This window comes from Neolamprologus multifasciatus, chromosome 16 (genome assembly GCF_963576455.1).
Source record: "Neolamprologus multifasciatus chromosome 16, fNeoMul1.2, whole genome shotgun sequence".
Lineage (NCBI taxonomy): Eukaryota > Metazoa > Chordata > Actinopteri > Cichliformes > Cichlidae > Neolamprologus > Neolamprologus multifasciatus.
The window spans coordinates 30,168,186-30,305,277 of record NC_140454.1 but is presented as its reverse complement, the minus strand read 5'-3'; the positions used below and the strand labels follow the sequence as shown (position 1 = coordinate 30,305,277).

At 39.0% G+C, this 137,092-nt stretch overlaps 4 protein-coding genes and 2 long non-coding RNA genes across 9 annotated transcripts in view; 3 read left to right on the top strand and 3 right to left on the bottom strand.

Moving 5' to 3' along the window:
* The window catches only part of LOC146501058 (protein FAM171B-like), a 13,311-nt gene extending 9,458 nt beyond the window's left edge, over positions 1-3,853 (top strand). For both annotated transcript variants that reach the window (XM_085136204.1, XM_085136205.1), the window contains exon 8: positions 835-3,853. In XM_085136204.1, coding sequence (XP_084992330.1) covers positions 835-1,723 — 889 coding nt within the window. In that variant the 3' untranslated portion in view covers positions 1,724-3,853. The remainder of the gene's footprint in view (positions 1-834) is intronic.
* A 301-nt stretch (positions 3,854-4,154) lies between these two features.
* LOC146501057 (uncharacterized) lies at positions 4,155-10,814 on the top strand. The gene is made up of 6 exons (XM_085136237.1): positions 4,155-5,120; positions 5,653-5,923; positions 6,034-6,171; positions 7,462-7,590; positions 7,720-7,751; positions 9,353-10,814. The coding sequence occupies exons 1-6, from the start codon at positions 5,097-5,099 to the stop codon at positions 9,626-9,628; spliced, it is 870 nt and encodes a 289-aa protein (XP_084992363.1). The 5' UTR covers positions 4,155-5,096; the 3' UTR covers positions 9,629-10,814.
* Positions 10,815-58,509: 47,695 nt separating this feature from the next.
* On the bottom strand, positions 58,510-91,211 carry LOC146501055 (calcitonin gene-related peptide type 1 receptor). Its single transcript, XM_085136663.1, has 13 exons — positions 89,379-91,211; positions 72,427-72,535; positions 71,750-71,903; positions 71,503-71,613; positions 70,624-70,736; positions 68,360-68,451; positions 68,128-68,254; positions 67,805-67,958; positions 67,657-67,717; positions 67,446-67,512; positions 66,252-66,470; positions 65,605-65,646; positions 58,510-62,579 (listed from the first exon to the last, which is right to left on the bottom strand). Exons 2-13 carry the CDS (start codon positions 72,499-72,501, stop codon positions 62,358-62,360), a joined length of 1,437 nt encoding a protein of 478 aa, XP_084992789.1. The 5' UTR covers positions 72,502-72,535; positions 89,379-91,211; the 3' UTR covers positions 58,510-62,357.
* Positions 77,800-79,672, top strand: LOC146501056 (uncharacterized). The gene is made up of 2 exons (XR_014870006.1): positions 77,800-78,592; positions 79,265-79,672. It is a non-coding gene; the product is annotated as an uncharacterized LOC146501056 (long non-coding RNA).
* A 117-nt stretch (positions 91,212-91,328) lies between the features above and the next one.
* On the bottom strand, positions 91,329-136,863 carry LOC146501053 (carboxypeptidase inhibitor SmCI-like). Of its 3 annotated transcripts, none has more exons than XM_085136669.1 (7): positions 136,719-136,863; positions 115,810-116,013; positions 101,463-101,639; positions 100,307-100,360; positions 99,527-99,586; positions 94,745-94,927; positions 91,329-93,437 (listed from the first exon to the last, which is right to left on the bottom strand). In XM_085136669.1, exons 1-7 carry the CDS (start codon positions 136,795-136,797, stop codon positions 93,349-93,351), a joined length of 846 nt encoding a protein of 281 aa, XP_084992795.1. In that variant the 5' UTR covers positions 136,798-136,863; the 3' UTR covers positions 91,329-93,348. The 3 variants fall into 3 exon arrangements, with proteins under 3 accessions (XP_084992795.1, XP_084992796.1, XP_084992797.1); XM_085136670.1 differs by having other exon boundaries at positions 94,745-94,912; positions 136,719-136,853; XM_085136671.1 differs by lacking the exon at positions 99,527-99,586 and having other exon boundaries at positions 94,745-94,912; positions 136,719-136,861.
* Positions 102,982-115,803, bottom strand: LOC146501054 (uncharacterized). Its single transcript, XR_014870003.1, has 2 exons — positions 105,476-115,803; positions 102,982-105,425 (listed from the first exon to the last, which is right to left on the bottom strand). It is a non-coding gene; the product is annotated as an uncharacterized LOC146501054 (long non-coding RNA).
* Positions 136,864-137,092: the final 229 nt, after the last annotated feature.

Below are 137,092 nucleotides of genomic sequence, written 5' to 3'. Positions count from 1 at the left end.
GATGGGATTTTGCAATGTAGTAGGATCCTTTAGTCCTTTATTTTCACAATAGGGAGATCTAAGACAGGGTTGGGCAACTTCAGGCCACAAGGGCTGGTTTCCTGCAGGTTTTCTATATCACCCTGGGTCAACACACCTGAATCAAATGACTAGTTCATTACCAGGCCTCTGGAGAACTGAAAGACATGTTAAGGAGGTAATTTAGCCATTTGAATTAGCTGTGTTGGATCATGGACACATCTAAAACCTGCAGCACATCCACCCTTGAGGCCTGGAGTTCTGACAAAGTATCCCAGTTTGACCCACTTTACTTTTGTTAATACTAACAATGTTATGACAAAGGAGTGAAAATGGCTGGAAGGTTAAAATATTCTTAGACTTAGAAAAACTCCCTGAATCATAAAGATATGAAAAATAGTTTACTTAAAGCAACTCTGCTGTCATGTCATGCACATTGCAATTACCTGATCATTGTGACCAGAACAAAAACCTTCACACGAAGGTTCACTAATTCAAAAATGCTGTCCCATCTCTAACTTTCAGTATAACCATGTCCTATATGGGCTATCACTTAAAAGTCACAATATACTTTTAAGTGAATATTTCACTGAAAATCCTCTATCAAATAGTCATACTATGGTCATGTAGCATCACCCAGTTCTGCATAATACAGGTAATGACACGCGTATCATAAAGCTTTGCCCTTTACACACTTGCTGGGCTCAATAGGACTATCAGGGACGAGCTGTTGATAGTTTTCTGTGGCGTATTCCTTTAAAATGAATCTTAAATTTACCCAAATAATCATTTACTAATGCCCTGGTTTACCTGCAGGTGTTCCTCTGGTGAAACTAAAGCAGCAAAGATCCTACCAGTGATGACAAAAGACCAAAATACTTCAACATGTGATGATGATCTCTTTGAAGTATCTTCAGGGAAAGCTTCTCATTCACAGGACCAGCAACCTAAAGAAAAGAGGGACAGTAGACACAATGCTTCTTTCATAGCCAACGCCAGTGCTGTGGCCATTATGCTGGAGAATGATCTGAACACGGACCTGAACGATTTGCCGTGTTCACACGAGGCTTCAGAACAAAGAGTTTCTGTATCTCTGACAGATAATTTGTTTTTCTACAACCAGCCTGTTGCAATTCTTCACACTCCAGCTTTCTTCCATTTAGAGGAGCAACCAGAGCAGGCCCAGTGGAGCAAGTCAGCCACCCTGCCCCGTGCAGGGGCTTCAAATGGTGCTGCCACAGAGCCTTTGAGTAAAGAAAACTTCACCCAGACACAGACAAAAGGTCTGCCTGAGACCCAGAACCAAGCAGCAGAAACTGAAGACAAGCTTGGAGCTTCAGGTGGCTCCCAGACAGCAACCTCCACCAACACATCCAGGCTCCCAGAGTCAGTGTCAGTGCCCGGGACGTTACATAAAATCTTGGACAGCAGGCACTCTGTGCACGGACAATCCAATATCTCCTCACTTCAACCTCCTCGGGCCTGGTTCGTCTCACTGGAGGGCAAGCCTGCAGCTGAGATCCATTACGCTGTGTCAGAGCAACAGAGGAGACGGAGACCAGTCGAGAGTCGAGAGACCAGTTTAGACTCTGGGGTGGACATGAGTGAACTGAACCAGACGTCTGGCAGGAGGGCGGTAACGCTGGAGCGAAACGCTACTTTTGTCAAAAGCGCATCGAGCAGTAAACATACGTCTGCACAGTGACTCATCTCTAACAGCCTTATTACCCATATCGCTCCAAGTTTGTTAATGAACAGCATCACCTTTGTATCACAGGGGAATTATGTATGTTATTCATGAGATTCAGTGCATTTCTGCCATAAGACCTCATAATGTCTGCATTTCAGCTACTGTACATCTAGAAGAGTCCACATTTCACAACAGAGCGTATGGACTTGGTGATCGTTCGCTGTGGATGTAACAATACGTGTGCTTTTAACAGCTTCTAACATGTGTATGCACTCAAAGACTAATGTGTAATATTATAGTAAGATGTTGTATATTCATTTATTTTGTGTTACATATTTCTGTTTTCATGTAAATTGCTAATGTGATATAAAATACCGGAACCTGGTGATGTAAAAGATTTTGTTTGTTTATCAGAGGGAAAATGTAACAGAGGGAGAAGTCGTGTAAATCCACAGATGTTTGCTTCTGTGTTAATGCAGGAAAAATACATGCATCCATTTTTTTCTACTTATTCAAGTCACGGTGGGAGGTGGGGTAAACCCGGGACAGGTCACTAATCAGTCTCAGCACTAACACGGAGACAGACAAACATTCACACTCTCAGCCTGTTCAGGATCACCAGTGGACCAAAACCCATGCAGGTGTTTGGACTGTGGGAGAGACCCATGTACCAAAAAGACAAGCCAGATCTCTCACAGATAGGCTCCAGGCTGGATTCAGTCTTGTTGCTGGGAAGCAACAGTGCTAGCTAACTATTCTAACACCTCGATAATAGCTAGTACTGTCACAACCTGGCAACTTTGAGCCATGACAAAAGGTGAGCACTCCTTTAGGGTATGCATGTGTGTGGAGATGTGAGTGTTGTAAATACAGTGAATTACAAATAGCAATAGAAAAACAAGTGGAACACAGGGTGTGAGGACAAACAGGTCCATGTGAAGCAGGAAGGAAGAAGAAAGGGCCAATACAGAGCCCAGATATTGCCTTTTGGCTCAAGCCACTAAAGCCCTGAAACACACGAAGGTTTAAAGTAAGGGTGGTCATAATATGTTCTATTTAAAATTACAGACCGGAAAACAGCTAAACTGCTAAAACAGAAACAGAAAAACAAGTTAAAACATTTTTATAGGGAGTTAAAAAGTTGTTTTTGCCTTTCATCACTCTCTCTATTCTAAAAATACTGAATTATAGATATAATTCAGAACATATACATTCAGAATTTTGAGCCAATTGTTAGAAACCATCACTGGCTGACGTCCCAAGGAGCCAGACTTTTGTGTTATTTTTCCCTTTTTTTGGACATTGGCTGCGTTTTCACTCATTTTCAATCCAGTCGCATACATCTGACCATTCTCAGATGATGTTTTAGGCTGCTAAACTAGGATTCAAGATAAAAATAAGGTCCTGCGATGCATCTGCCCTTTCAGTTGTTCCATCTGCTTTTCACTAAAACCTCATCAGAAATGGTGGCAGTGGAAGGAGCCATTCTTGAGGAGAAAAGGCTGAGGTATGCAATTTTACACAAGAACTATTCTGAAAATTAGTCCAACAAGTTTTATGTTGTGATGTTTGTTTTAGTTCAAAGTGCCAACTTATACGGAGAGGAGAGAGGTACAACAGTGGGTATCTACAACTATAAAACACCTCAATATTACCTACATAAACCTCAACACTATTGAAGCAGTGTGGGGTCATCTTGCAGGAGGACAGACCAAAAGGCAGAAAAATGCTTGCTGCACCTACTTCCCATTTTCTTAGCAACATATAAAGAAAGAGAAGGTGGCTCAACACTGCACATATTTGCAACAAGGAGCAACAATGCACACCGAGAGAAGGGATCAGACTCATGAAGCTCACCTTTGTAACCCGCCATGTACCTGACATAAGGTAGAATCTACATTTATGAAACAGGGAGTTAGAAAGAGGCAGTGTGATTGGCACATTTCATAATTCACATAAGCAGCTGAGGTCTGATAAGATTCGATACCAGTCTGAGAAACAGAGACCTTGACCACAGTTGTAACCCACCAGTTAAGGTTCAAGGTTCTTTATTTGTCACATGCATAGTTATACAAGTATAACACACAGTGAAATGTAGCCTGACACGCTCCTCAACATGTGCAAAAATGGGGGGGGGGGGGGGGGGGTAGAGGAAGAACATATATATATATATATATATATATATATATATATATATATATATACATATATATATATATATATACATACATACATACATACACATACATAGGGTGAATGTGCAGTAGTAGCAGCAAGCAGGTGAATTCTGTACATTAATATGAATAGATATCTGACTATTTTACAGAATAGACAATATAAACATATTTAAAATGAAAGGAATTTGAAATGTACATTGTGTCTGGAAGAGAGTCCTGTCTCAGTCAATTATAGATGATGTGAGAGGGCGGTTGTGTGTGTTTAGGGCCCGGATGTCTTGGGGATAGAAGCTCCTCTTAAGTCTCTCTGTCCTTGCCCGGATGATGCGGAACCTTCTGCCAGATTGCAGAAGTTGGAACAGTTTGTTGCCAGGATGGGACGGGTCCTTCAGTATCTGCGCTGCTCTAGTCCGGCATCTCCTGGTGTAGGTGTCCTGAAGCGGGGGGAGAGCAATCCTGCAGCAGCGTTCTGCTGTACGGATCACTCTCTGGAGAGCTTTTTGGTCCTTTAGTCTGCTGATTCTAATTTCACCTTAAAAGAAGAGAAACCTCAAAACAACGAAAAAAAGTAATTAACACTACGCAATAAATCAATCAATAGCCAAACACAGCACAATCTGTTTCTTGGATTATTTTGCAAAATGTAAAATTAGAATAAAACTGGACTTTCAGAAAGCACCTTAACAAACCCAGCCTCACTCTGAGAAGCTGATCAGAGTCAGCTCAGTCAGTTCTGAGTATGCTCAGCCCGAGTTAAGCACATTTATGACATTTTTTTTAAACTCCAAAAACAGCATGTGGTCACATCATCAACAAGGCCATTCTGATGGCGCAGGCTGTTTTTCCCCCCAAGGTTTTTAAGTTTTGTTCAGTTTGATTTCATAAAGTAGATTGAAACTGCACAGTGTCTCACATCTTATTTACATTGGAGGAAACTAAAGATGGGCCAGCTGGGATCCTAACTGGGCATATGTGAGTACACGCCCAGTACCCTACAAAAGCTCGCTATGTATGATGCACGCAGACCCACATCCGGGCAAGCAAGTGAGCTGCCTATATATGTGTTACCAGTATTATACTGTAGTTTGCATGCCACGTCAACAGAATCAGGAAGTAACTAAACTTTTTTTATTTCACAGAACGACAAACACAAGAAGCCGTGGCCCTTCCTTTTCCTGCTAAACTTTAATCGCTCGCTTTAGAGTCAAGTCATGACTGAATTTCTGTCAACAAAGGTAAGCAGTGTGTATTTGCCATGTAATGTAGTCCATGTAATTCTACCAGTGATATTATTTCGACTTGATATGCATTAAGAAACATCGGTTTTATTTTAGCCTATACATACTACTCTGTAAAGGCTCTGTAAATAGTTTGCATGTACAGGGGCGTAAGCGGCTTGGTCCTTTACGCACAGAAAATTACGCAATCTATTACCATGTAATCTATTCCATATGTGGCACATATTTTAAGAGAGGTCCTTAAAAGCACCATTATAGCAGAATAAGCTTCTTCCCAGCATGGTAAAGAATCTTTACCAACGTGTACTTGTGAGGTTTTGAGTTTATTCATTTAGTACCTAATCGGGCAGAGTACGTGACCCTTGCTATTACGCTAACCCAGTAAAACACTTTCGATTTCGTTTGAATAGTTTTCATTTTTACGCCAGAGATAAAACCGTTCAATGTTCGGAAATAGTAACAATAGTAAAGTCTGTGTCATGCTCAAGAAAAACGTTGAATTTGACACAGTATGTCTGCACTATTTCAGGCCACGGACAAACTAAACTCACAGCTCAACAGACTGCGTGTATGGCTTTCGAGTGACCCTGAGTACATCCTGGAGCACTGCGGGGATATCCTATCCGTGAATGAATATAAAAAGGTAATAAAGCAAAGCAGTGGTTCAGAGCAGATGAGAGAACTCTTGGAAATAATCATTCAAAAAGGAGAAAATACCTGTCAGAACTTCACTGACACTCTGAGGAAGCACCAAGGACACTTCCCACAACTGAAGCAGTTTTTCGTCACTGAAGCTGAAGGTGTGTGAAAGTCCCGTGTGGTCTGGGCCGAAAATGAGCCTCGGCCTGTGAGATTACCACCAAAGGAAAGATGAGATTACATTATTCATATATATGTCTATTTTTTATAGTTCCAGGTTCATCCACTCCAAGCATGTTTGCTGATGGTAGCAGTGTTGTGTCCCGCAGAGAAATTACAAACACAACTGCAAAAAACATTTCAATTAACATTCAAACAGTAAGCCAGCCGGCAGACAGCAGTTTGTCTGGTAAGAGGTTTTTTATATATATATATATATATATATTTTTTTTCCATGTGGAATCATAAGGGAAACCATTAAATGCACTCATTAACACTTTATATTAGGTACACCTTTTCAACTGCTTGTCAACACAAACATCTACTCAGCCAGTCAAATGGCAGCATCTCAGTGCATTAAGGCAAGTAGACATGCTCAAGACAAGCTGCTGAAGCTCAAACCAAGCATCAGCATGGGGAATAACAACGATTTGAGTGAATTTGAAGTTAATTTGGTTTGGTAGTAGTTCATTATTATACAAGCAGCGAAACAGCTAGAAGAATAAACTATATTCTATACTACAAATGTCTATATAGAGAGAATTTTAGAAAAAAATATGAGGCGGTTACACACAGTGCAAAGTAAAAGCAGCACATCTGCTCTAGACAGATCAGCAACATGAGAGGAAAATCTCTGTGCGGTGGTTTAGCACCAAGAGCATTGACTGAATGCATGTGCACTTCAAGACTTTGATCAATAAAGCAGGAAAAGCAATACAGCACCTTATTAATAAAATCTGTCCTTTTTGAAGCGTGCAAATAATGGTGACCAACCAGAGTTATCAACGTGGTGGTGTTTACAGGTTTGAGAGTACGTAAACATAAAAACAGAATTTAAAATTAGTCTACATGCAAATTGGTTTTAAGGGCAAAAAAATGGTGTTCTTTTATACTAAAACACTAATAAATTGTTTGCAGCTAACAGAAGAAAAATAAAGAAAAATCAAACAATAATATTGTCTCAAAAAATTTGTACTGATCTTCAGGAAAATACAAGGACATTAGATGCTACTGGAAACTTTAGACACATACAGGTTTAAGGGACCTTCCACAAATCACCACTGACCAATCAGTTCTCTGGAATTAATTGGTCAGTAATGATTAATAGTGTGGTGATTCCATAGCTGCTCTCTAACCTGCTCTGGAGCACATTAGCCTTGCAGCATGCGATCAGATTGAGATTGGGATGTTGTGCAGACAGCAAATCTGCAGCAATTGTGTGATGCTGTCATGTCTGTATGGACCAAAATCTCTCAGGAATGTTTGCAGCACCTTGTTGATGTAGTTCTGAAGGTGAAAGAGTCCAAAATTGGCAAGGTATACCTAATAAAGTGGGCTATGAGTGTATTTTGCTGTATTTCAGTTGAGTCAGTAGCTATTTTCAAACCAATTTCAAGTTTGTTTTCAGTTTGAGTTTTTTATACAGATTTTAACAAGCTGGAAATGAATTTTTTCTCCTTATTTTTTCTGCTTCTTATAGGAAACAAACCCCAAGCAGATCTCACTGCAAGTGGCGGCGGTGTTATATGTGCTGATAAAATATCAGGTGTCCATGTTGATGAGTGTATAAATTTCTCAGTGAGTGTGAATGCACCACAAGAAAACACAGGTAATATTTTGAGCTTAAATGTGTAATTATTGTTGTTGCTTTTTGTTAGTCTGTAATTCATAAATCAAATTATGCAAGATTTAAAAAAAGACTTTTGGAAAGTAAGTAATTCCTGATGGTTTTTCTCAGGTATGGTAGAGGACACACAGCCACCTCCTCAGGTACAGTACGAGAACAGTGCTACTGGCAAGAACACACATAGAGGTGTTCACTGACACAAGATGGTATTGATGGTTTTGGGATAAGTCAGTTGAAGTTAAAGTTATGCTTCCTACACAAACAGGGAATTTGGTTTGATATCCTCCAGTTTTAGTAAATATTGCACATAGTAGGTCTTACCTCAAATGAACAATTGTAATATTTTCTTAGTTGGCCAATGATCTGGCACACAATCACTTGTGAGGTCAAAGTGTATTTTTTTGTTTTTAGAATTTGTTATCTTACGCAGCTCTTTCTCCTAAATGTGCCACGATACTGGCATGGTTAGAGGGCATGGTTTATTCTTCCTGAGAAGACTGATTTGCTCTCCTCAGTGTATCATTGTAAACATAATAAAAATTTGAATGTTCATTTTTGTCATTTCATTCTAAAAGGTAAATTCTACAGATATAACATGTAAATGGTAAATGGCCTGTATTTGTATAGCGCTTTACTAGTCCCTAAGGACCCCAAAGCGCTTTGCACGTCCAGTCATCCACCCATTCACACACACATTCACACACAGGTGATGGCAAGCTACATTGTAGCCACAGCTGCCCTGGGGCGCACTGACAGAGGCGAGGCTGCTGGACACTAGCACCACCGGGCCCTCTGACCACCACCAGTAGGCAACGGGTGAAGTGTCTTGCCCAAGGACACAACGACCGAGACTGTCCAAGCCGGGGCTCGAACCGGCAACCTTCCGATTACAAGGCGAACTCCCAACTGTTGAGTCACGAAACATTTCAAGCTTTTTGTGATAATTTTAGGTCAAAGCTCATTAAGAATCCCAAATTAGAGTATCTTAAATGATTAGAATATTGTCTAAAGTCAGTCAAAAAAGGATTTGTTACAAAAGAGTGTATTTATCCACTCGGTACATGGTTGGAGCTGCTTCAAAATAAGTGGCTCAGTGCAGGTGACATTTAGCTCAGCTGAGTGTTCCCAAAGCCTGGTAGTGACCTTCGCAGTTCTCTGTTGATTTGGGTGTTTCTCAACTTCCGTTTGGTGTTATCCCAAAGATGAGGTGCAGCTGTGGTGAGTTGGCTGGCCAATTGAGCACAATAGTATCACGGTTGGCAAGTCATTTAATAGGAGTTGTGGCACTGTGGTCAGGTGCCACATCCTGCTGAAAAAGGAAAATTATCATTTCCATAAAGCTTGTCAGCAGGTGGAAGCATGCTCTAAAATCTCCTGAGAGAGGACTGTTTTGACTTTTGATTTAACACAACATCATGGTGGAACACCTTCTGTATTCAGCAAGTGAATATATAGAGCTTTTGATAAATTTTATAAATAACATTTCTGTAATAAAAATGGTGAAAACAGTTAATCACACAGGTGAATTTGTTTTTTCTGGATTAAAGTTGTGTGAATTAAGTCTCCACACATGGACTTTTCAGTCTTTCAGTATTTTGCTGGAAAAATATTTTCCTTTAAATGTAATTAATAATGTAGTTTGGCATTGATAAGAGAGGAATACATGGCACCGGTGGAAAAAGAAAAAAAAATCAAAACTACATTTACTTCAGACTAATAAACAATACGCTGTCATCTTTTTCAGGGTCCTGCTGTGAGAAAGATCAAGGAGCACAAGGTGGAACTCATTAACTGCCTGATGGGGGATCTCTTCATTCTGCAGTGTGTGGATGCCAAAGGAATCCTCTCTCCCAGACAATATGGAAAACTGAAGCACTCCTCTAACCCAGAACAAACTGTTACCAACCTGATAGATCTTCTGATGAGTAAAGGTGAAGAAACCTGTGATCAGTTTCTTCAGATTCTTAAAGATCCTGGAGTTGATGCCACGTATCCACAACTGAAAGACATTATAAAGTAACTGAGATCAGATCATATGTAAAAATTTTTTAGCTAGGATGAAATTAAATCATGGGAAAGGGAATTTGCAAATCTGTTTTAAAACATTGCTCAAAAAATTAAACTTTGAAAGCACATCAGATATCAATGGGAACTATGGACCCCAATCTACCCAAATTCTTGTCTCAGTGGCTGAAAACATCGGGGCATGCTCCTAATGAGTTGACAGATGGTGTCCTGGGGGATCTCTTCCAACATCTGGAACAAGGATTTCAGCTGTTGTCTAAGCTATGGTTGGAGGAGGTCTGTGTGTCCCTCCATGGATATGGCTCCCCACACCATCACTGACCCACCACCAAGTTGAACATGCTGAACAGTGCTTCAGGCAGATTAATGTTCTCGACAGATTCTCCACACCCTTGGATGTCTGTCATGTCTTTCATGGCTTTGTCCAGCTCCCCTGGACTAACCGCCTTTCTCCTGGAATCTCCATCCTCTTGAGACGCTGGAAACCTTTTTGCAATGCCACGTATCGAGGTCCTGGAGGACTCGGACTGCTCGTCCAACCTCTGTAGGGTCCTTGTATCTATGCTACCAGTATTGGCACTGACCCTAGCCAAATGCAAAAGTAATGAAAAAACAGAAAAGATGAGGAGGGCAAAACATCAGTGAGCTCTGCCTGTAAACCATTCCTGTTTTTTGTGGTTGTGTTATTGTTACCCCTGTGGTGCACATGTTGTTAATTTCATTAATACGAAAGCAGCTGAAACTGGCAACCCCCTCTGCTATTTAACCGACCAGATCAATTGACTTGATGTTGTGCTTTGATTAAAAGGTGTTCGTTTAATTTTTTGAGCAGTGTATATACACACACTTGCACATTCCCACAATTTTGATGTAACTGTGTGAGATATACCCTCCTGCTTTTCAAAACAGGGCACTGATGTAAAGACTATCTTCAGATTTTCATACTAAATCTTAAGGAATTAAAAATGAAGCATGTGAAATGATTTTGTAGTTTGTAGATGATACACTGAGATTGGTTGTATACGTGTTATAGCTATGTATGGGCACCAGGTGACAGCATGAAATATGTTTGTATTGTTAGTAGAGTTTTAACTACTGCTGAAGAGAACACAGATGTTACAGCAACCATGAAGTTTCACAAAAGTTGAGTGTTTAATGGAATAAAATAAAACTACTTCTAACGCTGCTTTTTAAACATTTTTCTTTCAGTAATAATAAAACTATGTTGCTGTAGTTTCAGTACATGGCATTTAAAAACCATTTAAAAGTATCCTACTAATATCCAGGTTTTCCATTAATAATTGTTGAGCTCTAATTTAATAGCAGAATACACGTTGGTTATTCTGACTGTACTTTCCATCCCCGTTGAAACAGTAATCCATCACTAAGTTTCCCCCTCTTGTATAATGTTGTATTCTGCTATAGTGAAGACTCTTCATAATCTACCCCAGGGCCTCCTCCCAGTAGGACATGCACGGCGAGAACACTTTACCCAGGAAGCTCAACTGGTTCCTTTCGATGTTGAAGTCATTTTAAGCAATCTTAAGGGGTTTAATATGAGTGTCCAGGGTCTCTAGTCATAGACTTCTTCTACTGCCACTCATAGCTTGATGCTGTCCTTTAATATTTTTGAGCAGTGAACATCAAAGTCAGTAGCCTGTCAATAAGGGCAGAAATTTATTAGAAAAGATCAAATGAATCTGATTAAAGTGAATGGAAGATTGTGTCACTTCAAAATAATTCTTCTGATGAGTTAAAATTGTTTTACAGTGAATTATATATAAGCAAACTAATGTTTTAAAATGCATAAAACTGTTCTGTACAATGCAGTCAAATATCAAATATGCTTATATGGTGAAAGCTGTTTTTAAAATTCCAGGACAAAGACTTGTTTCATTGAGTTTCTGGGTCACTTGTACTGTACTGTCAAAAACACTTATTTACATTGTTTGTAACTGAGATGTATTTTATGTTTTTATGTTTCTATATTTAAATCATACACCAGGTACAACATTACGACCACCTACCTAATACTGTGTCGGTCCCTATTTTGCTGCCAAAACACAGCTGACACGATTCGTGAAGCTGAACTTAATAAATTGTGTGTAAATAATCAGTATTTATTCAGATTTGGATGTACACATTTGTTGAAGTGCATGCTTGTGAGTCCTCAAAAGTTACACACAAATTACTGCACACATTTATAAGTCTTAGTTCATGCTTGCAGATTTGTCTGTACCCATTTGTAACCCTTCTGAGGCAACTTTCTCTCCATACTCCATTACAACTTGGGCCTTGCTACACGCTCATAAATCCTTACACTTGCACATTTGTCACCATGACAGGTGCTTCCAAGTTACTTTTGTTTCTTTTGTAGATTTAACTGTACACCAGAGAACACTTGCAAGGAGAAGTTTTTGCATCTCTCCTGTGTTTTTGTGCCATCATGAAGTTTAGTCCCTGCTGTGTAAATTCTCCTTTTGCTTGGTTTACATTTTTCTGATATTTATTACTACTCAAAGTGTTTTTCTTAACCTCTTTCCTCTCTGATGTCCATTCACGCCTTTTTGGATTTTAAACTCACTAAGAGATCTCCTCAGAGCAGCATTTCCCGATGCTGCAGTGTGAAGGCGTTGCCTACAAAGAGCATCAGGTAGAATCTGGCTTTTCCAACTTGGTAGAATTATAGCCTGTAATCATGTGTGAAATATGAAAAATAAAATGTAGATGTAAATGCAATTCTAAATAAAAGGTCTATGGATGTTTTTTGTTTACAGTTTTGGAGGTTTTAGAATATAATACTGTTAAGTTTTCAGATCATATCCTTCACAAAATATAGTTCAACAAGAGATGTTCTGTTTCTTTGGATGCAATCTTACCAAATACCAAAGATACAGACAATTAATAATATTTTTTGAATAAAAAACTGGATAAAAAGCACAAGTAGGAGTATTGGTTGGTTGAAACCAACCAAAGTTTCCATTATTTGATTCTGGAAAATTGCACTGAAAGAAAATTTGTTTGTTCAGGGTTTTAAGTGAGACTTACGAAGTTAGTAAGTATATATGTCACACACAAAGGACATGCAGAGGGTTGGTGTGACAGAGGAGGATAGTAGGGACGGGGTGAGACTGAGGATGGTGATCTACTGTGGTGTCCACTAAGGGAGCGACTGAAAGACGAAGAAGTGTAATGTTTATTCACTCTGACTGAATTTTAGACATTGTTTGAAATGAATTCCCATAACTGACGGCACAAATTAAGCCCCGTGAAAGGTGACTTCAGTCAGTGTGTGTGTGTCTGTGACCAAATGATATTAATCGCAGTTGTAGTAAATGTTCTTCTTTTTTTGTTTTATTTTGTTTATTACCTGGAAGTAGTACTTCGTTTTACAGATTTTAACTGAATTATGCTGCTGAACAGTAAGACTTAGCCAGACAGAGGAAAAATAATTAATGTCCTTTGTTCAGTGACTTTTTATAATTTAATATGAAGCTGAGAGGAAAATACCATCCAGACGAATTGTAGAATTTAACGTGTGTTGACGACCTCTTTGCTGAAAGTTTTAATATATTGATTTCTCATGGATGAATTTATCCCACCACAACCAGACTTGGAGGAAATTGAAGATTTAAAACTCTGCAGTTTCAGTTTTCAGGGACTGTGTTACACCTGCATGGTGATGCTACAGGCGCCTACAAAGAGCAGCTGGTTGGTCAAATTAAGCTTGGAGATGTTTGGAAATTTAGAATTTAGATTGCAAATACTTTTCTAAACTATTTGGAATTTTAAGTGTAGCAAAGCATACTGATGCATATTTCAAGTGTTCAAAGCAGCCTATGCTATGATGTAGAGCCACTAGAGGGCACAATTACACAGGTTTTGTTTTGAGGTTTTGGGTTTACTTGCATATAGGCAGGGTGGTTAAGTCTGCTTGGATCACAGTATTGCATGCTTTGTTTTACACAGCACACACTGACACAATGTTCCACATTTTTACTGGTTTAAGTTTACAACTTGTGAGTTTCACAAGAAGCGTGTGATTCAAATAGGCTTATGGAAACATTCTTACTGAAACCCAGAGGTGTTTAGCAGAGATCATCTAAATAAGAGTCGTTTTAACAATCAATACAGAAGAAATAGTGGACAAGCAAGTAGGAGTGATACTAGTGACACCAGATTACAAACAAACCTTAGCTTCCACTTGAATTTAAATAAAAAAATTTGATTATTTGTTTTTCTTATGATCAATGCTAAACCTTTAACCTGCATAGTTTGGTCATGTTTTACATGATACATCCCTTTGCTTTACATTTACTTTGCTGTGATCCAATCACCCTGCTTACTTATGGTCTCATGAATTAAAATTTCAGTTTCTAAACAATTTCATCACCCAGGCAAGTAGTTTGATACGATTCTGGCTGTTTACCTTGCTGCTTCCATGAATAAATGATTAAATGTCAGAAAACTTGTATATATAATTTCATTGAAAAATGCATTCATTTCAATAGCTTCCAGATCAGGGTGTGTGACGTTTACCCCGTCCAAGCTTCACAGTCAAGACCTCACAGCGTAAATTGTAATCACAGCAAATAGATGTGGACAGGATCTTATCCAACTGCCTCTGCTGAATATGAGTATTCAGCAGACTCACACTCAGTGATACTCCCCCTGCCTCTGGTCAACAGCCAACGACCCCAGGCCTCTTTCCAGGACGCAAAAAGCTCTGGATGTGGAGTAAGAGCACAGAAACAAGGTGGCTGGAGGATCCGTTTGAAATGGAAACAGTCTGACGCACTTAGGCGATCATAAAACGCCAACGGGATTATCGCCGGCCTATGGGGGACAGTGAATGACACACTCTTACACCTCATGTGAACTGTGTGATTGCCTCACCACAGTATATTTCTCTGGCATTTTTATGGTTGTTAGCCTCTTTTGAGGCAAAAGAACCCAACTGTGAGTGATTTGTTGAAGGAACTATTATCACATAACAAAAAGCTTTTCTCTATTTACAGTGAACCACATTTGTCATGTTCTTTGCTGGCTGTCAGACAGTTGTTCAAAGGTCCTCCGGTGATTTAGCTTTGTGGTCGTGTGCAATACTGTCTGATAAACATCTGTGGCTGGAAAAATTAAGCCAAGTGAGCTGGTGCCAAAAACTGCATTTCCTCAAGGGGTCCCTTGGGAGTGGGTCTAAGAGTGAGTCAATCCCCACAGACTCTGGAAAAAAGTCCAACTTTACAGCAGAAATAAACCTGTTGACAGCCGGGCATGAAAAATTATTTGTCTATATTGCTAATATAATCTTTTATGCTGATGTTCTTATAGAGGATCAATTTGAATTTCATTAAGGCTTAAAGTTACAACAAAACTGGATTACTCAACCTTGTTGGGTTTATTTATCTGGTTACTAATGATTTACTGAGTTGAATTCTAGTATTTTGTATGTAGGTTTTAGCACTAATTGTCTTTCCGTGTCTGCGTGAGACTCTGAATGGAGCGATCGTGGCTCAATCGTGGCGATCGTGGCTCAAGAGTTGGGAGTTCGCCTTGTAATCGGAAGGTTGCCAGTTCTAGCCCCGGCTCGGACAGTCTCGGTCGTTGTGTCCTTGGGCAAGACACTTCACCTACCGCCTACTGGTGTTGGCCAGAAGGGCCGATAGCGCAATATGGCAGCCTCGCTTCTGTCAGTCTGCCCCAGGGCAGCTGTGGCTACAACTGTAGCTTGCCTCCACCAGTGTGTGAATGTGAGAGTGAATGGGTGGATGACTGGACGTGTAAAGCGCTTTGGGGTCCCTAGGCGGGACTAGTAAAAGCGCTATACAAATACAGGCCATTTACCATATAGCTAACCAAGCTAGCTAGCTTTAGCAATACACCCTCCATCCAAATATTATCACTTCTGCCTCCAAAAACCCCACATGGCATTGATCACAATACAAATATCAATCCTTCACGAACCAAATGTTAATGTCATAGTGGTTATACACAGTCTGTAACTAATAAAGGACAGTTTGAAAACAAATCTGAAGAAACAGAAATGGTTTATTTAGGCTTTTTGACAGTTTTTCTTAAGACCAGATTCTCACACATCTGAAAATGTAAGTTGACAACTGACTGAAGAAATGTAGATATGATAAACAAGTGGCAACTGATGTAGCATTGAGCTGTTAGCATCAAGAAAAAGTGACCAGCCACCTGAAGAGTCAGCTCTGACTTAACACCACACTTAATTCAGTTTGACTGAACTTTGGAACGTGATACAGGTAAAGCAAGCCTTGTGTGTTAGTTTAAACATCGTCAGTCAATTTTATAGACTTGTTATTTTCTTTAAACTTTTTTTATTTTAACAGTAAATTTGACCATATAAGAATTTACTTGGTCCTCTTCTGTTCCGTAATGCTGTCGGCACTAATTTGGCCAAATAACATCAGTTCTAGTGATACCACCCTTGAAACCAAAGCCTGACATTCATGGACCATGTTAGCATGATAATAGAGAACCAAACGCTAAACATTAGCATGTCCTATTGTTCTGTATTCCCCCTGTCCTCCTGGCGTAGGGGACATTTTTCACATGCCACTGCACTGCCAAGGTTTCGAAATATGAACCCCCGCTGAGCCAGACAATGAATGCAACCGGGCGGCGAAAGGGGTATATCTGTTACACAGGCGAGAGGCCAACTCAACAGTATTTATTTTAACAGCAGGCTATTAGCAGGAATGCTTGTCTTGTGTATTTACACGGGTTTCTAGTTGTAAAGACGCAGGGTTACAGACTGTACTAGATGAAGACCAAGCCGCATGTGACAGCAATTTGAGAGCCTCATTTTAAGACTCAGAATATAACTTTTTTTTTGTTTTTGTTCTTTCTTAACCCTTCAAGAATAAAAACAATCATATAAGCTAAAAACCTGGTACTAGTATACAAAAATACCACGTAAAAGATTGTTAGGAATGTTAAGTTGAATGGAATAGAAATACTTTATTCTTCCCTCGAATAAAGGAAACATGTAATCGGTTCTGTTTGTTTATGTGTCTGTTTGTTAGCAGTTTAGCATAATGATAATATTAATAGTCTTGAAATTATGTGTAATTGTAAATAATATCAGCTCGAGATGACTTAATTTTGGTGAAAATGGGTCAATGTTAAGTTCCAAAAATCAATAAAACTGGAATCATCTTCAGCCTTGGGGGACATGATTACTTAGGTTGGCTAAGCATTTGACGTTGACCTACATTGTTAGGGCCCAAGGTCAAAGCTGACATTGGAAAAAAAGATGTCAAGAAACAGTATGAAGTAATATATCACATGGAAGGGTATTGAGAGAGTTGTACAACACACTTTTTATTTTTTTAATATGATGCTCTATGACGTTACACTGGTGCTATAGCAGGCTGATGTCATCATGCTGTACTAAAAACAGGCTGATGCCAGCAAAAACATCATAAAACCTCAAAGTTTTCGTATAGGCCTGACGCGTTGGGGGGAGTTGGGCTTTCTGTATGCTCTTGCTCTTATTGTAATTATGATTTGGCAGATGATGTTGTTCTATTTGTCAAATGAATTAAAAGCTTGAATAAAAAATAAACATTAGAAAGCACAAAAACTGCTTTTAATCTCATTTACTTCACATAACTGATAAGCCTAATATTTTACATACCTATCAAAAGGACTGCATTTAAATTCATTCCAAAAGACTAATGGCAACCCCACTGCAGCAAACCCCAACCCTTGCTGCAATATATATATTTTTATATTAAAGCAGCTATAATAAATCTTTTACCAAAGGATTTCACGATGAATTGCTGAAAATTGCAGAGAGTTTTTGCCTGACTCTGCAGCCTCCCTCAGCAGAGGTAAAACAGAGTAAATATTGGACTTGCATTCCCACGATGATCAGAAACATGATCTACACTCTGGTTTGCTTAGTTTCTTCTCCATTGAGGAGGTAAGCAACTGTTTACTAAGCATTCACGTGGTTTGACAATGTATTAACATGTCAATGTCCAGTGCTGCCCCTGAAAAACCCCCAAAACAAAACCACCACCCAACAGATGGCCCAAATTTTCAAAAATATGCAAGAGCGTCTGCAGCCAAAGAATATTATGTGCTTCTCATAAATTAAACCTTGCTGCTATTAAAAATTTATCCCACGGTTTGCCTTTAAGGAACGCCTATTATACTCCTTGTCAGTAGTATAATTACCACATTAAAATACTATTATGCCTTCCTAATGCCTTTGAATCCTGTAATGTCAAAATCAATGAATCATGTAAGGTACTGAGTCAATGAAGCAGAAGATATTTTCAAGCCCAGCTACCAAATGGACAACACCTGTATTAACCCCCTAAGACCTGAACTCTTTCATGGCATGCATTTTTAATTTTTCTTTGCTATTTGGGTTGATTGGGACCTGAAGAATGTAAAAACAAAGAATTACCAGATTTTTTTTTTTTACTTAATTTTTGTTTTTGAGAAAAATGAGATCCACATATGAGAACATTTGTATCAAATTTTGATAGAACAGTGGCAGTATAATGTCCTCGTAATTGGATATCAGGCCCTTGTAGAAAAAAATTAAGTATATTGGTCTAGACGTCCCAAAATGTGATGTCCACATATGTGGACGCCAGGTCCTAGGAGGTTAAATATACGTTAGAGAAATTATATTTTACAATTTCAGTGTGTTTTCTCAATGTTGAACATTTTAAAAGCATACATCAGCCACATGCTTAGAGTAATTATTTGTCTTCTAACAGATCTCAGCTGTAGCTGACAGTTTGTCATTTAAAGAGGTTTGTGCAGCGTGGTTGGGTTTGGAAACAATAAGTCGAATTGACAGGTTTCCCTGCCTGCAGCGCATCTCCATCTGGAGCTCTTGACTAATGTTTCTTGGAGTTATCGTGACACAGTCCGCCTTCCTCTGCTTGCACACCAGTCACCCTGTTGACCCAAAATAGAGCTGCTTGGCATAAATGAGTTCAGATTTAGCCTGCGGCTGAGAAGGGGTGGACATGGATACCCTGGCAGACTGCTGGGTCTGAAGTGTCACTTCACTTCCAACAGTTTTTGTCTGTCGCATATTGATATGTAGCCATGAAGGCATAGAGGTTCTTGTTTTTGCCATCTATTGGCTTCACCTAGGTTTGCAATTACCGTAAACCCTCTAGCTAACCCTTGCATTTTAAAGGAAACCTGTTAGAGGAACCTACAAAGTGTTGCTCAAAGCTTAATTAGCCTCTGTGTTATTTATGTAAAAACAATAAATTTTCTGTACATGCAGACTTTTACATTGAAGACTGTATCCCTGGACACGGAGTTAAATAAACAAACAGAAACTATGATATGTCTATGGTATTTAAAAATGCTTAATTAAAAAAAAAACCCCAGAAGAATAAATAAACTTGATAAGTCCTATGGAAAGTGAAAGTCTGATTAATTAAAATTAAAAAACAAACAAACTATTCCTAGTATTTTAAAACTAAATATATTTGTTAAAACCTTAAGAACAATCATCAAACTTTGACACATCACAGTCTCATCCAGAACTGGCCCCTCAAACCATTTCAAGGTTCAGTCTTCTAAGCTGTAAAATGACAGGGGTCATGACAGGTGACAGCAGTTAGCATAGCCCGGAACAGAAACAAAGAGAAAAATGCTGACGAAACACAAATAAGCTGCTGACTACTATTTTTTCCCTTAGTTCAAATGATGGTAGGAGGCAGCCTCACTCAACCTAAAATACTGCTGAAATTGAAATTTTGAACCTATTAAAATTAAGTTCTCTCTGGCCTATCATGCGATTTATCCATCTATATTGATTTGGAGATATTAGCCGTCTGCCTTCTCTTGTTATGAAACTAAAAGTTACTGGCTTTGTTGTGCTCAGATAGATATGAAAATCTCAGCAGCAGTGTCTCTTTCTAGAAACCTTCTACTTAACTACGCCAACTACATCACTGTGAACGAGGAAGCTTGATAGGATGTAAAAATCAATGGCATCCGCCGAGGCTGAACAGTAATGTTAGCTGCATGCTTGCTTTCACTGGTGGGTGTAGTGCTTCATCCAGCAAATAATTCCTACTTGATTCTGCTCACAGCAAGCCCTGAGGATTTTTTTGGCAACAATGTCATGACACTGCTGTTGAGTTGTTCAGACTGATATTGTACTTCTCCCAGCACCAGATGGTGAATACTTCCATTGTATTCAAGAGAAGAGAGACACCTTAATTTGACCAACACAGATTCTCAATGAATCAACAACACTTAAGGAAAGAGACAAACATGCATATATTTGATGTTAGGGTAAGCTATCATTTTATGACTCTTCACCAAAGTGAATTTAATACTTGCTGTTGGAGGATGTGAAGAAAAGTTTATGTTGCTTTAAGTTTGTGGAGGTATTTCATTGGCCAACTGAGATCTCAGACCTAACTAATTGATAGTTTTAATGTAATCTCAAAAACAATTTAACCTTACATTGGGAAGAAAAAGTAATCAGTATTGAAAGTTTTAGAGGTATTTCAGTGTGGATTGACGGAGCTGCCCACATTGCTCCACACAGCTAGCATGCCTACAAACTTGTAAACATGGCAGCACATCTACTCTCATTACGTAATTATATGACTGCACAATCCCAGATTGTGTTAATGCTTATTTATTTCAAAAGACCAAAGGATTGTGATTGTCTGTGAACAATAGAAAATGGTACATGTGCTTTGCAGACAGGGTGGATCAAAGATGGTTGCTGATCGCTCTTCAAGCCTTAAGAAAACGGCCAATTGATTTATGATAGTGGACGTGCAATTTGAGCCTTTCACAGCGGACTGAATGACATGCAAACATACCACTATTGCACAGACAGAACACCAGATTTCCTTATAAAGTTTTTCTGGAACCTCTTTCGGTATTTATTTGGCTCGGTTGCAAATGCAGAGCAGCTGTTTCTCCCACAGGTCTGGGACTGATGTATGTCACAAGAACTGCTCGGTAAAGAGCCTGGATTTGACCCTGTCTGCAGCCTGTTGTGGTTAAAAGTTTCACAGACATTCAGTGATATGATTTTAGTTTCAATAAGGATGTTTGTTGACAGTGACCTGTTTATCATGTTATGCTTAATTTCAGTTAAACAGATGGATGATTAATGAAACTTTGGGTGTGCGGCACATTTTCAGGTACTTTAAAGACTGGAAAAAAGGCAGCACAGTAAAATTTAAATGTTACTGTTAAATCAGCTACACTAGGTTAAAATGTGCTGTGAACGATGTGAACGATGCATCTATGCTGTTCTCTTTACTACAAGTGGATTTGTAGCCAATTCCACAATTTTCACTCTCACTGCTCCTGTAGGATGGTTTTCAGGTTCAGGTTTTCAGGTTCAGGTTGTCTGCCCAGAACCTTGGTGTTATTTTTGATTTTGATTTGCCCTTTGATGCTTGGGTGAATAAAGTGGTACATTGTGTTTTGCCCGAGTGAGATATCCATCTAGAATCAGGTCATTTCTTTCCCCCTGCTGATTTAGAAAAGGTCACTCGTCCTTTTATATCCTCCAGTCTTGACTGTTTCAATGCACCTTACTCTGGGTACAGAGCTAGTGACACACTCAAAAAAGGAAATGCAGCTGATGGGCTTTTTAATAGAAGCAACCACGTTAGACCAGTTCTTGCAGCCCTTTGGTGTCTGCTTGTGAATTTAAAGTATTTTACATTTTAAGTATGAATTAATGGCTCCCACACTTGTCTATGATCTGCTAGCTATCTATGAGCCCTACAAAAGGTTCTTAATTCTCAACTTGTTACCGAAGGACCAAAGGTTACCAAGTCATTGTTGTCCAGGGCCCTCAGCTATAACTCTTTTTAACAATCAATTTACATGTATTTATTTTGTACGTATTATATAGGCTAATTTGCATCATAGAGCCCCATTCTAAAAAAAAAAATATCACAGATTTAACACCATCTTTGAAGCTGGATTTAAGAAATAAGTGCTTAAAGTTAAAGCTTTAGCACATATGTAGTAAATCTTATGCCACTACAGAACGTGACGTCACTGGGTTGGTTGTTTGGTTGCTGCTAATAGACTTACATTAGTTTGTGTTAGCCAACTAGTAAAAAAACCCTGATAACTCAGTTGACAAACAAAGACACTAAAACTAAAAAGCAGGCTAGGTAGGCACTTTTGTACTGCAACAATGAGTTCTATGTTAAAAACCAAGGATGCACTTTCCACTTTCTGTCCACTTTCAGTCTCTTAAGCTGTAAATGATCCTTTATTGTTGGCTAGCTGCAGTAAAATGTTAGAATCCACATTTTGCCCGTAAAGTTTGGGTTTGTAGAACACTTCATGAATGAGGACTTTGTCGTTCAATTCACTTCAAACAGTCTCACCTCCACAGTGTCGACTTCACCAGTGCACCTGACTCAATGTTTTATTATATAAATCACTACAATAGTTGCTTCAAGGCACTTTATATTGTAAGTAAAGCCGCTAAAATAATACAGAGAAAACGCCAAAAAAACAGATGAATCCCTATGAACAACCACTCTAGTGACAATGGGAAGGACAAATGTTACTATGGGATACTAACATTTAAAAAACATTAAGTTTTCTTGGTCTGTTTCCTGTGTTCTAGTAATTTCAAGTTAAAGAGACTAAAAAGTATTAAAACATTTAAGCATTAAAAACATCTATACATTATCTGCATCACAATCATCAAGTGCATACATGAACATCCAAATGACCAAGTGATGCACAGTTTAAACTGCTGTAACTTTACAGCTGGTCTTAATTTGTGATGCTAGTAAGGTACGCTGTAACAACGTGCACATACAAATCTCACTTTAACCATATTTTAAATAACAGCATCAATCAAAACATTTACAGATGATTTTGAATCTAAACTCTGAACATAAGCTGTCATGGTCAGGAACAGGTTATGTGTTGGTCAGGTAATAGACCCACTTTCGTGACACTGAAAACTCTGCCTTTCATTTCAGTACAGCTCACCAAGCTATTAATCTCCCTTCAACCAATTACAGCAGAAGGTTGTACTATGGAGGGTGATGTGAAAGAGAGAGATGAGAGTGAATGAATGTTAGGAATAAAGATAATTATATCCAAAAGTGACATAAATGACGGGTGCTGAAAAAGCGGAGCTGAGTAGAGCTGCTGCATGCATCCCAAACACTCTGACCCTGTAGCAGCACGTGGCTGCAGTCACACAGGCATTGATAACCTTTGCTAGTTCACAAAGAATTTGGCAATCGACTTTACACACAGCCACCAATATAATAAAATAGTTTTTTCCCAAGTGACTAGTGACCCTTGTGACTGGGGATGTTTGAGGTCACCTGACCCTCCTATAAAAACTAAAGGTTGAAGTCTAATCTTAAAAGTAATAAGGCTTATAGCTCAAGAGTTATAGCTCACGGGCACGTCACTGCAACCCCCCCTGGCTTCTGCTCCACGGCTGCTGATCTGGCGCTCTCCTCAGCTCTTTCTGCCCCTCTGTTGGTCTTCCTTGGTCTCTTGTGTTCTGAGGGCCTCTGGATGTCTGTTTTGATCTCCTCCAAACCTGCTTCATGCCCTGGAGGACGGGGCTGTGGCCCCCCACACCCTCTAGCAGATCATTACATGAAGGAACCTTTTAAATACAAGCGTGCTCATGCTCAAAGCACACTGTGCGCTGTCGATCTTACGTCCTGCACAATAATGTTTAATATTTACTGTTATATTCACATAGATCATCGTGATGTTGTTTATTATATTGCTCTCTTTTTCTTTCTGAACAGGTGATCCAGGTGATTGATGTATGTATTTTTTGTCTGCTTATTTTGTTGGTTTTTGTTTTTTACCCCCGTCCCTCTTCTGCGCTGTTTTTCTTTCCTCGTTTCTTTCTCCCCTTTCTTTCCCCAGTCAAGTCTGTCCAGTATTTAGCAAGTGAAAATAAAATAAACAATAAAAGTTGAATCAAATAGACCATTACGGCAAGGCTGGGATGGTCTATTTGGTAAAGTAAATCCATTGGGCATCTTTCTTTGCCTTTAGACAATAATTCTGATGGCAAAAGAGCCAAACGGGACAGGCAACAACAACAACAAAAAAAAAAGTAATAAGGCTGTCTATCTGATAAAGCCAAACTGGGAGCTGATTGCTGAGGGATCCGTCTCCTATTTTACTATCGAAAACTGAAGGACACACAAGAAAGCCTGCAGTCTGAGATCGAAGTGTAGATGCATACATACATGTCAGGCATATTTCTTGAAATTAAGGAGGCCCTAAGTGAGAAAAGAAAAGAATACTGGGCGTTGGGTAGCAAAGAACAGGATTTCAAATGTTTATGATGCATAACTTGATATCTTTACAGACTTTAAGTTGACAATTATAGAGATATTAATATTAAACATATATTCTTTATACCATATGCTGCAATGTGAAACAGCCACACTGACAGCCACTTTAAAATTATTAGGTATTATATCTGTTAAAAACATCCAAATTTGGCTGTTTTTGTTCTGTGACAAAGCATCTGTACAGAAGGTAGCATGAGAATCATATTAGTAGAGCAGCAGGTTCATGAGTCTTTCCTGAAAATGAGACCGGAGTGAGCTGTATATACAACCACTATATAAGTGTAACACTAAGTACAATAGACTAGAATCTAGTGTGAGAGGAGTTCTATAAAAAGCATAAAGCCCTAGCTCTTACAGTATGTGGCCTGTGCATACTGCTGTGCAAACAGTAAATAGTAGGAGTTGATAAATTGTGAGAATTCAAAAGTAGGATGACCAAAAAAAATGCAGCTCTTTGCAGATTCTATATGGGTAAGGTGATTTATGAGTCATGGGAAAAGTTGCTGAATGTGTGGGCACTGTGTGATGAATGTGGAAATCAAACAGCCCAAAGCACATTGTAAAAAGATACAACAGCAGTGAATGAGGGAAAGCATACTAAGCGAAGCCAAGGACACACATGTTTGTTTTTCTCGAGTTTCTCATGGTCATGTGGCTACATGTCCCCATCTATTTGGCAATGCAAGTGCATCATCAGTGCCTTTCAACCAAGGCGAGCAGGCCTTCAGCTGTACAAATAAAAGGAAGCAGGCTCCATGCTGGGATAATGTGTTTGAGGTCCCATGTTTGTGGTCTGACACCTGCATCGAGTCAGATAAGGGTCAAAACAGGCAAACTGATGGTTTGATCACTCTGTAAAAGCCACGCTCGGGTTCTGGATGTGAGCTCTGAACACATCTGCTCATTTTAACGATAGATGGAAAGAGATATTGCACCAATGATTAAAGCTTTAATAAAATTGCTTGAGCACTGAATAGTCTTCTGAGGGCCAGCCAGCTCTGGTTTATCTGCAAAACAATAAGCAGACACGCAGCATTCAGCTTTGAAAATAATGAAAATAAATCCTTCCTCCTAGCTCTGGAGATGGGGCTAAATTGCAAATTGGTGGCTGCACACAGATGATTGTGTGTATGTGCAGCCTGGCTCCAAATGAGATAATATGAGATTGGGGCAAAGTTTCAAATGGCAGTTTAATTGAGCCAAATAATGTTGAAGAGTCCACTCACATCCCAGGGAGATGAGACTGAGGCTATCTATAGCAGAACGACCATTTGGAAGATATGATAAGAGTAAATCCTTAGATAACCTCATGTTACCCTTTTTGTATTGTTGACCACTCACCTCCTCATGACCTATTAAATTTAAACCTATTTAAAAGAAATAGCTCTAAATTTAGTTTGTGAATGAGGTGTATGGCTTGTATCAATCATCCATTTCTCTTACTGGGTCTTGGATAAAGTCTATAGGTTTAGTCATATTATGTTGCAGTTTTTATTTCCTGACCTCTATGCCCCTAGAAATCTTTGGCAAGTGTTTAAATATCAAAGGGGACATAAACTGAATCCCTAAGAGACAAAGGCCAAAGCTTGACATTGCTTCAATGGCTTAGATAGCGGCCAATTAGAGTGACAAAACATTATATATGGTCATTTTGTAGACACAACTGAAAAAAAAAGAAATATAAGAAAAAGCGTGAGAAATTAGGGGAAAATAGGTCAGATCACAAGTAGAAAAACAAAATGGATGGGCAACTTCTCAACTTTAAGAAAAAAAAAAATCTTGTTGTGTGAGACAGAAAGACCCAGGAGACCTGGGCCTCCCTCAAGAGTACTAAAGTCCTGAGGCCACACATCCTGAGAACAACATGTCAACCACAGCAGGCAAAGGCGGCGCCCTCAGAGCTAAAGGCCCTAGAGAACCAGAAGCAATGCGCAGCCTATCCCACCAGAGGCCTAGAGCAGGGCCCCTCAAGGACAGGCTTTACATGGATTGCAATGAGGAAAAATATCAAATGTATAATCACCAGCAAAGTGAAGCTTCAACATGAGCTCAGTAACCGATGTAAAGATAAGGATGATTGGCTTCCTGTTAAATCCAGAATTGAATTCAAAATCCTGCTCCTCACATACAAGGTCTTAAATAATCAGGCCCCATCTTATCTTAATGACCTTGTAGTACCATATCACCCTATTAGAGCACTTCGCTCTCGCTCTGCAGGCCTACTTGTTGTTCCTAGAGTATTTAAAAGTAGAATGGGAGGGAGAGCCTTCAGTTTTCAGGCCCCTCTTCTGTGGAACCAGCTTCCAGTTTGGATTCGGGAGATAGACACTATCTCTACTTTTAAGATTAGGCTTAAAACTTTCCTTTTTGCTAAAGCATATAGTTAGGGCTGGACCAGGTGACCCTGAATCCTCCCTTAGTTATGCTGCAATAGATGTAGGCTGCCGGGGGATTCCCATGATGCATTGAGTTTTTCCTTTCCAGTCACCTTTCTCACTCACTATGTATTAATAGACCTCTCTGTGTTGAATCATATCTGTTATTAACCTCTGTCTCTCTTCCACAGCATGTCTTTTATCCTGTCTTCCTTCTCTCACCCCAACCGGTCGCAGCAGATGGCCCCGCCCCTTCCTGAGCCTGGTTCTGCCGGAGGTTTCTTCCTGTTAAAAGGGAGTTTTTCCTTCCCACTGTCGCCAAAGTGCTTGCTCATAGGGGGTCATATGATTGTTGGGTTTTTCTCTGTATCTATGAAGCGCCTTGAGGCGACTTTTGTTGTGATTTGGCGCTATATAAATAAAATTGAATTGAATTGGATGAGAATAAGACTCATCTACCTGCTCTTCACAGTGTTTGGCTGCTACTTTGGTCTCTGCATCACTTCCACTTTCCCACGCCACTAAATTCAATGCTGACGTCATAGACCAGTCATCTTTTTGCCAACCTTCTGCAAACAAATCAGCCTGCATTCTGTTTGCTTTAAATCATATCTGGTCTCTCAGATTCTCATTCATGCGACCTCTGACTCACCCTGGTCACTCAGAGTTCCAGCCAAGCCATCATCTTCATCTGCACCACCACCAGCATCTAGACTTCAGGGGGCCCATTTGTCCTTATTCAACTATATGATTTAAAGTTTAATTGAATTAAATTAAATTGTATTTACATAGCTCCAAATCATAACAACTGTTGGCCTGAAAGACTTTTTATTGTAAGATAAAGACTACAATATTACACATAATGAGTGAAAAAAGGGGAACTAAGGGAGTGTGTAACTAAGGACCCAGCCCTAACTATATATGCTTAATCAAAAAGGAACGTTTTAAGCCTAATCTTAAAAGCAGAGAGGGTGTATGTCTCTCGAATCAAAATTGGAAGCTGGTTCCACAGAATTCAGGTTTGAAAGTTGTAGGCGCTGCCTCCCATTCTACTTTAAATGTCAGTGAGTACAAGCATTCTCACTGACATCATGCATTCTCCAGCCTTGAATAAAACCCAGCAATCAATTAAAAGCCGTAGCCCAGCCCTTATCCTAACCTAAAGTCTTAACCCCTTAAACAGCTTTGTGAAGAATGTGGCGGCAGAGGGCTGATACATTCCCACACCTTTCCAAAAAATCTTACTCCAAAGGCCTTAAACTCAATTTTGCCCTCACAAATAGCACAAATACACTACATGTACATAACACAGATACAAACACATTCTGTAGCTTTCAACATGATTTCTGGTGAAACTATAAGCTACAGCTATCTTAAATGGAAACCAGTGCCTTGTATTTAAACAGTCATGGGCACTGAGAATTTTAAAAAAATGCAGTCTAGGTGCAAGGAATGACACAATAACCATTTTTGACATGATCCCTTTGGGATGCTGAATGTAGTAGACTAAAGTTAAAAGCATGCACTTTATTTGTCATACTTCCCCTCCCAAACTCTTATTTCCCCAAAGATGAGAGGTGATGTGACTTATTGGCATGGCTGCACTACTCATTACACAATCCGACTCCTTTCTCCTGTCTGGTATCATCTCTGAAACACTTTGTGTAGAAATGGTTGGTCTTATGTAACTCATATGTTAGCCAATGGTTTATGTTCATAAAGCACATTAGCCACCCAATGGTGATCTCAGTGCTGATCTGCCATTCCCTTAATCAAGAACTTATACGGCCTAAGACACTGCCCAGTATTGAAACCAGTGAAGAGCATATTATTATTTTGGTGTTACTCTGCAACATCAGATTGAGATGCATTGTCATGTAACTGCAAGTTAATATTTAACATTAAACGTTGCATGATGTCATATATTAGCACAAACCCCTGTCTTACTGAGGAGGATGTGCAAACATTGGCTGCACTCCTTAATAAAGTAGCACAAATGCCGAAGGCTTGCTTGCATGTCTGAGAGAATCAAGGTAGCACTGGCAGTGGGATATACTGCCTGAAAAAGTGTAGTGAGTCGCAGGAAAATGGCAACTGATATGCTGACTGAAAATTTTGCAACTCTAGATTGTCGTCACTTGTCTTTCACCCTTCTCCCGCGTGACATTACCATCACACACTGAACTGTACTAATGTTATCTCTAGACAGCAGGGGGTTACTTATTAAGGGGAAAAAAAACAGAAAGAAGAAGGGAAAAAAAATACAATTTGAGCTTGAGCATTTTCACTGCTCTTTGGCCCCTTTTGTTTCCATGCCAAAGACAATTTTATTTTGGGATAGCCACAACTGTCTAGCAGGAGCCCTGTGGATTTGGGACATAATACAGCAATCAGCATGATGAAAAGACATTCAGCTTGGTCACAAATGGGCTACAATAGCAGACATTTAGTGAGCCCGGTCTCCTAAAAGTGACATTCCTGTACAACAAAACTGCATTATGAACGAAATATAAAAGCCTGATGAAAACCTTGGGGATTCTGGTTCTACCACCCTCACTGCCTCCTAACGCATGCTTTTCCCATTTTCTTCCAAATGCAATTGATAATTCACATTAGCTGTATGGGAATGTTATTTTTAGGATGCTGTCAAATGACGCCAACAAACCATCTCCAATATTCACAAACTCTTCTGAAAGGCCCCATTTCGAACAGTACAGGAGTACAGCATCTCATAGAAAACTGACAAAGTGAACTAAGTTGCCGAATGCCATTATATGGTAAATATCAGCTGGAATCAAGGAGGACGCAACACAAAAGATAAGAAAACAGACTAAAACACTGTTTACCGGTGGTTTGTGTTTCAACAGTCTCTGATGTTTACTGGCAGCCCTTTAAAGACTGCTGCTAATTAACCTGCAAGCCGTGCCACTGTGTAAGGTCACCTGATCAGCACAAAGTAATGAACTAAAACAAAGTGATTAGGTTCTTTCAGCAGACCCCTTATTTCCCAAAGGGTCTGCATGTTGATTGGGCACAGATTTTACACCAGACACACCCCTACCATTTACCCAGGTGTGGAACCAGCTCTAGGACTACAGGTACTTGTGACCTTCTAAGGTTGGGTTTGGATCTCTTCACTGTCTTGATGCAGGACAAACGTGTTAGTGACTCCAAGGTGTCGTGGCTCTAAATAAAGATGTTACTGTAGATACATTTTAAGATTGCAATAACCTATCCTACAGCCATCTGTGTTATCTTAAAAAAAGTGTGAATATATTCTATCTCCTCTTTAACTGAAACATAGACAGCCACATGGAACCTTGGGATGTTATGAATATACATTTTCAAAAACACCTGAAGTTATTTGGCTAAGGCAAATTTCAGTAATTTTTTTTTTTTGCAAATGGTCAGATGCATTTATACATTATATTAAGTTAATAATTGTGTGTAAGCGGTCACTCCCAACAATGCAGACGATCTCTAAATTAAACTAATTAGCGCATCAATCAAAATAGTTGACTAGTGATAGTTTTACCTGGCACGGGGGAAAAAAATCTTTTTTAAGCCGACTCAAGTTGGGAAGCACATTTTATCACATTCCCTGTGATGTTTAAACACCAATCTGCGTGCTGAAGTGAGCGTGCAAGTCACAGGAGAACTTTCTGCTCAAATTGATGCCTGGTGAACAGAGAGCACCTTTGAAGTAGCGGTCTTCTAACTTACTGCAGCGAAAAAAGATGTAAGCATTGATGTCTGGGCAGGCTTGATGTATTCCCGATTCTGCCTGAAGCCAAAGGCTATTATGTTTATTGATCTTACTCTGTTTGATCCTACAGGACTGATTTTGCAGCTGCACCTACCAAGTAGCTTGTTTTCCTGCTTGTCCTAATGACAGCAATGATCCGTAGATCTGAAGATGTGAATGTTTACACAGGGAAGTCCCAGTGCTCAAAGTAAAGAACATTTGCCCTGCAAGTTTTCTTTCTTGTAACTGCAGCAGACATGCTCTGAAAGCATGGCACTGCATATATCATTTTGTTTTGCGGTTTTAAAAGAATTTTAAAGAATTAGAATCATCAGTACTGTCAAAATGCATTTTTTAAAAAACAAACCAAACCAAAAAGATAGGTGCAATTTGCTGATTTGCTTCTATGATGGTTTCATGGCACTCCGAGTGTCTATTTTATTTCTGATACTCTGCAGGTCACACAGAGGTTGCAGTGTGTAACACATTTCCTTCCTAGCCTAACTCTCAAAGGAAGAACCATAACCAGGGTTCAGCAAACACATGCAAGCAGGTCATCAGTTGTCCTGGTAACTTTGCTCTGAGGCACAACACATGTACTTTTGGGCTATCAGGGCTTCAGGTGCTAGCTTTAATTCTCATATCATTTGCTTTCCTTTTTAAGAGTGAGAGTAATTGCATGTGTAAAATCTGTCATCTTTAAATACTAAAAACCCCTGTTTGGACCAGTCGGCTTATCATTGTTCTAAACAAATGTGGCATGAGAGCCAGTAAATGAGCAAACGAAAGGCTGATATATCTCTCTTTTGAGAAAAAGCTTCACTACACACTAAAGGGTTTCATAATGATATTTGTTATTTATGGTAGGCCTGTGGTATGTAGGGTATGGTTATGTTTTCACTTGTCGGATGCACGCACATACATCTTTTCTCATTCTGTGAGAATTTTCTGGTTTAACATCTGGATTTCATTTAATGCAGGAAGACAGTGCCTGCTGCACTTTTTTTTTTAAAGATGAGAGCGATTCCTATAGTGAGAGACAGGAATTCTTGCTCTGGCTTGTGACCAAGCATTGGTTTTGTATTTACGTACATGCAGAGTGTGGTCATTTGAACCTCTTGAATATCACACATGGAATATCCTCAAACATTTCAGATGCACTGATCGCAATATTGCAAGTCTTTTTTAGTGCTTAAAGCAGATTTAGATAAGACAAATAGCGCTCTTAAATATGACGCTACAACCAGCTTAATTTGGCTTATATGAGACTGGAAGGTTACACAAAGGGAAACAAATGCCTTGGACATCTCCTTCAGACATTTATTTGTGATCTGTGGTGTTTAAGTGTAATAACTACTGGTGGAAAAGATTAAAAGATTGTCATATTTTGCAGTTTTCTCAAAGTTGCTGATCCTAGCCAAGAATTATTCTGTGGTGACCACTTCTTCTCCACCCTTTCTGACTCTTACTTTGCAAGCAAGTCAGCAGACAGTCGGCACCATTAGGACTTCCTTCCGCAATCAGTTCCTTCCCTTTCTTTAGTCTCTTTACTGATGTTATCTGCCACATGCATTAACAGTGGAATTTTGTTTAGACATCTTCAAAGTAAAAACATGCTAAAGCTGACTCTGGTGAGCTGACACAGTCTTGCTAGCATTTCCACAAAAATGTGTCACCATTTCCTCCTTTTCTGGCTCGGTTTCCTGCAATGTGCAGATTGAGGCTTCAACATCCCCCAATCCCATTTCCTACTTTATGACACACCCAAAGTGCCTCTTTCACACTCTCTAACTCAAGGAGAGGGACAACAGAAGAACAGGAACTTGAACTTTCCCACTTTCTATTTCTATTGTTCTGTCTTGTTTTCTCTCTTGGTTACTTTCGGGCAAGCCTACTTATTTATAATGCAAGTCTCACCATGAGCACTCGCAGACATTTCTGTCTGAAACAGCAGAATGTTAAAATTTAAAGTTGGCTTAGTAAAGAATTAATGCAGTGAATGCCTGAAGCATTTTGTTTTTAAATTCCAGCAGTAGCATCACCTTAAAGTTGACCTATTATGCTTTATCTTGTGTTATAGATTATATATATGTTTTTACAATAACAGGTGTCAGTTTTAAATAGTGACCAGAGATTATGCGCAGGGGAATAACACATGGTGGCGCTTAACAGAAGACTAACAAACGCTGAGGGGAGGGCAGGGTTATTTATAAAGATGGGGATTATTAGGAAAGTGGAGACAGCTGGGGGAAACTAGACACAGGTGTGGGCAATCAAAGCAATGATCAAAGTGGGGGAGGAAGCAAAACTAAGCACAAACCACAGGAATTAACTATACTATTAGTAACTATACCATTAAAGGAAACCACAAATAATAAACTTTATATGTAGAACTATATGGCTTAATAAGAGTACAAAAAGTGAACTACCAACAACAAACCTGATCATAGGTTCACAATGAAACCAAATCAAAAACACCTGAAAATGATTGAGAAATAAAAACAACTCCAACTTTCATCAGGAACAAGGAAACAATTCAAAAGTAATGAGACAACTATGAATCCCATCAGAATCAAAAATACATCCAGAAAATAACCCACATCTAGACCGAAAAATAATGAAATCAGGTCTCAAATAAACACATATTTCCTTATTTGGTACACTTTATTATGCAGCCTGCAACTAAAAAAAATTAAATTGGAATTCAATGTATTTAATCTGAAATTAATTCTGTTTACCTGCAAATACTAAAAGGTAGATATGCTAGAATAAGGGAACAGCACAAAATCAATCCACTTCATAATATAACAAGTGCCCTTAAAAGTACAACACATTTATTTAAAAATCCATTAATGACGTTTGTTTGTTTGTTTTATTCTGAGCAAAATCTGGGATAAGCTTCCAGTAAACATACATCTCATTCTAATTTGGTTAACTTTAAAAAATGACTTTGTTATCTGATTTTAATGCAAAACTATTATATAGAAGGATTGACTGCACTAGCTAGTGAGTGTTTTGCTGTCACTACTCTCACCAAAGACTTGCTCATAGAGGGATATGTGATTGCTGGGGTTTCTTTCTATTACTGTAGTGTCTTTACTTACAGTATTAAGCAGCTTGAAGTGAATTATGTGATGAATTAATGCTAAATGAACTGAAAAAACTCTCAGAAAATCATGTATATCCCATATTCTGGTGATTGGTGTAGCCAGTTTTCACCAGCGACTCTTAAAAAAAACAAAAATAGTGGCTTCAGGCAGCCATCATAAATTGCACTCTAATATCACAATAATGACTTTGATGATGTTTATATTTTTAAAGACATGCAACGCTACTAAGGAAAGTGACAAATATATGGCCAACAAGGAATGGATTTATGATATCTTGGCATTAGATTTGTTTGTTCGGATTTAGAGCACGCCAAAGAGGCTTGATCTGAGGGCCTCACGGAAAATGTGTGAAAGTTGGAAATCCTGTTTCAATATTGATAACATATTCTTTCCTTGGTAATGTTTTAGCAGTCTCAGCAGCAGTTCTGGTAGACTGCCAGATGCTTCTTTAGCAACAGGCTTTTAAAACCACCTATTCAGTAAAGTCATGAACACTTTCTGGTGTGTCTTAGCGATTCAAAAATTCACTATCAAAAATATTTCAAAATTGTAATGTGGTGGAACGACAAATTTTCACCTTTTTGTGCTCAATCAGCATTTTCTTTCATGCAGAATAAGTATTCATCATAAAATTATTAAGAAAACCTAGTTTTAAGGTTTAGGCACATGTAGCAGAAAGAAAACATGTTTCCTAAATTAGGACAAACCCGGGCGAGCATCCATCTGCCTAATGTTTCCCGCCGGGACTGAAAAGTTATATTTTAGAACTTCCTTTTGTTGTTCCAAAATATTTCCATTTACATGTGTGTTTTGAGACCGAGTGGATGCACCTGTTGGTCTCCAGCTTGTTTCTACACATACTGCCTTGCAGTTCTTTACAGCAGAACACTGATATATTACAGTGCACGAGAAAGACATTTCCCGTAAGATATTTCCTAAAACTCTGAACTCTGCTCTTCTCGGAAAACTGTCCTCTATTTCTGACGACTCATGTCATCTAAATATAATAATATCATAGCTTACAGGATAAATAGCATTGCAATCTCCTAATATTCCCTAATTTTCTGCACAGTTGCTGCACAGTTTACACAGTGTTACGACTGTGTAAACTGTGCAGCAAGGAGATCTCTTGACTAAAATAATCCATCACTGTTTCAACAGCTCAGTAACAGCTGGAAGAATAGCTGGAACTCTTCATAATACAATATTGACAAGCATCATAAATTACACATTCAGGGCAGCGAGGGGTCACTGCTAGAGCGGAGATTAGCCAAGTACAAACAGCTGGGGGATTCTCGGCTCTGAGGTCAGAGGTGGCCGTCAGCTCAGCACAGTGGAAGTGTGGCTTTCTGCACAGAGTGTACGAAGGACATAGAACCATTGAAATACAATAAAATACAAAAGTACAAAGCAGTCCACAAAGCTTGCATCTTTAAATCAGTTGAACACAGGATACTAGAAACCAGGTTTCTGTGAATTATGCTGCCAATGATCCTCAATTCTACAAAATTGGCAATTGTTACTTTAGCATTGTAAAAAAAATGTTTCAACTGGATTTGACTTTTTTTTTTTGTTCCGACTCTGTTAGTTCACTTCAATTACAGTGAAACGGGACATTCAATGCCCACTGAAAGTTTTCAAAAATAAGTCAGGCAACTGGTTTTTAACAATTTCTTTTGGACGACAGAAAACAGTTGCAAAATGTCTGAAGATGCAAACAGAAACCGATGAAATCAGAAAATGGAAACAAAACAAAGAACAAGATGATTAGCGATAAATAAACAGCAGAAGCAACAACAATGACAAAACACTTCATAACAAGAACAGAATAAGGAATAAACGAAGGCTATTCCACAACTAGCAAAAGTAAATAGCTGCAAAGAGAGAACAACTGTCATGTCAAATTAGTGACGATAAAAAGCAGTGCATGAAGTTAGCAAACAACATTAAGACATCTTTCTAAAAGGACCCTGATACATGGAACTACATCTGTTTGGAAATCACATGATCTGATTTGCATATTCTGATTGGTGGGGTTGTGGAGCTCGTGACATGTTATCATTAGCTCATTTTTCCTAAGAGGTAGTGCTTGTCTCTTTTCACTGGAGAAAAGAAAAGAAAAAGATAATGTATCTAAACATTTATACCAGTCAGAAGCCTTTAAGCAATCTTTCCTGTGCCAAGTTCTTCTGTTTGTTTATTTGCAGATGATGATTATTATTATTATTATTTTGGAAAGTTCTGCAAATGTTTTCTTCATGTAGAGATAAAAGTGTCATTAAACAGTGCCATCAAATTGTTATGTAACTTTTGAAGACCATAATAAAAGGCAGCTATTTCTTTACTGCTATATAATCATTAAGCACTTTCTACTTATGTACAGACCTAAAGTGTACTAGCTGCGATGTTGAGCTGCACAAGGGAATACATCTTAACGGCAAAAAATACCATATGTTGCATAACTATTGCCAGACAGTCTTTATTACTCAGGAGACAAACACTTATGCTGCAGGCATCAGCTTTTAATTCAGCCACTATTACCACTAAACAAGCACTGATGGCTCCTACAGAAAGGTTGCATTAACAGCTGAGGGGAATCCAAATTCTAATTATCAAAACAATCAAAACAAAGTCCCCTGACAGACAGACAGAGAAGCAAATGGGTAGGATGGGTATGAGTCATACTGTATTTTAACCATTTTCATGTTTTTGATCAGGGTTGATCCCAAAACCATTTGATTTTTTCCCCCCCGTGAACCACAAGAGCATAAGCCACACTAACTGGATGTACATGTCCCTGTGTTTGTGACTGTCTGCTTTTATCCAAAGACTAAGAAAATGCCTTTAAAAACATCTGTGCTTCAACCTGAATCCTTTGCTATGACAAAAAATGTGCCACTCTAAATCAGAAATATCATAAACAGTCTGTGGTGTTTAACTGCTCACCAATAAGCTTATGACATTCGGAGCAATAGAAAGGTGTATAAAGTGGCTCCATATGCCCAGAAAAAGCACTCATCTTAAAGTCTGTCTGGAAACACTGCTAACTAGTTATGCAATGCTATTCTCAAGGGACGTTCCTTCCTGTCCTGTGAAGTGGTAATTCCTAAACAAGAAAAATCACCACTGCACAAGATATGCAATTCCTTTTCCTGTCAGAAGGGTTTTCTGCATCTTCTCTTGTTTTTTTCCACATGAACACATAAGTTGCCTGAACATTTAAGAGCTGTGGCAAAATTAATTTCCCACATCTGTGCAGTGTAACTCGCACCGACCTCTTTAACTGGATGAAAAACAAGCCGCTTTCCCCGAAATGAAACAATAAAGAAAAATTCTGTCTTGAGCGGATAAAATCTTTCTTTGATTTTCAGTCAACAAAACATTTGTTGCTTTGAATGAGAACGGTCTCTTGTTATTTTACATGAACAGAGTGCAGAACCTTGAGCTGCGTTGAATGAAGTTCCAGATTAAATGTTTAAAAAACATGACTTATGTGCAGAATGTTTTTATTTTTATTTTTTATTTTTTTTAAGAAGAAGCAAAAAAGCAAAAGCGGCCCATAGAGACTGCAGATGGGTTTTTTTTTTTGCAATACATGAACTCTTTTCTGTGCATTTCTGTACAGGCATGGGAGGCTACTATAAAACTAATATAGTAAAATAAATATAAGTAACACATAAAGTAAAATATATAGTAAAAAAAATATAATAACAATCAAATGTATATGTTTAAGCCCCCTATTTATACTGTTTCATTCAGTTCTTTAGCTCAGTCCTCTGCTACATCATTACTTTCTTAAAATTGCAGAGTAAATTTTAAAAGTGTAGCTATTCTCTTCGATTCTGACAAAGTTGTAACAACATAAACGGGAAGCTGTTATTGCAGATGTATTCACACAAATAGAGATGCAACACATGCACAAATACTAAACAGTTCAATAAAGTGCTGTCAAATCTACTGGGGTTTTTTTTCTTCATCTTTTTCCTACAATACAATGACATTTCCAGACTGGTGCATTGTATGATTAACAAGATAATTAAACGAACCCTCCTTTCAGATTTCCATCTGAATAACAATGAATAAACAAAATCAACTACAGGCACTTGTAAAGAAGATAATCAAGTCAGCCTTTATCTTGGTTCAGACAGACTTGTGACTGATTTTCATTTGCTTTCACAGCCAGTGACAACTGACTTGCAGTTAATTCTGTGAAAGTCGACACTTTGACGGGGTAAAGTGCCTGAGTGATGGGCTAAAGGGAGTATTAAGACTGTTTAGAATGCTAGGCAGTAATAGACTGTAGAGTGCTACAATATAAGTGAAAATCATACAATGAGCATTTTGGAGTTTTATGCAAATGAAAGGTCTTGGGTCAGTGTTTATTTCTTTATATTTTGTTAGGGAAATGAAAATATCTGCAAGCATACATACAAATACAGCACATAGATCAAAGACAGAGTTTGTAGAATTCTACAAAGGTTCAGGAATTGACATTTGCTACAGTGAGTTCAGCACAGCTTGAACTCTCTGAGCAGCTTTATTCTAATTTCTTTGTGTTCTGGAATAGTTCTCCATGTTTATTGAAGGACAATCAAAGCTCTTCTGTCTTTTGTTCCTATTCTACCAAGAAGTAATGCTGGGGAGGCCAGTCCATGAATGATATCATTCCCCTGTGCGTTTTCTATTCAGATGGTGTGTTTGGGATCATTGTTGTGCTGAAAAATGAAGCCACCAATAATCCAATGCTTTTGGATGGTCAATTCATACGTTCCTCCATTCATAACTCACTGTTATACCTCTCTCCTGATATCCTGCATACTGACGATGATTTGAACCAAGACAAGAATTTTCAAATTTGGATGACCTTCATAAGATCTGTGACCACCACGTTTTAGTGCAGTTCTTGTGTAATGTTCCCCTTCCTTGGCTTATTGACAGCAATCCTTCCACTGAGTGTGAATTCTGAAGAGGCATCACTAAACAGTTGATGAACTGATAAACTGATGACCTTTAGGCTTCTTTAATCCACTTATTTTTTTTGTCCCCAACTTGAAATTTCAGTGACTGGGTGTAGAGTCGAGTTTACTTGTTTTGATTAATCTAGCGTATTTCTTGTTGAAGAATTGCGTTCAGCATATATGAGTACAGGCTAAGTGACGCCTAACTCCCTAATGTTCATTACTTTGTGCTACCAGAGTGAGTAATGCACACTCACACTGACTTACAGTACCTGTTACTAAAATTTACCAGACACAAATTTTTGTGCTTCTGGTAAGATTTTAGTATAAATAAATAATTTTCTTTTAAAATCCTGAATTTAACTTTAAAAAAATAAGTTTTGACTAGAGGTTTCTTCCGATCTACCAGTTAACTTACTCTTTGGCTAAAGGGCAAATCGGAAGGTTGCCGGTTCGAGCCCCGGCTCGGACAGTCTCGGTCGTTGTGTCCTCGGGCAAGACACTTCACCTGTTGCCTACTGGTGGTGGTCAGAGGGCCCGGTGGCGGCAGTGTCCGGCAGCCTCGCCTCTGTCAGTGCGCCCCAGGGTGGCTGTGGCTACAATGTAGCTGCCATCACCTGTGTGTGAATGTGTGTGTAAAGCTGGATATGTAAAGCGCTTTGGGGTCCTTAGGGACTAGTATAGCGCTATATAAATACATTTACAGGCCATTTTACCCTTCAACAGCAGCTTAATTTTGTGGGACCTCTCAACCCTGAGTTGCACTACCAAATCCCATTTACTTTACCCACAGTAATTATAGACATCAACCATCACATAAACACCACTGTTTTTGCAAGGCATTAACATTATGTCAATGCTGGGAACCCCCCCCCAAAAAAAAAAAAAGTTCATGAAAGCTATGCTTCTACCAAAGGGTGAAGCAGATGTTCCACATCGCTCCAGGTCTAAAACAAGAGCACAGGAACTTGCTTTTCAACACATGCCGGAAGCTCCCACATAGTGCATCCCCATTACAATACTGGGTTGGCTTAGTTGAATGTATCTTGTTTCACATGACACTCCACTGCCACTCAAAGAGCACTTCGGGATGCAGTTAATCTCTGGAGTAGATGATGTGCAAAGCCCCTGAGAGGGGTTGAATGGAAGGTATGACATTTTGTTGAATGTGAGTGCTGATCTGCATGGACATCACGTCTGTTCTGGCATATATTTTTAGAAAATGCAAAAGTGCTCCTAAACAGCCAAAGAACACTTCAATGATACTTTGTATAGCGTCCTGTGGTGGATGGCTAATACAAAAACAGAAAGCACCATTCAAACAGACAAAAGTCCAATGGTCATGTTTACCATATAAGGCTTACAGAGTCCTGGAGAATCAAGCACTTCAAGTAACAATCAGAGCAATTTACAAATTTATTGACAGCTTGGTGGTTTATTATATTTATATATTGTAAGATATATATATTTTTTTATCATACAAATTCTACCTTTTATCCCAGATGCTGTATTATTATTTAAAATATTGTTTCAAAGCTTATTTTATTCGGACATTTAAGTATAAAGAATTTAAAGCTCCAGCAACATTTTGCCATATTATTTTCAAAAGCTTTAACATAAAATATATTACAGGCAACATTTCCAAACGAGACACGTACAGTTTTATTTTTCCTTTTAACGGAAAAATAAAACTTAAAACTGCAAACATTCAGACTTCACTTTTTTTTTTTTTGCCAAAAAAAAGATAAACCACCCTGATGTCAATATGACCAAGTGGCATGTAATAAACAAATGCTATATAAAAATTAGAGTTTTAAGTCTGTACATATTGTAAGAGCTAGAAACAATAATATCACACAGTTGGCACAGTGCTCTTGAGCATATCTGTATCCGCTGCACCTGTCTTCTACGAAATGACAGACATAGAACCTCCGTCAGCTGCGTGTGATACTATAGTGCGCACAGAAAACATCTATTGAAATTGCATGGATGGAATTCAGGGCCTGTATTTACAATGACCCCACCAGAATGGTATTTATTTTTTAAACACAGACTTTACACTTGTATGAATTACACGTCTTTGTGTGTGTATTTGTTTATCTTAGCTCCACCTTGTCCTTTCAAACACCTTGAGAACACACAAATGTTCTTGTTTTCACTCACCATATCTTTGTTTCACAGCCACAGTGTATTGGCATTTAATTGAATTGCCTCTTTATTTTCCATTTCGGACTCACCCATATCATTATTCAGATGTGATGACGTTCATAGCACTTTGACTTCCTCCACTTGTTGACCTTGGAGGCTTAAAATCACTCAGTGCGGTGAGAGAGCAAAAGCAATTCTAAAGGAAATCTGAGAATGCAATCTGCTATTATATCTGCGGTCCTAATGGAACACTATTCCAGCAATTGTTGCCCTTGATGCCTTTTATTCGCTTGCTTTTACATCTGCTGCTGATTGAATCTCAGAATATAAAAGATTTATGGTGCAAATAAAAGTTGAAACATTCAAGCTGTTACTTTGAAGACAGTGAAACATCAATACACAGCATAGAAACGAGTTCTTAAAATGATTTGCTGAACAGAACACAGACTAAATCCAAAACACACGCTAGAAAGGGGAGTCACTGGATTATAAGTAATATATGACTCGTGTAAAAATATAAATAAAATGGTAGAAAACGTCAACGGTCAAACAATCATTACACCATACTCTGAAAATCCCACAACATTCCTCACATGAAACGTGGCTTACACATCAAGTTGTCACAATATCAGCAAATCGCACAGGCAGGAAACAGACTCCGACAAATAAAATTAAACTCACTGTAAATCTTAGTGTAACAGAAAAAAATATATAAATAGCCCTATTGTATTAGGTCTGTGTTTAGATGAATGCCCCATCTGTGCTGCCAAGGGCAGCTGATGTCCTTAGGACGAGATGAGAAGATAAGGCAAACTGAAAACTTGAGCCATTCAAGGAAAATCGGCAAAGCAAGCAAAGCCGTTATGTTCTTACACACATACACAAAGTTAGTACCCCCTAAACCAACCCATTTAACCACAAATCTTAACATTAGGACAAATATACATGACGAACAGATGTATTCAACTAAGAAACTGTACAGAAGTATGAGTTCATTTCCATTCCCTACCATCATTTATCTGTCATGAAAAAAATTAAGATGCTGCAAATTTTTAGAGTTCAATGCCCTTAAACTTCTGGCCCTAAAAGAACCCACAAAACAAACAAAAAGTATAAAAATATACATATACAGCCTGTGTTTATTTTGTTTATCTGATTTATGTTCCCGTCACCTCATTATTATTTCCTTCCTACAGTTTCAGGCATTCCTTGGACTGCCCGTAGGTCTGGAGAAAAAGCAGATGGTCCTTAGCACTAGCTTGTCCAGTTTACACGTCAAAAAATAGATTTCCAATTTGACCAATTTATCTGTCACTTTTTTGTTTGTTTGCTGGATATCAGCCTGAAACATAAAAAGATTGCTGGTGTTTTTGAACCCTCACACAATTATCAGCCTCCATTATCTCTCACTTTAAGGAGCACTTTAGCATCTGTCCAGACTGTCACTTCACTAAAAGTCAATCTAATCAGTGTTGCTTACAGATGCAGTATTAAAACATGGACTGTCATGAAATGGAAACATTTTAAGTTATACTTAATGATTTTGTGATATAGTGAAACCAAATGGATTAAAGATTAAAATTTCCCGTTCTATTGAAACAAATTAAATTACAAGCTGCATTTTTTCTTGCTTAGCAGATGTTAAAGTTGTAAGAACAGGAGCCGGTGGCACTGAGCACTATGACAATGTGTGAAGCCCGTTCAAGGGTTCCCTGGTGGCTATGTGGTGCAGAGCAGCCGTTCAGCTCCCTGAAGCCCTCGGCATGATATGAATAGCAGCGCTCCCTTTTCACGTTTCAAATAAATCAGCAGTGTAATCCGAAGCGGCAGCTGTTTAAACTGTAGATGAGCCTGACTGTAGCCTCAGGTTGACCAGCAGTTGTTTTTCGGTTAGCATTTTTTTGGCTGGAGATTAAAGACGAATTCTTTGGCCTTTGCCTTTAAACCTAGTCAGTTTCAAACAGCATGCACGAGGACCTCGGGCTGAATGATCTGATATCTTTTACTTCCTAAGTTTCAGATTGATACTTTGTTTTTTCTTGACATACTTCTACAATTTTGGTTTGCCTTTATCCTGTTGTCCTGATTGCGTTTATTACATTTTATTATACTTTGCAAAACAAAGAGAATATTGGTAAGGTAATGATTATAATTAAACAAGGGGATACACAAAAATTCTAGTAATTTATTTCAGAAGGAGGCCTTGAAAGGAGGCCAGTTATTTGGATTTACTGGAATAATTAGCCAGGTGGCACGCACATCTCTGTTTAAATTAAGCTCTTTTAGCCTAATTTAACTATGGAGTGATTACATAAAGGAATCAAAAAAGAAGTTATGTTATAGAGTTTTAGAGTTTGAATTTAAGAGCATTCTTAAGTCCAAAATGCTGCTGTGACTTTCCTTTAGCTGCTAACCTTTACTTATCTAAGCAACTCTGCAGTGATAAAGGAGATCCAGAGAGATTACAGCTTGAACCAGACCTTTATCTCGTTTCTTTTAGGGCAGTGAACATGATGCACAATATTTGGACAGCTGTTATTCTGAAACTTATGCACATCTAGACAATTTATGGTTCAATGCAGTACGTTAATCACAGCTATGGGATGTATGTCATTGTGGCTGCAACATCTGGTAACAAGTTGCAGCCACAATGAGTGATTCACAAACTTCCCAGGACTCTACCTTTTAAAAGAAAATACTCGGCCTGGGAAAGGAGTATTAGTCCACCTCAGATTTTAGTCTTTCTCATCAGTTAACAACAAGCACATCACATGTGTTTTCTGCTGATAAACTGAGGCTCAGTTTGAAGAGCCATAATCAAATCAGTGTTTCAGAGCTTTGACCCTTAGTGGCCGGCCGTATGTTTTGGTGATTTGATTGATTATATTTTACTTTGTTGAATTTTCTTTCAGCTGGATGGGTTGCCACAATTCACCTCCATCTTCCCCTATTGCTTCTATCTACTTCTGTCACACCAAACCCCTACATGCCTGACAGCTCGGTCTTCAGCATGGTTCTTATATAGTGCTTCTCTAATCTAACTGAGCTTTTTGTACGTTCACCTCATTCACATTCATAAAACACTTTTTTCTATGCTTTTCCTCTGCAAGTGATTTCTATCTAACATCTGATGGACGCATCAGAGAGTAACTTGAGCTGGTATTTTGTGAAAGGATATGTGGCATGCACGCTGGAGCAAACAAGGATCGAACCACCAACGTTCTGATTAGTAGGTGACTGGCCCTACTTCTGCCAAACATTGTCCGATATATCCACTATCCCTCCTTTAAACATGTTCAGACCATCTCAGCCTTGCCTCTCTAGTGCTGTCTTCAAACTGCTCGACCCAAGCTTCAGCTCTGCCACCTCCAGCTTTTCCTCCTGTCTTTTTGTCAGAGCCACTGTCTCCAGTGATGATACAGTACATCACTACTATTTTGTAAACCTTCCTTTTCCCTGTTGCTGCAATCCTATCAAAAATCCCCCCTGACACTCATCTAATCTCTCCACCCACCCTGCCTGCACTCGTACCACTCCTCACCTGTCTTGCATCTTCTCTATTCCATCTGCCTCCTTCACACACACACGTATTCAATCTTCCTTCTGCTGACTTTCAGTCCACTTATCTCCAGAGCATACCTCCATGTTACCAGACTCTCTTCTACCAGCCCCCTTCTCTCAGTACAGACCACAGTGTCATCTGCAAAGATCACAGTGCACGTCTGTCCATCAAACGCTCCCTCTTTTGCTTCAACAACATGTTGTAGGAGCAACACAGCATCCTGTTGTTCACCTACTTAGTACTGCTTTGTGACAATAAACCACACCCTCCCACATGCATCTTATCAAACCACTTGCCATCTGCCTCTTTTGACTTTGCCTCTGTCTGTTTACCGGAAGTTATTTGCATACGTGCATATATGCGTATATGTGTGCTATATCTTCTTCATTAGTCTCTTTCTTAGTATGCCAGTAGTTATGCTTAGATCAAAGCTGCTTCATTCTGACTGGGTGTAATTACAGATCAGTAACAAATATCATCTAAGATCCAGAGCTTGAGATTGTGTTGATAACATTTTGAGGAGTAGCAAATTACCCTCTTTTCATACGCTCGGGGGTCGTTGTCCCAGTCCCCTGTGGCAGTCGTGCATGAAAAATGCACGTCCTCCTGTTCAAAAATTCAAAAATCAATCCGGACTTGATTTTTTATTTACCAGCTACAGCTCCTGGATTACTCAATCAAAAAGCAAAATGAAGTGGTCGGACTCTCTTTCTGCACATAGGCATTTGGTGTGTGTGAGCAGTGAGTAGGGGTGGCTGGACTATTCTAGAAACCCATTAAAACCTGTGTGTGAGTACTTGAAATCGTGGGTGGGCAGAATTGTATCTCTCTCGCGCTCTCTCTCTCTCTTTTAAAAAATGCATCATTTCGAGAGCAAATTATATTCTATCCCTGAGTTGACTGTCACTTGAAGTGTGCTCGCAGGTCATGTTAGTCATTGTTATGATGAGTCATTCATGCTGCAGCGCTGGAACTATCTGGACGAGACGAGAACACTGCGTCAGATACTCAGAGACAGAGTTTTTGTCTATGAACGCTACAGTTTTTTTTCTTTTTTAATGCCATCATTACATCATTACATCCTTACCAAACATTCAGCAGCCTTGAAACAACAAAGTGGACTTTATTTTGGGTTTATTCTATTATGATATACCTTTTAGATGCAGAATTTCTTTTTTCGAATTCATCTTTTCTTATCTAGGCAAACATAAAAAAGCAATTACTCGATTTTTAGAACAGAACAGACTTCTACTAAATAATCAGCCGTAGATGTATTTATTTCTTTCAGTCACAGATCTTGATAAATGTGTTATATAATGAAGCTTCGTCCTGATATAAACTGATGTCCCAGAGAAGAAAGATAACTCGGGGATAAAAGCTATTCTGGCAGTGACTTGTAAGAAAGTAATCTCTAAATAAATACCTCTCCATACAAGCTTATAATGTGTTAGATTTATTTGTGCTATACTTAAAGTTTGTTAAAATATCCCTCAATGACATGTTTTAGGACCTAGAAGGACACTCTGTTTTAAATAACAGTTTGAGTCTAATATTTTTCCATAAACTCGAGCTTTAAGAAAACTTTCCTTTGTAAATATACATTTATATATATATATATATATATATATATATATATATATATATATATATATATATATATATACATTATTTCTTCAGAGTGCAGCCCATTCTCTGTTAAATCTTCCAGACTAAGTGTACTAACACAAATTCAAATATTTAGCTGAACCCAAGGGCGAGCACACACTGTATTCTTTTTAAAATATAAGTTTATATAGCAGGTCAGAAAGTGAAAGATTTCCAGCAATGACCCATCTTCCCTAATCTGAAGCAGCCGCAGAGACACCTCGTTACCTTTGACATTGGTTATGATTGATTTGTTTTAATTTACCACTTGGTATGGCTCCACTGTTTGTGGTTCGTTTTCAGCAATGCGAGACCTGCATATTGTTGCTTCTTCCTGCTTTTCTTGTCTGTAGTTTAGAGCGCATTACAACACTGTAAATGCATCACAAGGATTATGAGGAACAGTTGAGGAAATGTTGGAGATGTCTCCACCAAACCACCAACCCTTGCATTTAAGGGTTAAAATGACACATTGTCTCACATGACACAGAGAAATTCGGTGGATTTGACCAAATTTACTTTTCAGTTGTAGCAGTTGACTTTAGGTACTTGAGTTAATCAAAACGCTGGATCGCATCTGGCAAAATGACCTTTCTTTTCAAGCACAAATATCATTGTGCACAGTGAAAATCAAACATCAAAGGTAACATCCAAGTCATGGACTCTGAAACAAAAGAGACAAGATTTAATTTGCTCGTTTAAATCAGATTGCAGCAATAAGAGCTCAACATTGCTGAGTGTGAATTTGATTTGACCAGCTGCACACGCACGCTTCAACCTCGATAATCTGATCGATCAACTGGATTCAGCGCGTACAATTCATTCTTATTCTGTGCTTGTGACTAGTGCAAATGTCCACAAATACGCCTTGTTAGCCTCTGTTATGTTAGCCTCTGATGCAAAATCCCGGCAGCAGTTATATAATGGCGTCAACATTAAATATAATTTCTTTAATTACATCCTGTTATGGGCAAAGGGTACGGGAATGACAAGACGTTTGGTAAACAATCCATCCTGTGTTTATAGGAAAGTCTTATCTTTGGATGTGCAGGAGATTAATCAGAAGGAAATCTGGAGCATTTTTTTAAGCACAAGCAAACAGACAAATCACCAGAACTCAATGCCTTTCCGAGATTATAAGTGTAAATATGACATTCTAATTCTAAAACAATCAAACCATGTTATCAAAATGCTTTTGTCACTATTTCACTTCCATTTTCCGGGAGCAACATTAATTTAACCATAAAACTAATTATTATCCACAAGGCAGCAGCTACATTTGGAATTTGTGGATTTTGTATTTCCACCAGTAGTTCTCAGGCACGGCACTAGCGGATTCCCATGAAAGGTTAAAGGGGCTGGAAAGAACATTAAGTAGGGGGGGCGGGGGGGGGGGGGGGGGGGGGTGTTTACATTTCCTTTTCTTCCCCAGGGTCTTTTACCCGAAAACAAGGACTTGAGTCTAACTTTAAATTCTGAGATAAGAACAGGAAGGGAGAAGTGATTAATTTTATTCAGCGTGGTCCTCTTAGTCATCGTTACCCACCTTGAATTTTCATCAACAGAGAAATCTGGAATCCAACCAATCTTTAAATCTATCTATCACAGCTATAGCAACTCAAGCTATAAATGCTGCGTGGAACAAACAGACACGACGCTGTTTACTTACTGACCTATGACACATTAAATTCGGTCAGAATATGAAATCATTTCTGCAGTCTGCTTTTAAAACCTCAAACTACGTTTAGTTTTAGTAACATAAAATCACCTCAGCCTCATGTTTACTTAAAAATAAACCTCTCACAACTGTAACGGGCTTTTATCCTGCCTGATAAAATGCCAGCAACAGCTGCCGAGAGAGCTCGATGAAGTCGAATAAGATGTGGTCGCCCTCCCAATGAACCTAGACATGCCTTTATCTGCACCTTGTCAAGTGTGGACAATTGCACCACTGGAGACTCTTGTGCTGCGAATAGAAGTCTAGTAGGAGCTGCAGAGAGGTGTGACACACTTCATTCAATTTATCTAATTTGGTGATTTTTTTAAAAAAAACAGTCTTTGTTCAGAAGAGTATTTACGCACTATTCCAGAAATAATTCCCGTCTTTATTACTAAGCATTTATATACACCTCACATGCATGACAATCCAGGCGTACCTGCAGCAGAGTGCTGGATTCTTGTAGAAAATTCAGAAGAAGAAAAGCAATAACAAGAGGGAAACCAGAGATTTGCCTGCTTGGAGTGGTAACGGCAATGTTAGGAGGAAATGATGTTAGAAAACAGACTGGGAGTAGACAGAAAGCAAATACATATTACTGGGAAAATTATCCAGCGCCAGGGGAAGCCGGCAATAAGAAGAGAGCACCCGACAGGATAGATAAAATCTCAGTAGGGATATGAGCCTAGCCTTAATGTTTTGGTGTCGTTTGGGGACTGACGAGACCTAATGACATGAAGAACATCATGACTGCATGACAAATTTTAAAGTCTGTTTCCTCTCCATCCAGATTACAACACAATCCTCGAATACTCGCAGCAAAAGTGGGAGACCGACAGGAGTATTAAAATGTAGTAGTGTAGATGTATGGGATAAACAAATAAATCTAAATTTAAAAAGAAATGCATGTGTGGTTGAACCCTGATCAGCTCGCAAAAAGAAAGAACTGCATTTTGTTTTTAATGATTTTTATTTTATCACTAAGGCAATAACACCTCTGCAAAAGAGCGACATTATGAATGTCTCCATGTGAAATACAGCTTGCCATTCCAACAGCAGTTCATCACCCTAACCTAGTGTATTTAGATGACCTGTCCTTAAACTGGGTCATGCAGAACCAACTGCACAGTCTGCTGCTGGGTAAGGTGATCTCTAATGCCGTGCCAGTGCTGTTTGGAATTCTTCTTTGCAGTATGCCACCAGTGCTGGTTGTTTTCTTGTGCTCTTGCCAGATAAAGAACCTCTGCAGGCACTGAAATCCCCTCTCTAGTTAAATCCACTGTCGGCTCCTGTGAAATTGAAAATCCACTTGAATTCTCTGTAATCTTTGATTATTTCTGGCACATGTGCAAATTATTATCGGACACTTTGTAGACAGGATATAAAAGTCCTGAAGCCTCCGTGCTTTAATTTAACAAAAGAAAATCACACACTAATAAAATGAAGCTTATCACTGAATTTCCTTTCATTTGGATTTTTGTATTACAGAAGAAATTTGAGTAAAATAATCCTGTTCCCCCCATATTTATGATTACAGTAAATTACATTTAGAATAAGGGAGAATGTGAGATGCATAAAACTATTTCTCCAGGTCCCATTAGCCAGCCATTAGAGATCAAGTAAATGCCCAATGCATTCTCCTGCCTCCATGCAGACTGGAGCACAACAACAATCTGATCTTGCATTTATTGATTGTTCATAATTGAACACAACCCGTGTTCCTTGCTAAAGTGCACACACAGCAGTTTAGTACCAACGTGTCAAATCACCACAACAACAACAATTGAATTGCTGAATGAGGTCTTGCTAACTCTGACACTGCGCAGTGCTGTTGATGGACACGCACATTTAGAAGCATCTTGTTCCTGTATTGTTTAAAAATATCTTGATGTATATAAAGTCTTATTTTTTAATGATTTATTGTAATTTACTGAAGATTTTTTGTATAGATTTCTACAATTTCATATAAAATAGATCTGAAGTTTTGGGTATGTTTGATTTGATGTAATTTATCCCGTCAACATTTATCATATGTTTCAGTTTTAAATCTGTTATGATTGCCAAAGCTAATTAATTTAGTCTTACATAGTCTTATATTTGTTTGGTAATTATTAATGAACTCAAAGTATGTATCATCTACAAAAGCAGTAAGCCACGGTTACAGTAATTAATTACAAAAAGAAAATTATTATTTTTTAAAACATTTTAAACATATATTAAAATGGTTATAATTATAAAAAGGCCATTTTACAACTCATACAGTGCAGAAGACCTGCTTACCATGAGCAAGAAAATGAATTTAGCAGGAAATGAACTTGAGGTTAAGATAAGTGTGATGATGGTTTGGTTTCCTTGGTGTGTTTTCTCCCCACCAAACATCACTCAACATATGTTTGTTGGAGAAACGTAATTATCTTCATGTCTGCAAGATAAGAAAATATATGTCCTAAAAGGCAATGTTTTTTTTTTTCTCCTGCACAATTGTCGGAAGACTTGTGGGCTCTCTGTAGTGACCAGCCTGGACAGACATTTCCTCGTGTGATAGAAGATCTACCATTCTGCAGTCTGTCTTGTTAGCAGATGTCCCGAACAATCGGCTCCACAAACAAGCCACCTCTTCCCCTTTTCTCAGCTTAACTGAGAGGAACTGTGTAAATTGTTGAACATTCCAGCATGGCTTGGTAAATGACTTTGCTTTGACAAAACTTTGTTTTGTCTTCACACAAGAGCAACAAACTACCTGATTGTTAAGTAAATACCATTATCATAGATATTTAATTTTTGTGCATTACCACATTAACGTCTGCTAATTTCTACATTTCAGGTATTTGGCTGGTATTTTTGATGAAAAGACATTTGACACAATATAAAAGGGGGGGGCAGATTTGGCATGATGTGGGGAAGCTGACAACAGGGAAAAAACAAGGTCTGCTGAGCATAGAAGGAGAGCAAAGTTAAAACTAGAAATCATTAATCAGTAAGAGAAGATGGCCTTGACATCGCTAACAGAAAGTTCAACAGAGCAATGCAGAGTGGAGTGAGTTGCAGGACTGGGTAATATATACTGCAGTTTGTCGAGTGTTTTGTCGAGATCAAGTGTGCCAGCCAAGGAACTGAAACAGGGAGGTGGAAACAATGGAGAAAGAGGGGGGGGGGGGGGGGGGGGGGGGGGGAGTCTTTGTGCTTACACATTCGTATATTTTAGAATTGTGCGCTTGCTAAATTGCAGCTTTGTGCAGCACGAGACCGTGGTTCACATGTCACTGGTACTTTTTGCATTTTGGACTTCGCTCTCACTCGCTGGATACCGTTTAATGACTTCATTAGGTTTAGGAAAAGATCTTGTTTTAGGTTAAACCCCTATACTTTAGCTCTCTTCCAAGGCAAATGAAGACTTAGGAGTTCCAACTCATCGGGGCTGAGAGACACCTTCAGTACACCTTGAGCAGCTTTAACAGAATGACTAACAGAATGAGCTGGTGGGACTATGATAAGTCGGAAGATTTAAAGAAAATCCATCTTATTGATACATCACATTTGAGTGCAATATGCCATCTAACAACAAGTGTGGCTGTATTTAACAGTATTTATTCGTATTTAACACAACTTCTAACCTTTAACAATAATTTGCATATCACCAGTTTAAGATCTTGGATTATTTCAGTTTGTAAATGTGATCTTGTTTTTGCATCAAACAAACAAGAGATCTGCAGAAGATCTTCCACCGGAGGACCAACTGGAACAAGTCCCAATGGTGTTAGTGTCAGCTGGACTGCTGATCCGTTCTGGGTTCCATGCGACAGATTTAGCAAGGAGTTAAATCCATAAACCTCGGGTGTCAAATCCAAGGGCAGAGGAAGTGTGATCATTACAGTACACTCTGGGTGTATTTTTGTTGCTATGGGCACAAATGCAAGACTGGCATGAACTGCAAATCTGCAAAGCGTGCATTTTTTCAGGACTGAATTGACGACAGAATTACAGTACTTTTGAGTATGGATGTTTGGTAATATGTGCATACAGAACTGCATTCGTTCAAGACGAAAATATTCTGTAACACACGCCAACAATGCTCACATAGAAAGACACACGGCTCTAATTTCCCACATGCAAAAACTCTGTCACAGCTTATCCTTCCATTCTCACTTTCTGCAGTGTCCATGCCACTGTTACGATACACCTGTCATTACGCTTCCTATCGTCAGCTGCCAAGCGTCTTTCTCGCTGATGTGCATTAGGACTTCCTGGAAGCTCTACATGCTGGATTTAGACTCACGGACAGAGCATCAGCTAATATGACTGAAAGCTGCTGACAGAAACTTCTCTCAAGCAAAAAGTGTGTACGCTGAGTTGAACACGCTTATCCACAAATAATCGAGATACTTTCTGTTTTTGGGTCAAATTAACCTCTGACATTTCTATGTAGTTGCAACACAATATTTTGTCTGCAACGGTACAAATTTGAATAAAACAGCATGCATACAAATGCAATAATACAGTTTCCTCTGCTGGTACATTATATTAATTAATTTAATTTATTAGTATATTATTTGTTAAGCTCTAGCTCTGCTGTTTCATCCCATCACTGTACTGTAGTACTGTAGCATTTCTTTGTTTGTTTCTTGTGCTTCTGATACTTTAATTTGTGCAAGTTCATTGCCAGTTTTCACCTCAACTTAATTTGAATTTAATATGAATGAAACGGCAACAATTTTTTGAATGTTGAAACCTGAAATAGCTGACTCTAAAGATAAACCAATAGATGTGTGGTGGCACCAACTATTATACAATATAGTTATTTCTCAGTTGATATTTAACTCCTCTCACAAACTCTAACTCACTGACATTAATTATGTCTCTCAAACATTTCCTCCCCTTATAGTGTCACAATGTCACGGTGTCCTTGCACACCAGAGCACCCCCTTTGAGTGTTTCCCAAGGAATGTGGAGGCTTGATGAACCCCTCATGTCACACATGGCCAGAGAGAGAAGCGACCCCAAGATTCTCAGATATCTGCACCTGTCTATACCGTGAAGCAAAGTAGCCCCAACATGTAAGCTGCAGGATATAAAGAGAAGCCTGGGGAGATAATCACAGCACAAGGGAGGAGTGCATGAAGGAAGGGGGTGGGGGGTCAGACAGAGTCAGGCTCAATTTCCTGGTATATTATAGTGTTAAAGTAATAAGTCAGATTTCCCAGATAACGTCCTATTAAAACCAATTTGATTAACCACAGGGGGATAAACTCATTTATTAAATACAGTAGGATGAATATTTCCCAACGTGAACTTAAAATGAACTGACTGACTTAACGTTTTAAGCACTAGACAGAATATTTGATCACAATAGCTTTAAGCTAATGTAGCATGCCCATGCCATCATAATAAAATGCTAGAATGCTAAAATGCTGTCAAACACAACACTCGCCGTGCCTATCATCTCAGTTTTGCACAAGTGTCTAATATAAATGTAGGAAACAAGTCTACCTGAACCCTTTTTAATGCAAATCTATTCACATTTTAGTCTTCAACAAAGTGACCAATCACCCACACGACTAACATGGCTAAAATAAATGGTTTAAATGAATTAGCAAGAATGTAAAGCAGCCAAAATTAGCATGTTGGCATGTTACTGAACTGCTCAATCCACGAGTCCGAAGTGCAGCTAAGCCTTTAATTGCCTCACTCAGACCATCCTTGAGGCATATTAATTGCTACACTGATGAAATGTAGTGCAAAGACTGACAAACCGAGTAACTGTTTTAAATGCTGCAACTCTACTGATGACCATTTCAGTCTTTATATAGGAAACGGTCTCTTGGGGTTAAAAACTCCATGCATTTATTCCATCATATATCTAAAGGCATAAGTTTCCCACGATTGCTAAAAATATATGGTCACATGGTCTGTTTCGACGTGAATTATCTAACCCCATGTCAGACATAAAACGTTCAGATTTATTTGGCTATATGGGATCCCTGTGAAAGCCCCAGAGGGAAGCTGAAGAAAAGGATGTTTAGGCTGTGTCTCTGATCCTCCTTCCCAGGATAAGTGAGTCAAATGACTCCTCCTAGAGGAATGCATGAATATACGGATGCATGGAAAATTACAAAAGCGATGGATGGGTTAAAGGTGAAGCCACCAAACAAAACTAATATAGTTTGTCTTTATTTGTCTTCTTTATTTTTATCTGCATTCCTAAAAGAGTAAATCAAACGAAAGTGTTCTTATTTAAAAAATTGTCCTTTCTTTGACATTGATGAATCTCCCTGCATCTCCGTATAAATATTTGAGGAACAATGCAGATCGTGTTGATATATGGTAGGTGTGGGAGTTATCCGTGCTTCTATGACACAGACTCACCCTACACTCAGCCTACATTCTTTAAAATCTCGCCTGTGTGACCTGCAAATATTAAATTGTGAGTTGCCCCTAACGTAAACAAACTTCTTTGGCCTCTTTCCAGCGTCTCTTTTGCTGTGTGTATACAGCAGCTATCAGTATCAGTCAGGGTAAATGTTTCCATTAAGCCAAAGACCTCCTGTTGTTCCCATTTCCTCTGCTGTCATGAAGGGGTGCATGTTGGGGGGCGATTAGATAGTGACGAGCGCACACATCGGCGCCCCTCCACATCCTTTGCAGTTTTTTCAGTGTTGTGCAGTTTCGAGGTGTGGACTGTATTGTTGTGGTGAAATGAATGAAGAAGGTAACTGGTTTTCCTTAATGGGAAGCTCATGTTGTTGCCATTCTTGCTACGCAAAGCTGAAGTACATTTTGGTGTAATGAGGCACCGGCTGTTTCAAAATGAAATTCTCATTCATTTTATGGTTTCAGTTCAGTTTAAACCAAAAGCCTGACAGTGTCATTTTGGTGCAGCGGTGACAGTTATGTATGATGTTGGTGCTGAGTAGGTAGCATACGGTGGATCTTTCAGCTAGCAAAAGCTGTCTTGCAGATCCTATCAATATCCTATTGAGCTTGTTACAGACTGAATCTGGACTATTTACATTCATTTCATTACACATATCTGTTTGTCCATTATGTGTAGCTAATATTTCTGTTTGAGCTGTTGGCATCATACTTATTCTGTAATAGGTAACAATGAACTGCTATCCAAACTTGCAGCATTCTCATGTGGTGCGATGAGCCAATGATCACTCTGGATGTTATTCCGCTGTAAACTTTAATGCGTACTCCAGCACACGATAAACATAATGGCTGTACACCGGAAGAACATATCTCCCCCCCATACTGTTCCGGTTGGACTAGCCCACAGTTATGGCGGGTCTGCATGAACAAATATTGCTTGGTGATCATTTAACCAAAACGATCTGCAAAACTGTTTAGCTAGCAACTGTTGCTATTCAATAAAAAAAATTACTGCAATTGTTGTTTGCAATTAAATTTGGTTCTCCATATAATTTACTTATAATTTTAATTCTTAATCATATTTTTAGAATGTCACGGTCTGCGGAGACAGGCCGTGCGGTGGTGTGCGTGATGGACCCAGGTGCATACACAAGTGAGTAGACGGGAGTGAACTTAACAGAAAGCGAGTCTTTATTATGGCTGAAGACAAAGTGTACAAACAAAGCAGGGATAGCGTGACTAAACTGGGAAAACTAATACTGTGACAAACTAAGAAGACTCAGAGACTATGATGATCACTGCAAAGACTGACCGCGAAAACATGGAGGTGAGAACACAGACGACGCAACACTGAACACAGCAAGACTGAGGACTAAATACACACATGAGGTGATCAGGGGAAGTGGAGACACATGACGACACAGCTGACTAGAATGAAACACAATTACAGCACAGGGGAGAGTAAACCTAAAAGCAGTGAACAAAGAACACCAGACTCTTTCAAAATAAAACAGGAAACCCAGAGACATGAAGATAAATCATGACATGAACTTAACATAACCACACAGACATGAAACATGACAGGTAGACGCACGAATCAGGGAGACTGAGTACAGGGGGAGATGACAGAAACAACTAAGAAATAAAGGACTAAATAGCCACCTAGAAATTAACTAGATCAAAAATGGATGCAAAAATACATAAAACTCAAACACTGGGTCACACGACCCAGCCCATGACATAGAAAGCTATTTTAACTATTTAATCACATCTTTATCCATGTACTGTTATTTTCAGCAAACCGTTAGCTAGCTACTCTAATCAAACTTATTCATTTAGCTAATCTTCAGTGGCTGGGGTCTTTCTCTAGTAGGGAATCAATGGGCTAGACAGCTCTACAGTGATCTCAAACGATGGAAAGTCCAGAAACTATGGAGAAAGAAATGATGGAGAGTCCATTTGAAATAACACGTTTGTGCAATAACAAGTTTGTGCCTACAAACTTCTTGACATCTGTTACGTGTGCTCAGTGGGAACCTTCTCTCCTCTGTGAAGTAAATGAGGTGCCAGCAGTGGACCTGCCAGTTTTAATGTTCTCTGGGAAAAGCAAATCACGCTGCACTGTGCTGAGCTTTGACCACAGGTCCCAAGGAAGGACCTCATGTCACCCTGATGGAGGCTGATTCTGACAGTTTGCTCTGAAACACAAAGGAACAGATGCAAGTCCTGTTTGCCGGGTTGAAGCTCATCCGGGGCCCTGGTTTATCTCCTCTACAGCATGTATAGATGTATCATTTTAGAGGAACTGGAGTACCAGTGCCATCTCAATGGACTGCAGGTACCATCTCATGCTTGTCTCATACATTAGTAGAAAGTAAAAATAGGAAAAAATTAGTCAGGATAAGGAGTGAGCAGGCTACCAACTGCAAAACCATTTCTTTTGATCTTGTCGTTTCCTCTCCAGTGGACAGACATGTTGGTACCTGTTTCTTTTGCACCAAAGGATGTCAAATTGATTCACAATAACTAATGCTGCCTAACTGGACAGCTTGCCATCCCCTGAAGTTTAACAGACTTGTCCCCTAATTTTATTTTTATTTTTGTTATTTATGCTTTGAGCCATTTATATGAAATATAGCTCATTTGGGTGAAGGTGCAGAAGAAAGTACACAATGTCAAAAAGAAAATAAAAAAACACAACTCCCTGTTGTGCACTGTGTGGAGTGTACAGCTGTACCACAGCTTTTGAGGCTAAGTGCAGGTGACAGGAACCTAAAGCAGTCTCTCCCCCTTTTTTTCAGCCAGTAGTGTACATAGTTACTTATTCAGGTCACGTAAGAGGGATACAAGCCAGAAGCAGCAAAGAAAAAGACATGAAATGTCTGCTGACATATAACTACAGGAACTGTGTTTCTTAACAATTCTTCACCACTGAGGGAAAATTATATTTTTAAAACTTTTGCCCAGGTGGCATGTTGTGGCTTTGAGCGAACCTGTCTTGCCACATACTGAGCCAGATAAGGGTCATAAGAAATTCCATATGTCAGCTTGGGCTGTTGTAAGCAGTGGGGCAGTAAATGTGTGGTGCCGGGAGTCTTAATTGGACAAAGCAGGATGCATACTGTAGCAGGCTGGATTTTCTTTACCTTTAAAGTGTTGTACAGTTTTGTCCTCATTTGAGTAGACCACTTTGTTTAGCAGAATTGAATGCTTAAAATTATAGTGTGCTGCTAAAGTGCACACTCTCAGTAGCATCAATATAATCTCTCATAGTCTCATAAATAATATTATACCGCTAAATATTCCATTAAGACCTTGCTTATTTGAAATATTTATGAACATTATACCATTCAAGAACAGCATTAGTAGCATTAGGGTTCTATTCAGTGTTAAGCCCTACATTGTCTCAATTTGCATGAACATTAATTCCAAATTAAAGAGTAAATTCACTTAGACATGGTTTGTCAATGGAGCTTAAACACATAAAAACATGCTACGGTTATGGATGGCTGATGTTTGTAGTACATAGTCAAGGTAAAATATCTGTTAAAAAACTCATATTTTCATATTTTAAAGTATGTATTGCTCAGTTTTCCTAGTCAGCATTTAAACAGATCAGAGCAACCCATGCTACTGTCATAATACGGATGGTACTGTAGCTTCCAGCTGGATTGACCATCAGCCAGCAGCCATGGACCAAAATCTGTGAGGAATCCTACGCTTAGTTCAGTCCGTGCCATGAAGAATTAAGACAGTTCTAAATGCATAAGACATGACAGGTTATAGATTTGTGAAAAACGTATCAAACTATCAAAGTGCGGGACCATGAATCATTTTTCACTCTATAAAATTCAACTTCTTTGTGAAATGTTAATAAAAAAATATATTATTACACCTCATGGTCTTTCTGTACTTTGAAAGACTTTCAGGTTTTGTGCACTTAGTCACCTGTTAATACGTTGCTCATAAACTAGGTTAAATTAAGTAATTTGTATTAATAGGGTGTTAGTCATAATCCACCATTATCACATGATTTTTTTAATAGACTCTTCAGAAATTGCCCAACGCTTAAGAGATTTGGGAACGGAACAACATTAAAAAAAATGACGCTTGTTTGTTCGCTTTGACGGTTTCAGTGGGGACTCTTTGGCAACATAGCAGATGTTTCTCATTACAACAGCCCCCACTACAGAGTCCCAGACGTGTCAAATCAACTACACAATTCAGTTACACTGTGTTCTTTTGGGATGTTTCACTTCAACACAAAACTCATAAATCAAGTATAGAGTAGATGGGACAAGTGAGAATGATATGAAATGTTACACCGAAGTATTAAATTGAATAGATTTGCTTGAATGGCTGTAGAATGATGCAGGCGAGAGTTTAGCAAACTGAACAGGTCTTTTTATGGGCATTGTGCTGCAGTTTGATGCAGGTCTTTAGCTTGGGTATCTTTTGCTAATCATACAGTCAAATTAAGGAAACCGGTGGTTAGAGACTCTTGCACAACCATAATTATTGTTACTGTTGCCTTTGAGAGACGGGGACTAGTCTGCAACTACTTGCAGTCAGTTGCTATCTTTGAAGCAACTTCAGTGCATAAAGTCAGTCTGCTTAGTTTGTCATATCTGTTGCCATCTCACAGAAATTCACTGTTTACATTCAGAGTCCAGCCAGAACCTCAACGATTTTAAATAGAAGTTCAGAAATTCCTCCACAAATTCTGATGCAGTTGCTGCAGCACAGCAATTTAACTATTGCATAGACATCGCATTGTATACTAATATACTAATAGTATATTGTGTATGTGTATCTACATACTGTATTAGTATGTAGATACACACAAGATAGCGACATTGTCTAATTCAGTGAAATAATAAAAAAAGAGACATTGTACGTAAATATATGTGTATATACGTTCTTCACATCCAGAGAATAAAACAAAACCATTTACATTCAAACAGCAGTGTGAAGTCAATGTGTCAAGACTACCAAAGTTAGATACAGTACAGTATAAACAAAACCTACAGACATAGTCCTCAATACTTTTGTCATACTTTACAACATTTTACCAAGTGTCATCGGGGACATCACAAATCCTTTGGAGAGTCATATGAAAACATTTCACACATAAATACACAACTTAAATGATACACAAGATTTACTACATTTACCAAAAGCCTATGGCGTTTCCACAAATCTGAAATTACTTTCATCAATGATTATGAGGCATTACTACACAATAAATGACTATTTATGGATACTTTATAGCTTTCCCATTGTACATGAATCACGTGCTGCAAAGCAGTACACCGTCAACCATACATGCAGATTGTATTGTTTATGTTTAAATGAAAAAACTGTCCTGCAGATCTGATATGATGAAACTACAAACTGTATGTCGGATATTAAAGCCTGATCTCACATAGAATCAATACAGAATGAATACTGAGAACATATGACGCAAACTGATTGGTTTTGCCTCAAACATTAACCACTTATTAATAATGTTTCTTAAAAATATGCCAATTCATTGTTTAGTGTAGAAATAAGTGCTTTAAGTCACAGCTGTATTAAAGACTGACAATGGAAACATACAACAGTTATCATACATAAATGAATAGCCAGCAATGTAAATGTATTGACCTTTTCATTGGTGGTTATTTCAGATATCCATAAAATGTTTCACAAATGAATCTTATGAAAGAGTTACTACCATTAAAAAAAACACAGACAGTGGTTGAATGCTTTCATGAGTATACTGTACTCATTTATACTGTATATATAAATCATGCATACGCACACTCACACTTGTCCTCTTTGCAGAAACGTTAGATTTACAAAATATTTACATTGACTGATAGTGACGTGTGTTCCCAGCATTATGGAAAATGTGTTAAAATGATTTACAGTGAAGAGAAAAAAGACAAAAAAAAGAAAAAGTTCAAAGAAGGTTCTGTGATGTGAATGAGCACTAAGAACACACATTTAAAAATGAAGTAAATGCTTTCAAACTGTTTATCAGTACACATTTTTAAAATTTTTAGTGTTTTGTGGTGTAAAATGTGACAAGTTTATCATGTATACTTCTTAATAAGGCTGTGTGCAGACTAGCATTAGCACTGTGCTAAAGCAGAGGGCTCTTTCCAACAAATAAAATCATATACCTTAACCCTTAATGTCTTCTTTATACCTCACTCTCGGGGAATAAAATACTTTACTTTTTTTTTAAATAAATCACAAAAAGAAGAGTAAATTGTGTGTTTTTATCCCTGGTCACAAAATATCGACATTCTATCAGATGTCACTGGCGTCCCATACAGAAATATCAGAAATAATTGTAGTAAATAGTAAAACTACCAGGCATAGGAAGGGACCTGCATGTATAAAAAATGCTCTAAACCAGTGTGGTTAAATACAACACCAAGAGCTCCTCTACAAGTGTCAATATGTGATGATTTGGGGACAAGAGACCCCTTAAACTAGGTGTGTTGTAGTACCACAACCTTGTAAGTATTGGAGACTCCAGTGGCTTTGACATAACATTAGTATTTCAACCCTGGGAATAAGAGTAGGCTAAATTAATGCATGCATTTTTATCCACTAATCACTATAAAGATTTGGTTCACTGAGGTAAGAAGGGTTTTGCCCCAGGTAGGATTCATATCAAAGTAACTGAGAAAGCACCAGTCAGACCTAAAACAAACAGGCAGTGGAAGTTTTGGAGATTTGTATAATTTGTTCATGCATGAAAATAATTATTAATAATTATTCCTTGACACTTCACACAGATCTAATGCTTCTTCTCTTTTGCCATTTTTAATTTCTTCACTGAAGCAGGACACGTTAGTGGACATTAATGTTGCTTGCTTCATTTGCATCACGATTTTGCCTGGTTCTATTGCACTTTCCATTTTTTATGTGCAAACTGATTATATGATCACTGAACTCAAACGTTCATACTGGCCTTAAGATATTGTTTCGTAGCATGACTATCCTGTAAAAAGACGGGAACAAAATGCAAAAGTAATCCCACCTATATCGGGATTTAGCGGCCTGAAGTTTCTTACAAATCGGTAAGCTTTTTAGTACAGATAGTACGCTTGCTAACATTAAGATACAGATTCAGTTTAGGTAGAAAGGTATAATGTGTACTGGCTTCAAAGAAGATGGAAGTGACGGTTGCACTATAAAGAAACAGAAACATGGCTTTGTTCATTACACAAGAGGAATTAAATCTTTCTCCTCTTTCATGCGAACATTAATAATTCTGGTCTTCTTCAATTTGATTTAATTTTCTTCCTGCTACGGTACTGGAAAAAGCAGCACGTCATCCAATTAACTTCCTGTATTCTGTCTGAAAACTGAGTACTGTTGACATCTTAATTATTTTTAAATGCTTTAAGAGGGGTAAGGATAAAGACAGCAGTAAAAGTAAATGTGATGCGTGCTTAAAGGAGCCAAGTCTTTAAACAAATGCTGCATTTCATTTGCCTTGGAAGTTGCACATCAGAGTGGGGTGTGATGTCACTCCTGAGCCGAGTGCGTCCTAGCGGCGTTCTGCTTCTTCACAAGGTAGAGCCATTCATGCATGACTAGCAATATAGCGCTTTGCTTATTTTATAAGCTGGAAAACACCACTGCTGCATGTTCTGAATATGGCTTATTCAGCAATATAGGCTTTACAGATTATATGCACTGCTATACTGGATTGTAAAATCGTTGTTGGTGGGAATTCTCCAACCTTCCAAATTGGAAGTCAGATTTGAGGGGGGTGTTCCAGTTAAAAAACAAAAAACTAACTTTTGGTTGGGAAAATTCCAAGTTCAAATGAAACACACCATTGGCTGTCAACATTCAAATGTGGCTTCTCTTTGCTAATATTCTGTAAACATTGCAACCATGTGGCCTAACTGATGCACACGTTAGTAAGGATCACTTGAGCAGGTGCAAACATCAGCATGACTAGAAATGAAGAGCGTGAGCTAGTGGTGCGAACCAAAATCGCCTGCATGAACTGCACGCACAGGAACAAACACTAAACAAAGAAAAGTTTCTGTGCTGCTGGCAAGTCCTATCAGTATTTAATTTTGAAAATAAAAAAACAAACATGTAACATATAAACCTTTCATAAATACTGTATGTTATTTAATCCATTTCCATTTAATAAACAAGAATATGTTGATAAATTAAGTTTAACATGTGAAAGATACAGATATGTTTAATACTTCAATATGCACATGTTAGACGTCCTATCTGATTCATTATTGATAATGAAAAAATAAATGAGGCAGGCAAGATTTCTTGGTTTGGCACTAACTGTGTCAAAAGAATTTACAGTGTAACCAAAGGCCTTTTGTGCACAACATGAACCCGCGAGGATAATCAAGCAGTCAGTAATTATTGATTTAAAAATGATTTAGTCAGGCTGAAAGATATGAAAGCATCGTAGTCCAAGTAAAGCAGTTCAGATGCAAATTGTAGACAAAGCACAGTGCAGGAGTAGCTGTATTAAGCTCACCGTACAGTACAGTTAAAGGACCTGTGTTGGTGTGGATAAGAAGTCATAATTTCCTTCAGATGCATGACAGCCCGGATGGACAATCCTTTTTTCCCCTCACTCGTTTTCCTCTATGTATCTATGGGAAGTGGGCAGTTTTCCCAGATGCCGAGCTCCAAGCATGTGGCAGATTTTAAGGGTGATGGTGGGATGGACAGAGTCTGAGAGCACTGTTTGTGTCAGGCGAAGGGGCTGTCCGACTTGAGTATGGAGGCATCTGAGTCGTGGCAGCCTTTGCCGTTCATGTGTTCTGAGTGACCGTCGATGCTGTAGCAGCCCTGTACCTCAGTGATGGAGGAAGCTGTGTAGGAAGCTGAGCGCAGGGCATCCGAGTGGTTTCCTATGCTGCTGCCAAATTGGATATGATACTGGTTCCAGTGCCGCCTCAGAACAGCTTGGACCTGACCAGAGGGATCATATATCAGATATTAGCTGACAGGAAAGCTTACAAATGTGATATAAAGCCTGAGAGTTCAAGTGATAAGCCCAAAGTAATTTTGCATAAGATGGCAGAACAAAATACACAAATAAATATTTAGATGTTTTTTTTTTCTTCGGTTTTTGGTTTTATTTTTTGGCACCCGCTTCTCCATGCACATCTGTGAAAAGTCTAGGGTGACTTTCTGACAATTACACGTTTGTAAAATCTTAGGACAACATTGGTAAACAACAGTTAACAGAATTCTTTTACCCTTCAAGGGCTGGTATCCTGAAACTTTTACAGCAGTGTCCCTGCTGCAACACCTGAATAAAATTTGTAGGTCATTAGCAAGACTTGACTGTATGCCAAGGTGGCAACCCCCAACCCTACTCAAGTATTTTTTAATAAAAGTGTAAGTTTAAAAAAAATAATAATTCTAAAACTACTTTTATTGCACAGTGTTCATTCACTCTTAAGTTGCTGTAACACAAATCAGATGGCTGAATTGCCACATCAGCCTACAGTCAAGTTCTATAGAGGTAAGGAATTACTAAATTTTATTCAGGTGTGTTGCAGCATGGACACGTGTAAAGATGTCAGGACACCGGACTAGAGGACTGGAGTTCGACAGCTGTGCTTTAGACAGAGCCAAAGTTAAGGTGAAGTTTTTGTCTTAATGTTTATATAGGCTAAAAGCTTTCTAGCTCCAATTGTGTAAGCATGAAACAACTGATTATCACATAGTCAGTGAAATAGTTGACTCAAAGACAATTAATTGATAAAGCGGTATAAGAAATTGATTGATGAATTTCTTAAATATGAAGATGATGATTGTATATTATCCGAAACTTGAAAAGTTGAAGCAGTAGTAGAAATAAAAATTGATAAGCATTTTCACATTTTCTGATACTCGGGAAAGACAATAGGAAAATATTCCCCTGCAAAGGACTGCATTTCTTCTTTTATCTGTGCTGATATGAAACCTTTAAAATGACTCACAGACATGATAACACCACTAAACAATGGACGTTGGATAGACGTTCAGATAATGTCTATATTGGGTCCATTGGTCCACGACCGATTCTGGACATCTATTCTGGATGTCCAAACAAGGTCCACAGTTTTGGCGTCTAACCATGACCCAACCTGGACGTTAATATGATGTTCAACATTTGAACTTTAGACTGGGTAATATTTTTGGAGGTCATGTGGATGTCTATGACAGGTGCAGGAAATTTACATGATTAATAAATTTAATATTTTTTTTATTTACAAATATCAAAATTGTTGTTATCAACATGATACATATAAATATATGGATTACTTGATTACATGATTTATTGTTTGTTATCTTTTTTTTGTTTTGCTTGTTATTTTTAAATGCTCCAGTTTTGCTTTAACTGTTTTATTTATTTTAATTAATTAATTATTTTAATTTTTTCATTTTAATTAACATATTTGTTTGTACTATAAATATTCCATACATGGAAGCCATTGTGGTGGCTGTAGCTCAGGAGGTAGAGCAGGTCACCTACTGATCGAAAGGTTGGTGGTTCGATCCTTGGCTCCTCCAGTCTGCATGTCAAGTATCCTTGGGCAAGATACTAACCCCAAGTTGCTCTCCGATGCGTCCATCGGAGTATGAATGTGTGTGAATGTAGTTAGATAGCACTAAGTATAGATAAAGTGCTTGTGAGAATGGGTGTGATTGGGTGAATGTGGCATGTTGTATAGAGCGCTTTGAGTACTCCGAGAGAGTAGAAAAGCGCTATATAAGAATCAGTCCATTTACCATTTACCATACGGACATCAACACAAGTATAATGGATGTAGACAAAAGACGTCGCTTGTTGTTACCAAACAACCCCTTCAGCGGACCAAAATTATACGTCCAAAAATGACTTCTAAAAGACGTCACTTTGCGCAGTGGGATATGCCTCTTATCACCTTAATCTATGAGAGAAAGCACATCTGTTTATTTCCCACAATTTTAAATGTGATCTTAAAATGACTTCATCCATTGGGACGTGATAGAGTCTCAGGAGGATTGTTGGTAAGTAACCAGCAAACAGCAGAGACATGGCTAGCCTAGCTTAAAGCTAGAAGTACCAAGTAACACAAGGACTTTAGATGCTTTAGTTTTTGCTCGACGGACAACGGCAGGGCATCATGGAAATTTTTTGCACAACTGTAATAAATTCAAGGGCAATTTGAGAGTCTACCTAACTCTATGATGTCTTCATTTTTTGGATAGTAATTCACTACTTGAGACTATTTAGACAACGTTTCTAGTAGACAATGGCAGATGCAGTAAGCATGTACTGAGGTTGGGGTTTGGCCAAGGCCTTAGGGACTGGGGCCAGGCAGATCTCAATGCACTAATGAGAGGTGAAAGAATTGAAAAAGAGGGAGGAAGAGAGGGTACGAAAAGGAGAGCAAACATCTTGTGGGTTAGTAGGGCTCTCTTTTTTTTCAGTTGTAACCACAGGGAAAGCAAGTAGAAACAATGCATTTGCAAGCATCCAGAATCATAGGTTTTGATTTATTTTTACCATTTATTACTAAATGCTCAAAGATGATGTAAGCTACTTTAGTAATTTGCTGACCTGGACTGAAGTTTCTTGGGTTGTAGAAAATGAAAGGTAACATTCCTAAACTTTTGCATCACCAGCATTTTCTCTTTTTTTTGGTCTGACAAAAAAGTAAGACCTTTGAACAAAGGTGTACTTTGGACAGCCCATTCCAAGAGTTTTTAATTTAACATGCTAGATTATTTTCTAGGGTATCTTTGCTGTAATTTCATTCGGTGTAATCAAGCTGGTAGCCTGAAATGTTATAACTACAAATTAGTTTCCCCAACATTGGAAGAGTAGCACCGGGGGAATGACCCTGTCAACGCATGACCCTTCTCAACCATGAGGTCAGCACAAGTGTGGGATAGGGTGTGTACATGTGTTGAAATATCTTTAAAAAAAGAATAATAAAAGGGCATAACCCCGTCTTACTTCTCCATTGAAAAAGCAGAAGATGGTGGCCACAAGCAGACCCTGGAATGAAAAAAAGAAACACATTAAAAGAGAGATGACATACAGCTTGCTAATTGGTCTCAGGAAAGTCGTTTGTAGACAACATCTTAGGGTCTAAAGTGCTGTGAAGCAGGGAAACTTAAGATGTCAAAGTGAATACATTTTGAAAGCTGATTCAGGCTGTTACTCAAGACATTTTCCCTGCACTGCGCACACTGGGACAGCTCAAGATGATCAGATAACGCTTCATCAACATCCAACGGATTTCAGTCTCTTTCAGCTCAGATAATTTGTGCCTTACTTCCTGCTGTTCTTGCCTGGGCTAGACAAACAAGGTCTTTTCTCTGGCTAATGAGAATGTTTGACTCTTGTTAAAAGCTAGAAAACAATGAGGTTAATGTCCATTTAACTAATGATTTTATTAAAATACATGTCTCAAGCACTGAAGGAGACAAAGCAATCAATTTTCATAATAAAATAAATATGTATGACAGAACTACACAAACAGAACGGTTAAAGACTGCCGTAGATGCCACAGGCAGTCGGCTTTCTATGTTCTATATGAATGTGTAGAAATGACGAGAATCCCCTCAAACCTTCACACTGATTAATAACCACTGTCTCACCTGGTAATGCATCACTATGTGCATGATGTAGTCATATATTTCCGAAGAGACCCGTCCCTCTGGCTTGTAGGGAAGCAGGACGTACTGAATTCCAAGCAGAGGGACCAGGATGAGCGTGGCTCTCACAGCTTTCATGTACAGACTTGATTCTGCTTGATGGGTCACCTTCAGTTTGGTGATGAGAACTCGCACGATGTTGAGTAGAAAGAACAAATTAACCTAAAGGGGGAAGTCATATATAAATCAGCATTACAGTCTAGTCTTTTGATAGGATGTGAAAACAAGCAATGCCTCAAGTATAAGAGCATAAAGAGCAGTATGGCACTTTCTTGGTGACATGCTTGTTAGACACTGTTTACTTGCTGTAGGTTATTCTTTTTTGTCCTCTTGAGGAGTTTCCTCAGATTTTTTTAAGGGCACAATGCACATCATGCTGATTCCTCTGAAAATAGTCTGGTACAAGGACTGGACTGAAAATGTTGAAAGACATTCAGCCCGGAGAACTATTGCTTAAGACCCCTTCTAAAATATTACAAGTACTTCTAGCTCATTGGAAGCAAAATATAAAGAAATTTTGCACAGTACTGTATTTGAATTATTAAGAGGCTACAAAGCTTCTTTTATGCATCATTTCTTTAAACACGTCAATCCTAACATGACAAGTGTTAACAAAAAATCAAAGAGGAATGTTTGCTTTTTCTAATAAGCCGAAAAAGTCTTCAGTTTCCGTTACTGCAGTATTATAAGACACTGAGTCTACTTCTGATACACGGTAAGGTTAGGAAACCTACACATAACATTTTAAAGGATGTTGGAGGCTGAACATTTAGTACAGACTGTCCTAAGGGACCAGTGTTCTCTGAAGCATGCTCCAATGTGCTGATTAGGTGAATTCCTAGAAAACAACATAAGCTTGGGGACCAGTGGGTGGATTCTCAAAGGGGAAGATGCATTGATTTCACAAGACAAACACATTTATGCATGTTCTGAGACTGTGTCCTGCTCACAGGACCCCACACAGAGTCCACTCAGAGGAGGACAAAAGCAGCTTATTGTACTCTTTGCGCAACAAACAAACAGTGTGGCAAGAGAAACATGAAACAAATCAGCTGGTTTATTCTAGTAAATAGATATATAGTGAATTACTTGTTGAAACTGATTGGGGTTAGGAAAGAAAAGAAGTAGCATTCTTACCAAAAGAGCAGCACAGATGGGGCCGTGGATGATGTAGAGCAGTGATGTTTTTGAGCTAATCCAGCAGCTGCAGAGGAGAGCAGTACGAAAAAGGTTTACACAACAGTAACGTTGCATCACATAACAGCAAATCTATCACAGCAATCTGTGGGTTTCCTTAAAAAAATATTATACAGGAGAACTGCTTGCACAAGCATTGGCGTTAACTCACTTGTCGTTGTAGTAGTAGCTCCGAGCGACGGCATGTATGGTGGCTGGGATAAGAGGAAAGCCTGCAAAACAAAGTGAGCAAGTTAGGTAAAGAAAGACCCTTCAGTTAGAAAAATGTAGTGATTAGCTGACGGATATCCTCCTCTTACCCCATCCTAGGAGATAGTACCACATCAGATGCTGCTTCTCAGCAAACACTGCCACCACGATGAGAGTGTGCAAATATATCCCCTCACACAGCATCCAGAAGTAATTACAGCAAAACAGGTACAGGTGAATAAACTGGGAGACTTTACAGCTCGTCTGAGGAAGGAAAACACATAATAAATATGGATACCAGCTGCTGTTTTATAGCAATTGATTTAAGTTTAATATTAAACTAGAATGACCGGTGTAATGGTGCACATTAAACTAATAGAGACATTTGTGACGCTACAGTCAAGTGAATCGATACAAATGATAAGAAACTGACTGGATTCCTCTGCACGAGCTCCTGGTTGTTGGCCACTGCAGTCAGCAAAATGATGGTGATCACAGAGTTCAGAACAAAAGAGAAGAAGAGGTTCTTATGAAGGGTGATCCTCTGACAGCTCAAACTCCTGGAAAAACAGGAAACTGAAGTTATGCCACAACGCTTTTATGTTATGCACAGACCGAGAAGCATCCGTCTATGGAAGTCGCTCATATAACAGAAGTTGACTCACTTGAAATGGAAAAAAATTGCTAGGGAGATGAGGAGGGAAGTCAGAGACAGCCCATGTCCTATGAGGGCAAGGTAGAAAAGGTTCATTGCGGTCTGAAAAGAAACAACAGATGGAAATTAGGTTATCAGGCTGTAATCTGATTATCTTTCTCCAAATGGCTACTTGACTAAACATACATCTCAGCATTTGCACTGAAAGGCTCTTCAAAATTTTCCATTTGTCTTTTAATATTTATAATTTCAAGCTGATGGGTTTTTTTATGAACCAGTTACAAGAAATAATAGTACAGTACAATTATAGTATAGTTTCTTCTGGTGTCCAAGGAGAAAAACACAATATTAATGTATTTTTTAAAGACTTTGAGAAATACTTTTGAGTTTTTCTTTGGACTGCTTGGACTAGCTGCTTTTTTCACTATTTTTTTCAGTCAATTTTCAGTCCTTGTACCTGACCATTTTTAGACAAATGTTATTATTATTATTATTATTTTTAGCAAAGAAATTAGATGTTATCTTTAGTTTCTTTGTTACTAACAGCATGTTGGCTAAAAAAAACCAACAAAAAAAACCCCCATTATTCCCATCTCTTTAGCTTGGATTTACTCACGATTTATTTTGAACCTTTACGTTGGCTGTCAAACACAGTTTTAAAAATAAAAAAACAAAAACAGTATTGCTTATGCAAAGAAAGTGCTTTTGCATGAACACGGAAATACCCAAAGAAAACTAAAAGAGGAAAACTTGTCATATCTCAGCAATGTGTGCAGTGTGTCCTTAAGAAATCTGAGGGAACATAAGTCCTGACACAGAACCTGAGAGATGCATCCTGGTCTTTAATTGATCTGTCTGCTGTTACTGAAGCCTCATCAGAAATGGTCTCAGTGGAAGGGTGGCTATCAAGGAGCCATTCATAATGAAGGGCTGAGGTCTCCTAAATTACACAAGACCTAGACTGAAAGTCGGTGGCATAATTTTTAGTTAAAGCTATTTTCAATACGAGTGTCTACAGTCATCTGTAAAACATGGTGGAGCCAGTGGTCTGAACTTTGAACACATTAATGTAACATCATAATTTGATTTACCATTGTATATATTTTAGAAAGCATCTGACTGATAACACACAACAGGTATAAAAACATACAATGGAGTGTCATCAGAGCCCAGACCTCAACATTAACAAACCAATGTGGGATAGTCTCGACAATGAAATGAACAAAAGGCAGCAACGTCCAAAGAAGTGCTTTGAATGCCCTTTAAGATGCCAGGAGAACTATTTCTAAAGACTACTTAAAGAAATTCAAGATGCCTTAGAGAGTTCAGGCTATGTTTAAAGAATAAAATTGGTCATACCAAATGTTGACTTTCAAGCTCTTTAGAACTGTACAAACTCTGTTTTTGTCTGGTATGCTGTATTGCCATAGATGTTTCCCTATGTTTCAATACATTTTTGCATCGATTTTTTTATTTTCATAGCAAAATATAAAGAAATGAGATGTGGTTCAAGACTTTTGCACAGTACTGTACATATTTGCAACAGGAGCAACAATGCACACCAAGCAAAGGGACAAGACTCATTAAGGGAACTTTTAAAGAAGAAACCACATTTATATAATTGGAAGGTAAAAGCAGACACTGGAACTTTTACAAACAGAAAGTTTTATAATTCAGATAAGCAGGTGAGGTGTTCCCAGGCTGGGATTCAATTTTAAACCTTGAGACCACAGCCTTAACCGTGGAGAAGCTGTTAAAGCAATGACTGAACTAATTTCTTCAAGTAAAAAGGTATTAAAAAAAACAACATTTATTTTAATAACAACCTTATTTGAAAATGAAAGACAATGAAATATTATACAACAAGTGGATCTAAATAGGTGAGAGAGTGAAGAGAAAATGAGAAAGTCTAAAGATGTGTAGCTGTTAATTAGTCATTTCTTTGCATTTACTGGCTGGAGATGTGCCACTGACTCATCAAGGTGCATGGCTGTGTGAACATCTATATTAAGCATAGATGTGCGAGTCTGTACATTTACAGAAATAATTTAAAAATTATACACAAAGGTTTAAAAAAAAGGGGGGGGGGATGGGGATTGGGACAAAGCAGAACAAATTCCAGCCTGTATTTGGTCACCAAGCAGACATGCTGTGGTGTTCAGAGCGTGCAGAGCCCCTCACAACCACATCACATGGTTATCAAAGCCATACTTTTCCTATTGTTGATTATCTAACATATAAACTCAGTCCTACCTACTGCCATTTTCAACCCACCATTCTGCCTTCTACAGTGTGCTCATTGCAGCGGGTGTAGTTGGTCCATGTCCTGTTGCTCTCCGGATGCAGAAACCATTGACCACTGTCAGTGCAAATCTTTGTGACCATCTCTGCAGAACAAAAAGTGGTAAATAATTTAAATTTATTATTCTGATTTTTCCAGTAGAAGGTAGAGGCAGATGAAAAAGAAAAACATCAATATGGATGGAGCTAATGAAAACATCAATTAGAAGAATGAAATCTAATTATAAACCTGCACATCCTGTTGACGGTTGACTGAATGTGGTTAAAAAGTCCCCAGAAGCTTAAATCAAATTTACTGTAATATACAGTGATGTATTTACACCACTCCAAACACGCATAAGTTAATAATCACACACACAAAAACCCTGCCTCATTAACAGAAGGAGCTGAAGTCAGTGATTTAATACATATTTAATACACTAAAAATTACAAATGCTGCTTCCTGTGTTAATACTGAGAACAGAGCTTTTCTGCTTCATGGCCATTAGCTGTAATTGGTATTTACATTCAGTGTGTGAGCAGAGTGTGAGGTATAGTCTTTGCTTTTTTCACTTAGAAAGATTCAAGCTAAATTGTGAAGCAAATTTATACATGAAGAACAGTCATTAATCATGAAGAGCTCCCCTCAGCCTGCGAAATCTGTTACACAATACCTTTTGTGGTTCTGGAGAGCTTTAACCTTGGTGATATAAGTGTTATCTTGGTTTGGGCTTTTGTTTTTTTACTAAAGGCCTTCAAAGTTATGAATGAGGACCTGAAAGCCACAACAAGGAATAATCATCAGAGGAACTTGTCATCTGTAAATCTGCAGGTGGGTGAAGAAAATTGGCTGCTAGAAGCTGCAGATCTCACCGGATGGATCAAAATCCTGGAAGTAGTCCGGGCAGTGCTGCTCGGATGTAACTCCTGCTTTGGTGTCATCCCAGCAAAGCCAGCCGTCCCACGTGCGATTGCACACAGGTTCTAAAAACACAGACATCATTTTAAGAGCTTTTTTGCTCTTCACATTTGGAACATTGCAAACTAAGAATTGAAGAATAGATTTATAGAATTTTGAAAGTGGGATTCTCTTAACCAATTTCAATCAAGACAGCTTTACCTTGTCTGCTGTGGGTATTTTCTTTCATTAACTTTTGATAGCACTCAAACTGGGCTGTAACTATCCTGTTCCTGGTGACCGTAATGTCATGGTAGACACTGGTTGAAGCCTGCTGCTGGGTTTCATTGATCGCCAGACTTGCCTTCACCATAAACTACAAGACAGGTGAGAAAAAGTAGAAATCCACTCATTTTTTTAAGCTTTACAAAGTAGAATGAGAGATATGTTATGGTACAGTGCAACAGAAACCAAGTAAAAGAACGTATAAATTCTCGCTCAGTGAGAGGGTACAAAAAGTACTGTTGGTTATGTTTAAAATGAGTAAAGATGTCTCCGAGCCATCTTTGGTTATGTACTTGCGAACCCTCTGGTGATGCATTAGTCTAAAACAGTCAACACATACTACCAAATGCAGGAAAAGGGAGTCATACTTAGTGATTCATTAAAGTCAGTTGCGCTGCATGGAAACTATGACATCTATGCCGAAGTATTGGTGCACAGATGTGTCCAAACACCAACCTGAAGCTGCATTTTTTGTCCTTTAAAGGATAACGTCAAACATGAACGGCCTAGCAGTACATAACTCTCTGAGGTAGAATTAAAGGTGGTTGCTGTATTTATGAAATTTAGATCAGTAAGAACTAAACTGTGTCTTGTGTGCATTTTGGCTGACCTACCGCTGCTGGATTACACAGCAGTATGAGCGCTACCATCCAAATCTGTCCAAAGCCATCCAGCTTCCTGTCAGCCATTTCAGAGCTGGACGATGATTTACAAACTGCAGCCCTGCAATGGAAAGCAAACAATTAAACATTAACATTAGATAATCATTAAAATGTAATAAAATGTCCTCATAAAAAAGGTCCTTCTTATATATAAGATGACACTGGAATGACACTGAATAATCTAAGTGGATAAGAGTGAGTTGACCTTCGTTAAATGTTCGTTAAGTTTCTGTTTTTCCAGTTCGGAAAATCAGCTGAGTTAGAAAATTTACTGAATCATTAAATACAACAAATTTATGTGACCAAAAGAAACTTTGTAACAAGAACTTGGCCGAATCAGTTTTAATACCGAGGATTAACTACAGCAAAGCACTGTACAGTATGTTCTCCCAATAAACAGCAATATAACATGCCCTCGCTCTCCATGTTAGGTCAGCTTGGAATTACAGGCTCCTGTGATGTAGCTTTTTGGCATAGTATTCAAGGGAACGCACAGCTGAAAAAATAAGCAGCCGTAATCAACCCAACAAAGCCGTATCAATCAAAGGAAGTGGTAAAAGTCTTGTAAGCACAGTACAGGCTTAAAATCTCCTGTTCCTACTGCCGCGTGTGTTTTGTAAGCCAAACTTATTTTGCTTTGCAGTCCATCATAAATTCTGACAGCACTTATAAATCTGTTAGTGGGTGCAATGTTGCACCTCATCAAAGCAGAATCCCATAAGGTTGTTTGCAGCAAAGCTGCAGGCCACTGGGATTTCATGACAAGGCTGTGGAATAGCAGATGAGAGAAAATTCAAATAGAAGCATATCCCTCAGGTTCTACAGATTTGCTTTGCAAAACAGTGGGTTTACTAATGCTCGGGTAGCTTTAGATAGTTTAAGCGGCTTATGTTTGACTTGGAGTTACACGTCTAAAACCTGTGATGCAAATGTACAAATATATCACGGCATGAGGAAGAAACGCTGTACTGGCACCAAGATAACCTGAGATAAGTTGTTACCATTACTAACAATTCAAATCAATAGGTTCTTGTGGCAGTGAGGCTTTCGGTAGGTAACAAGCTTGAGAATGGGAGACAGAGAGAGAACCTGATCCCCAGGATAATGATATGGCATGCAGGAATAGGTTAGTGAAATTTAATAACATCCTTCATACCCTAAAGGAACTAAGTCACCTGTAGGTCACTTTTATTTGCAACATCTGAAGTCTGATTAAGTTTGCTGAAATGGAAGGAAAAAGCCAAACCAACACTAGAGCGGGGATATAGGGAAAACCAAGTTGTGTGTGTTTTAGGGGCTTTTTAATACACAGGAAGATAATTAGAACATGAAACTGATCTAAAGCTTACTAGCAGAATGACAATCAAGCTGCTTATGAAGCTGCAGACCAACCGGTGCTCTTCTCTTTAACCAGCAAACAAATCCACAATATCCCAAGCAGTAAAGCTCAGCTCCAGATAACTGGGACGATGTTGCTATTTGCATCTAGTGATGTAGTTAGAAGACTATCTCAACCATCACTGCATATGTTACAGATGAATGTTTTTAACTTTCTGTGATCAATCGCATGCAGAACAGTCAGGCCTATGTTTAAACTTTTATTGTAGCACATGACATAATCAGACCCCGCCTACCCCATTCTCCCTCCAAAGTTGCTTGTCTGCACTTTACATTCTCAAAAGTATCAGAAACAGGTGTGCAGGGTCGCTTTATGTGAACCTGAGCAGTGTTTCCCACAGACTCACATTCCGTTTGTGGGACACACCTATAATGAGTTGTAGACTAATTCCATTTATAAGTTTCTCTTTTGGAAACATTTCAATTACCAATTATACACTCAGCAATATAATCAGCTGCCTCTCCTGTGAGCATCGGATCTGGATGAAGCGCTGAAATATTCACTGCTTAGTTACTTGAACCTTACAGTCACAGAACAGACTAAAGAAAAGTGGGGGGAGCAGCACAGACATCAGTCAGTACATTAGAGAGAGATTTGACCCATTTCATTCTCACAGCTCTATCTGCAGCTCAGTCACAGAAGATGCTGATGCAGCGTCTCCTCAAGTCTGCTCACAGTTTAAAGGAGGCAGAAGAGGGGTTTACTGAAAGTGTTTAACTCTTTGCAACCAATTTGACTCTAGTGACAGTCCAACCTCCAGCCTCTCACCAACCAGTTGTGGAATAGTCACTAGTGGGCAGCAGTTTCCAGGGTCTTTGACGGGTCTTTAGACCTGTGTGAATAAGGCTTTAGCAATTGATTCCACGGCAACTGCCAGCAACAACTTGCCATTTGGTCAAGTAATATTTATTTTTCTCTTGTAACTGGTAATTATGGTACCAGGTGGTTGCTAATCAGTCTCTGGGCCTGTGTTACTGATACTTTAGAAGAATGCCAAACTAGTTTCAATTCAATTCAGTTTTATTTACATAGCATGAAATCACAACAACAGTGGCTTCAAGGCACTTTGCATTGTACTTTGCACCCTACAATAATACAGAGAAAACACCAACAATCAGACAACTCCATATGAGTAAGTGCTTTGGCGACAGTGGGAAGGAAAAACTCCCTTTTAACAGGAGGAAACCTCTAGCAGAACCAGGCTCAGGGAGGTGACTGAAGCAGAAATACCCAATGCATCATGGGAATTCCCCAGCAGCCTACACCTATTGCAGCGTAACTAAGGGAGGAATCGTGGTCACCTGATCTAGCCTTAACCATATGCTTTACCAAAAAGAAAGTTTTAAGCCTAATCTTAAAAGTAGAGATAGTGTCGGTCTCCTGAATCCAAACTGGAAGCTGGTTCCACAGAAGTAGGACCTGAAAACCGAAGGCTCTGCCTCCCATTCTACTTTTAAATACTCTAGAAACAACAACAAGTAAGCCTGCAGTGTGAGAGCAAAGAGCTGTAATGGGGTGATATGGTTCTAGAAGATCATTAAGATCCGTACGATACAACGGCTTATCAATACAATAAAAAAGATACAAATTCTCAGCTGTGATGATGTGTGAATAGAATAGTCCCCCTGGGATCCCCTTGCTTTCATATTGATATTTCACTGGCCAGTACACTACACCCATCAATCAGTATTCCAGAGAGAAATCTGACCCTGTTTATTCTCATAGTGGTTTTCACATTTGCCTAACTTCAGTGCTGGAGGTAGACACAAATCCCTTTGGGGTTGGCTCAGAAAGGGCATCCCAGTGCAAAAACACTGCCAAATCAAACATGCAGAGCGGCCCGCAGTGGCGATACCCTTCTGAATAAGGAGCAGGTGAAAGTAGCTTTTATTCCCACACAGGTCCGCACGCTGCTCAGTCACCAAAGGGACTGGCTGGCTCAGTGCTCCTCAAGTCTGCTCAGAGTTAAAACAGCATTAAGCTGAGACAGAGGAGGGACTTACTGAAAGTGGGATTGTAAAACATTATGGTGATGTGCAAATTAGAAACAGCCAGGAAAAGATCAGCTGCTCTGCCACACTCGCACACAGTCAAACACACAAAAATGCACAAACACACACAGACACACAGCCCTACTCTGTCAAGAACCCCAGCTGTTTCTTGGCAAGTTTTTTTATATATATAAATACATTAGCAGTGATACAGAGGATGCATCATTTCAGACAACACAGAATAGACATCAGACTGTGCGTGTGTGTGTGAGTGTGTGTGTGTGTGCATGCACGTTATTGTTTTTAACTGATAAAACTGTACCATTTAACTAACAGTACATGTGGTGACTTTCCCGCATGTCATGGTGGAAATTTCACATTTAATATTCACTCTCAAGCTATAACACATAACAAATACCTTTTTTAAAATCAAAAGTAGTCTTAAACAAGCTATGACAAGACTTCATAGAAATTTCAGTGATGTCAGAAACTATGCTTTACTTGTTGAAATGATTCTGAGAGAGAAAATGTTAATTATGCGTGCTCCAACACAACTAATTAATAAGCAATTGTGAGAAAAATGCAACACTGCTACTGAACTTGTGCAGTAAACAGAAAACAGAGCATGATCCACCAGCAGTGCCACATACTGTGTGATCAGAACAGCTGTTCTGTGTAGGCCTACGTGCACCTCTCACTGTGCTCCCATCACAGCCTGCTTTGTGGACATCATTTCACATTCAGCTGGTTCAATCCTGTGTGGGGGTTTCTGGAACAACTTTGGACAGCGGAAATTTTTTTTTTATTGCATTTCCAAATAAAATTAATAAATTCGTGACTAGGACAAAAACAACTGCAACAATTGCAAACAATTGCTGTTTAGCAATGGTGGTGATTCTTAAAGCAGAGCCAAAACGTGTTTTGGAACCCAATGAGATTTTATAAGGAATTGAATGGAATCCATGAAATGATATTGATAATGGAATTGGAACCACTATTGTCTTATTAATTCCCATCCCTAATTCTGTGCTTATACACACACAGTTTTACACAGACACAAAATGAGCTCTTGGTTAATTAAACAACCTGATCCATTTAACTGTGTACTTAACTACAGAGCCTTGCAGCTAAAACTGTTATTATACTACTAGTATAATAATACCAGTAGTGTCCCTGCTGTTAGCTACAGAGAAAAAAAAAGGATCCCTCTGATTATCTGCCATGGCTGTCACATAATCCCCTTGATGACTCTCTGTTACATAATCCTTGTGGTTTGTCTGTGTTTACATTCATGCACTTAACTTTTACTATGTCTCTATGTCCTATTAATGCTGCTATTATGGAGGTAATGAGAGCTCAACAGCTGTAGCAGCGGGCTGGCGTTATCGTGACACAGTCCAGGACAGCACTCAGACTTCCCACAAGTCTTTTTAAAGAAAGAATTGTTTTTAGAGTTCTTAAGAAAATGAAAACTTCTTTTTTTACTTCATCCTAAGACTGAATACTTTTTTGTTTTCCATATTTGTGTAGATAGAAACAAAATGGAAAATTTTGGACATTTGATTTGCAACTATTTCGCAAACTTCATAAACATGTTTCTGCTAATTGCAGCTCAAAACCAGGAGAGCAGCCTCCACAGAGGCACAGCACTTGATTATTGATCTGTTTGGGTCAAGTTTATCCAACAACAGACCAGTGCAAACTGTAGGTGGTCCACTATTATCTGTAGTACCTCAGAGTGTTTCACTGAAGTGGTTAGTCATGTACACTTTATACAAGAGATGACATCACCTACTACATCTGCAAGCAGAAAGTTACCCAGAAAAAACAGCCTGTATAACATCTGCCGTCTTCTCACCCAGTGCCAGAGCCCAGCCTGCACTTATCAACTCCCACTGTCCCTGCAGAGATGTTATGCTGCACTGTAAACATCCTTTTGTACTCACAGGATGTTTGGCGCCCTGCACACCAAGTTCCATCAAGTTCGGCTCAGTGGCATTCGGAGAACCTTTAGGCTGGTAAAGGCCAGTAACTGCATTACTGTCTCAAGCTATAGCATGGATATGGGATTAAGCAGAGCGGGAAGCAGGTACTGGGAGCCGATTAAACCTCTGCTTGCAAAAGATGAAAGATTTATTCCTGTTCTGTCTACGGCAAATTTGATTTAAAAAAAGACGCAATTATGAAACAATTCTTCTTCAAACAATATTGCAATAGTAGCTGACCATATTTTAAACAATAGTAAGTGAATCAGAGAAAATAATCCATCACAAAAATATTATGTAAAGTGATCAGTTTTACTTTCTGCTGAAAGATAAGCAACGGAGTGCAAAATGAAAAGATAAATGATGATAATGATGCTGTGCTGTTACACTGCAATGTTTGCAAAACACTGTTATCGGCCTTTGAGAGCTACGCACAAATCTGGTCACTGGGGTATAGAGGTCTTGAGTGTCCTATGCTTGCTCTGTAAACAAGAGATGAGACAAGATAAACAGCAGAGTTGTGCCTTCTGGAACTAATTCCATATCAGTCATGCCATCATTTACCATGTCAGTACACGCTGAGTCAGGGAAGATTTGGTGTGTGGACACACGTTTCAAGCACAGATTCAGTAGTCAATAGCCTATAGAAACATATTGCTAATTGTAGGACTAGATCATTAGGTGCAGGTAAACTGTCCAGTAGATCAGCGGTCCCCAACCCCCCAGGCCACGGACCAGTACCGGTCGTTTTAGAGCTGTGCGATATGACCAAAATCTCATATCCCGATATTAAGACATCTATTGTCCGATAATGATATAAATCACAAAAATGTAACATTTTTTTGTAAATTCTGTGAATCTCGGGCAGCTCGTCTTGGTGAAGCGTTTCCAGCTGGGCGTCGCGTACCTGGAGTCGAGTGTTTTAACTGATGCATGAAACGATACATTTTTAGACATAAGTTGTAACGGCCGCCGTTTTCTTTGTGAGTATTTATTACACAGGGTGCTGCGGGGAAAAGCCTGTTCTAACGTTTGAGTCTAAGATTTATTTTTTTAGCACCTGGCGGCTCTTTTTTGCTTCTCATCCGTAAACACTCTGCATCTTTCACGTGATCCAGTTTATTTTGAAAAGTCTCAACAGGATCTTGAGCTTTATTGTGAAAGGTTTATGTGGAACAAGCGGACACGCGGTGGTTTTACCGTCGTTGTTGCTAACGACAACACATAAAAACAAACGCTTGTCTGTAGTGTGGTTATATTAAAAATAAGAGAAAGAGAGAACTTTAGGGAATTAATATAGCCACTACAGTGACCATCAAAATAAGGAAAAAATATTTGCGACACCACGAAACAAACGATAGCGTAAAATGAAACGATAGATGTTTTTATATTGTCGTTATATCGAACAGTCCTAGGTCGTTTGGTACCAGGCTGCGAGAGTTGAAGCTCGGGTGTGAAATGTATGGTTTGCAGGGTTTTTATCATTATTTTTTTTTTAGCGTTTTTATCATTAACTCGGTTTCCTTGGGTCTTTTCCCGTGTGTTATGAATAAATCTTTTTCTTTTGGTACCAGTACTGGTTTTATTTTGTTGTATTCATCCGCGACACCTTAAAGGCCGGTCCTCGAAAATATTGTCGGACATAAACCGGTGCAAAAAAGGTTGGCGACCGCTGCAGTGGATGATGTCTGCATGAGGGGCTTGATGCTTGGGATGAAGGTGACTTTCAGAGGGTGCTCAAGCTTGACCGCAATCTTTAAAACATGGACCTGCAGTGTATAGAAATGGTGTCGTGAACTGAAAAGAAACATTTCATAAAATGTGCCTATACACAGACCACGTTTAGTCTCACCATGTGCTCCCACTGTGATGTTCAGAACAATATGTGTTTTCTAGCTGTTAGATTTGAAATTCAGTGCACAGCTTTTGTTTAAAAACATGAAGGACTCTATTTATGACCTGAAAACGGGTTGTAGCAAGTACAGAAATAAAAATGATTCTTTTGGTGAGAGCAAACCACTCTCTCTCTCTAGACACTCATTATCATAGTCTGTATTAGAGCAGCACATGTCCTTGGTCTGTGCCTTCATAAGCCAGCGTACACATTTGTTGAAAAAATTAGTACTTCAAGTGCAGTACATCATTCCAAACAAACAACTAGCATACAATTACATACAATAAGAACTACTCATTATGACTGACAATTACTTATAACCCCTCTTTTATCATGTTTGTGGCTGCAAAGTGTGCACAATCTTCCTTTCCTCCGACACAAAATGGATTATTTAAACAGAGCCGTTCTGACAAGGAAGACTTAATGTGTTCAAGGAGTAATGGAAGCGTTCCTACCTGCTTGGTTTTACAGCGTTTTACTGCATTATCGCAGGCTGATAATTATTTTAGAGGACAGTGGAGGGTCTGTGAAAGAGGAAATTTTAAGAAAGGAAAAATCTACATGCCTTTAAATGATGCTGACCGCGAATATACGGGAAACAAGAGTGACAAACCCAAAAAACACGAGGATGTGATACACGGTTCCTCTGAGAGCTTCCCTTCTGATTATCAGGGCCAAATTTAGCTATTGGATGTTTTCCACAGGATCAGCTGTACGTGTAGCTTTTATCCATGTGAGTGAACATGCCTGAATAGGAGTGCAACCTCACAGCAACTGATCTTACCAAGCCTGGGACATGAGAGCAGACTTCCCAGTTGCCAGGGGCATCACCAGATGTCTGGAAAAACAACAGCATTCCCACACTAATGTGAAGGAGGAGTCCTCTTTGTTGCATGAAAAGACCGCTGCAAATCTCCTTCCACCCACCCCGACTAAAGCAATGCAATATTCTTTGCATTAACAGGGCAGGAGGGGGGCTGTGTTCTTGTGGTTTTGAAATAGACAGCAACTCAGATCCCAAAACATTCATGTCATTTCATTCACACCCTCACAAGCATGCCAGTGTCCTTAAGGCTTAAGGCAAGCACGTGGATCTATTTATGACGGCGGTGCTGAAAAGAGTGGATTCTAAAACTCATCTCCGCAACTAAGAAAGGACAGGCTTATGGTTGGATGATGCCAGATGTTGTACAGCAAGTTAGGGAAGTGTGAAGACTCTGAGCCTGCATAGGGAAATGCATGTGCAGCTAAACATCTTGGGGAATTATGACTGTTCAAGGAATTTGAAAGTATGTGTCCTTCTGTTATACCACTATTACTTTGGGGGAGACTATGGCATTGTTATGCTTTTGACAGCAACAGCTGAGCCAGGAAATGTAGGAAAGCGTTTACGGGAATGTCATACAGCAAATGGTCTGAGGTCAGGGATTAAACCGTGAACTTGCTGCTCAGTGCATCTGGGTCCATGTGTTATGCATCCCAACCATTCTGTTATTGCCACATATAGATACACCCAGTACTTCTGCAATTTTGCAGAGCAGTAGGGCGATCGTGGCTCAAGAGTTGGGAGTTCGCCTTGTAATTGGAAGGTTGCCGGTTCGAGCCCCGGCTTGGACAGTCTTGGTCGTTGTGTCCTTGGGCAAGACACTTCACCCGTTGCCTACTGGTGGTGGTCAGAGGGCCCGTTGGCGCCAGTGTCCGGCAGCCTCGCCTCTGTCAGTGCGCCCCAGGGTGGCTGTGGCTACAATGTAGCTGCCATCACCAGTGTGTGAATGACTGGATGTGTAAAGCGCTTTGGGGTCTTTAAGGACTAGTAAAGCGCTTTAATAATACGGGCCATTTACCATTTTACTCTTGGCTATGTTCAGAGGATTACAGGATTTTTCTGTCAGACTTGGATGTTTGCAGTTTTTCAGTGTATGTGACCACATTTGGATGAGCATAGGTGAATCTTTATGAAGTATTGTTTAGTGTTGGTGTTTCTTTGTCTGCTAGTTGAAAATACATTTTTGGCATGTGACATAACCTTTAGTGGTGATGATAAAGTTAATGTTAGAAATATTAATAGTCACAAAGAATACACACAAACATCACAAAAATGCACTTAAACGAAAAGAAAAGTAAAAGGTTACGTGTGACATTTTTTGTTCTGAATATCAAGTATGTGTTGGCTTTAAAAGAGTCCTGCAAGCAGAGTTTTGAGGCATAGTTCTAATTATGCCAAGTATTCAGTGCCTGTGTGCAGCAGCTGAGCTTTTCCTCTTTGTTCCTACCCCGTAATCAGCTCCTGTCACCCCAAATTTATTGTTGTAACCACTCTAATAAACTATCAAACTGTATAAAAGACTTAAAAAAAACTTATGAGTGGGCCAATTACATCAGTAAAATGCTGCTTGTGTGCCAGTGATTCAGTATGAATTGAATGTTTCAAACACAGGTGAAGGTTTTCTGAAAATTGATTCATTGTATTTTCAAACCTTTTAAATCACAAAGTGACTTAAAGACTGTGAGAAAGCAGGAGTCAACACAGAGGATTCAATTCAATTCACAGCAACTGCCACCTCGAGGACATTTTATCATTAGTTACAGACCTAAAATATTAAACCAAAGCATTCAAGAACCAGGTTGATGTCACAGCACACCACTGTGACCCCTGTGTGACCCTCTCAGGTGTTGCCTGGGTTTAATTGCTGATTGGCTACTCCTGATGAGGTGTGGTGTAAGCTGAGGCTTTATGCTCACTGGGCTGTAAGTGTTTTAGCCAAGCCTATCAAGTAATTTGAAACAAAAAGGAATGTTTCTTAAAACTCTGATATCAGTCTCCACATCATGTTGTGGGTTTTGAGCCGGGTCGCAACTCATCTAGACAGCACAGCAATACTCTGCAGTACTTTCACACAGTAGCCTTCTTTGAACCCTTTAAAAATACAGCTGAGTACTGTACTACAACTACTACTTAGAACTATTAAATGTTTTCTGTGTGGACAACATAAAATACTAGATTTTTTTTTTTTTGAAAAAACACAGATGAGACATGGCCTAACCCGCTAGTGATCTTTGGAGTTATGCTCTAGGGAGGTTACTGATAGGAGATGAAAGAAAGGGGAAAAAAAATGGTGACCGTCTTGCTCTGGAGGACCTTTTGCTAGTGTGGTTTGGATCTGCTTGTCCTTTTGAGGTGAGCATCACTATGTATCATCTTTAGATGACATATGTGGTCTCACTGAGGATGACGTTTGCCCCATCCATAGAATCAGCAGTATTAATACATCAAATGAAATGATTCTTTCTGAAAACAATGATGTCCCATCACTTCAACAGAGTTCCAGCCACTTAAGGACTCAAATCCAAGGACTGCCCAATCTATTCTGGCAACACAGTTTTCTTTATTTGCTCAAATAGCAGTATCTTTTAGCCATGTTACATTGTAGTGGTTTTAACCTGTCCCCTATCTTCACTAAGCTAATCTAACCATCTACATATATTTCTTACAGTTCTACTGATCCCTCTAATCCAGTTATGTCTACAAAAACAATCACATTTCTTTCCTCTGAGATTTAAAAAAAAAAATGATGAACACGATGCAGCATGCCAACAGCCAAGCGTTGAATTGCTGAAGAGATAATACTGGATTTTACTCAAAATGTGAAAGTGAATTCGTTTCATTAGCGTGTCCTCATTAATCTTGACAACAACAAAAAATAACAAACACCAAGGCTGTCTTCAGTTACCTTTGCATACTAAAGGTCTTAGCATAGGAAAAGGATCCTGTTCCAGAGGCCACTGGTCTGCGCAAAGGAAAAAATAGTACAAATACCTAGATAAAAATACTCTGGTTAAAAATAAACCAGGCTCCGTCTTGCACTGCATCCATATAGCTGCTCTTGCAGTTGCGATGTAAATGTTTTGAAGTAGCTATACAACCACATGGATAACCTCCTGAGCATGTCCAGTGTGTAACCTGGTGCGTAGAGCACAGGCTGGTGGGAATGTGTGGTTAATTTCACCCGTTCTCTCCACTGCATAGAGCCACATTTTGTGTGCTTTAAATGCACAGCTTGACAGATTTATACAATAGCTTAAGCTTCCTCAGCAGAATTGTTCCCGTGTTTCTGGGTGACATTTCTGCATCCTAACAAGCTGCTGCTTTTCACCAAATTTATTTCCATAACTGTCTGTTTAGGGGATTCTTGGTCATTAAAATGGCAACCAGCAGAGGATTTTCAGGCCAAACACTGCCTTTAAATCAGTGTTTACATGTTCTCCCAGTTTCTTTCTTTCTTTCTTCATTTCTGTGGATTTTATCAATGAAGCCTCCACTCACTTATTGGCTGTTTTTATTTGTGCAGTTGAAATATTAAAACCCCAGAAAAATGTCCTTTGGGATCTCTCTCCAAGAGAGTCAAGCACCATTCTTTAATCCCCCCTGTGTTCGATTTCATTTACATACATACAACCATTTCCAAAGCTTCATATCACACTCTTATTCTCCATTAAGAAAAGGAATTCTTGAATTCCAGAGGTAGCACATAACACTCCCCACACAGACACACACACACAGACACACACACACAGACACACACACACACTGAATGCAGAAAAGCAGTAAGGTTGTTCTGTGATGCATTATTTAATCTCTGGCTGAAAACCTCTTTTAGCATTTAACAACAGTCAACAGTGAGCACAGGCTGCTCAGGGACCTGTATGAGTGGTTCCCTGTGGGTAGTGCCACGACAAAAATAACACTGGAGCTCAAAATTAACAGCCCAAAGGAAGCCAAGGAATATCCTCTGTATGCTTGCTGTGGGCCCTAGACTTGACCTCTGAAAGTGCTATTCACGTCACTACTGAGCGGTTCAAGTTTCTCTGTGTGCCTTGGGTTTGTGTAACGAAAACATTTTAACAGCTTAGCCCACACATGAGAGCTTCAATAAATATGTTTGTTTTTGTGGAGAATATCTGAATAATGGTCATTTACACTTAGTTTTACATGACATTGTCCCTTATTGCTGTCACAAAGGGTGCAAAGTTATTTTAAATTTATAACGGACCGCTTGTTATCAGTAAAAAAAACTTTTACCTTTAAAAAGATTGAGAAAATTAAGCGTTAATCGGAGAAAATAAGACAAACTATTCAAACCACAAAAAATTAACAAGTAAAAGAATTATTGCATGCTACAAGAGGTTGAAGGCAGACAGTGTTTGTTTGGTAAGGCTGAGGAGTAGCTAGCATGCAGACCTCCCCAGTAGATATCTGCTTAGTCACTAGAGAGGTCAGCAAGATAAGGATCCAGAGCAAGACAAGATCCTGTCTGTAAACTGGACAGTAAAGCAGCATTAGCAGGAAATCGAGTGCATTATACGGTCTGTGGCTCTGTCTGGCTTCAACGCTACGCAGAGCATCAGTCTCATGCATGTCTGATGGTTACATGGATACTGTGTCACTAGTAGTATCGGGTGTGACTTTTTACAAAATAAAATGTTAGAGTGCTCAGATTACCTTTTTGTTCTAATGTTAATGACAAAAATATACAAATGTTACAGCACTTCCTTTCATTGCCACAAAAAAGAAAGCTCAGACACATTTGCAATATTTGGGGCGGTTTTATGGTTGTCAGTGCACATGCTAAGGCTTTTATAAGGTATTTTCCTGTCCTGAGGTGTTAATAATTGCATGTGAGCTGCTAAGAGGCTCTATAATACATTTTGAATCCTAGCTCCATAACAAGGAGGAGAGTCATGTCAGTACTACACCTCCAAATCTAGCTTTGAGATTGGCTAGTCAGTATATTTAGACCATAGGCTGCAAAGGTCTTGCTCCAGATCACTTAAAAAAATACAAAAGTCTGACTCTTTGGAAACAAAATATTTAAAAAATGAGAGGTGGCTCAAGACTTTTGTAGAGAATTGTTTTGCAGACCATTTTAACATCCGTAATCTTGTAATGTAATGAATTTTAAATATTACCCTTAGTTGCTTCTAGTCATCCTTCCTGCTAATCTTTCCTAGTGGCCACTCATGGTATTGCAATGCACAAATAATCCCTTACAGCAAACGGAGCTTTTTCCCAGTGGCTATAGTTCCCTATATGTTTAACCAAAGCAACATTATGATATTGACCATTACACAGACTACAGACAATAACATATTGTGTTTTTCAATGGGGAAACAAGCAATTTGAGACTTTTATTAACCTTGAAAACCAATTAACTACAATAATATGAAGAGATTTTTGGCACAGCTTACGGCAGCCTGGGCTTGACAGTAATAATAGTCGTATTTTCACGCTAGAGTAAGTTAGCTAATTGGAAATCCAACAGAAATGGCTGCTGCAGACATTTGCTCAGAGCTGCAGAAAACGCAGGGTGAAAGAGGAATGTGAAGCAGTGTAAAGTGGTTGGAAACAAGCTCTCTCAAACAAGAAATCTCTGCACTTAATGTAACAGATTATTTATTAATGATCTTCCATCAAAGCCCCAAGAATTTATTATGAGTTTATATGGCAAAAAAATAAATAATTGCTCTATACTCATCTGCTAGTACTCCAGGTTCACCTTTGGAAGACAAACAGCAGCTCTTCCCAGGGACCATTTCCTCTATTGTGTATGCCAGAAGCCCCCTCCCACACATTAAATCAAGAAGCTTGTATCACTCAGTTTGTTTAGCTCCCACAAACATGGAAAACCCTTAGAAACCATGCAGCCTTTTCCTTCTATCCTTCGCAGAGCGCTGCAGTTCAAAATGCCAATCACTACACAGCAACAAAGCCGTCCTGAAGCTGCGACACGTCCCATCAGGCACCTCAATTTAAACTGGAGATGAGAAATACATTTACCCTTCATAATGCACGAGTGGAAAAATTACCTCAAAAGGTTTTATATCCCTGAAACTGAATCCAGAAGCTGAGTGGAGTGCTGCATATGTACATCGCTGTGTTTTTGTGTAATACGATAGCTTCAGTCTTGAGTGAGCAGGGAAGAAAATATATAATATATAAAAGAGGTGGTGACTCAGTTTGAAACATGATAGGGAATCAATTAAAATACATCTGACAGACAGTGAAAGGTGCTGCAAGAAACCTGTAGTCATGAAGGTTTTTATAGAGGTCTGAGAGGTCTGCAGTGTCCCCGACAAGATGAGGAAGATAACAGAGGAATCGATCGGGAGCTGTGTCCTGGTGATTTATGAGGGGTGACGTTTTACGAGAATCATCATTACGCTTGTGACTGTGAATCGGATGGCCTTTGCACTCACCAGAGAAGGTCACCTGGAGTTTACAGGATAAATTCTTCACAAAAAGCTCCAGTTTCAACACACGTATTATCACTACAAAAAGCCACATGAGAGCTTCTTCTAAGGCCTGAAGAAATTTCTTTTTCACGGTTCTCCATATGAATCGGCTACACTGCAAATGAGCTGCCACTGGCACAGCATTCTAAATGCCATGGCTGTAGGAGAAGCTCTGCTATATCATGAAGACTGCAAAGGTTTGGGGAGCTTTGCTGCCAAGTTCTTTGTCTCACCCACATTTAATAGTTGCTTTCTAGACGTGGGCAGTAAACACTCAGCATGGGTTAAATGTGATGAGCTGCACGACACTCCCATTGCACAATCGGCTCATGAATTTGGTGTAGGCCCGAGCCGCTGGAAGATGTCAGAGCGAAATGGCCTCAAAGACTCATCAGACAGCCCTGCCAACTGGCAGCTTCGATACGTTCACTGTCCAAAGTGTCTTGACGGCCGACATGCATGGGCAGGAACGCAGATCCACTGTTTTACTAGGCGTACTTTCTGGCATTTCTCAACATTATTTTACCTTTCCTATACTTAAGAATAAACATGTGCATATAATGTAAACTTGAACATTTAACATTTAACTAGGTGTGGCATTCAGGGTGGAGCACTGGAGTAATGGGCTGTTTTTGTTTTTGAGGTGTGCGTGACAAATCTGAACATCTGTGAGATCATCACAGAGACAGCAAAGCGGAAATTAACTAGTGCTGCTATATTTCTGCTTAATATTTCTCTGATTTTTCTTGAAAACTGTTAAATAATGTTAATACGCTTTAGTTAAAGTGATTTCTGACATGCAACTAGTAAAAGAAGCTCCTTCAAAGTTAAAGCCCTGAAAAAAAAAATCAGCTTTTTTGCTGGTTTTGTACAAAATAATCCAAAGTTAAAGCACTTTTTAGTCATTTTCAATTAGAAATGTCTGTTTCTGATGTTTATGTTAGCCCTTTTATGAAATATTAATCAGTGTTCATCTTGAAATGAGATCTAAAAATGTGTTTATTCCAAGAAGAAGAAGTTAACTTTGGGCCAAACATGTGCTTTGAAACTAATTTTTCTGCATCTTAAACTTATCACATTTTAAATGATCTGAAGTGGCCAAAGCAACTTACTTAATATTTAACTGAATTCTTTTAGTTTTCCAAACATCCTCTTTCATTGGTCGTGGAGAGTTGAAATACTTAAGGCATGAGTTGAAATTGCACGTTTAAAAGCAGAGCAGCAAATAAAATCGGCACTTAAAGTCTTTTGGCTCAACCTTTTGAATGAATTCAACAGCTGATATTTTCCAATCACCATAACAAAAGTGCTAAATTAGGCTAAACAACATTTAATAAACACAAGAAGTCACCTGAGAATACTCCACCTCGACATTGCAAAACCCACGGAGTTCAAACATATCTAGAAACTCATCTGTTAAAAACCCAATCAGCTTCAGATTGGGAGTTACCTCTGCTCTGTCACCTCCCTTGTAATGACTCGAATGCATCTTTCCTCAGCAGAATATAGTCCGCCAATTGTGGCCATCGTCATCACATCCTCCTCCTACACACCACCATCATCATCACAACCATCATTCATCATCATCATGATCCCTTTCACTGTCCAGCCCACAAACTTCTAACATGTCCAAATCTGCCCCTTATGTAACCATGCAGATGATTTAGCAGCCAGTGGCCGTCGCTTACATCAAAGCCTCGGTGCTGAATGGAGCAGAGTCTTTTTCTTATTCCGTTTAATTAATGTAAAAAAAACAAAACAAACGCCTGACTGCGTCTTATCCCTTCCTATGAGGTATCAGTCATTAGTAGATGTATAGATTACATGTCAAATCGAAATCAGCCATGCATACATCTTAAAATGTAACCTCTGAATTCATTTACCAACAGTTATCATTTCTGCGCGTTGGAAAAGATCCTAAAACCACCTGAAAACGGGACAGGGGTGAGCGCGAATCTCTCATTAGACGGAACTAATATATGAATTTGATAGAAATAATCACGCACAACGCGCTTTGTTGGTCTAACGGTGTCCAAAGCGCACAAACAAAGCCGTTTCTTTATTTTCTTCCTACACCTCGACATTTCTTACATTCAGCTCCTGACAGAGGGGCAGTGCGGCTCAAGCGGATGCTCATCGTTCAGAGTGGGCTCAGCCATTCTATAAGTGCATGTTCCCCGGCTCCCTCAGTGCACATACAGTTGAAATGCCCTGGATAAAGCAACAGAATGCCCTGTCACCTCTGCGCTAATTGCATTCGACGTGACTGCGGCTCAAATTGCCTACAAAACATGGAAAAGACAACGCGTAGACCGCAATTCACACTCCACTGTAGCACGTCCTACCACAGAGTAAAATCCACCCGGAGCGCAGGGGCAGGAACCGCAATAAACTCTCAGAGCAGTCCCCCAAAGCGTCTTTTCCTCCTCGGCTTCAGCGCAGACAACTGGACACGGTGGACCTCCGGCGCTCAATGAGCGCAGCTCAGACGGCTGTCAGGTTGACGTTGGAAGGCAACCCACTACTTCCTGTTACATCACACTGTAGGCTACAGCTGAGGACCTGCGATCTGTGGCGAGCTCGGCACAGTGCAGGATGATGTGCCCCTTCCACTCCTACACGCTAATGCAGGCTTGTATACACAGTTTGTGTTATCAAAGAGTGTTTTTGCTCACGGGCACTTCACCGGGGAAACTGTTTTGTGCATTTTGAGTGATCTTTTCGTTCCAAGCCTGCAGAAACAATGAAAGGGATCATTTTAAACGCGGGGACATTTAAATCATACGTCTAAGCCTCCCTTTTTGTTAATTTTCTTCCTTTATGGCTGGGTTAAGACATCGGCTTATATTTTATTTTACTTCTACCCGTGATCTATAATTGTGCATCTAGCCTACCACGCATTCATACATGTCTTATAAATGGATTCTTCGTTATTTATAGGTCATTCACACACAGGTAAAATCACTTTTTGTAGCTTTTGAATCCCTTTTGCTTCTCTGACCTTCTCTGTTTCAAACCAGCTGCAGTTTCAAACCCAACTGCTGCTATGAAAGTTCTGGAGATGCTTTCTAAAGCCATAAACATATATGCACCGATAAAATGACATACATCAAAAAGAGTCTACTGCCAGGGGAATGCGTTTTCTTGACAGGCCACATATATACATCGACACTTTCTAGTAAAGTAAGATACAGACAAACATTATTCCACTGTGGGATCTGACATCTGATGAGGATTTATTGTATTATAAGCTAGAAATACAGGTAAAAACATAATCTCATTAGCATTTACTTATAGATGTGTTTCTACAAATTTTTCTTTGTGTAGAATGAGCCCCTTTTATTCAAAGGAGGCTGCATTTTCCGTAAACTACAAGGAATTGCTCTGTGAGATTATGATTGGAACATGGTGTCAAAGTGGATTTACACACTCAGAATTCAGATGATATTGAGTGATTTCAGCCACAACGAGGGTTACCGCCAGCTGGTAAAGCACACAAACAGAGGCGTAACAGACTGAAGGAAATATCTGAACCCTTGATCCTGCACCGATGGGATGTTGTGTCTCTGTTATGCTGTTGGACTCACTTAGCTAGCATGATTTGGATCCACTTTTCATTTTAGAGGAAAAAGACTTACAACGTTCTTGCACCACTCTTATCCCACTGTGATATTTCTATCGTCGATGAGAGCGATATATTCCAGCAGCTTACCAGCTAACTATTATACGATGATTGTTTATGGGTTCAACAGAGTTTCTTCACTCAAAACAGGAGAAAGTTACAGCCTATAAAACTAAAACTATATCAGGTGATACGTCTCAGTGGGTTTGTCAGTATAGAGAATGTCTTTCACATGAGATGCATTGATTTGACATTCTGAAATTGTCTTGTGCAGCTTTATGAAAGCATTTTTTACAGACTTGAATAAAAAGCCCCTAAAAAGTAATCAATAACAAAACAGAGATCAAGTCTTGAAAATGACCCAGATTCCACTGAAAATATGCAGGCCATGGATTCTGAACTACAACAGAGGTAACCTAGAAGGATGCTTAAAAACTTTCACCCCCACCCTGCACTACAATAATGGACTGTTGTGCAGGGTGTGAACTATCAGCTTTATGTTGTTATAAAGCTGATAGTTCAGTTGACAATTCTTGCAACTCTAAATGATTTCTGTTGGCTTATTTAGAGTTCTGAAGGCCATTTTGCTATTCTTTGTTTTCCAGTGTAAAACTCTGGACTTGTCACTCACACTAAAAGAGATGGAAAGAGAGTAAATAAACCCAAAACACAATAGGATTGTTGAAATGTATTATATAAACTCTTTCAGTCCCATCCATTACAGCCATGTACAGTAAACAACACACTGTTCGTCTGCTGCTCACAAACTTCTTTCTTTACACAACACTGCCCCCTTCTGGCTTTTCTTACCAACAACATTCCAAAGCTTGAAAACATTGATTTATAGTCATAAAAAAAAAATCAGTAACAAACAACAATACAGTCATTATCCTGTTCACAATGATTTACAGCTGTGATGGTTTCTTGATTATGGATTTGCTTAAAAAAAAATTCAATTCTGGACGAAGAATTGTGCACAACTTTAATGCTGCCGTTCACACTGAAGAGAAACTATGCCAATACCACAGTAGAATAGCATCAGCTGCTGTACATACACAGTAAATATGCATTACATGTATTCCCATTAAGGCTATAGTGAGAAGTTTAAATCGAAACGATAATATCTGATCGTAAAAATAGAAAGACATAAAATATGTATACATATAATAACTGCAGTGCAAAGCATTAGTGCCCAGAGCATGAACACCAGCCAAACAAATGTTTTTTGTCAATAAGCCATAGAAACAATGTGAATAATAAGTTTAATTCATTAAAAATCTAATTTAGGTACTTAAAAATCATTTTTACACAAGATCTGTTATCCCAAGCCAAGTGTGCTATAGAAGAATATGAGATGCTGCCTGACGTACAACGACACCAACAGAGAGCACCGTCCTCAGCAGCACGGTGTAGCAATTATTTCAAAGTCTGCTCGTAAGATGTTATATTTTTTTCCATAAATTCTGATGTAAATCGAAAACACGACTATCCTGCTGCGATATCAAAGCTCATCTGTCTCTGTATGTCACTCAGGCTGCTGCTAAGGTCATACATTTTAATGTTTTGTAATGAAAGGCAGAAATATTATTCTTTGATGCTATGCTTGCCCTTTTCTGAGCAAGTTACTATTGAAAAGACATCATAAAGACATGATCATCATCAGGCTATAGCCTGTTCAGTATATGTTTCATTCATGTATGGCAGCTCTTTATTAAAGGTCATGGCAGCAGCAGTCTGAGCGGCAAAGGGACGCACACAGACAAGCAAACAGGACAAGGCTCTTTATGATATTTCTCAGTGGCTAACTCTTTGTTTTTATGAAGCTTTTTTCTTTAAAAAAAAAAAAAAATCCTCTGAAATGTCTGCCCTCATGTGTTTCTTTTCAGGGTCCAATCATTATTCTGCACCTTCATCTAGGAGAAAAGGACGTCATCCCTCTTTGGTGTCACTTTTAGCTTCATTTGTCACACTTTTTCCTTCAAAAAGTCCCCCTCCCTTATTTCAAAATGTGTTTGATTTCAGTAAGAAAGAGCCGATCTGTGACATTCCTCTTGTTGATATCCTTGCTTCTCCATTTTCTTTGTTACTTTGGCTGTTTTCATGCTGTCACGTGTCGCCAATCCTACCCGGGTGATCTACGACGCCTCTAGTTCCATTACAACATATTGTAATCTGCTCCTGCTCCTCCCCATGTCCACCAGTGTGGGTTGTCCTTGAGCTTGATCCAAATTCTCTATCAGCGTCATCATCATCTGCTTATTCTCCTCTACCGCCACCAGTATCTAGACCACAGGGGGATCCCGCAGTCTCTTCTTCTAACGATCTCATTTAATGAACATCATTTAGATGCAGATTCTAAACAATGACTCCAAACTGCACAGTGCAGCACAGCATTACTTTCATGTGTCTGACCAAAAATAAAATTAACAGAGTTTTTGTTGACATAAACCTCAAATTATTCCTGAGGTGAATGAACATGTTTCAACAAGTCAAGAAAATCATATTTATATGATCATCATATCTTAGATTATTATCATCATTATCATCTAAGAGGACCAATGATGTCAAGGGGTCGTGGCAGACTTGGCTGCAGAGCAGAAAAAAAAAAACATGCATGAAGCTAAAAAAAAAAAAAAAAAAAGCCCAAACAAAACATATATTGGCATAAATACAGCTGACAGCAGAGTGGAATCTCACGCAGAGTCGCGTGTTCTTCTTGTGTAATTAAGAACGTTGTGTAAGTTTTTCCTCCTTACTCGGATCATCATCCTTTTCCCATGACCTGCAACATAAACCACAAAATGTCTTCATATTAGATTTTTAAAATGGAATAATTAAAGACAACAAATTAAAAAGAAATGAACTGAATGAGCATGCCATGGTACGCCAAACTGTGGAACTGATCAGTTCCAGATTGTCCCGTCTTCCTCTGATCATTCCGGGTCTTAACCCTTTAAGACCTACCATAGAACCAAGTCCGCCAGAGCTTATATTATATTTTTACATGCTGTGGAGCCATTTTTGGGAGCATTTCAAGTTGCTATACATCAATACAACCATTATAGCCCAGATTTTAATAATATGTATGCATTAAGTGCATAGAAATTATATAAATTGCAAAAAAGTGCAATAAACTACAAAAAAATTTAAAATCGTTTTTGTTTTTTTAACATATATTTCTAGTTAGAGAAATTTAAGAGGCTTATCCCTCAAAACTGTAAATACAAAAAAGTTGCACAAAATAGTTTCCCACCACAGGAAATTTATTTTGAGTGTCTTCATAGTTTTATTTTTGAAATACACCAATTTTTATATACTGCAGGAAAAACGAAAATAAATATTATACTTCAAATTTGCAAAAAGCATATGCATCAAAATAAACTATTTCCAGCAGTGCAATATGAGTCCTAAGCATCCCAGAAACGACACAGAAAGTCATAAAGTCAAACATAACTTTTAAAAACACCAGTATAGGCTCATGAGGCTATATGGTAAAAAAAACTACATGTCCGCGAAAATGACGTCACTTCCGGTTTCGGGCAGGTAATGGCGGACATGCAAAAGTTCGCGCTGATGTCTATTCCAACATAGGAAGTGTTATGAACAGCTGATCGGATCGGCAAAGCGTGTTTCTGGAATATTATGTTTTTGTTGCTGCAAGCGCTTTTTATGCAGTTTTTGCAAAGCTATATGTGGAAGGAAACTGTGACTGAGGACAAGCTGATGGCATAAGATGTAAGTACAACTCCTCCGGTTTCATATGCAAAAAAAATTATTGCGCTAGCTTATGTGGTTGCAGAGCTACCGGGATTTAACAATAGTTACGCAAAACAGAGCGTGCCCGCTCCCACCGGTTTTAAAGGGTTAACCTGGTTCTGCTTGAGGTTTCTTCCTGTTAAAGGGGAGGTTTTCCTTCCCACTGTCACCAAGTACTTGCTCATAGGAGGATGTTTGATTGTTTCTTTGTATTATTGTAGGTTTATTACCAACATAAGTGCCTTCAGGCGACTGCTGTTGTGATTTGGCAGTATATAAATCAACTAAACTGAACGGAATTGAATTAAAGTGAATCTCTTAAAATAATCCTACCCTTTCTGATGCATTTGTGGAAGCAGTGTCTCCGGGTTATGAAGTTGTTTTCATTCCCTCCACAGCCGCTGTAGGAAAATGACTGGCATCGCTTTCTTTCTGGAATGTATGCATATCTGTTCTCTGAACCACTACATGTCCCCTTGTCCACAGGTCTGAAGCACAGCTCTGAAAGAGTGAAGTCTGTTAATCACGAGAAACGGCAAACAGCCAACTTTATTTCATTTCATCCTTAAAATGTTACATAATTCTTTGATTAAATTCGATCTATGTTAGTTTTATTAGAGAGCTAAGACATAGGCTGAAGATACCACAATCCTAAAGGTGAGGAAGATGAATGATTATTGTTTGCATCCACCTTAGCTTTGAACTCCACAGGTATTTGTTACTGTTGCATTAGGCTTCATCCACCTGAAACTGATTTTGACCAGCATATTCAGGCTGAGTCTTGGAGTAACAGATTTTGAGAGTGGAAGTTGCTGTGTAAGCCATCCTCTTTGATTTTCTCTGTAGTTTTCTGCTGGGTGAGAGTAGGGCCATATTCCATATTGTGACTGGAGACCCATGAGCAATGACTCTTTTTCACTACTGATGCACACGTATTTTCACTGACAAACAGTGACCTTAAAAGTTCAGCATTTATCTCAGTATTCAGCTTGCTAGGCTCAGCTAAGGTCGCATCATAGACGTGATACCAAAAATAATGTCACACTGCAGAGAAATCCAGGATAAACAACAAAAAGGGATTTTGTTCAGGGTGAAACTACATCGCAAATGAACAAAGCCCAAAATCTGAAATCAACTGCAGAAGCACAAGAGAGCACAGGAGGGCTTGCAGGAAACAATGACAAAAGACAATATAGATACACAGGGGCAGGACTATTTATACACTCACAGGTGGGGAACAAGGCATAGGTGACACAGTTAACACAGGTGAGAATCCAGGGTCAGGTAAGACCAAAATTAAAATGATCTCAGTGTACAATATTATTATTATTATTATTATTATTATTATTATTATTATTAACAACAACAACAACAACAACAACAACAATAATAATAACAACAACAACAACAACAACCTTTAAACCTCAAAGACTTATCCTAAACACAGAGATGAGACTCACATTATGCATGAAGATGGATATAGGAGAACACTACAGGACAAAGGAATAAACAGAAAGACAAGATAGAGGATAAGAATGGCCTGGAATTGCTAACACCGAGAGAATTAAACACACGAAAAAGCAATAATTCTATACAATAAATAATAATACAATCAGAGCTAATACTCAAAAATAACTCATTTGGTAATGAAATCAGCCTAACAATAAGAACTTCTGACACTGGGTCTGAAACCCAAACGCAGATATACTGGCTAGGAATTCAAACCCCCAAATCACCACAAAGCCTCAGTCTTTTAGGCAAACAGTTAATATATAAGAATTATTCCACCACTGTGTTAAACTTCCAAACAAAATATAGTATGACAAGTTCTCACACATAAATAGATCATGTTGGTAGAACTGGGTCAGGGCATTGTTCATATTGTCCTTTCTCACACGTAGGACACAAAAGATGCTCCTGGGAGTGTGCAAAACACAGCACAAATGACACCCACGCACTGCCTATGAATTCATCAGTCATCTGCAACAATATGTCCACATGGGCACAAACACACATCACACAGACTTTGTATTCTGGAGCTGGCAGATTAAAGCTCATTTAAGCTCCCATCAAACTGACTTTTGAGTTCTTATACACAGCTGTGAGGTGCCCAAAGTGTTGTTTCATGCCAGTCATGCCACTGTTTGCATTGCAAATTCTTTTTGATAAAAATAATTAATTAGATAATTCAGTGAGTTCTACAGCTGCTTTTTATAAACATGCTTTTCTGGAAAAACTGTGGTCTTCTGTTACTTGTCATGTCCTATGTTACAGTAACAGATAGAGATGGACCGATCCGATATTACGTATCGGTATCGGTCCGATACTGACCTAAATTACTGGATCGGATATTGGAGAGAAATAAAAAATGTAATCCGATCCATTAAATATCAAAAAAGCACCTCACAAAACTTGTGACACGGCGTAACTCGCCTCATAACCGTAGCACGTCGGAGCAGTGTGGTTACGTGATAGAGCGGCTGTGTGTATTTGTAGCCTGCTAGCAAACATTTCATCTCCGAGGAAGTTATCTCAGAGATAAGTAAAGCAAGTGTGTAAGTTCATCTATGAATGTTTGTAAAGCATTCCCGCGTTAAGCTTAACAACCGATATATAGAGCAACTGCCTCTCTCTCTCCCTCTCCTGCTGCTACTTCAATCGTGAAACTGCTTAATGATCAGCTGATCGGCTTTTCTGTCGCAAGTCCGTTTCTCTTCTTAGTTTTTGGCCCACTTTGCACCAGAAAGAGGAAACCAGCGGCTGAACAACAGCAGCACGTTTAAGCTTGATAAGCTGTTGTTAGAATTTATTTAATATTACTTTCTACACCAGGATCTTTTTCTACGCAGCTGACGGCTGGTAACTGTGCAGGGGCGGACCTAGCAAAGTGTAGCCAGGGGGGCCGATAGGGCATTAACAGGGAAAAGGGGGCACAAAGACATACTTTTCTTTCTTATTCTCATTTAAAATATCTAGCTTTTAATTATTTAATAATTATCTGAATCTTACACCCAAAGTTTTAATCTGATGTAAAATGTATAGAAGTCCATTACTGTATATAGTAACTGTTAAGTCTAATATACCCTAGTAAGCTATAGTACTTTTTCCTTTGGGAAGATACCATCTGTGAATTCTGCAATTCTGTTGAAGAAAGATGTTGAATCTATTTAATTATTCTTGAAAAATAATTTATTTCTGTGAATTTTATTCACCCTGCATCATTGATTAAGCATCATGAGGTGGAGGGTGGTTCCCTATTTTCTTTTGCTGGGAGTTTGCAACCCTATTAGTTAGGTTGCTTAATATTTCTGCTAAGTACTCTTTAAAATACCAGAATAGGGAGGATGGAGTAGGTTTAACTTTATTAGATTGATCAGTGTTGCTGATCTATGAAATATTTTGGGTGCAGTGTGTTTTTTTTTTGTTTTTTTGTTTTTTAAAACATACAGGTATAACAGAATAGCTTTAGTGTTGTTGTTTTTTAACTTGAGTATGAACTTATACAAAAAGCAGCAAGATATTAAAAAAAGTTTTATTGATTAAAAAACACACTATATCGGATTCATATTGGTATCGGCAGATATCCAAATTTATGATATCGGTATCGGTATCGGACATAGAAAAGTGGTATCGTGCCATCTCTAGTAACAGAGAAACTATAACTAGTCACGGCACATAACTGGGTGCAGGCAACCTGGCAAATATATAAAGGGTTTTCATGATGCTATTGTGTTTTATTTTATTTAGCTAAATTTCAAGTTTATATTCCCTTTTTTGTTATTGTTATTGATGAGATGATTTTAATGACTTTCTGGGCAGTGGAGCTGCCCAGAACAGTTTCATGCCTGAAAAAGTCTGAGCTCCACAAAGCCAAAGTGTGTGCTTCACTGAGCAGCCACAAGATGTCAGTCTTTGATTTGATTTCTTTGATTTCAACATGGCAACATCTGCTTGGCAGACAGACGTCAGCATGCACACCACATTCTCTCATACTCATTTCTGGCTTTTGTAACTTTGAGAGTCAAACTCGGTTCATCGTAGTAGTGAACTGTGACATCAAATATCACCAAAACCTACTTTCTAAATCTGTCTTTTAAAGACCTGATTAATGAATTGAAATCATAGGAAGTTTAACATTCATACCAACTTTACTTCTCAGAGACACTTTATTACATCAACGAGTTCTTTGGGTTTTTTGTTTTGTTTTGTTTTTTTTAAATCAAAGAATTACCCTCAAAAAGAAAAAGATTGATTCCACGGTGGAACTACAGAGGCTAACTTGTCCTGAATCTCTTCTACTCAATATTTTTGACAACAGTGAAATTGAATTCTTAGAATTATAACTCTTTGAATGAGTTGAGGGCGATGGGAGACGAGCCAGGGTCTCCCAGTTCTTTCCTGCAAGCTGTACAAAACAGCCTTGCAACAGGACAGCAGTGATTTATGCCCCCACACTGCGAATACACCGAAAATTAGTGAGTGGGAAAGTAACAAACGAGTTGTGGGAAGAGGACACTGATGCACTCTGTTTCTGCCCTTTGCTTTTCACAACAAAAGCATTTCTGCAAGCTGTCTACCATCTATGCATCACTGCACCTTGACAATTTCTTTTCTTCTTTTTTTTATAACAAAAAAGTTTTTGGCAGCACAAACTGCTCTAGTTAATAAATGGCCTGGAATTGTTTACTTTCAGGTCTGAGCATATTTCAGAATTCAACAATGACTCTGAGGACAAGATGAGTGATTTAATCATGCCCTGTGACCATTAATCTATCCCACGTGTCTGATAATCTGCGTAATAAATGAAAACTATGTGTACTGCTTCTAGCTTTGTGCTTCATTGTCTGACTGTATCTTAGTCGCAAAGCTTTTCACAGTTTTCTCACTGATCAAGTTTACTTCAAAAGGGAAATCAGCTACACAGCAGGCTTTATGGGACTAACATTCAGTGAAATCCTGGCTGTTCTCAGAAATGTAGCCTCTGTGTTTATGGAGATATGAAGCATAGTAACCTAACGACCAATTTGCATGAATAAAATCAAATTAGCCTTAATTCTAAATGCTACATCCAAGATTTCTCATTGTGTTCTCCTTGAAAATGTGGAATTTTCTTACCGTTTGTCTCTGGATTTGTGTCATTCCCTTGCACCAAAGGTGCATTTGCAATTTGTTCCCCTGAAATACAACAATATGGGAAGCCATCAATCAGTCAGTGAATAAATTTGCTTCCTTTGCTAGACTCTGTTGTGATCATTAATGCAAATTTTGCACCTGTGCATAAAACAGAGAATTGCAACAGGAAAGTGATTACATAAAGACTGGAATTAGCTTACTTGCGTCTTTATAAAATTAAAAAATTGGTACTCTAAAGCTTTAATTAACTAATGACATGCATATGTAACTACTTATTACTAAATAGCAATTTGTCCATCTGTGCAGTATTTACTGATTTTTGGACATGTTGTTTCCTTCTGCTTCCAGTCATGCCAACATAGGCTGAATGCCTCCATCAATCGCCCATCTCATTCTGGTTTTTACCGTTTTCTTTTTTTTTTTTTAATCCCAGTTGCAAGGGGAATGATGCCATCAGTAATAATTATATTTATCAGTTACTTAAGACACAGAATATTACAGAGAGAGGCAATGTTGAGATGGTTTGAATATATGTGCAGGTGGGAGATAGTGGATATACTGAAGCTGCCAGGCAGGAGGAGAAGAGGAAGACCACAAAGAGGATTCAAGGATGTGGTAAAGGAGGACATGCAGAAGGCTGGTGTGGCAGAGGAGGATGCTAGGGATAGGGTGAGATGGAGGAAGATGACCTGATGTGATGACACTTCAGGTCATCTGAAAGAAGAAGAAGATAGGCAGAGTGCAGTGTACAGTCATCTTTACCAGTCTCGATGATTGGCTGAACATCGTCTTTTCTTGGAGAAGGAGATTCTGGTGCTGTGGTAGGGTTCACAATATTGACACGGACAAAAGAGAAAAGCAACATCTGAGAACATGTGTCTCGACTGCCATCCACAGAACATCAGTCCTGCTGTATTTATCTCAAAAAGTTGATTCTGTTCATCTGGACATGATGTTTCTCCTCCTTAAAACGCTACATCCAGATGAACAGAATCAACCTTTGGGGATTTTTTTACCTGGATGATTGAGCATCAAGACCTACTATAGTTGGAACAAATTTAATTATATCCCTCTCATCAATCATAATTAAAACACATTTAATTCCATTAGCATCAGCTGGGAAAAGGTGTTGTTTTGCAAACATTTCGTCTATAAATGAAACCAAACATTTGTCTGTGTGGAATTAAAATCGATTCTCTCTACAACATGGTCTTTTGGCAGAACTGGTCACAGCCGAGCGACTTGCTTGTTATTTTCCTCAAAATTTCAATATCTAAACGACTTATGCCTAAAGTCTGGTATAATTGAGTATGCTTTGGTCACTTTAAAACCATTTAAATGCTAAATCAAGGTGGAATGTGATTTCACGGTCAGCTAAAAGTCATCACAAAGTTAATTTTCAGAGGTAGAATTATTTTGATTATGTCACCTCCCTGAAATGGGTTTTCTGTTGATGCACAGCAACTGGCCATGTTTCCAATAAAAGAAAGCTATTGTGTGTAAAATATGCACAAAATCCAAATGATTTGCAAGTTATTCAAACCATGTGTTTAATCAAAATCGGTACAAAGACAACATATAACATGCTGAAAATAACGTGCTGATATACAATTTGGTGCTAGCGGAACCTTTCAAAAGAAAATGATTAATAAAGTAAAGAAAATAAAGGATTCCACACTCTGTGAGGGAGAGAAATAATGTTTCTTTACATGTCATTTTACAGATTCTAACATTATGAAAAGATTAGAGAACTCTCTGTATACAAAGGATAAAGACCATTAAGCTGTAATGAAAGGCTGTGATCTTTGGGTCCTCGTGTAGGACTTCATCAAAAGCAGATATGACTATGGAAGAAATCAGCGAACGCTTCAAAACAACAGTCAGTGAACTGCATCAGTGAATGCAAGTGCATCCCTACCTGGATTTAGACATTTTGCCTGACACTCAGCCATGGTCCTGAAATTGTTGGCATTGCCAAAACATCCTCCATAATAGAACTGCTTGCACTCCTGACTCGAGCTGTCAAAGAAGAAGCGTGACACGAGCCCTCGACAGGGACCGGGAGCCTGGGGTAAATGACATGGGTTCTTCTCATCTAAGAAAGTAAAAGAGGGAAGAGTTACAATAAATTCTCTTGAAATGTGTAATTATTAATTTGCTGCTAAATAGTAGCAAATAGCATATGACTTTAATATGTCGTATGATAGGGTGAGGCAAGGTGTCACAGAGGTTTCACCCAAACCCTCTGGTGTAACGACATACACCTTTTTTCACACCTTGGATCATGTGACAGCACACATGATTAATAGTAGGTCAGCAACCACCTCTTAACGGACACACGCCACTAGGGTTTAAATACGTGAGACACCTTTTGGTTTTTGAACTGAAGAAGCCTCCTGAATGAGATCAGACTTTAAGAAGTCCAGTTGCTTTTTTTTTCAAGCTCTTAAAAATGGTTTTGGACATTTCAGTTCCTTTTCTGAGTCATGAAAGTCCATAGTTTTGCTCCATATTTGACTCCTATCTGAAATATAAAATGCATGACAATGAAACTTCATTCGTTCATTCTTCATTAAAGAAAGTCCCTCAGAAGAGCCAAACTGTGTTCAGTATTCCACAACATATAGAGCCACCATCACTTTGTTTGGTGGGATCAATGGTTCGTCAGTTTCTTTCATTTTTATTCAGAACATAAAGCTTCAATGAATGTAGTATAACTGAGTGGCAAATTATTTTCAAAAGTATGCAATACCATCCGATAAAGCCAGCTTTTTCCTTATATGCGTACGAAGCAAGGCCTTGAGCAGAAAAGTTCAGTGCTATCCAATTAAACATGTCTTTATGACAATTGCCAAACAGAAAAAAGGAGCAGGCACAAAACCAAAGACACAGTGAGGGAAGATAAACCTATTCAAAACAGTACGCGGTACAAGGTGCAGTAAATTGACTGCACGCCATGAACCACTTTGCAATCACCGGGCAGTCTGTCACAGATATCCCACTTTTTGCCTCCCCAGTGGTACAGTGACATTTCTTCTCCAGTCAAGTTTCAGATACAATCCAACAGAAGCCAAAAGAGTCGACATTTCCACCAAGAACTTCCTTATGTTCCCCTGTCCCTGGTGACCCACATTCCCTCCTCCTGCCAAGCCTCTGCTTTCTTTTCTATCATATCTTTTCTACTTCTTACTTCAGCTCTACCCTTCTCCACTTTTTGTTGCGTATAATATCACCCTCGAGTGTCGGAGTACTGAGCCCAGGGTCTTACACCTCTGAGCTACAGTTAGATGCTCATCTAAATTCTGAATCTGCTCCGGTGTGTCTTTTTTACTCACAGTATCTCAGATTTGTTTTATGCTTTATGCCTTTAACTGAAAGCTTATTACTCGGTAATCCAACTAAGGATGCTTATGCATGCACTCAGCAGTCACCATGTCTTTAATCTGAAATTCCCAACATCTGCAGCATGGACCACTGCAGAGACGGGAGGATGTGGGAACCCTGCTGATTAACTGAATAAGCCGTCACAAAACTTCAAACCATTACAAGCAACAGACTAAAGCTTGATTTCAGTCTGAAATCCAATCATGGCTATACTATGAAATGCACCGCTTACATTAGACTGACATTGTCAACTAATACAGGTGCAACTCGACAAGCTGTCAATATATTGATCAGCGTGGCTCTTCTCAGAGTAGAACATGTGTCTCTAAGCCCCCTCAGCCCTCAGTCGTTCAGTCCATGACACAGTGTGTGTGTTTGATTCACTTATTAAAATATTTCTGCAATTACATCAAATTGTAATGGGATCCTCTAAATGCCTGTCGTGGTGCAAAAGCATAATCACCAAAGTGTAATCATTATCTTTATCCTCACATCTAAAATGACACTTGTGGTGCATTTTATTCAATGAATATTTATTCCAGAGATTGTTAAGGCAGTGAAAGAAATTAAGTAAACATCTTAAGCCTCACATCAGTAGATTGATAAGTGCAAACATCTGCTGTCATCAAATCCACAAATTATTGTTTTACATTCTAGTGGAGATCTCTGTCTCCAAAAAAAAAAAAAAAAACTTAATATGCCAGACTAATTTTCTGAGTAAATTATGCACAAAACAGTCGAATGTGTTCATTACATGGACCGGTGAAGACACTGTTTGAATGGTACTTTAGTCACGCACTAGGATGTTCAGATCAGATTTTGTTCGTGTTACTTGAATAACAACACGACAACCAGGATTTTAATAGGTTAGAAAATGTGAAAAGCAAACTATATTATATTGTTATTAACTGAAAAACCCTGTGCAAAGCTTAGCCAAAAGCAGAAATGTAACTGCATTGTCTAAAGAACGGACAAAAAAATGACATGTTTCAGCAAAAGGTTGTTAAAAAATTTGATCGTGGCACTTTCACTTCAGTTAGTAAACCTCAATTATAAAAACAAGTCGATCCAATCTCTAAGAATTTACATCAAACTGTTTTTCCAGTACGTTTGGTTCTATCTGGGAACCATCAGCCTGCCTGCTTCCTGTGAGTCTAGTAGATAACCAGGCAAGATTTTATCCATGTATGTAGAGACATGTTTGTTTCTTTTAATAATGAAGTTGCAATGATGAACTGCATCAAGGTGGTCTGAGTGGATGGTGGTCACTCAGCTCACAATACCAATCTATGGTTCAGGTTAGGCAACGAAAACACTTTGGAAACTGAAGAAGTTTCTTGGATGAGAAACGTTTTTCCCACGCTACGTCCAGATGAACAGAATCAACTTTGGCTAAGGTTACGAACAGAGATGGGCAGTAACGCGTTCTGATTACTTTTTTCAAGTAACGAGTAAAGTAAGGGATTACTGTTGCAAAAACGGTAATTAGATTACAGTTACTTTCCCGTAGGAACGCTGCGTTACTGCGTTACTAAAACCGTGATTTTTTTGCGAGAGTGTCTCATGACAGTGACATAGCAAGTGCAACGTTAGTGACAACAGCTGTGTGCAGAGCAACAATGGATAACATATCGAGTGCGGGAGAGAGTATGAGCGTGCAGCGTTTAAAGCGTGGAAGTACTGACCTTACTTTGAGTTTATTCCATAAAAATTGACAAAAACATTAGCGTCTGTTATGCGTGGGAAGAAAACATTTTTACAGCAAAAAAAACCCCAAAAAAACCCTAAACAAGCACCGAGTGCGCTACTACGTTATGGGAAATTCACAGAGGAACTGCCGTATCCTTCCACTGACCGCTGCGGCACACCTGCACCAGGGTAAACCTCCGCCTACCCTACTCCTGCTTTACAGGTGAAAATAGAGCAACAGGACCGCTAGTCTTTGACTTTATTTATTTTCTGCTGTGTTTTACTTGCATCTATTTGAAAGACTGAGTGTAAACACACACAAAAAAATATTTTATTTTATGTGCTGGAATGTGCAGAAAATAGGTTTAAATGTTAAACAAATTTCTTCAAGTCAGTGAATGTTGCATATAATTACATTCTTGCTTTATGCATAAAGTTAAAAGATTAAAACTAATAAAACAAGTTTTAAAAAGAGACGTTTCCATTTGATTACATTTTGTATGATGGATTATGCAGAAAAAGTAGAATTGGGCTGAAAGATCGATCGCTTTATCACCTATTCAGGTTGTAAATATTGTTTTTAAAAAGTAACTAAGTAATTAATTACTTTTGAAAATAAGTAATCAGTAAAGTAACAGGATTACTTTTTTGGGGAAGTAATCAGTAATTACGTTTTTCAAGTAACTTGACCAACACTGGTTACGAACGGACTGTGGTTTTAAACAAAAGTAAATAACACTTTGTTTCTCAAGTAACGTGAGCTTTGTTTGTTTCTCCTCTGGTCTTTCCCTGACCTTAACCAAGCACCCTGATGACCAATCCATAAAGTTATCAGCAGTTATATCGGTGGAAGCACGCCATGTCATCAGCACACTACTGATCCATTAGTATTCAGCTGTATGCTTATAAATGTTTACTTCAAGTGACATTTTAGCTGCGTGGAAACATAATTGCACAGATAAAGTAAAACAAACAGTCTGAGCTTAAAAACTTCAGCACTCTTTGAAATACTTTTGCTCACCAACAGTTAAATGGACAGACTGAACCATCACTGGTTTCCATCAACACTGCGACAATTAGCCGCCCAGAGAGTGTGATTTACTGGCTAACAAGCCAAGAAAACACAAAATCAATCACTCTTGTTCGAAGCCAAATGAGAATTCTGCTGGGACTTCTGACCTGTGCGTAAATAAATGCTGCTACCTGTCTAAAGTCACTGTGGTCAAGCATCTGAGGACTAATATGGTTGCCAAGTGATATCTTAAAGCCGCACACCGTCTGTTGGGTTTATCCGTTAAGTCTTTGAATAATTACTCTCCACTGAAGGCTGACAGTGATTAAAACGCTATCATTGTAACATCTAAATACGTTTCATGAGGTGACTTTGACTTAAAAGCTTGGGCAAAGAGTTGTGCCAAAGGGCCAGGCTTGCGTACTCACCAGAGCAAAGCGGCAATGAATAATTCAAATGCACAATTCTCTATTAAAGCCGTGAAGGTGGCAGAGGTGATTTGTGTTTTGAGAATTATCGGTCAGCTTTTTATTTTTATTTTTTTCTCAAATACTGGGTATGAATCATACAGAGCATCCCATCATGCAGCAAAGCACACTTTAATATTTAAGATAGCCGTGAAAGATTCTGAGGGCTGAGCTGGATTACGTGTGGAGAAAAAAAGGAAAACATGTATGTTTTCATATTTTGCCTAAATGTTATCTACAGAACGAGGAGACAGATGAGATTTTGGAACAATGTACAATGACTCTTTTGATGGGACAAGCTGAATATTTAGACTACATTTCAGATCAGCCCATCGCTTCTTTATCTCTTCGCTTGCTCATTTACTTTCTTTCTGCTTCTTCCTTCATATTTTCTTTTTGTCAGTACACGTCACCGTATTTTGAAAGGTCTTTATTGTGCTTACACATTCTCAGTGAAGCCTCGTGTGGAAAGAAAAGACAGCTGATCTGTAATGGAAGAGTAAATAAAGAAAAATAAACAAACTCAGGGTGGAAAAATAATTGAAGCCTGTGAATTCCAGTTGATAATGACAGACACAGATCTCAACAGCAACTTTTTCATTCAAAATATATTGCGATATGCTTTTGATTACATTGTTATTATGCTATTTTTGTGATTGAAAAGTAATAAATAAATGCAGCTTCCAGCCTATAAGCACTGATAAAGGTCAGCGCTTGCAGGCTGAGCTGCGAGGAGAAGAAATATTATACGAGTGTCTGTCTTATCTCAGCAGAAAAAAAAGAATGTCAAAAATCTCAATAATTGGAAGGCCCGAATTACTTTCTAAAATTGCACATGCCTGTTGGTTAAGCAAGAATGCAACTAATTATTATTGAAAACATTTTCTTTTCATTAGCAATTCATCTGCCAGTGACTCAGGCCGACCGACTCGGAAAGAATGCAGTGAACAGTGGAAAGGCTCATAACAGTTTCCCATAAGACTAAATGGATGGATTTCAGTGGGGAATTTCCCTCACTAACTGTCCAGCTGCTTCAATATATTAATTCACTGGCATAAAGAAATTAAATAAGAAGCTCTAACTAGAAATTGTTTGGCATTTTTGCTTACTGCATATGTTTTATTTCCCTTAACTCCACATTGAAGCTTCTAATTGAAACATACAAAACCCAAATTAGATGGGAACTATAATCACAGTCATGCTCATCGTTGTGGTTACTGGTTCATTGGAAACCCTTCAGATTAGGGAAAACAAAAGACTACTTGTAGAGGTACAGAATCAGGGCAGCTGATGTAACTCGAGTACATGAAACTGATATTACATACATCTATTGGGCCACCTAACTGGATGTGCTTTTACACTTATGCTCTTTACAGTATTGCAAATATTGCCTAATATGTGCTCTAAATGCCTTTCTGCTGCTCTTAAATGTAACATCTGACACAAAATTACATAAACTATAACTGAATTCCACATCATCCACAGCCTCGGGTACAGTACAGATGAGGTGGTATAAAAATCCTTCAAGAAAATGCTGTTACTAAATGAACTAAACCTTTAACCTGTCAAATATCATTATGTCACAGCCCAAATAACACACATCTACCACTGTGTCCAGCAGCAGTGAGAGGGCAAATCTGGAAATTACAACATTGCCTTTGCTAATTTTCATCTAGCAAAATAACGTCACAACATATTTGTAAAACCTTAATAAAAACAATACATTTCTATGATTTTGAGATTTCATACATAAACACTGTTCGAGTGTGAGGAATAAACAAATCAGCAAAAATGATGGATTTCGGGGGTAAGATTTATTTACTGCAAAACAATGTAAAAACAGCTGTATAATGATGTTGTTTAGTACACAGGCCTTTTCCACACCCTTAACAAATTTGACATTTCAAAGACCTCCAGCAATATAATACCGTTTGTGTAGCTGCAGTTTTGCTGCTCTCTCTTTTTTCACTTTGGTGTCTAAAAAGATGTGCTCACACACTGAATGTAAGAGGTAAGTACAAATAAGCACATCAGTGACACAGAAACCCTTGTTTGTCTCCCTGACCTCTGCAGGTTTAGCTATAAAAGGCAAAGCAAACTAAAAGAAGAGTTTTGGACCTGGTGATTTTTTGGGGTAAGCCACAATGTTCCTCACGTCGGTTTCTGACCTTTACAAGAAGATTCTCAACAAGCTGTCTATGTCTTTGTCATCTGGTGTAAAGAAGTTTAGAAAGGACAGGTGGCATAAATCAAATCAGAGTGTGCAGACTTTTTGCCATGTGCAGTGTTTGTGAGGAATAAAGGGTTGCTGATTTGACAGGCCTGCTGCACAGAATGAGTCAGAACACAGATTGGATCTTAAAGATCTGATTCCTGAGAATTAGTGATGACATTTTCAAGGTTTCATTGTTAAAAAGTCTAGCTTTGTATTCCTGTTGGCAAAACCATACAGAGTCGCTGAGTGAAGGATTTAATGTGCTCCATCATACAAACAAACATATCCTGTAAAAGGCCAATTGGATAGTGGAGAGCACACTAGCATGTAGTGCTAATGAAATTTCTATGCTAATTTAGGTTAATTTCAAATTAATTTACAAACCCATCAGACTGAATAACACAAATGTGATATTCGTTTTACTAATGTTAATGTTACGAATGGCTTGAGTTGTTTAAAGCAATCTTACCTATACAGTATGTGCTATGGAAAGATACATGTGTATTTTAAAAACAAATTGGCATATATTCTTAGTTTTAATTTTCTCCTCTTTAGAGTTAGTTATTATTCTTGGCAACTGTTGTTGTCATTAAGGCAACATATCTTTCTAAGAATGGCTGTTCTTAATGAACTTACAGGAATCCTGCAGTTTTCATGTATATAAAAAAAAAACAGTCCTGGATTTCTGGATCAGAGTGTGTATGTATGTAGCCTTTTCTCATAAAATGAAATTCTTTAATATTTTGTTATCTGGCTTTAGTGGGATCATTGTGATGCATGATCCCTTTTGTCAAAGCTCCAACTCATAAAGTGTCCTGTGGCATCAGTAATAACTCCTCCCGTATGGATCCTTTTAAAGAACTTGTAGTGAAGATGGCCAATTACAAGCCAAACCACGATATTTTCAAAAAGCTAACCAAGTCATCACTGCTACCCAAACCTAAACTAAAATAATGTAAGTAAGAAATATGTAAGTGAAAAGTATTGAGTTAACAGTTACCAAGTTAAAGCTCTTGAATGATACACGCACCAGATTCCTTTATATTTGTGTGTGTACGTATTTAAAGCCTGCTGTGAAGGCTTGTTTCCTTTCATTGTAGTTTCGACTTTGAGTTTAAACCAAAGTCATCACCCAGCGCTGGAAAAAAAGGATACACTCCTGAAAGTGCGATTCAATTTAGATAAAAGCCACCACTACACGCTGTCCCTTGCTTGTAGTGCGCTCTAACATGTTTTTATTTGTTCAACCAAAAACCAATAAAGGCCGTCCTGGAAGTGCCCTTTAAATGCAATCATACAGATATGTTACATTTATAGCTGCATTTAATGCAGAGATATTTTCTTTATAACCAAAAGGCTGCAAGTTTCAAACATGTGTGAGACTTTAGACACAGACCAGTTATCCTGTGGCCTCACGCAATAGTGTGGATCAGATGGAGGCATTTCCTGTATGTAACAATGGTTGGAGGATGCAAATCCAGTCATCATCCTCTTGTTTGACTACATTATCCTCCTAGGACCTGGCATCCACATATGTGGACATCACATTTTGGGTTATTTAGACCAAAATACTAAATTTTACTCTACAAGCGCCTGATATCCACTTACGAGGACATTATACTGCTACTGTTCTATCAGAATTTTAAACGAATATCCTCATAAGTGGCTCTCATTTTTCTTAGAAACAAAAATTAGGTAAAAAAAAAAAATTGGTAATTCTTTGTTTTTACATTCATCCGGTCCCAATTTGCCCAAATACCAAAGACAAATTAAAAATGCATGCCATGGAAGAGTTCGGGTCTTAGGAGATTAAGCTAAAAGTAAAGGTTTCTTAGTGTGAGAGAAACATATTCCACTTTGATCAGACATGCTTCAGTATTAAAAGTGTATTATTTATATGCTATAAATTCTGCACGCAGCTCCAGGACTGAGACAAAGCTGCTCCTCACCCATTCCCAAGTTAGCTTTTGTCAACTTCAAGTGTTTTTCACAACACATACTTAAGAATTCACGTGAAGTGCTTCTGGAGTGAGGCGCTGCGGCACAACCTGACTGTGGATAAATTGAACTTCCAATTGTTAATGGGGCTAATTATCGCGGCTTTGATTGCTTTTCAAGTGCGACAGTTTTATGATATATTACTGTCGTCCCACTTAACAAAAGCTAAGTGCAGTGCAATGAGTGACAGGATGTATTGCTGTGCTGTCAAGGCTGCACTTAGCAGGTGTCACGGTGCTTTCACCGTCACCAATTGATTTGGGAGGATACAGCAGGGATCAATGAAGGGGTCCTGTCACTCCTTTTATTTAGTCCATCTTTTACTCATAGTTTCACACACACTCATACTCAGAGTGGCCTTTCTACCTTTACTTTTAGTGCACTCAGGATTTAGTTCTGAGCTTTTTTTTGTATGTGCTTGTGTGTATATCCGTTAAGCCCAGTCACGCCACACCACAGAAAAACAGCTACCGCATAACGTGTTTGAACTTGCGTCTTTCAGCGTGGAGGTTAAGCGAAGTTTAGCAATAATGAGGGTTGAATAAAATTTTCCATCTCACCAAGAAAAAAGGGAGTTGAAAAAAAGCAACTCATCTCGACTTGTCTGTTTTGCAATCTGACAGTTGGCGCACAATAGCAGGTGTGCTTTATGGCAACACTGATTGCATGCTATCAACAGCCTAATGGGAATTTATAGAAGTATCTGCAATCTTCTCTATATGCAGCAGGCATCTCACACAATGTTTCAGGGAGGAGTGAGAGAGAAATAGCCCCAGAAATATCCACAATTTTACATCCGCATTTTGATTTTACCTGGGAACGCTACCATAGAGAAAATCTTCCCTCCTAGTCAGAATCCAGTGGGACAAAAAGTATTTTTAGCTAGATTGTTGATTTTCACTCTAATTGAGCCAGAAAAAGTCATCCCTTTCTTTTACAGCAAGTCTGAGGTGAATCTGCACCCATCTTAAAATTATTCGAGCAACTCAGACAGATAAACAAGCACTGCCTATGTGCACACTACCTATAAAAGCCATTCCTTCTTGCCCTCTTCCTTCTGTACAATCTTGATTGGTTGGTGCATGCGTTTCCCAGTAATAGTTTTTATCTAATCTAAATGCAATTTAAAATGGCTATATTGCCTCTGACGAACCTATTACCGGCAGTTAGTGGCGCGTGACTGCACGATGTAAGCAGATTCCTGTTTGCTTTCACTTTTAGATGTTGAACACAGCTTTTTTGTATTTTTTGGGCTTAGAAACCTTAACTATGTACACGAGGCCTGTAAGGCTTTAGAGTGCTCCAGAGATTTCAGAGGTGTGGCTCTGGAATATTATTTCCAGACAACAGGGATATAAAGAGGATAAAACAATGGGTGTTTGTCTGTTGAAATGCAAACTTGTGACACCAGCATATGGGACTAACTAGCTTTGTGTCTACGGATAACTGGTAATCCCGAGCTCCAGCATAAGACAAACAGCTATCCTGCAGGCTCACAGGCCACTCAAGACTAAAACAACTAAAAGTGCCTTCTTGCAACAGCAGGAAGCCACTATTTTATTCCACAAGATCCTTTTGTGGTCTCATAAGGAAATGTCAGTAAACACTTTCACTTACTATTCAGGAGCACAGTTTAAAGGTACTTTACTTGAGTGTTCCCATGTTGCTTTCTAGCTTAAGGTTAAATTATACACTGCATTTATTTTTATAGAAATACCTGTTAAGTGTGACAGAGAGTTGTTTTTGAGCAGTAATATTTTGCACTGAAAGAATCAATATGCAACAACATCAGGAAGAAGGAAGAAATACCAAGGGCTCAGCGAAGAGCTTTAGAAGATGTGGAGGGTGAAGGTAACAGTGGTCCACAGGGACTCTCCACCATTTGACCTTAGAACTGAAGAAGCTTCTCGGATGAGAGGTGAAACGTCTTCAAGTAACTTAAAGAAGTCCAGACGCTTTTCTTTGCAAGCTCCTTTGACTACGATGACCTGGATGACTGAGAACCTTCACAGACAGTGGTCCCAGTGGTAATCGGAGCACTAGGTGCGGTGACTCCCAAACTAGGCGAGTGGCTCCAGCAGATCCCAGATGAACAATATCTGAGATCTCTGTCCAGAAGAGCGCAGTCCTAAGAACAGCTAAGATACTGTGCAGGACCTGATCCCAGGCCTCTGGTAGAGGACCCGAGCTTGAAGGATAGACAGATTCTTATATTCTCATATATTCTGTTAGCTTTCCCTCAATACATTTTTTGCATCACATCCTGAATGCAAAAGTGAAATATGGCACATATATTTCAGCATTAATAATAATGAATACTCTAGAGATTTCTGTGGCTGGCACAAGTACCGATACCTTAGCACCCATGGAGCTACTTACCTTGCTAATCCTAGTCATGTTTCTTGCTATAATCCTTGGAAAAACAGGCACAGTTTTTAGTTTCTAAAGCCAAGAACAATGCTGCTCCTTCATTTTCATGTCCTTTACACACAAAATAAAGGCTAATGATGCAAATTCATGCTTCAGCATGTGAATAATAGCACATTTGGAGTTATTAAATGCATACTGACTAATATTTTGCAGCCCTCTCAATTTGAAGAAAAAAAAAGATCCTGATTTTCTGTTATTAATGTAATTACCATTTAGTGATAAAAGCTACTTGCAAGGTAGCTTTGTCTCCTGCCTAAAAATTACAACCAATTTCAGATGTCATATCTGACGAGGGTATCAGTGTACCATCCTAAAATTTTCTAAGGAGCCGTTTCCTTGTTTTGCTTCAGTCTCTCACCTGTTTTTAAGATTAGGTTTAAAACTGTCCTTTCTGATAAAGCTTATAGTTCGGGCTGGGCCAGGTGACCTTGAACCCTCCTTGATTATGCTACTACAGACTTTGCTTTGCTGGACTTCCCATGACCCACTAAAATCACATCTTTCCACTACCTCTGTGTGTCACTGTGTTTTTATCAATAATGGTTGTCGGTGATTTTCTGATTTATTCGGATAACTAGTTCCTGTCTGTTGATTATCATGATTACGCTTAGTTATGCCTCATTCCCCACCTGTCTCCACCTTCTTTATCAGCCCCAGTGTGTATAAATAGCCATGTCTACGTGTCTTATTTTACTCCTCCTAAATCTTTTTAATGTTTTTTTGTTTGTTTTTTGGACTGAGCCATACTTTGTTTATGCTGGGTATTGTTTGTTATTAAAATTCACCCAAATAGTCTTGTTTTGTTGTGTTTTATTTTTTCTAGTTTGTGTGCAGGCTTGTGCAGCATTTGGGTCATCCTCTATACCAGGGGTGTCGAACTCCAGGCCTCGAGGGCCGGTGTCCTGCAGGTTTTAGATGTAACCCTGGATCAACACACCTGAATCAAATGATCAGTTCATTACCAGGCTTCTGGAGAACTTCAAGACATGTTGAGGAGGTAATTTAGTCATTTAAATCAGCTGTGTTGGATCAAGGACACATCTAAAACCTGCAGGATACCGGCCCTCGAGGCCTGGAGTTCGACACCTGTGCTCTATACCCTTCAGCATTAACAGCATCTTCATATAGTAATTCTGAATGTCATTACATTTTGTGTTTTCCCCAGACCTCCCAGCTGGCTTCAGGCCCTTCCTGAGCCTGACTCTGCTGGAGGTCTCTTCGTGTTAAAAGGAAGTTCTTCCTTCCCACCATCCCCGAGCAGTCACCCATAGTAATTTGTTGGGGATTTCTCTCAAATATCTGTAACATCTTTACCCTCTAGTAAAAAAGGTGACAGTTGTGAATTTTTTAAGTGACCTTTTCAGGGTCAAGCTGGGTAGTTTTCATTAAAAAAAGGTCAAATTATACATAATTATGACCCAGAAAATTAAATCAATCTATAAAAGTTTCCTTTTATACATTAACCAGATGGCTTCTGCAAAACTGTTCAGAATTAATGTGCTGGCAATGTTCCGTGTTAGCATCATACCAACAGAATGACTTTATAATAGGATTTTATGCCCAAGGAGGCAATAAAGCCTAATGAGGAACAGTAGTCCTCGAAAGCAAAAATGATCATTTGCTAACAACAATAGTGCCACGATCCTCGGTCTGAGCGTGCTCACTATGAAAAATTATCTGTGTCATAGGTGTCCTTTTTTTCTGCTCTTGCTCTTGACGAAGGCGGTCGCACTTTTCTCCTCTCCCTTAGCTTCCCTGCTTAGCCTCTTATGTCCTTGTCTAGTCTCGTGTTTTTTGTATTATTTTTCCCTGGAACACTCTCTCACAGTCTGTTCTCTAAAACCTAAAAGAGGAATTATGGATTGGATCAACTGGTCCCTAAATGCAATTGACACCCCTTTCTCAACGAGAAGTTTGGCCTCAGCCTGAGTGCTGAAGATATCTACCTATTCGGAACCATGGTAACAGGGTTCTGGCTGATCGGAGCTGGCTTGGCCCTGACTTATCGAAGAATTAAGAAAGCGGAACCAGCTGTTCAAACCCCCACAAGGTTGCCCGCTGGGATTGAAACGATGGGAAGAGGCGTGAGTTTCTCAAAATGGGCTCATTGAGCACAAGAATGACAACATCACAGAGCGCAAGTTTGATAACATCATGGAGAAGCTGACGGCTCCCCAACGGGAGATTGAGAGACCAGTGTTGGACTGTTAGAACAGCTTTGAAATTCATATGAGTTGTCCGCACTAAAGTAAAAAGCACCATCACTTCATGCAGATAGCCTTTCGGCGCCAGCTGCGGTCTCAAGGCTGGAGCCGAACAAAAACACCCTGATAACAACTGTGTTAGTCTGTTCCTTCCCATTCCATGCAAGGCCACCTGGGTTGGCTGGAAGACTGTTTACTTAGCCTAGCAGGGCGAAGGACTCTGTCTCAGCTGAACTCTGGACACGCACACACATACATATACACTGATATGCACACACTCATCCCCCCTCCCTTTCCAAACGCCTTTGATGCTTGTTCCCTCCTGGGAACACGGCGGATCTGAGCCCGCGCTGGAATGGTAGCGCTGGGCAGGATGGCTGCTGTGTTTGCGTCGGATTACTCCTCACCCCCCACCCGACCCTGTGGCTTGTTACGTGCTCCATAATGTTGTGCTGTGGACATTTATGTGCTTTTTTGTGCAGAGGAGATTTTTGTTTCCTGTTCTCATGCTGTCCTCTCACAGAAGCCCAGCATGAGTAGAGGTCTCTTTTTTTCCTCTTGTACTTTCCCATTGAAGTGTATATTTCAGTGGGTTTTTTTCTCTTGTACTTTCCCATTGAAGTGTATATTTCAGTGGGTTTTTTTCTGTAACACTACCGATCTCCGACCTGTATCCCCATGTGATGTATGTGTTGTGTGTGTAAGGTCGGGGGTCCCATTTCACTGCAGGGCAACCTGCATGTGGCAAATAAGGCCTTGATTGATTGATTGATTGATTGATTGACTGATTGATGTGTTCACTGCTCAAGTGAGTTTTCAAAAAAATGTCAAAAAATCATTTAGTCAGCCAAAAAAGTTAGACTCACCCGAGACGAGGCATGTTTCCTCGCATTCTTCCAAAGTCTCAAAATTGTTCTGGTTTCCCCCGCAGCCTCCATATTCGAAGAGTTCACAGCGTCCGGAGTCGACATTGAAGTAGTATCTGTCCTTTATGGCCCTGCACGGCCCCGGCTCGTCCTTCAAGGCACATAACTCACTGAAGATGACGGGTTCAGCTGGCACTCCATGTGCTGTGGCGGGACAAGAACACAACTTTTAGTGCTCAGCTTCTTTTGGCATCCAGTAAAATGGATTTTTTTTTTTTGTGAGGAAAGAAATTAGGTCACAACATCAAACTCTAACCTCAGGCTTTGAGATAAGGTAAAGTTGCATGGCAGTATAATTTTTAAAAGACTTTCGTGTAAACGGCTGACAGTCAGCTTTCAGCCGTTTACACTTTAGACACAAGAACAGCGCGCCGTGTGACCTGACAAAATAATTAGAAATATGCAAATATTTAGTCAGAAAAGCTACTCCCATATTTTATTTTTATGCAATAACTTAAAATAAAACTTCTACTTTTGTCATACTTTTTTTTGGGCTTGCACTGAAAATATGGAAGCACCAGCAACCAGCAAAACTCCCCTGCGACATAAAAGCAGATCAGATCCAGGTAGGTGGCCGCTGGAGGGAAAGACTGAGTGAAGGCAGCACACAGCGTGCGCTGCCCAGCATGGTGCACACGGCGATGGCTTGGACTGCAGCACATCAAATTATTTATTGCACAAACTGCGAGACCGGATCATTAGAGTGTTAAATAACCGGGCCTGTTGAGGTGAACTTTTTTGATCACTAGGCGGTTGAGGTCACAACTTTTAAGATCAGTGGACAATGGAGCTTTGCACAGCGTTCTCTAATGTCATTAATATTTATAAAAGCTGGCTTTGTCAGATCCATGCAAAAAAGGTGACACGAAACCCTCTGAGCTCTACTAACCACCGTTGCGAATGTTAAATCACTGTCTCTGTGTGCTGCTGGGAAATAGCTTTCTCTGTCCTCATCCCTGCTGTTTTTAGGTCAGGTCTCTGTTATGCTCGCCTGCAGCAGTGCAGTTACTTCAAAACCCACTGAGATCTCTTTAGTTTGTTGAATATCTGTCCAAAAGGGGTTTGCAGATGGTCAAAGCTTGAACCACAGCATTTAAAAATGTCGTTATGGATTCTGCCCATGCTAATGTAATAAATAAATCGATGTGTTGCAATCTCTCACTCAGTGTTTCCTACCTTCCCTGCTTTTTTCACGTACGAGCAGAGAGGAGTGATTTTTGAAACCTGGGAGTGTGAATCAATACTCGCACAATCCAGCACAATGAATAAATATAATATCGCAAATGCACACAGACAAAAAAAAAATTGATTGCTTTTGCTATGGATCCCCAGTAAGTGGTGGTGCTCAACTGCAGAGAAGGTCTGAGGTAAATATAGCCACATTTGTCACTCATTGTTATTTTCACTGTCATTCTCAGGACTTGTCCTAGATCTGCTTTGGCTAGATTAGCAAGTCACATTGTGAGGCAAAAATTCCAAGAATACTGGTTAAGTTCTGAGTTCTCTAGAGACATTTTCACACATGCAATGCAACCCAAAACTATTTCCTGCTGGAGCTGCATGTGAGCGCTCAAAATTTCCAGTGCCTATGCCATTTTCACTTCTGCCTCTGCTTCTGGGGTAAAGTCCCAGTCTTCCTCCATTTACTCAGATGCTTAAGGCAAGCAAGTATTAATGGCTTACTTAAAAATAAGACAAAAGAAAATCCTAAGTAAAGTGAAGACAAGTGTTAAAACAACCAAAAATGCACAAGAAAGATCTTTTTTACAGCTTATCAAACTGAGGGCCATCTCCTGCGGGCTGCAGGCAAAGAGGCATGGTAGAAGCAGGATAGATCACCGGTCCATCACAAGAAGAACACAGTCAGACAACTACAAATTCTGCTGTTCTACTACAAAACAAGCAAATGGGGGGGTGGAATCAGAGTGGAATTATAGAAAGGCCTCTCCTGGCTGGAGGGCTTAAACCAGGAACCTTCTTCCAGTAAAGTGACACTGTTAACTCCTGCATCACTGTACCAGCATACACAAGGAACAGAACTGAATTCATAAGATTTGAAGGCTATATAATGTATCTAGTAATATATATATTGATGTTTAAAAAAATCACCCACTTTAGATTTTTGCAGCTGGGATGAAAAAACAAGGTTTGTTTTCTGAAAGCTACAGAGTTTCATCAAAACAGGTCCTCTAATGGGACCTACCCTAACCCCTCTCCGATCAGCACAGCAGTCAACAAACAGTCACTCTGCCAGGAAAGGTAATGAGGGCAGCAGCTCATCCTTTCAGCCTGTCCTCCTCCTTTACCTGTCCAATTCTAGCTTGCATCCAGCCATTGGGGATACCAATCAGATATTCCCAATCTCCTTCTTTCCAGCCGAACTGTGTTACTACTAATGCATGTGGTGAGGCCAGCAGAGTTTCCCTGAAGAGTCTTGTGGTATTTTTGTTCATGCTCCTCTTGCCGGGGCTGATAAGCAGTAGCAGACAGGGAGGAATTGCACATTGACATAGGTGAAGTGAGTCTGTCTGGTACCCCACACAGGCTATGTGGACGCACCTTAGTGCTGAAACACACTGAACAAACTTTAAAGAGAAAGATGGCAAGTCACAATTGTTTGCTCTCTTCTTTGAGATCGAATGCCTCGGGCTACCATGGTTACAGCACAAAAAAATTCTTTAAAAATAAAAGTGCAGACATGGTGCAGACTGGGCTTTGTGTTACACAGTGTCTTCTAAAAAGGAATGGTCAATAAGCCAGAATTTGACTTTCCAAGGAGACGGAAAGGAAACAGGTTACTCCCATTGATTTCTGCTCCTCCTCTCTAAGCCAGACCAAAGCAATAAGGACTCTTCTTCTATCACTCGTGTTCATTATTCAGACAGAAGCATTGTGAGGCAGTGTAAAAGATACGCAAAAGAAGACAACGTTGACACACAAATGAAGACATTTTCTCTGCAGGGAAACCAAAAAATTCCAGCCACTTCCATTTGGTGACTCAAAACGTCCTTTAAAAAAAATCTGTTTGGATTCAGGAGACAGACACCTTCTGTTTTTAATTTCAGGCTTAAAACTTTCCTTTTTGATAAAGCAAATAGTTACAGCTTCAGGTGACCCTGAACCCTCAGGTAATTACACTGTCCTAGGCTGCTGGGGACTTCCCATGATGAGTGTTTCTTCCTCACATCCCTCATTTCCCTTTCTATGTGTTCATACACCATTTTCTACTTATTCATCAGTAATTATTTATCTCTGACTCTCTTCCACAGCGTGTCTTTTTTCTATCTCCCATCGCAGCAGATGGCCGCCCCTCCCTGAGCCTTCCTTCCCACTGTTGCCAAGTGCTTGCTCAGAGTGGGTCATCTGATTGTTGGGGTTTTCTCTCTATTATTGCAGCATCTTTACCTTATACCTTGAGGTGACTGTTATAAATAAATGATATAATTAAACCTGAATTGAAAGTGAATTGATTTACAACTTTAAGACACATGTTAAGACGCATACAGTACACTCAGCACAAACAAGTGCCATTTTCTTTTCATGTCATGAGATGCCAGCCAACAGCGGTTCCTTTGATTTGAAGCCTGACCCCTGCCCATTTTCATTTAATATTTTGGGGATTTTTTATTTTTATTTTTTCTTAAATTGGAAAAAATGACCAGACCTGCAACGATCAGATTTTTTTCTTGATAGGTTCAGAATAAAGATCATTTCCAAAGCATTCCTTTTATGGATGCAGATAACAAGTCATGTCAGGTATTCCCAGTAGCTTTTCCTCTGAACAATGGTAGGCTAGCATAAATGAAATTCGCCACTGCCTCCTTTTTTTTTCCCATGCACCCTTTTAATGGAAAACCCATCAGTGCAATCAAGTGTAATCAGGAGTGCTGCAAAGAAGAAAAGGCTGAAATTAATTACATAGATGCCATTAAAGAAAGAAATGCTGAGAGTTTTTGAGTGGTTGGCATGACATGAGCAATCTTCTAGTCACCCTAATTCCAGCTCAGGTTTTCTTGAGCAGCATCATAGAACTGCAGCTAAATGCCAAAGAGATTCAACATTAAATAATTCTGAATGAACAGCAATAATATTGTTTTTATTTTTGTCAATCCCAAGCTGTTTTTTCTTGGTGGAAAATTATATATTATGATCAAAAAATTAATAAATGTATGTAAAAAGCTATAAGCTGTTATTTTACATGATGCAATTTGCAAACTAAAATTAAATCTTTAAAGTATGCCGGGGTAAAATTCAATAATTAAAAAACACACACTTTCACACACACCCCTCTGAGCAATCTACAAATCCATCCAAAGCTCTGGATCTGTCATCAGGAATTCTCTACAGAGTTGAACAGAGGGTAAGTAAATATTGTTCACAAAAGGCATCAGAAAAATCCTTGGACCTATTAGCATGCTTCTTGAAATATGAAATATGGAGCGTAATGAATCAGGAAGCAGATTTCAGGCACGTCAGATTTCTATTGATGGCTACTCTTCTGAATACTGCTGACAAGTTCAGCTTGGCCAAGATTTGTACGTACACATATGGACGGATAAAGATCTGAGTTGCTCAACATGTGCGCTGTGCTGAGCACCTCTGTAATTCCCTGGGCAGGTTGAGTCTGATTGAAACCCAGTCCCAGCTTGTTCGGTGTACCAGGAGATTATCCCGCGTCTTCATTTCTAGGGCTCTTTGCAAAGAGGATTGAATTACCACAAAGCAGCAAACAAAAACAACCCACAAAAGAGTCGAAGAGAAAATACGAAAGAGCACGCACCATCATCAGGATGACAGTTAAACATGATGTGCTAAAAGACAAGCTTGGGAAAGTGAGACAAATAAAGATGGAAAACAAAGATAAAGAGCAGCGTAATGCCACAGTTTTGACAGCTCCCAGTGCATTTGTCATCTAAAGCATCAACTGTATGAATGTTCGCTGCAGGAAGGGAAATAATCTGGTTTTAACATTTCCCCATGCGTTGAGATTTGAAAAGAAACAGCAGAAAGAGAACATTTACTCACTAAGCTGGATAAATGACCACAGTATCAATACAATAAGAAATGCCTCCACTGCACTGAAAACAACACTTATCAGCCACATATACTAAACAACACAATGTCTGATTTTATTAGTGCCAAGCTAAGTAGCACTGACATCATGGTGCGTGCTGATAAAGAGTCCGCCTTTTACTGGCTGAAGAGGGTTTCATATTCCAACATCGTGCGAATTCTATATGTTTTAAGTTCTTTATCTTATCTCACGCGCGAGTGCAAGACGTCTGCACTAATCTACGCTCAGCTATTTGACAACTGTGAGCACACAGTTCAGGTATTCATAGAGTACTCCATGTGTTTACTTACTTATGCACTCAAAACAGTACGTCAAACTGTGAAAGTAATGATTTAGGAAACATCACTGGCAGTCTTCATAGAAAGCCTGACAAACTACAGATTCACTCATGTCTGAGTGCACTGCCCGAGGACCCAATCTGCAATCAGTGACATGATCCACGAGTTTAAAGGAGGTTTTTTTATGCCCATTCCTTTTAAGGCTTGATGAGATAAAATAATCATTACTTAGTTGGGGAGTTTATTTAAGACAGGAAAAAAAAAAAAGGTGAACATTGCTTGAAAAAGCTGCTTATGGAAAATTCATTTCTTTACCAACTCGTCTCAGTAAATATTTAACAAGTGCAAATTCCAATAAATAAAACTGATATTGGATTGCAACACTTGGGTCAATATGCATAAACATTTATGAAGAAATAAGAAACGCGACTTAAGAAACGCTGTGTGTTTATCAGAGCCCTGCCCTGAGGCCAGTGGACAAAGGGCTGAGGGCGAGTCAGTGAGTCACAGTGTGTCCCAAGATTTTACAGCTGACCTCAGAGCAAATAAGGCCACCCTCACTACATACGCGTTTCTGCCTCTGTGTGTGCGCATGTACATACACACTTCCAAACATGCATTTGTTTTGTAACTTGGTTTCAGGAGAGTTTTGTTCTCTTTTTAGAGCACAGAAGGATACATCTCTGCTCCCTGAATGCTTTGGCATTTACACACGAGGTCTTTAACAGTCTTTGTCAGCTCTGGCAAAAAGGGACAAATCAGGGAAGGACATCTAGTTGACAAACACCCGCATTTGCTTCCTGATTGGATGTTATCTATGACAGTGTTACGCATCCAGATTAAAACCTGAAAAAACAGGCTTAGCAGTGTTTCCAGAAGCTGCAATTGACATCGTAGGTTTAAATGTTGGGTAAGTTAAGCCACTTAAAAGGAAAGAGTATCAGGGAAATGTCTACAACTGAACACTAGAAAAAAAACTGGTACTGGAAACGTAAAAACAAAATTTATCACTTAAACTTGATTGTTTAACCTTGGAAGCATCAAGGACAAAAATTGGCAATAAGTGCTGTAAAACACTGCTCTAATATTTGGGTGGGGTAGACTGTTGGAAAACTCAATCTATTAGGTGAAAGAAAGATTTATTTGAAGTAATTATACTAAAAACTTTGTTTTTCCTCGTTGCAGGCGTGACTTCACAGTTTTTAACAAAAAAGCACAATAAATTATAAATAGATTTTTCTTTTGTTTGTTTTTTTGCAGACTCAAACTGGTGAATTTGGTGGTTCTGCAGATGATGTCATTTTGAATTACACTCTCATAAACAGAGGGGTTGCACAGGAAAAATCATCCTGCACATCATTCCACATTCAGCTCATTAAAGCAACAGACCTGGGTCTTTGCCACAGAAAGATGACCTGATTCCTGCATCAATCGTGGAAGCAGGAGGAAGTTCCTCCAATGGCTCTTCATGCTGAGAGATCAAAGAGGGCCTCAAGCACCTTTTAAAGTATTTTTGCCAGCAGATCAAAGGAATCCCCCTGAAACACTGACACGTTCATGCCTCCAGGACAAAAGTGTTGCCATTTCTACAAACAATAAAAGCTTTGAAAGTTCAGTTTGTGTGGTCGGGAAACAAACCGGGGGCTACCCTGAAGCCAGAGTGAGTAGTGAACCAGTTCATGTCTGCTCAGTTCACAGAGAATAGACAAAACCCTGCCGCAACTGGTGGCTTGACTGCTGCTGGAGACACCCAAGTTAAAAACCTTTGTGAAGTTAAACTTCACAATCGCCGCCAAACTTACACCAAAGTTATCATGCAGAGATCTGTTTATCTCGGTGTATAGTATGTTTTATCTGGTGTTGCTAAAAAAGATTGCAACAGAGCTTTGCTTTAGGCTGCAAGAAAACCTGCTTAATTATCCAAAAGGCTTGTGGGATCCATGCATTTTTAATCAGAACCTCTGTGATGGCGTGGCAGGTGGGGAGGGAGGAGAGATGCAGCGAGCAAGATAATTGTTGCTCCACAACTCGATAGCTTTTGTGGACTCATTTGTCCATGCCAAGCCAGATTTAACACTTATCTCCACTTACCTTGTTTTTTTTGTTTTTTTTTAACCCAGGGCCATTTTCTCTTTTTTTTTCTTTGCTAGCTTGTTCTTCTCTTTCTCTGAGAGCCTGGTGAGATAAACCCAAAAACTTTGTCTGCCTTTTCTTTATGATCTTAACTCTTTTTCATATATCTTGCAAACCTGAAGAGACTTTTTCTCCTATTTCAGTTCAGTGGTGGAAATCACTCCACGTTGCAAAGGCATTATCTATTCCTGGCAATATCTAAGTTGAGCCTCTACCTGTTTCCCACTTGGTCTTGATAATAAAACAATAGTGGGAACCACAAATCCCTCTCGCTTCAGTGATTCTTCCAATTCCGTGCTGTGACATTTGCAAAGCCAAAACACTGCCGACCCCAAAAAATCCCACTCAGTGCCAATTAGAGTCTGGTTCAGCCGGTCCTCAGCCAATCAACCAGACAAACCATGTTTCCTGGATGCCACTCTAATAGGATGTGTGTGATTAGCTGAACCGCAGGTTAGTGACAGTTATCTGCACACCTGTGTGTGCCACTGCAAGAAATTAAGTTTACATCGGTACGAGCAAAATGATAGTCTGGTCCCTTTAATTTGAGAGAAGACTGTGACTTCTCAGTCCAGAAGGAGCATATGGCAGACAATGATGCAGGCACAAGTTCGACATAAGTTGCAAACGCCGCTGGGGGAGGAAATACAACAGCACCATCTGCCATAGTGAGGAAGTCCCAGCTACAAAAAGACTCACAATTATTCATCACGTCACTGGCAATAACAACCAAATCATTCTCAGAAATGGCAGTGTTGAGACCAGTAATGGAAAACTTTCATTACAAGGTACGCTGATATAACACACTCGGATTAGATTAAAACTTGTAACTGCTGTCTTTAACCGAATAGAACTATTTATCTGAATAAATCAGTTTTTTTATTTCAGGGTAACAAAAAAAAACCTGATTATCTCAGAGTGCGTACAATGAAAGCCAGGCATATTTTACAGGGTGGTGTCAGTGCATCAAGAGCCCCCAAATGCAGATGTCTTTGCTAATATCAAACCTGAACCGGAGGCAACATCAGATGAGTCTAACATAGGTTAAAGAGAAAAAGAGGAACAGGATTTGTTGGTTCATAGCTATAAGCCCTGATCACACTCACATCCATCATTCAAGAAGGTAAACTTTCATAAATGTTATATTTGGTACAAGTGAAATATTTGCATTTTTTTAATATGAGGATTTATTGTTCTTAAGAAAGATAAAAACAGCTCATAATTTAGACGGGACAACCCATAGCTGCTGAAGGTGTAAATGACTGAAGAAAAACAATGCTGGCCTGCACATCACAATCATCACGCAGGTTCACAGTTTGCTATACTGGCTGTTTTAAGTAACTTAGCTAAAAGTTTTTGTTTTGTTTTTTTTCCAGATGCATCAATATTCCAGGTACAATGAAGCACTGAAAAGAAGCTGAAGGATTCTAAGGACTACGGTCATTAATGTTTTTGGCTTTGATGTGGTTCTGATGGTGCAGCTGAATCAATGGGTCAGAGAGAAAGTGGCTCATTTCCCAACTGTGCAAATGCCATCCTCAACCGATTGTACTGTAGATACACTCATTAGATTAGGAGATCAATACAGCAGCCTTTTTCTACAGTGCCGGTTATAATTCAGACAAACAGATGAGAGAAAAGGAAGTCCTTCTTCTATTGCCGATTGGAGAAGTGAGACTAAAAGTTAAGTTTGAAAGCATGCTCTCATATGAAGGATTATGCCTGCTGCTCCTGCACTGATACCTGAGGATAACGCAGCCGAATTGCACTGAAAGTTCACTTTTGTTTTATTTCCACTTTGTTCACATCAGCAGCATCCATTTCAATCCACGGTTTCATCGTCACCGCCATTATGTTATCAACTGAAAAGATTAGCAGGATGGATGGCAGCATGGGCAGACCAGTTTTATAGAAAATAAAATATAACCAGTACAAAGAGACATTTTAAGCTTGAAAAATGAGATCATTTACTAATTTATTTTTTAATCTCTTCACAGCCAGCTGGTCTCCACTGACCTGTATGTTTAGGTTCACATTTATCCAAACTGTCCCCTTTGTGAAACACTATTATTCCATTACATGATGGGTTTGGTTAAGTCTCTCTAACAGTAATCAAGTCTTTCTCAAATGAACATGTGCTTGGTTAGCAGGTGGCTGAAATGCAACCTGAATCCAACTTTGCACCTAAGTGGTTTGGTCATGACCTGGAGGTTAACAAATGACATGATGTCTTGAATATGTTGAATACTGGGAACTGTGTGCATAAGGTTAGGATAACTGGTTATTCTATAATTACAATGAGTGTGAATGTGAGCAATGGTTGCATGTCTCTGTGTTCGCCCTGTGACAGGCTGATGACCTGTCCAGGGTGTAACTAGCCTCTCACCCTGTGACAGTTAGGCTCCAATGAATCAGCTTTATGACTTTCAAGGGCAACACAATACAAACATTACAGCGAATTCAATTTAACTTCAGTTTCTATGTGAACACACCTTGAGATTATACAGCATTGCAAGTTACTTAGCACGGTACTGTTTTGTATGGAAGCCTGTTTCCGCCACTAAGGAAGAAAAAAAAACAAACAAAAAAAAACAATCCATAACTCGTTATCTTTCTCGAAATTTCGACTTGTTAACTCAAAATTTTGAGAAAAGTAACTCGAAATTTCAAGTTAGCTCTGCTAATCAGTAATCTACAATAATGACGTCATTTTCTTGTTACCCAGAAGGATATGGCGCAGAGGAATGCGCACTCAAAACCGGATCGCAACAATTTGGCGCTTTCGAGAGTACGTTTGCTGATAGCAACGCCACGATAGCAACGATTCAGCTAATAACACAAGGATTTCGTCATTTGTGAAGCCATGCTGAAAATACTCAACAATTTGTGCATTCATGACTGGCTGTAATACTGGTTAGCTGTAGCATTTGTAGCTGAGGGCTTCAGCTTCTGGGTATAACAAGGAAATGATGTCATTCACATAGATTACTGATTGGCAGCACTTACTCGAAATTTCGAGTTATGGATAATTGTTTGGGGTTTTTTTTGGTGGTGGTGGCAACAGGCTTCCATAGTTGTCACCATAGTTAACGTATAAAGTATTTTTTTCCTATTCAAGTATTATTATCTCTAAACATCATTACAGCTGCAAGAATTCGCCATAAATATGATGTAAGACATGAAAAAGCCCACCAAAGACACAAATTGAATGAAAATGTAGCTCACTGAACATTTTCTGGTGCTGTTTTGCCTCAAACCCCTGCTCAGTGCCAGTGATGCTAGTCGTTTTTCCATGTTTAATCTGTGGCTATGATGCTTTGTCAGCTGTGACTGTTCAATGATTTCTAAACCTAGTGGAGTTTTCATCAAATGAAATGACTATTTATGTATTTGCATCATTGTTAAACCACAATAATTCAGTTTTGTTTGCAAATAATTTACTCACAAAATCAACTAGAAAATCAAAACTCAAAACAACGGTGACACTGCGGGTGGAAAAGCTGAGGTTAAAAAAAAAAAAAATGCAATCATGGGAACAACTAAGACGAAAATGAAATGTTTCAGTCCGGAGCGCCTCGCAGGCTGACCCGGCCATGACAAAAACCGAATAACAAAACCACAAACGAGAGAAATAAACAATGTTTTGTTTCTCGAAATTGAGCAGTACCAATCTGTTCACATTACAGTGCATGGAAAAGAAAGAAGCTGTAGGGAATAGGTCAGAGGTGTTACAAAAACAGAGGAAAAACCGATTGTGTCTGACTTCGCACTATGCGTAAAATGGAAAACTCATTTTTTAGAGAAATAGCAGACAGAAAGACACAGTGGGAGGCTTAAGAAACAGTGTGTTCAGATACAACTTGATAATTTGTTATATTTCAATATGCTCAGAAGCCCAGAAATACCAATATCCTGCTGTTCATCTGAGCACATATTCACAAATCTCAGTATGGAGTTATAAATGCCACATTTCTCATAATAAAACGTTGCCTCTTATTGCATGTTTTTAACTCTCCCAGTCGGCGTTGAGACTAACTACATATATTTAGTTCAGTTGCGCAAGTTCATACATTCAATAGTGTTTGAAATATCAATGAGCAGCAGTATCGAGATTTGTTACAGTTTGCTTGTGTTTTTGTGTAAAGATTTTGCACTTGATTTGAAAGTACCACTGGGGCAAAGCCAAGATCACAGGTGACATTTAAAGACTGTGTACTCGTGCAGAGTGTGTTGTGTTTTCATTTTTGTGATGGACTTGCATTTGACGGACTTGCTCTGAACCTGACACTGCTCTGCGTGTTGATATGTGTGCAATCTTTAAGTTAAAGGTTGCACGGCTGAAGGTAAACAAAAACAGATCCAACTGCAGCCTGGGGCCCGGACAGCTGACGCCTTCGTTTGCCTTAAACGTTGGTATAAGCTCAACCTCACTCTGTTGTTTTTCACATTTCATTCGGGTCTTTCATTCGAGTTGTTTCAGTAAATCAGATCAGTCTGAGCAGCATGGGACTGCGAAAGAGGCATAAGCTCAATTTCAGTGACTATCAACGTCAAGCAGTCAAAAACAAGAAACCAATCATCCACATGTGCCTTGTCTGAACTGGTACAAACCAGAAGAAGTGATTGGCCTTTCATCAGGCATTCTGCTTGACTGCTCCTCCAACAGGTTCAGACTTGGTTCACCTCTGTCTTTTATTCCCCAAAACTTTTGTCCACTCTGCTGATTTTTGCTGCTATGCTAGAGCACAGTTAAGTCAGCACACCTTCTTAAGAAATGAGATTCTTCTTTTTTTTCTTTTTTTCCCCCAGCAACATAAATCCAACATACACAAATACAGCATTTATATATAAAACGAAATAATGCAATAGCACAAGTTATTTACCACCGTTCCCATATCTCAAGCCATATTTCCACTTCCATTATCTCCCACAAGTTCAGCATCCTGTGAGACGCATAACTTCCTGAAACGCTCCCCCTTAAACAAACCTGACATTTATTGTCAGTTCCACCAACAGGAAATGCTACCATAGCCTTATCCACTTGCAGACAGCCAGTTGAGCTCCGCTGCAAAAACTTTCCAGAGTCAAGGAAAAAGGATAGCACTATCTTTTTCAGCAAACAAATGTGAGTCATTCGCAAAGGCATAAGGCTACAGACCTAATTAGTTCCCATGTCGGTGTCATTCACCATCTGTGCAAAATGCCAATTATGACTCAACATTTGCGAGATTAAAGCTTCCTGCAAGCTACAGCAACGTTAATAATGTCGCTACAGCTTGCATGAAGCTCCGTCAGCCGCAGACTCCTTCGAGATAGAGCGCACTGTGCAGGGACAGATAAAGGGACGAAAAGCTTTGAACAAAAGGCCAGCTTTGTTTGGTTTTGTACCTGGAATGACACAACACCATCAACAACACAAAAGGCAGAAATTAAACATGTCTTGTAAAAAAAAAAAAAAAGCCACAAATGGGCCTCTTTTAACAACCTACGTAACTACAGATGGCCTTTATTCAACTGAGTGACACCAGTGGAATTCGGAGCTGTCATGTTACGTCACGTCATTATAGGAGCGTCAGCCAGGAGGACAAAACAAAGCTTTTTCTCCAACGTGTTCCAGTTATTTTTATCAGGTTTGCCAGATGGTTGCTAAATCCAGGCCAGTGACAACTTGCTACTCTGTCTGTTCACAAATAATAGCAGATTGTCCGTTTTGATCATTTCGACTGAAATTATTCGTTTTGATTCAAATTCACGTCATCAACCTGATGAGTACAGCGATCCTAAGTAAGGTTAGCTAATTTGGACGCTTTTTTTCCAATTATTATTAATATATTAATATCCTTTTTTTTGTCTTTCACATCCCAAAACTACGAAATTATTAGTATAACCAAATCCATGTTCCAGATAAATATCTGTACTTTTGCACACGTTTTTCCCTTCATCTCCCTGTGCCAGTCACTGAAAATTATGAATAGCAACAGGTCTTTTTTTAAGGAATCTGACCCAGGTTGAGAATATTATCCCAGTCTCCAGAGTCAACTTAAGACCTAAATTTTTGCTTGTTGTTTACAATAAAGATATTACGAATTCCTTTTTTCAGGTAGTGAATATTCAGTAATGGAAAAAAGACCTTCTGACTTTGAGTCTCTTTACAAACCTTTCCTGGGTGGCCCTAAAATTTCTTAACATCACAGTTTTAAATAAAAAGTACAACCATGTGTTCACTGACACCTATAATGGGAAGCTAGTATACTGAAAGTACTGTTTCTATTCCTTGTTGAGCCACTTTTTCCTCCTATTGAGCAATTGGTACACACATTTCCACATGTTCTGGCTATGCCTCTGTAGCTGTGAAAGAACACACTAGCGAATTATTGTCAGGTGAGTTGAGAAATGATTATAGAGACAGCATCTCCCCTCTAAATACAGAGCCGAGGCAGTGTCGTTTGCCAGCTTCTACAGGTGACAGTGCACAGGACTCACCGATTAACCTGCGCTGGATGCTCCTTAGAGTACATTTATCATCTCCTCCAGCTCTGTCAAACTGGAGTGGACAGGTATTTTCTCTCAAAGGACACGTATATTCACCAAAACGCACGGTAGTCAGCTTTTTATCTGAAAATAGGGTAATAGCTGCACAAAGATCTGATGCCCAGAACAACTTTGCACTGGAATGTTTCTGGGTTTCCAAGTATCTGTATTCTGCACATCATAAATCAAAAGTGGAAATGTTGTGTTACTGTTTCTTACTCTTAGTGTACAGAAAATTTCTTGGAGTTCGGTGTTTAAATAAAGCTACTTCAAGAGACCCATCAAATCCACTTTTTATCAAATTAAATATTCTCAAATTTAAAGATTTGGTTGACCTCAGAAATGCGCAAACAATGTACAAAAGCAGCGAATAAATCTTTGCCCCACAACATTCAGAACTTGTTCCAAATAAGACCAAATACTCATGACCTGAGAGGAATCCTTATGTTCAGCAAGCCAGTAGTAAGGACAAATGTCAAATATCAGAGCATTATAGTCAGAGGAGTTAGTGTGTGGAACACCTGTACAGATGAAATCAAGACAAGTACATCAATACAAAAATTCACACGATTGTTCAAAAATAATAAATTGCATGAATATAGAAAATCTTCCTCTCAGTGACTGAGTGGTCTCATTGTGTCCTCATTTTTTATAGATCAAGGCCTAAGTAACCCAACCTTAAGTGTTCATTACGTGTTTGTCACATAGATATAAATTAAGCTCAGAGATTAAGCGGGTGTTATATAGACTCTCGACTAGCGTTCCTGCTGCTCTGATGTAGGCTGAGGTGTTTTATATTCTGCAGCAGATGAATCAGCAAGGACCTTTGAACTCTGAAATGTGTAACTTTCTAAAGTTCATGAGGTCAAATAAAATAAGCCAATTACGTTATGTAACTGTGTATCACAATGAGTTTATGGTTCCCGCTCAAGCAGATGTGTAGGCTACAATTACACATGCTATATTTCTTAGCGATATGCACTGTATATTCACAGAAAAAGATGACACACACATTTTAATTAGTCAACCAGCAAAGCTAGAGGCATCACCTCAAGCAGAATTTTAACACTAACTTAAAGTGATACTGTGGTGGGCGAAAGCTGAGGATGCAGGCCTCATAAAACAATCATATTTAATTAAATATGCTTCTACTTCAGAACATTGTCACATATTTATGTTTTTGGTGTCGCACAGGGCAGCAACGCTCAGCAAGCTGAAGTAACAAAACCGGAAAGACACTCAAGGGCTGCGAATAATGGGCTCGAAATTATCTTGTTACAGCACAACTTCCAGTTATTATGACTCACACAGCTTATTCCACTAATGACCATTATTATTTAAACCACACGCCCTACAGAAAGCACCACAAAAGCAAATTTATTTTAATATTTTACCACAATAACAGATGTGCTGGGACAATTTAACGTGTTATGGAAATATGGCAGACAACATGCCTCAACCCTGCCTTCAAGAAATTCAAGTTGTAGCTGATTTAAGCCTTGTAGCAGGTCTTTTAGAAACCAGGGGGTCACACATCAATGCACTACTGCTGGTCTCAAGATGGGATAAATGGGGAGGTTCCCATCAGAAAGGACATTTGGTGTAAAATTGCTGTGCTTAATTTTTGCATAAAAGTGATGATCTGGTTGAATGCATTCTCCTGATGTTGACCATCAGTTTGATGGTTAAAGTTGTTGGGCAAAGCCAGAGGAAGTAGATGAAAGGAGGAAGGCATGTTTAGAGGCAGCAAGAATGAGGGAAAAGTAGGACAATGGAAGTGAGAGTGGGGACTTTAAATCTAGGGGCTAAGAATACTAAAGGAGAGATTAACTCTTCCCAACTCTTCTTGCTCATAGGGTGCTGTCTGATTGTTACTCTGTGTATTGAAGGGCTACTATTACCTTACAGTAAAAAACACCTTGAGGCGATTGTTGTTTGTATTTGACACTATATCAATCACACTGACTTGAACTGAACAGATGTAGTGAAGGAGGACATGTAAAGGGTTGGTGTGACAGAGGAGGATGCTCGAGATAAGCTGAGATGGAGGCAAATGACCCGCCGTCGTGATGCCCTAACAGGTTGCAGTCATATCTCAAAGCATGTTCAAGAGAAAGTTTCAGGTCTTTAGACTAGTTCAACTCCATCCTCAGGTCTTTTACATGACGTTCAAATTGTGTTATAGAAAGTAAATCCATGTCAGGTCAGGACAGAGTACAATCTTGAGTGTTTTTCAGTTTAAGAGCCTAATACTCCCTCACAATGATGAAAAGGCTTTAAAACAGCAGTACTGGGTGTCTTTTGTAGTGTTGTGTAGGTATCACTAAAGTTATGAACTCAACAAAACGTAGATACAGTCAATGCACTAGATACCTGAAATTTTTCCTCAGAGACTGGATTAAGAGACTTTGAGCCCATAGCTGACCTCTTTATCATCTGACCAGCCAGGCAGAGGATGCAGTCCAAAACTCGCTGCAGGCAATGTGATCGACCCAGAAAGAGAGGGATAAGAATTAAGCTAAGTCAGCTTGGACCTAAAGCTGTTCCTCTGCCCAGCCTACAGGAAACATCACAGGAAAATAAAATGGATGAAATAAGACCCAGACACAGCACATCAGAGTCTGTTGTGCCCATATCTTTACGGAGACTTGGCTCTATTATAGAATGTGCCTTTAGGTTATCAGTAAGCCTGGAAAAGTGCTATATAAATGTCCTTCCTTAAAGTTTTTTTTTTTTACAGTGCATCCTCAGAGTGCTAAGCTTTCCAAATCTGAACTTTTAAGCTCTTTTTTTTTCTGGTGGTGATGCAGTTCCATGTTTTTAGGAGGCAATTTAGATGTTCTTAAAGTCCCATTTGTGTTATTAATTATTCATGCCTTGCAGCAATTTCCAAGTTAACAAAACTTTGCAATGCCTTTCTTCACTACCTGCAGGTCTACAAGAAATGTTCCATTTAGCATTTTCGCATTTTGGCTTCAGTTACAGTTACATCTGTAAAAACATCTAAAACCTGTGTGAATAATTTGTGCATTAAAAACATTTTTCAGACTCACCTTTCTTAATGCAGCCACACATACCAACCACAGAAGTTCACTGGACGAATTTGCGGCATTTTAGAATTTTTAGAAACACGGTTGATTTATTTGGAACTGCACAAAACGATCTGACCAATCAGACCACTACATTTGGCATCAAGCACATTCGTAACTCAAATCGCACACCAGTACTAAATATACAGTGATTTGGAAATAGTAAAACAATAATGTTTTACCTCAAACACAAAGCTAGACCATGCTCCGGGTCAACTGGCTCTCTGAAATAATTTTTCTACCTCCTAAGATCTGCTCCCAAATCTGCCAACAAGACCTCAAATTGCTTGACTGACATTCTGAAAACGTATAAAAGTGGTCGTGATACAGCTTCAACATGGATCAAAACCATGAAATTCTCCCTGCTGCTGCTTTCTCATGAGAACCGAATGTACCCAGAATCTTACGTTCTTACAGGACCAGCTAATCATGTCTTGATGTCAACTTCATTTTTTCTTTTCACAGTGTGTTTTTTGAGGCAAATTTCCTGCAAAAATGCAACACATACCGTGTGCACATACAGTACACGTCAAGTTCGGATGCGGAAAATTTGTAAGTTCGTTTACTTTTTCCATTACACGTTTGGTATGTGGGGACATTGAAGACCACAAGGGTCAGTTATGAAGAAGAAATAATGAAGTCTGCATGGCAAAGTGAAATTACATAAAAGTTAATAAAAAACAGAACAAAAAATTCTCTCACGAAAGTATAAAGTTGGAAAAACTAGGAGTTGGTACATCCACAAACGGAGAACAGAGGCAGAACAATGAATTACGTCACTGAGAGAGATTTCGTGCCTCTTGCATTTTAATGCTTATATGACCCTGAGGAAAGGCTGCTGGTAATGTTGCAGTGGAGCCACTTTTTGGCGAGCTTCATGTCGAGACAAAACTAACATTCCTTATTAAAGAAACTGCCAGCATGAAACATTAGTCTGTAGCTATTATTAGTCAGTGCAGAGAAGACGTTCCAGTTATAGGTGAAATGATCTTGTGGTAAAATGTTGTTAGTGACATTCTAAGACTCATAGTTTTCTCAAGTCTGCTCCTTACTGCAGACGCTAATTAAGATGGCACATGCTACAGTATTTTCTTTCTATGGCCTGAGGCTTTCTAATAAAAGGGCCACTTCAAACAGCTAGCGAGCTTCTAATTAAATTCCTCCACAAATTAATGAGACAGTGTTTACGCCTCCATGAGACGATTAGTGATACGACCAGAACTGTGCTCCAATGATAGTCCCAAACTGGCTCAGTGAATCCCTTATTGTATTACCTCTCAAGAGCACCTAAATGATATGCAAATAGTAAAAGCTAATGTTCTTCTGTGAGCAAAACATTGTTGAAGGCCACAATAGGGCAATAGACACAAATTGTCTCTCTGTATTTACCAAAGATTTTCTTTCTCATACTACTGGGTGGCTAAAAAATAAAAATGCCCCTGGTCGTGTTTGCTATAACAATATCTGTATGACTTTAAGAAAACATTTAGTATTTTTAAAGTTTTTGCCTTAAGGTTAAAAAGACCTGTATGTTTACAATGTTAATCATCAATAAATAGAAAGTGATGGTTTAGGGAAAATAATGTCTCTTAGATGCTTAAAAAAAAGTCATGGGTACTGATATAGGACACTTGGATAAGCACCTATATGCTGAAAGCTACTGGAGTGACTGGTTTGAGCAAACCCAAGACCATTTCCTTTGTGGCAATGCCAAACACTCTCTCCCAGTTTTTCTGCAAACTTTCTTTACTATCCAGTCCAGTAAATGCTAAAATGTCAAAAGTATATCTGAAAAATAACAAGTCTTGCTTCCACAATATTCTTCTGTACAAGTGAAATTAGATTCTCAATTACCATTGGAGGGAAATGCATTCTCTCGCAGCTTATATTGGAAAGATTATGTTTTGGGTCACTCAGGAACATATCAGTGGTGTTTTGCTCTGATATCATTACAGAGGTTATGATTCTGGTGTTTTGTCAACTCTGGAGTTTTAAAACGTGTCTCAATCTGCCCCTCTGCAATGTAATTTAAAGTTGTTTTCCATTTATATGCAGGTGATACATGACTGTATTTCTCATTCAAACCCACAGGGAGTGGCAACCGAGTTCCACTCTATATCCCACAGACCTAAAAAATTGAAGGCTGACAAAATAAATTACTGGGCTTTAACACATTTCCAACTAAATAAAGTCCAGTCAGTCAAAATGTTCTCCTTCCTCAGTTTGTTTTGTAATTATTTGCAGTCAAGCTACAGACCCACTACATATTCAGCAGCCTCAATAACGAAGTATTTTTCACAGATTGCAGCACATCTCATGAATACAGTCTTGAGAGTGTACAGGGCTTTTTATAATACCAACATTGAGTTTAACTTAATAAACTATATTGCAGGAATAGGACTTAGTTTCTGGTTACGGAATAGAACAATGCATTCTTCCATGTATGTGCATTTTAAGTGAATTGTAATTAATCACAACAGGATGCTTGGAGACTCCACAGAGTCGTATCAGTGGAATCAAAAAGCTAAGTTTTGCCTCAGGCCCCACATGGGGTTTGAATCACCTCTGGACAAAGGACTAGAAAGTTGCCACCCATTAAGAGCAGTTTTTAAGTTTGTTGTTATTGAATCTTTACAAAGAAATTTTTTATCGTAGTCTATTTGCAATTAAGGTCTATCAACTTTGCTGGCAGTCCCTCATCTTCAAACTGTTCCATGGGTTTCACTAAAATGTAAATCTTACAAGAAGCCAGGAAAATGCTTGGACATTAAATGTACATGTGTATTTATCAGGGGAAATGTCAAGTTTGTCAACATAACAAAGCGTCCGGCTTACAAATTCTAATTATAGCTTTAAAATGTTCCTTCCATGCTTGGAAATGATGCAAAAAGGAGCTGTATGTCTTTGAAAGATAAGAAGAAAGCAGACACTGACATTAAAGATATATAGTGAATGTTACAGTTCACTTAAACCGGTATTTGCTTTCAGGAAAGGAGAAGTGAAAGCAGAATATTAGGCTACACTTTCTTCACCACTTTGGACCAGACCTGCCACAACTCAGACCTTTCGCAGCTTGTTGGGTATCTGACATCCAATCCCATCGGTCTCATTACAGCTCGCAAGGCTGTTGTTGCGACGTGACAGAACGAGAGGAGGTGCCAAGCGGTTCAGGTGTGGGTCGTGGCCAGTATGAGAACTGCATTTATTCTGGACTTTGGCCTCTCCAGACGCCACATCTCGACTTTAAAAGGTCACACACAGCAAAACAAACGTTGTTGCCAGGACCTCAGTAAAGACATTGATTAAAGTATGGGGTCACGTCTCAACATTTTCTGGATTTTTACAAGTAATACTTAAAAACTTCTTAAGCAAAAAATAAAAAAGAAAGAAAGATTGAGAACATTTGAACATTTACGCGTAATTTCTAACATGTTTTTTGTTGCAATTTTTACGAATATATGAATATAGTACAGGACTGTACTGCTGTACACAATAACACGCATTAATGCCTAACACATCCATGCAGTATTTCAACAGGAATAAAACTTGATTGATAAATATAAGAAAGTGAATATCTATAAACCCTGAGCGCAGTCGTATTTTACGCACGAGGTTCGCGAGGAGAACTTTCTCCTAAAGCACGGTCGTATAGCAACAAAAACAAGTTGCGAACTAACTAAAGCCAGTTTAAAAGAAAGAACCCGCATACATATACACATACAAACTTTGCCTTATTCGTCTTACCTTTTCTGCAAGACCCAAAACGGACCAGGCAGGAGAGCAAAACTGCGCACAAAATCCACCACTTGTTGGAGAGAGGCATGCTGCTGAACGGGGGGCTGGTCCGCGCGGAATGTAAAGTTCAGAGGGAAACTTCAACAAGTTAAAGTGCTGTAGCGCGCGCTCACGATTGTGCACGTGTATGGGAGGGTGAGTACTTCCGTTTGATAACACTGAGACTGTAGACACTGCCTACGTCACTGAAACTCCCTATAATTTCCTGGGATATAGCGATAGAAGGGAATAAACTCTGACTCATAACACTTACAAAGAATTGAAATGGATTGTATGAAGATGGGAATGTTTGATTATATCTCTTATCATGTTTTTCAAGTAAA

What these genes read in the sequence shown, in the direction of transcription:
- LOC146501053 (XM_085136669.1), bottom strand. Translation starts at nt 136,797, where the DNA reads ATGCCTCTCTCCAACAAGTGGTGGATTTTGTGCGCAGTTTTGCTCTCC. An exon ending in TTTTGGGTCTTGCAGAAAAG is followed by an intron (nt 116,014 to 136,718) that starts GTAAGACGAATA and finishes GTCCCGCCACAG; the next exon opens with CACATGGAGTGCCAGCTGAA. An exon ending in TCAGCCAATCATCGAGACTG is followed by an intron (nt 99,587 to 100,306) that starts GTAAAGATGACT and finishes GTTGTATTTCAG; the next exon opens with GGGAACAAATTGCAAATGCA.
- LOC146501057 (XM_085136237.1), top strand. Translation starts at nt 5,097, where the DNA reads ATGACTGAATTTCTGTCAACAAAG. An exon ending in GGCAGACAGCAGTTTGTCTG is followed by an intron (nt 6,172 to 7,461) that starts GTAAGAGGTTTT and finishes TGCTTCTTATAG; the next exon opens with GAAACAAACCCCAAGCAGAT. An exon ending in ACACACAGCCACCTCCTCAG is followed by an intron (nt 7,752 to 9,352) that starts GTACAGTACGAG and finishes CATCTTTTTCAG; the next exon opens with GGTCCTGCTGTGAGAAAGAT.
- LOC146501055 (XM_085136663.1), bottom strand. Translation starts at nt 72,501, where the DNA reads ATGGCTGACAGGAAGCTGGATGGCTTTGGACAGATTTGGATGGTAGCG. An exon ending in CCAGGATTTTGATCCATCCG is followed by an intron (nt 70,737 to 71,502) that starts GTGAGATCTGCA and finishes TTTGTTCTGCAG; the next exon opens with AGATGGTCACAAAGATTTGC. An exon ending in AGCTACTACTACAACGACAA is followed by an intron (nt 67,513 to 67,656) that starts GTGAGTTAACGC and finishes TCTCCTCTGCAG; the next exon opens with CTGCTGGATTAGCTCAAAAA.